Source organism: Lissotriton vulgaris, chromosome 11 (genome assembly GCF_964263255.1).
Source record: "Lissotriton vulgaris chromosome 11, aLisVul1.2, whole genome shotgun sequence".
NCBI lineage: Eukaryota > Metazoa > Chordata > Amphibia > Caudata > Salamandridae > Lissotriton > Lissotriton vulgaris.
Window position 1 is genome coordinate 757,334,929 of NC_141699.1, and position 144,179 is coordinate 757,479,107.

Genomic DNA, 144,179 nt, shown 5'->3' on the forward strand with positions numbered 1-144,179 from the left:
ATTTTCCAATTCACTTTTTGCATATAAATCAACTAACCTAGTCTGAATTTTATAATGAGTCCGTCGACAACACACACAAGTTACATTAGGCCTCTCACTTGATTTCACCTTAAACTTGATAATTTCCTCATCAAACTTTTCAATACTTGAAATTTGTCCATTATCTTCTGCATTACCATCCATTACTATATCTATTTCTACACTGTCCTCTTTGTTCCCAAAATAACAAAACTCAATTTCTTCACAAATAGTCTTCACATCCACTTCAGATCCATGCAAAAGAGCACTATTTAACTGTTTAAGCTTAAGTGCAGGACTTTTTGCATAATACAACTTCCTCACTAATTTCCTTACGTTATTATGATGCACTGCTAACATCCTAAAATGATGAAAAACACTCCGACAAACTTTTCTAGAAAGACATGCTAGTGAATGCCCTTGCAAACCTGTGCTTTCTCTCACTCTGCAAGGATCTAACTCTTGCAGGATCTTCATTTTTTGTTTGAGACTTTTTTTACTATATGTACGTAAGAAATTTCGAAGCAAATCAATTGATTCCTGTCGCACACTACAAATACTACTGCATTTCCATGTGTACACTGGACCCTTAGTACGTCTCCCTAAAACTTCATCAGCTAAGACCTCTTCTGCATCTCTAGATACAAGTTTCTCTTTTTCCATCACACAACTATCTTTCACCTCATATGCACGACCACTGGTGTCAACTGCATGCACCAAATCATTTTCCTGAAAGTAACTCTCCTCATTAAAAAAAGGCTCAGAACTTGAACTATGCATCCATTCACCAGAAAATACTTCACAAAAATTACTCCGATTAATAATTCTTTTCCATCTACTGTTCGATTTGAAAACATCCATTGCCTTATTAAGTATCCTAATTCTATTGATTATTAAAATAAATAATTTTTTCTTAACTTCAAAAGCCTGATCAACAATCTTTTCTACACTTTTCTTTTTCTTGTAAAAAGCAGCTTTTAGTTTACTTTTCTTTTCATTTTTTAGCAAATTTAAAACTACCCTATTGCGAAACATTCGCCTACGAATGTCCCTAAAAACATTTACCCTTCTATTGCTAACCATTCTCTTCTCTCCTGGTCCAATGGAAACATTTTTTGTGGGCTTCTCTTTCCTTTTTAGATTTGTTGACTTTTTCTGTATATTCACATTAGCAATTTCATTTTTTTTCCTACGACATATGTTGCGAAGAAAAGACTTAATTGGCTTACCAGAAGCTTTTCTGGTGTTTTTTGAAGTAGTTGTTGAAGAGGATTCCATAAACTCTGTTGTTGATGTTCTCCTTTTCCGTATGGTATTTTTGATATTTCTTTGCCTTGAAGGCATTTTTGCTTCCTTTTCAGAAGTTGATTTGAATCTGTTGTTCTGTTAAAAAAACACATGAAAGACCACTATTAGCAAACAACAAAGTAATGTTAAAAAGCAAACAATATAAACAATAAATTGCAACATATTTAAGTTTATACAATAGCAACTCATGGCTTTATTTTTAAAGGCCTTGCGCCACCAGTGCGTCACTTATTACCCATGTTTAAAGTCAAGCATCAGCTGCACATGGCATTCATAAATAAGGGCCAAATGCAAATACCAATCAATTGCACCCAAAAATCGATTTTTCAATAACATGTAAGAAACACTGCGCAAAACCTAAGTACAACCACTCAATATCATCAAACAAAGTCAGGGTCTGATTTATAAAGGCCTTGCGCCACCAGTGCGTCACTTATTACCCATGTTTAAAGTTTTGCATCGGCTGCACATGGCAATCATAAATAAGGGCCAAATACATATACCAATCAATTGCACCCAAAAATCGATTTTTGAATAACATGTAAGAAACACTGTGCAGAACCTATGTACAACCAATCAATATCATCAAACAAAGTCAGGGCCTTATTTATGAAAGCCTTGCGCCACCAGTGTGTCACTTATTACCCATGTTTAAAGTCATGCATCAGTTGCACATGGCAATCATAAATAAGGGCCAAATACATATACCAATCAATTGCACCCAAAAATCGATTTTTCAATAACATGTAAGAAACACGGCGCAGAACCTATGTACAACCAATCAATATCATCAAACAAAGTCAGGGCCTTATTTATGAAAGCCTTGCGCCACCAGTGCGTCACTTATTACCCATGTTTAAAGTCATGCATCAGCTGCACATGGCAATCATAAATAAGGGCCAAATACATATACCAATCAATTGCACCCAAAAATCGATTTTTCAATAACATGCAAGAAACACGGCGCAGAACCTATGTACAACCACTCAATATCATCAAACAAAGTCAGGCCTTATTTATGAAAGCCTTGCGCCACCAGTGCGTCACTTATTACCCATGTTTAAAGTCATGCATCAGTTGCACATGGCAATCATAAATAAGGGCCAAATACATATACCAATCAATTGCACCCAAAAATCGATTTTTGAATAACATGTAAGGAACACTGCACAGAACCTAAGTACAACCACTCAATATCATCAAACAAAGTCAGGCCTTATTTATGAAAGCCTTGCGCCACCAGTGCGTCACGTATTACCCATGTTTAAAGTCATGCATCAGCTGCACATGGCAATCATAAATTAGGGCAAAATACATATACCAATCAATTGCACCCAAAAATCGATTTTTGAATAACATGTAAGGAACACTGCACAGAACCTAAGTACAACCACTCAATATCATCAAACAAAGTCAGGCCTTATTTATGAAAGCCTTGCGCCACCAGTGCGTCACTTATTACCCATGTTTAAAGTCATGCATCAGTTGCACATGGCAATCATAAATAAGGGCCAAATACATATACCAATCAATTGCACCCAAAAATCGATTTTTGAATAACATGTAAGAAACACTGCGCAAAACCTAAGTACAACCACTCAATATCATCAAACAAAGTCAGGGCCTTATTTATGAAAGCCTTGCGCCACCAGTGCGTCACTTATTACCCATGTTTAAAATCATGCATCAGTTTCACATGGCAATCATAAATAAGGGCCAAATACATATACCAATCAATTGCACCCAAAAATCGATTTTTGAATAACATGTAAGGAACACTGCACAGAACCTAAGTACAACCACTCAATATCATCAAACAAAGTCAGGCCTTATTTATGAAAGCCTTGCGCCACCAGTGCGTCACTTATTACCCATGTTTAAAGTCATGCATCAGTTGCACATGGCAATCATAAATAAGGGCCAAATACATATACCAATCAATTGCACCCAAAAATCGATTTTTGAATAACATGTAAGGAACACTGCACAGAACCTATGTACAACCAATCAATATCATCAAACAAAGTCAGAGCCTTATTTATGAAAGCCTTGCGCCACCAGTGCGTCACTTATTACCCATGTTTAAAGTCATGCATCAGCTGCACATGGCAATCATAAATAAGGGCCAAATACATATACCAATCAATTGCACCCAAAAATCGATTTTTGAATAACATGTAAGGAACACTGCACAGAACCTAAGTACAACCACTCAATATCATCAAACAAAGTCAGGCCTTATTTATGAAAGCCTTGCGCCACCAGTGCGTCACTTATTACCCATGTTTAAAGTCATGCATCAGTTGCACATGGCAATCATAAATTAGGGCAAAATACATATACTAATCAATTGCACCCAAAAATCGATTTTTCAATAACATGTAAGAAACACGGCGCAGAACCTAAGTACAACCAATCAATATCATCAAACAAAGTCAGGGCCTTATTTATGAAAGCCTTGCGCCACCAGTGCGTCACTTATTACCCATGTTTAAAGTCATGCATCAGCTGCACATGGCATTCATAAATAAGGGCCAAATACATATACCAATCAATTGCACCCAAAAATCGATTTTTGAATAACATGTAAGGAACACTGCACAGAACCTAAGTACAACCACTCAATATCATCAAACAAAGTCAGGGCCTTATTTATGAAAGCCTTGCGCCACCAGTGCGTCACTTATTACCCATGTTTAAAGTCATGCATCAGCTGCACATGGCATTCATAAATAAGGGCCAAATACATATACCAATCAATTGCACCCAAAAATCGATTTTTCAATAACATGTAAGAAACACTGCACAGAACCTAACTACAACCACTCAATATCATCAAACAAAGTCAGGGCCTCATTTATAAAAGCCTGGCGCCACCAGTGCATCACTTATTACCCATGTTTAAAGTCATGCATCAACTGCACATGGCAATCATAAAAAAGGCCAAATAAAAATACCATTCATTTGCACCCAAAATCGATTTTTAAATAACATGTAAAAAACACTGCGCAGGACTTATATACTAACATACAATTTCACTTCTAAAACATAACTATCTGCTTCCAAATATTCTCCATAGAGAAAATAAATCTCTATCTAAATTAAATGAATCATTACTTACCTTTAGAAATGCTTTTGGAGATTGAAAACAGTGTCAGACACACACACCAATTTTTCTTTAGCAGAGGAGAAGGTGTGCTCTCAATACACTGAAACCAAGACTGGCATAGAAAATCTCTATCTTTGTACACATATGCCTTAATTCAACCAATGAAAACTCTTCCCTCACTATTTTCAAACCAACACCCATCCCCCTCTCAAACCTTTCTATCTGTTACCATAGCAACTCCCTCCTAACTGAACTGTAAGGTTCAAAAGTTTATCTTACAATGTTGCAAATTAACTCAGCAAGGATGTTTGACCTGTCAATACAGCAGCCTATACAGGGTATTTTTGCTTTTGGTGACTTTTTTTAAACCATTCAAATTGCTTCTTTCACACAACATAACCATACACCCTAACTTTCAGTTTTCAACTATCTGAATCCACCAATCATTGCTAGTGATTCAAGAGCACAGAAACTCCACAATTATTTTTTTGTGAACTCCTACTGTTCCAACTGCCATTTCATTCCCACACTTCATCTGACTGGACCAGAACCTTCTCACATCATGTACTCTGTCTGGGTTATTGGACATAGCTACATCCACTGGGCTCAAAGGTATGCAGCTAGCAGAAATTTTCATAACCTTGATTTATCAAATGTGGAAATCAAGTGGATTGGCCACAGAGGATTAAAATGTCACCAATTGATACCATTGGTGAAAACCTTTTTGCATCTGCCAGAACCTGACCTTATAATTGTGCACTGTGGTGGAAACGATCTAGGCACATTAACTGGGGTAGGTCTGGAAATGCTATTAAAGGACACCTTTCATCAATTGATGATACTTTTTCCCCACACTGCCTTGGTATATTCCAATATATGCCAAAGACAGAAATGGAACTGGTCCAACCAATTTGGTCCACAATTTGAGAAAGCACGGAAACATGTAAATAAATCTGTTTCTGCTTACATGAGAGACTATGGAATGGGTTCATTATACAATAATAACTTGCGTTACAACATGCAAGACATCTACAGAGGAGATGGAGTGCACTTCTCAGATGAGGGGAATAGAATATTCCTCCTGAATTTAAGAATGTGTATTGGAACCTACTTGTAGGTACCTAAATCAACCACAGAACCCAAAAGCTCTTTTCAGAGCTACCCTAACTCTGATCATTCAAAGCGTTTATTTTTTTCTAACTTTTTTCACTATTTTTCACCAAAGTACGCTTTCCGGTACGCTTACAGGTGCGCGCACCAGGCGCTACCCCCGCGAAAAATTAAAGAATTTTTTTTTTTTTCACGTTTATGAGCCTCCTAAGCCCCCCTCAGAAAACCTAGAGGGTCAAGAAGTCTCTACAGTTCCCCCTTCTATCCATTCCGAACATTGTTTACCCTCCATCTTGTGTCTCGATTGTTCCGAAACACAAAATGGAGGACTCCCGTAACGCTGCCAGTGCGCGTACAGGAGCGCGCACCAGTAAGCGCTCGTTAAAAAAAGGTGGGAAAGTAATTTACGGAAAACCCAATGGAGACACTTTCATCAAATATAGAATACGCCCTACTACATAGCAGTCCCTACCATTTGCCCAAATTTGGTGAAATTCCATTGAGACATTTAGGCTACAGGCCTGTCTAAATATCCTGAGGTAAATTACATGACAAAAACACACTTGTAATGTTAGAATTTACAACCAATTAAAAAGTATCTCTCATTTTCTACGATTATTTCCTGACGTTTGATTGGTTAAGTACAACAATATATATAAAAGAAGAGAGGGAAACACAGCCATTTTGACTACTGCTTCCTGAAGTACACTTGAAAACAAATTTCACTGACAACTTCAACTAATTTCTCTAAGGTAACTTCTAATTATGGAAGTATATTGTACACGTTAAGTTTATTTCTTAAAAAATATTCTGTTAGTGATATGCTATCCCTCTTTAATAGTTAGAGATAGAGATAGACTTCTCTGTAATAGTTATGGATTGAGTTAGGCTTCTCTGGTATACTAGCTCTACTAATATAGTTAATTTGTATGCAATTTTCAGAAAGAAAATGGAAGGAGAAAATAAGGCAAATGATACTTCTATCAAAGTAAAGGTGGAAAAACCAGAAGATGAAAAAAAAGAAGTTGATTTCATGGATGACTCTTTGGATGAACAGTTTATAGAATGTTTGGAAGAAATTGAATCATGTACATATAATTATGAGGAAATTCCGGACAATATTATGTTAGAAATTTTATTAAATTATGAAAAAGAATCAGAGGAATAAATTTATCTTTAATAATTTCAATTGTTTCAGACAATATTCTTTTTTATATGTAATTCATGAAGTATTACCAAAAATGTTTAAAATATAAAGTGAGACTTATAGTATACTGTTCAACTATTTTTCTGTTACATAGTAAGTTTACTCATAGTTACTACCTTTCTCCCACTATATTATCTCATATGAATATTTTACACCTCATTTTCATAAGTGAACAGGACAGACTACTCATGATCCCCTAGAAATTCTCAGGGAGTGCTTAAAAGATCTGTTTCTCCTTTCCAGACAGACTATATTATGAATTCCATATACCACAAAAAATACAATAACAACATGCAAGATGTCTACAAAGAAGATGGTGAACATTAAATTTAAGTCTCTTCATTAGTACCTACATGTAGGTACTTACATAAAATAAAAAAATAAAAAAAAAAACAATTCATAAACATACAATTTTTGAAGTGATTATTTTTCCATAGTACCCTCCTCGATACGCTCCCCGGTGCGCGCACCAGGCGCTTCCCCCGCGAAAATCGAAAAAAAAAAAAAAAATTTTGAGGCCCCGCGGGGCCCTTTAATGGCCCCCATATCAAACCTAGGGGGTCAGGGGGGGTCTACCCTGCCCCCTTATGGTCAATTCCACCCTTTGTTTTTGCCACCTCTTATGACTAGATTTTACCGATAGACAAGATGGCGGCCGCTCCGGACTGTTTAGAATGTTTACAGACAACTGAGAGCCAACCAGCTTTCTGCGCGCAAGTCGCGTGTCGCGCCGGGAGCGCTCACCGGTGCGCGCACCGGAGAGCGCCTATAGATATATATATTTTTTTGAACGTTAATTTCACAAAATCCACTGAAGCACATATCTTGAGACATAGCAAAGGCACATCGGGCTACCAGTCCCTACAATTTTGCCAAGTTTGGTGGAAATCCATTCAGCCGTTCGAGCTAAAAGTGAAATCGACCGCCCTATGGAAATTAACATGGGGAAAACGCGTTTTGGGACCCCCCTTTTATCTCGGCCCCCGCTTGACGAATCCCCCCCAAACTTTCAGGGAAGGACCGGACCGCCATGAGACCATTTTCCTGAAAATTTCAGGCAGATTCGTCAACCGGCGCCAAAGTTATTCAAAATAGAATGTTGAGATTTAACATTGAAAATTATCCTAACTATAACTACCTACTGGCGACCGCCAGTAGGTAATATATATATATATATATTACCTACTGGCGGTCGCCAGTAGGTAGTTATAGTTAGGATTTTTTTCAATGTTAAATCTCAAAATTCTATTTGGAATAACTTTTGCGCCGGTTGACGAATCTGCCTGAAAATTTCCTGAAAATGGCCTTGCGGCGTTCCGGTCCTTCCCTGAAAGTTTGGGGGTTATTTGTCAAGCGGGGGCCGAGATAAAAGGGGGGTCCCAAAACGCGTTTTCCCCATGTTAATTTCCATAGGGCGGTCGATTTCACTTTTAGCCCGAACGGCTGAATGGATTTGTACGAAACTTGGCAAAATTGTAGGGACTGTTAGCCCGATGTGCCTTTGCTATGTCTCAAGATATGTGCTCCAGTGGATTTTGAGTAATTTAGGTTCAAAAAAATATATATATCTGTAGCCGCGCTCCGGTACGCGCTCCGGTACGCGCACCGGGCGCGACACGCGACTTGCGCGCAGAAAGCTGATTGGCTCTCAGTTGTCTGTAAACATTCTAAACAGTCCGGAGCGGCCGCCATCTTGCCTATCGGTAAAATCTAGTCATAAGAGGTGGCAAAAACAAAGGGGGGAATTGACCATAAGGGGGTAGGGTAGACCCCCCCTGACCCCCTAGGTTTGATATGGGGGCCATTAAAAAGCCCCGCGGGGCCTCAAAAAATTTTTTTTTGCGTTTTTCGCGGGGGAAGCGCCCGGTACGCGCACCGAGGAGCGCACCGGGGAGCGCTCCAAGGAGGGTACTTTGGAAAAATAATCACTTTAAAAAATTGTATGTTTATTAATTGTTTTTTTTATTTTTTGTAAGTACCTACATGCAGGTACCAATGCAGAGACTTTAATTTAATGTACACCATCTCCTCTGTAGATATCTTGCATGTTGTTATTGTATTTCTTGTGGTATATGGAAGTTATAACATAGTCTGTCTGGAAAGCAGAAACAGATCTTTTAAGCACTCCCTGAGAATTTCTAGGGGATCATGAGTAGTCTATCCTGCTCCCTTATGAAAAAGAGGTGTAAAATATACATAGGAGATAATATAGTGTGAGAAAGGTAGTAACTATGAGTAAACTTACTATGTAACAGAAAAATAGTTGAACAGTATACTATAAGTCTCACTTTATATTTTAAACATTTTTGGTAATACTTTATGAATTACATATAAAAATGAATATTGTCTCAAACAATTTGAAATTATTAAATATAAATTTATTCCTCTGATTCTTTTTCATAATTTAATAAAATTTCTAACATAATATTGTCCGGAATTTCCTCATAATTATTAGTACATGATTCCATTTGTTCCAAACATTCTATAAACTGTTCATCCAAAGAGTCATCCATGAAATCAACTTCTTTTTTTTGATCTTCTGGTTTTTCCACCTTTACTTTGATAGAAGTATCATTTGCCTGATTTTCTCCTTCCATTTTCTTTCTGAAAATTGTATACAAATTAACTATATTAGTAGAGTTAGGGTACTGTATACCAGAGAAGCCTAACTCAATCCATAACTATTACAGAGAAGTCTATCTCTATCTCTAACTATTAAAGAGGGATAGCATATAACTAACAGAATATTTTTTCAGAAATTAACTTAAAGTGTACAATATACTTCCATAATAACAACTTACCTTAGAGAAATCAGTTGAAGTTGTCAGTGATATTTGTTTTCAAATGTACTTCTGGAAGCAGTAGTCAAAATGGCCGTGTTTCCCTCTCTTCTTTTATATATATTCTTGTACTTAACCAATCAAACGTCAGGAAATAATCGTAGAAAATGAAAGATACTTTTTAATTGGTTGTAAATTCTAACATTACAAGTGTGTTTTTGTCATGTAATTTACCTCAGGATATTTAGACAGGCCTGTAGCCTAAATGTCTCAATGGAATTTCACCAAATTTGGGCAAATGGTAGGGACTGCTATGTAGTAGGGCGTATTCTATATTTGATGAAAGTGTCTCCATTGGGTTTTCCGTAAATTACTTTCTCACCTTTTTTTATTGTGCGCTTACTGGTGCGCGCTCCGGTACGCGCACCGGCAGCGTAATGGGAGTCCTCCATTTTGTGTTTCGGGACAATCGAGACACAAGATGGAGGGCAATCAATGTTCGGTATGGCTAGAAGGGGGCACAGTAGAGACTTCTTGACCCTCTAGGTTTTCTGAGGGGGTCTTAGGAGGCTCATAAAGGTAAAAACCTAAAAAAAAATGTAATATTTTTCGCGGGGGAAGCCCCCGGTACGCGCACCGGTGCGCGTACCGGAAAGCGTACTTTGGTGAAAAATAGTGAAAAAAGTTAGAAAAAAATAAACGCTTTGAATGATCAGAGGTAGGGTAGCTCTGAAAAGAGCTTTTGGGTTCTGTGGTTGATTTAGGTACCTACAAGTAGGTTCCAATGCACATTCTTAAATTCAGGAGGAATACTCTATTCCCTTCATCTGAGAAGTGCACTCCATCTCCTCTGTAGATGTCTTGCATGTTGTAACGCAAGTTATTATTGTATATTGAACCCATTCCATAGTCTCTCATGTAAGCAGAAACAGATTTATTCACATGTTTCCGTGCTTTCTCAAATTGTGGACAAAATTGGTTGGACCAGTTCCATTTCTGTCTTTGGCATATATTGGAATATACCAAGGCAGTGTGGGGAAAAAGTATCATCAATTGATGAAAGGTGTCCTTTAAAAGCATTTCCAGACCTACCCCAGTCAATGTGCCTAGATCGTTTCCACCACAGTGCACAATTATAAGGTCAGGTTCTGGCAGATGCAAAAAGGTTTTCACCAATGGTATCAATTGGTGACATTTTAATCCTCTGTGGCCAATCCACTTGATTTCCACATTTGATAAATCAAGGTTATGAAAATTTCTGCTAGCTGCATACCTTTGAGCCCAGTGGATGTAGCTATGTCCAATAATCCAAACAGAGTACATGATGTGAGAAGGTTCTGGTCCAGTCAGATGAAGTGTGGGAATGAAATGGCAGTTGGAACAGTAGGAGTTTACAAAAAAATAATTGTGGAGTTTCTCTGCTCTTGAATCACAAGCAATGATTGGTGGATTCAGATAGTTGAAAACTGAAAGTTAGGGTGCATGGTTATGTTGTGTGAAAGAAGCAATTTGAATGGTTTAAAAAAAGTCACCAAAAGCAAAAATACCCTGTATAGGCTGCTGTATTGAGAGGTCAAACATCCTTGCTGAGTTAATTTGCAACATTGTAAGATAAACTTTTGAACCTTAGAGTTCAGTTAGGAGGGAGTTGCTATGGTAACAGATAGAAAGGTCTGAGAGGGGGATGGGTGTTGGTTTGAAAATAGTGAGGGAAGACTTTTGATTGGTTGAATTAAGGCATATGTGTACAAAGATAGAGATTTTCTATGCCAGTCTTGGTTTCAGTGTATTGAGAGCACACCTTTTGCTCTGCTAAAGAAAAATTGGTGTGTGTGTCTGACACTGTTCTCAATCTCCAAAAGCATTTGTAAAGGTAAGTAATGATTTATTTAATTTAGATAGAGACTTATTTGCTCTATGGAGAATATTTGGAAGCAGATAGTTATGTTTTAGAAGTGAAATTGTATGTTAGTATATAAGTCCTGCGCAGTGTTTCTTACATGTTATTCAAAAATCGATTTTGGGTGCAAATGAATGGTATTTTTATTTGGCCTTTTTTTATGGTTGCCATGTGCAGCTAGTGCATCACTTTAAACATGGGTAATAAGTGACGCACTGGTGGCGCAAGGCCTTTATAAATCAGGCCCTGACTTTGTTTGATGATATTGAGTGGTTGTACTTAGGTTCTGCGCAGTGTTTCTTACATGTTATTCAAAAATCGATTTTTGGGTGCAATTGATTGGTATTTGCATTTGGCCCTTATTTATGAATGCCATGTGCAGCTGATGCATCACTTTAAACATGGGTAATAAGTGATGCACTGGTGGCGCAAGGTCTTTATAAATCAGACCCTGACTTTGTTTGATGATATTGAGTGGTTGTACTTATGTTCTGCGCAGTGTTTCTTACATGTTATTCAAAAATCGATTTTTGGGTGCAATTGATTGGTATTTGCATTTGGCCCTTTTTTATGATTGACTTGTGCAGCTAGTGCATCACTTTAAACATGGGTAATAAGTGACGCACTGGTGGCGCAAGGCCTTTATAAATCAGGCCCTGACTTTGTTTGATGATATTGAGTGGTTGTACATAGGTTCTGCGCAGTGTTTCTTACATGTTATTCAAAAATCGATTTTTGGGTGCAATTGATTGGTATATGTATTTGGCCCTTATTTATGATTGCCATGTGCAGCTGATGCATGACTTTAAACATGGGTAATAAGTGACGCACTGGTGGCGCAAGGCTTTCATAAATAAGGCCCTGACTTTGTTTGATGATATTGAGTGGTTGTACATAGGTTCTGCGTAGTGTTTCTTACATGTTATTCAAAAATCGATTTTTGGGTGCAATTGATTGGTATTTGCATTTGGCCCTTATTTATGAATGCCATGTGCAGCTGATGCATCACTTTAAACATGGGTAATAAGTGATGCACTGGTGGCGCAAGGCCTTTATAAATGAGACCCTGACTTTGTTTGATGATATTGAGTGGTTGTACATAGGTTCTGCGCAGTGTTTCTTACATGTTATTCAAAAATCGATTTTTGGGTGCAATTGATTGGTATATGTATTTGGCCCTTATTTATGATTGCCATGTGCAGCTGATGCATGACTTTAAACATGGGTAATAAGTGACGCACTGGTGGCGCAAGGCTTTCATAAATAAGGCCCTGACTTTGTTTGATGATATTGAGTGGTTGTACATAGGTTCTGCGCAGTGTTTCTTACATGTTATTCTAAAATCGATTTTTTGGGTGAAATTGATTGGTATTTGCATTTGGCCCTTATTTATGAATGCCATTTGCAGCTGATGCATCACTTTAAACATGGGTAATAAGTGATGCACTGGTGGCGCAAGGCCTTTATAAATCAGACCCTGACTTTGTTTGATGATATTGAGTGGTTGTACTTAGGTTCTGCGCAGTGTTTCTTACATGTTATTCAAAAATCGATTTTTGGGTGCAATTGATTGGTATTTGCATTTGGCCCTTATTTATACATGCCATGTGCAGCTGATGCATCACTTTAAACATGGGTAATAAGTGATGCACTGGTGGCGCAAGGCCTTTATAAATCAGGCCCTGACTTTGTTTGATGATATTGAGTGGTTGTACATAGGTTCTGCGCAGTGTTTCTTACATGTTATTCAAAAATCGATTTTTGGGTGCAATTGATTGGTATTTGCATTTGGCCCTTATTTATGAATGCTATGTGCAGCTGATGCATCACTTTAAACATGGGTAATAAGTGATGCACTGGTGGCGCAAGGCCTTTATAAATGAGACCCTGACTTTGTTTGATGATATTGAGTGGTTGTACATAGGTTCTGCGCAGTGTTTCTTACATGTTATTCAAAAATCGATTTTTGGGTGCAATTGATTGGTATATGTATTTGGCCCTTATTTATGATTGCCATGTGCAGCTGATGCATGACTTTAAACATGGGTAATAAGTGACGCACTGGTGGCGCAAGGCTTTCATAAATAAGGCCCTGACTTTGTTTGATGATATTGAGTGGTTGTACATAGGTTCTGCGCAGTGTTTCTTACATGTTATTCAAAAATCGATTTTTGGGTGAAATTGATTGGTATTTGCATTTGGCCCTTATTTATGAATGCCATGTGCAGCTGATGCATCACTTTAAACATGGGTAATAAGTGATGCACTGGTGGCGCAAGGCCTTTATAAATCAGACCCTGACTTTGTTTGATGATATTGAGTGGTTGTAGTTAGGTTCTGCGCAGTGTTTCTTACATGTTATTCAAAAATCGATTTTTGGGTGCAATTGATTGGTATTTGCATTTGGCCCTTTTTTATGATTGCCTTGTGCAGCTAGTGCATCACTTTAAACATGGGTAATAAGTGACGCACTGGTGGCGCAAGGCCTTTATAAATCAGGCCCTGACTTTGTTTGATGATATTGAGTGGTTGTACTTAGGTTCTGCGCAGTGTTTCTTACATGTTATTCAAAAATCGATTTTTGGGTGCAATTGATTGGAATTTGCATTTGGCCCTTATTTATGCATGCCATGTGCAGCTGATGCATCACTTTAAACATGGGTAATAAGTGATGCACTGGTGGTGCAAGGCCTTTATAAATCAGACCCTGACTTTGTTTGATGATATTGAGTGGTTGTACTTAGGTTCTGCACAGTGTTTCTTACATGTTATTCAAAAATCGATTTTTGGGTGTAATTGATTGGTATTTGCATTTGGCCCTTATTTATGAATGCCATGTGCAGCTGATGCATCACTTTAAATATGGGTAATAAGTGATGCATTGGTGGTGCAAGGCCTTTATAAATCAGGCCCTGACTTTGTTTGATGATAGTGAGTGGTTGTACTTAGGTTTTACGCAGTGTTTCTTACATGTTATTTAAAAATCGATTTTTGGGTGCAATTGATTGGTATTTGCATTTGGCTCTTTTTTATGATTGCCTTGTGCAGCTAGTGCATCACTTTAAACATGGGTAATAAGTGACGCACTGGTGGCGCAAGGTCTTTATAAATCAGGCCCTGACTTTGATGATATTGAGTGGTTGTACTTAGGCTCTGCGCAGTGTTTCTTACATGTTATTCAAAAATCGATTTTTGGGTGCAATTGATTGGTATTTGCATTTGGCCCTTTTTTATGATTGCCTTGTGCAGCTAGTGCATCACTTTAAACATGGGTAATAAGTGACGCACTGGTGGCGCAAGGCCTTTATAAATCAGGCCCTGACTTTGTTTGATGATATTGAGTGGTTGTACTTAGGTTCTGCGCAGTGTTTCTTACATGTTATTCAAAAATCGATTTTTGGGTGCAATTGATTGGTATTTGCATTTGGCCCTTATTTATGAATGCCATGTGCAGCTGATGCATCACTTTAAACATGGGTAATAAGTGATGCACTGGTGGTGCAAGGCCTTTATAAATCAGACCCTGACTTTGTTTGATGATATTGAGTGGTTGTACTTAGGTTCTGCGCAGTGTTTCTTACATGTTATTCAAAAATCGATTTTTGGGTGTAATTGATTGGTATTTGCATTTGGCCCTTATTTATGAATGCCATGTGTAGCTGATGCATCACTTTAAATATGGGTAATAAGTGATGCATTGGTGGTGCAAGGCCTTTATAAATCAGGCCCTGACTTTGTTTGATGATAGTGAGTGGTTGTACTTAGGTTTTGCGCAGTGTTTCTTACATGTTATTCAAAAATCGATTTTTGGGTGCAATTGATTGGTATTTGCATTTGGCTCTTTTTTATGATTGCCTTGTGCAGCTAGTGCATCACTTTAAACATGGGTAATAAGTGACGCACTGGTGGCGCAAGGTCTTTATAAATCAGGCCCTGACCTTGTTTGATGATATTGAGTGGTGGTACTTAGGTTCTGCACAGTGTTTCTTACATGTTATTCAAAAATCGATTTTTGAGTGCAATTGATTGGTATTTGCATTTGGCCCTTTTTTATGATTGCCTTTTGCAGCTAGTGCATCACTTTAAACATGGGTAATAAGTGACGCACTGGTGGCGCAAGGCCTTTATAAATCAGGCCCTGACTTTGTTTGATGATATTGAGTGGTTGTACTTAGGTTCTGCGCAGTGTTTCTTACATGTTATTCAAAAATCGATTTTTGGGTGCAATTGATTGGTATTTGCATTTGGCCCTTATTTATGAATGCCATGTGCAGCTGATGCATCACTTTAAACATGGGTAATAAGTGACGCACTGGTGGCGCAAGGCCTTTAAAAATAAAGCCATGAGTTGCTATTGTATAAACTTAAATATGTTGCAATTTATTGTATATATTGTTTGCTTTTTAACATTACTTTGTTGTTTGCTAATAGTGGTCTTTCATGTGTTTTTTTAACAGAACAACAGATTCAAATCAACTTCTGAAAAGGAAGCAAAAATGCCTTCAAAGCAAAGAAATATCAAAAATAACATACGGAAAAGGAGAACATCAACAACAGAGTTTATGGAATCCTCTTCAACAAGTACTTCAAAAAACACCAGAAAAGCTTCTGGTAAGCCAATTAAGTCTTTTCTTCGCAACATATGTTGTAGGAAAAAAAAATGAAATTGCTAATGTGAATATACAGAAAACGTCAACAAATCTAAAAAGGAAAGAGAAGCCCACAAAAAATGTTTCCATTGGAGCAGGAGAGAAGAGAATGGATAGCAATAGAAGGGTAAATGTTTTTAGGGACATTCGTAGGCGAATGTTTCGCAATAGGGTAGTTTTAATTTTGCTAAAAAATGATAAGAAAAGTAAACTAAAAGCTGCTTTTTACAAGAAAAAGAAAAGTGTAGAAAAGATTGTTGATCAGGCTTTTGAAGTTAAGAAAAAATTATTTATTTTAATAATCAATAGAATTAGGATACTTAATAAGGCAATTGATGTTTTCAAATCGAACAGTAGATGGAAAAGAATTATTAATCGGAGTAATTTTTGTGAAGTATTTTCTGGTGAATGGATGCATAGTTCAAGTTCTGAGCCTTTTTTCAATGAGGAGAGTTACTTTCAGGAAAATGATTTGGTGCATGCAGTTGACACCAGTGGTCGTGCATATGAGGTGAAAGATAGTTGTGTGATGGAAAAAGAGAAACTTGTATCTAGAGATGCAGAAGAGGTGTTAGCTGATGAAGTTTTAGGGAGACGTACTAAGGGTCCAGTGTACACATGGAAATGCAGTAGTATTTGTAGTGTGCGACAGGAATCAATCGATTTGCTTCGAAATTTCTTACGTACATATAGTAAAAAAAGTCTCAAACAAAAAATGAAGATCCTGCAAGAGTTAGATCCTTGCAGAGTGAGAGAAAGCACAGGTTTGCAAGGGCATTCACTAGCTTGTCTTTCTAGAAAAGTTTGTCGGAGTGTTTTTCATCATTTTAGGATGTTAGCAGTGCATCATAATAACGTAAGGAAATTAGTGAGGAAGTTGTATTATGCAAAAAGTCCTGCACTTAAGCTTAAACAGTTAAATAGTGCTCTTTTGCATGGATCTGAAGTGGATGTGAAGACTATTTGTGAAGAAATTGAGTTTTGTTATTTTGGGAACAAAGAGGACAGTGTAGAAATAGATATAGTAATGGATGGTAATGCAGAAGATAATGGACAAATTTCAAGTATTGAAAAGTTTGATGAGGAAATTATCAAGTTTAAGGTGAAATCAAGTGAGAGGCCTAATTTAACTTGTGTGTGTTGTCGACGGACTCATTATAAAATTCAGACTAGGTTAGTTGATTTATATGCAAAAAGTGAATTGGAAAATAATAGTGAATGGGAGGATTTTGTAAGTTATTTGTTGGTGGAGAATTCTTTTGATTTGAGTTTGGATCAGCGTATTTGCAATTATTGTTTGAAAAAATTAAATGAAAATAGAATGCCTGCAAGAGCAGTTTATAATAAAAATCTTCAGTTGATAGATATTCCTTCTGAATTGATGGATCTAAATACTTATGAATCTATTTTGATTCAATGTGTCCATCCTTTTCAGGCTATTGTACGCATGGAGCCTAAGACAGGGAAATTGCCTCCATCAGATTTACTGAGAGGATTAAAGGGAAGAGTTGTTTATTTGCCTCTAGATGTAAAGAAAAATATTAATACAATTGGTGTAGAAAGAGTAGAAGAAGATCCTTTAGTTATTCTAGTTAATGGGGTTCCAACAAAGAGTAAGAAAATTTGGCAAGATTTAGTGGATGTTAAAAAAGTCAAGAAGGCAACGTTGTATTTGGTCAAAAACAATGAGTACTACAAAAATGTAAGTGTTGGAGTAGAGGAAACAGCTACAGAAGAAGATAGTGATTCTTCAGTTGGTCAAATTGAAAAAGTTGATGTGTCTAGAACTGAAGAAATATATGAACATTATACTGTTCATCCTTTGCATTCCAAAGAAGTAATGGGAAATGCAATTGACTTGTTTCAAATGAAAGCAGCAAAAGGAAGTCCCATTAGTGTATGGGAAGAAAGTTTGGAAGCTCGTTGTTTTCCACAATTATTTCCAACAGGTTGTGGTGGACGATATGATGATCGACCAGTTCAAATTCCTGCAGCTGAATACCGGACTCTAAGATTATATGCAGAAGATCCAAGGTTTCGTCAATGCATTCCATATTTATTTCATCTACTGTTTGAAAGTGATTTGTCTGGGCTTTCTTATGCAGTTAATCATATATTAAAAAGTGGACCTCATTTGCAGAATGTTTGTGCAAGGGACTTTATGGAGAAAGTTAATCTGCAAGACAGTATTTTGGAATCTCAGCTAATCAATCTCATGGCATGTCAACGTGGAACCAACGAGTATTGGTTTCGTCGTCATGGAGAATTGAAATGTATGCTAAGAAACTTAGGAACTCCTACATGGTTCCTCACTCTTAGCTGTGCTGAGTATGCATGGGACGATTTACTTCAATTTCTACGAGAGGCAAATGAAAACATACCAAATATAGAATTGAAAACACCAGGAGAACTGTGTTCTTTAGATCCAGTGAATGTTTGCAGATATTTTAATCATAGATTTGAAGCTATGATGTCTTTTATTACCAACAAAAAAAATCCTCCCCTTGGAGAGGTTTTGGATTTCTTTTGGAGGAAGGAATATCAAGCGAGAGGTGCTCCTCATATACATATGTTGTTGTGGATTAAAGGTGCACCCAAATTTGGATCAGATTCAGATGAAACAGTTATGAGTTTCATTGAAGAGTATTCAACATGTGCTGTTCAAAAATCTACTGAAGAAAACAATGTAAGGCAACAAGTTTTACGTTTTCAATCTCATCGTTGTGGAAAGTACTGTCGTCGAAAATTTAAAAACAAGGAAAAGTACTACACGAAATGTCGTTTTGCATTTCCTCGACCAGTGATTTCTAAGGGAAGAGTAAATAATTTGATGTCATCTCTACGACATACTGTGACGAGGAAATCTCCCAAAAATACATATAATTTGAAAAGAAATGAAGAATCTAAGTACATCAACGATTACAACCCAGTGATTTTGTCCATGTGGAATGCTAACATGGATATTCAGTTCGTTGCTGACAACTCTATTGCTGTGGCTCGATATGTGACATCTTACATCACCAAAAAAGAAAAGACAGAACTGAAGGAAATGTGGGAGGACATTTCACATGAAAAGAGTCTAAGCAAGAAATTATACAGTTTCAGTCTGAAGATGTTGTCGCATCGAGAAATTGGAGCATATGAATGTTCTGATCGGTTATCATCAGCAAGTCTCTATGCCAAATCAAGAACAATCATTTGGGTGAGTCTTGGTCTTGCTGCAACAGGAAACCGAGTTTTGAAATCTGTACAAGAAATTGAATATTTGGCGGAAAAAGAACCAAACAGTACAGATATTTTGAAGACAAATATGTTGGATACATACTATCCAAATAGAAGTACTCACCTTGAGAACACATGTTTGTATGAAGTTCTTCAAAACTACAGTTATAAGAGGAACATCACAGAAGATATCAATAATGGAAAATATGCACTCATTGGCTATGAAGGATGTCTAGTGAAGCAGAAAAAAAGCCATTTGATTAATCATCGAAAATTGAGTTGTGAAGTTCCAGACAAAAGAGAATTTTACTATTTAGCTCTTTTGCAACTCTTTAAGCCATGGCGTACAGAAGAGGAACTACTTGGAGATTTTCTCTGTTATGAAGACTCTTTTAATGCAACTAAGGATACCATAGAATGTCCTATTTTTCTAAATTATCTGCAAATGTTGAATGAAGAAATGGAGCAAGAAACTATAATTGCTGAAGAGATAGCTAGAAACAGTTCTCAAGATAGTCAGAGTTCTACTTCATTGAGCCAGGATCCACTAGGAGGACCAATTATCCAAAATGAAGCTGCCACTGCCATGGATGAGGTGGAAAGAGCTATGGAACAAGCTCAAGAGGATGGAGTTAACTTAGAAGATTTGGTAAAGCAACTAAACATTGAGCAGAAAAAGATATATGATAAAGTCACAGAGCAGATTGAACATGGATTCAGACATGATAAAAAAGAGTGCTCATGTATATTATTTGACCCTGTCCGATTGTACGTAAGTGGAGAAGCGGGGACAGGAAAAAGTTTTCTAATTAAAGCCGTTGCAAGTTATCTGCAGAAAAGGACTGATTCACCACTGTCTTGTGTTGTAACTGCTCCAACTGGTCTGGCAGCACATAATATTAAAGGGATTACTCTACATCGTTTATTGATGCTGCCAGTTGAACATGATAATAAATTGCATTACAACAAGCTATCTGGAGATGCGTGTTCTGAAGTTTCAAGAGTCTTGAAGAAAATGAAACTTCTTATCATAGATGAAGTAAGCATGGTCTCAAATCTAATGCTTGCTTTTGTGCATTTGAGAATGCAAGAAATTCTTAAAACAGACTATGATGTGTTATTTGGAGGAAAACACATTATTGTTTTTGGAGATCTATTGCAGTTGACTCCAGTAAAAGGACAACCAGTGTTTAAAATGCTCACGCATGAAGATACCAGGAAGTCCCTTGGAAGCATTGGAAATGTTAATATATGGCTAAATTTTAAATATGCAGAACTGCTTCAAAATATGCGACAGGCCAAGGATGAAGATTATAAAAATATTCTACAAGATGTAAGAATTGGAAAAGTGACTGAGAAAGGGAAAAAAGCTTTGCATAGTCGATTAATTTCAAATTTGTATCCAAATGAAAACATTCTTCCAGAGAATATTTTTTAAAAAATGACTGAGAAGAAATCTGGGATATGTTTGATGCCAACTCTGCAAGAATGTTCCATCTTCAACCAAAAAATGTTAGACTTAGAAAATGAAGAGATTGTGAAACTGGAAGCAATAGATAAAATAGAGCATATGGGTGCAACAATTGTTTTGTCAGAAAATTTGAAAACTAAATTGCATTCATTGGAGAAAAGTATTTCAAAAACAGCTGGTTTTGAAAAGACTCTGAATGTGTGTTTAAATTGTCGTATCATTTTGAGAAGGAATTTAAATGTTGAAAGCGGTCTGGTAAATGGAGCAATGGGTTATGTTGTTGATTTTGTGAATTACAGAAATAGAGATGGAATTGAATTTTTAAAAATAAAATTTGATGGCATTGAACAAGTACAACAAATAAGTCGTTGTTCTGCTAGATTTTTACTTGTAAAAGACTTATATGTTCGCCGAAAACAGTTTCCTGTTTGTTTGGCGTATGCGTTGACAATTCATAAATCTCAAGGTTTAAGTGTAGATAGTGCTTTGGTGAACATTGGAAGATCTGTGTTTAAAGAGGGTATGGCATATGTGGCATTATCTCGAGTCAGAACTTTATCAGGATTGTACTTGATTGCGTGTGATGAGACAAAGATTTCTGCAGATCTAGATTGTGTTAAAGAATACAATAGGTTAAGAAGAGAGTATGCTCCACATTTGCCTCAATATCCTCTGTTTGAAAAACGTGTGGTAGGCCGAAAAAGAAGAAATGAGGATAATTGTAGTGAGGTAGTTGCAAAAAGACAAAAAGTAGAGAAAACTGTAATTGAAAACAGGAAGAAAAAGAATTGTGGAGAAAATGTTGTTGGATTTCAGTTTGAAAATAGTTCTGGTGTCAACTGCTATGCTAATGTAGTGGTTAATGTTGTTTTTTTTCTTAAAAGTTTACAAGAACAGATTGTTGAAAATCGGGATCAAAGATTGTGTGGTTTATTGAATTATGTGTTTCAGAAATGTAGCAGTGTTACAGCACAAATAGAAAGTGTAACAGAAATTCGAAATATTTTAGATTTGTGTTCTGGTCAAGATAAATTTTCACAGAACATTCAGCAGGATTGTCAGGAATTTTTAATGTATATGTTTGGTGTTTTGGAAGATGAAGGTGTAGATGTAGATAATCTTTTCAGTCTTTCTTATCAATGGCAGCATGACTGCCACAATTGTAGTTTATCAAGTACTACTAGAATAGACACTGAAAGATTTATATATTTGACTTTACCAGACTGTAAATCAGTGTCTTTTAAAAATCTAGTTAAAGCAGCAGATCATAATATGGTGTGTACCCAATGTAACTGTACAATGCTGTCCACATTATTTATACAAAGGTATGGGCAGTATATCATTTTAGTTTTCCAACGATGTAGACCTGATGGAACTAAATTGACAACTTCTATCAAAAATTTTGTGGCTTCTCAGTTATCAATTTCTGGAAGGACCTTTACAACTGAAGCTATTATTTATCATGATGGATCTTCGACCACCTCAGGACATTATACATGCTACTTAAAATCTGAAAATGGATGGAGTTACTGCAATGATTCTCATTTAACTTATAAACAACGTTTGCCTTATGACTCTACAAATTCTTATCTAGTGTTTTTAAAATCAAAGTTTTAGTAAAGGGAATTGGCCTTTGAAGACGGGAATAGTTAATAAAAGTTAGTTAGTTAGTTAGTTAATATAATATTTTAAATTATTTATCTCATGTAGATACTTTAAGTGGATCTCAAAGTAAAAAATACTGATATATCAGACACAAATTGGCCGTGAGGATCTTGTATGGTATCATGTTTTTAGATCTTTTTTCATAGGAAGTCGATGAAATGGAACTTATAAGGAACAGAAGACTTTTTTTCCACCAAAAGGACCTTCACTATCTTCTATTTGGCCTCATGGAAAAGTAAGTGAATCAAAGATTAGTGTACATATATGAGATGTATGTTTGAATGGGTTTTTTTAAACACAATCTTTTAGATTGTGTTTTTTTTTCCCGCTGTTATATGATGAAGACTTTGAACTCACTAATTTAAGTGGAATTCAATATATTCTGAGAACAGCAAAAATAAATAATGTAACATATTGTAGAAGTTATTGTGTAGTTTGCATTGTGTAATTTATATTGTGTTCACATTGTTATACACTCATTTTCTTTTTCACCCTTATTTACCTCTCGTTACTAATTTACACTCTTTTTTCATCGCTGTTTCTTTACTGCACTTCATTCACAACTTCTTAATCTAATAGGAACTATCTGCATTTCCTCTGTTCCTTCCACCACTTTTTATCTTTTTCATATTCTCTTAGTACCACTGCTTTAGTTTCCTAACCCTCTTTCTCTTTCTCCATTTTTTTTTCTTTCACACTCATTGTACTGTAGTTCAGTTAGTTCTTCCTTTTGTCTTTCTGTGTACTTACTCTCTCACTCCTGTTTTATCCATCGTTCTATAATAACTTCATTTCTTTCATCCCTTCACTCTGTGACTTCACTTCACTCACTCTCAATCATCTTCTATTCCTCTATTTTATTTATAGTTTATCAATCTGACTTCTCTCCTTTTCACTCATTTTTCTTTTACTTTCTTATCTTTACTCATTTTGTTTTGATATTTTACATTCTTTTAGTATCTTTTTACCTTTAGGAATTTGTTCCCTAACTATTTCTTTTTCCTTTTTTTTTTCTTTCTACATTACTTTCTTTCTGTTTTTGTATCCTTCACTATTGCTTCATTTCTAAGTAAACTTTTGTAGATTTTTAAACCTCATGAACTGTTTCTTCTATTTTATTATACATTTTTATGTAATTATAACATGTTTTTTCCTTTATCTTTCACAGATACAAATTTGCATAGATTATATGGTAAGTGTGTTTGTAAAATGTTTTTTGTTATCACCTTTTGTTTTATTTTCACTATTTTTCTGTCACCCTACCGCACACCTATTTCCTTACTTTGCTTCCCTCACTTATTCTTTTCTTCCATGTTTACTTCCTACCACATTCAATTTCTTTCAGTACTTCTGCCTATGCACACTCCTTCACTTACCTTTTTTACTGGTTCACTTAGTCCCTTTGTGACAGTCCTTCTTTTACTCTCTCTCTTCTTTCTCTCTATTACTCCCCATGTGTTACCCTTATTCACTTACATGTACCCTCTTTCACCCCTCTTTACTTATATTCACTGATATTTACTTTCCCTCAATCACTGCTATTCTTTTCCTCTGATTCCGTCACTACCTGTCATTCCCATACTTAACTGTCCTTCTTTTTACTTTCAACATCCATTTACATTCTCCCTTAACCTCTGCTTTAGTCTTCTTCCTATTTCTTCTTTCTTTTGCTCCCTTATTCATTTTTCTTTTCTCAGTTACTTCCTTTTACACTTTTTATCTGTCTTACTATCTATTACACAGTCCCTCCTTCATTATTTTTTTTTTCTTTTTTTTTTGTTAGTGCGCTGACGGTACGCGCACCGGTGCGCGCACCGGAAGCGCACCAGAGTGAAATATAAAAAAAAAATATTTTAAATTAAAAATATTATCTCAATATACATTATAGTGTTCATTTTTACAAAAACATACTTTAGCAATTCACTAAAAAACACATAGGTATGAGTCTGTATAAAAAGTTAGGAATTAGCATTAAAAAAACCTATGAAATTCACTGAAAAAACCATAGGTTTCACACCAGTTATAGTTAGGAATTAGCATTTAAAAAACCTATGAAATTCACTGAAAAAACCATAGGTTTCACACCAGTTATAGTTAGGAATTAGCATTTAAAAAAACCTATGAAATTCACTGAAAAAACCATAGGTTTCACACCAGTTATAGTTAGGAATTAGCATTTAAAAAACCTATTAAATTCACTGAAAAAACCATAGGTTTCACACCAGTTATAGTTAGCTGGAAATTTTACTGATATAAAACCATTGAAATTCCCACGTTATAGTTAGTCGGACTCACTATAACTTGCGCGTGCAATGCACTGCTGATGACATCACATATTACATCACTCATGACATGGTCAGTGACATCACTCATGACACCATCCTTGTGACATAGTGACAGACCTTCTTTCACTATAATGTAACCCTTGAGACACATATTCAAAAATAGAAACTGAAATTTTTAAAAAAATGGAGATACCTATATCAGTTACAACAAGTAATTCAGTAATTCCACTATCTATATACACATCCACTCATACCTATACTCACTCATCATATGAAATGATACACCTATACATCCTGTTACACACCGACAATCATCGAAAAGTTACTCACAGACATACTCACACGTGCAAATAAACTATTGAACATCCATTTATTTGAATATAGAGTTATACACACACTTCCACCTTACTTCTATTGAAAATTACACATATTTATTCTCTTAAACAATCACTTATAGAAACACATACTTATTTAAACAGGAACTCTTTCAATCTTTTACTCTCACATATACTCACTTATATACATCAATATTCACATATACTAGATTAAAACATATGTCGTTACTGATAAAGACACTAGTGAGACAGTCATTCACTCACTAACAAACACATATACACACTCATCCACCCATACAGTCCTGCACATATGCTGACTTCAAAACACATAGAAACAGAGAGTCAGTCACTCATGCATCTATGTGCTAAGTAATACCCCCACCAAACCATATAGACACTCATACTGATACTAAGAGAAACATCTAATAACCCATATACATACGCATGTAGCTACTTACCAACACATGTAGCCACTTATACACAAAGTGAAACACTAATATATATATTTAAATATTTAAACATTACTCACTAATATTTACTTTTTCAGAAAGACACATATTCACTGGATGGTGTCATCAGTGATGTCATGAGTGATGTCACTGACCATGTCATGAGTGATGTAATATGTGATGTCATCAGCAGTGCATTGCACGCGCAAGTTATAGTGAGTCCGACTAACTATAACGTGGGAATTTCAATGGTTTTATATCAGTAAAATTTCCAGCTAACTATAACTGGTGTGAAACCTATGGTTTTTTTCAGTGAATATATATATATATATTCACAGAAAAAACCATAGGTTATAGTGGATATATAGTTAGGAATTTGCATTTACAAAACCTTGAAAATTCAATGAAAAAACCATTGGTTTTAGGCCATATATAGTTAGGGATTTGCATTTACAAAACATTATTTTACTTGCATAAAACCATTGAAATTCCATATATAGTTATAAGCGCTAACTATATATCGCGCACCCGCAATCCACTGCTGATGATGTCACATATTACATCATTCATGACATGGTTAGTGACATCACTGATGACATCACTGATGACATCTCAAATGACATCACTGATGACATCACTGATAACATCATCCAGTGACTGTATGTTTCTGTAAAGTTAAAATATCTCTTACATATTGAAGAATGAGTGGATATATAAGTGTCTGGATGAAGGATTTAGTAGGTGCATGACTGACTGTATGAGTGAGTGATTAAATGTGTCTCACTGAGTGCATGGGTTAATGACTAAACTGTCTTAATTTGTGCATCATTATGTCTGTTGTTCTGTAAACTGTTCCATGTGTTGATAAGTAGCTATATGAGTAACTATATGGGTTATTGATTGGTTGCCCAAGTATTTGTATGGGATACTGAGTGTGTGTGTGGGTAGCTGGGAGGTGTGTGACTCTGTGCATAGATGTGTGAGCAGTTGATTCACTAGATGTATGGTTTCAAAAGTGCATGTGGAAACAGCTGTATGGGCGGTTGACTGTGTGCATGAGTGTATTGGTGAGTGAATGGATATCTCAGTGCTACATGTCAAAGTAAGTACATATGTAAAACACAGTACATGTGAGAGTTGACATATATAAATAACTGTGCATAAGAGCCAGTGAATGTGTGAGTGGCTGTATGGATCATTGTGAACTTGTATCAGGGATTGTATAAGAGAGTAAATATGTGTTAGTATATGTTTGAATAAGTAAAGTTTGTATAACTGTATATTTGAGGAAATGGAGGTGTGATTGATTCTTTGCATGACTGACTAGGTGTGTGAGTAACTCCATGGATGAGTGACAGTCTGTGAGTGTCTGTTTACACTGATTGTATCTAAGGTTATATTAGAGTCTGAAGAGATTCATCGTATTATCACATGAATGATATCATCAGTGATGTTATCAGTCATGTCAAATGAGATGTTTTCAGTGATGTCATCAGTGATGTCATTTGAGATGTCATCAGTGATGTCATCAGTGATGTCACTAACCATGTCATGAATGATGTAATATGTGACATCATCAGCAGTGGATTGCGGGTGCGCGATATATAGTTAGCGCTTATAACTATATATGGAATTTCAATGGTTTTATGCAAGTAAAATAATGTTTTGTAAATGCAAATCCCTAACTATATATGGCCTAAAACCAATGGTTTTTTCATTGAATTTTCAAGGTTTTGTAAATGCAAATTCCTAACTATATATCCACTATAACCTATGGTTTTTTCTGTGAATTTCATTGGTTTTTTAATAGCAAATATGAAAAGCTTAAAAATGTCAAGTACGTGATAAATAAAAACATTTTCGTATTTATGCACGCTGATGTGCTTTGAACGCTGCACCCCCCGCCCCCCCCTCCCCTCTTTTGTCTTAGTAGTACTCTCTCTTTGCAGATACTGAAGGGTAGTTAACGCAGGCCTTTACCCCCGTTGTAATCCGTCGTGGCTGCTTGTCTCTCCATTTGATTGATTGTTGTCCAAGCATTTACTGTTTTAGAATTGGTTCTCTTTGGATCATTCTCTATTTACAAACAAGCACAAAGTCGCAATACTCTGTTTAGTCTTTGCAGATAGTGAAAAATCGTGTAAAAAAAATAAAAGTAATCGAGCAAAATCAGTAGGCCATTAATTGGATCTCTTTTTGACCTCGCTAAAATAAAAATATCAGGAACAACCCTTCATGAGAAATACGAAAATAGTGAGATGAACTGAGCTCCACACCATGAGGGCTGCAAGACAGCTCGGCTCCATCACCCATCCCGCACAAAATAACGACAAACCCTATGCAAATATTAAAAATATAGACAACACACCAGCAAAGAAACAGGGTAAAACATTTTATTAGAACATTGGAATGTTGGGAGCTCCATTGAAAACAATGGAGTGCTCTGGGCTTATAATGGCTGGTATAAGCTGGAGCTCCAACATTCCAATGTTTCTTTGTTCACAGCTCTGGCTGTGAACAAAGGCTTCAGGGAGCCTGAGGGGATTCCAATCCCTTCACGCTTCCAAAAGGCTTTGTTTTTTTGTTAGAACATTCTGTCCTCTAGTGACAGAATGTTCTAATAGCCTTATAGCCCTTCGTAGAGGGCTTTACCGCTATTAAAGTCCCTCTCCTTTGTTAAAGGCCCTCGCCTTCGGCTCGGGGCCTTTAACGCTGGAGAGGGCCTTTAATAGGCGGTAAAGCCCTCTACGGCGGGCTATAAGGCTATATTAAAAAACTATTTACATAACGTTGGTTTATAAGATGATGTCAGTAGTGGACCGATGTGTGAATAGATCGAAAGCAGCACAAGGCTCCAAGATCCGGATGGCAAGCTCCTGGATGTTGGGTGCCATAGTTTAGAGTTCTGAATTTGAGCCTTTTTCAATGTCTGTGCTTTGTTGAATCAAATTTGCGGCTTGACACAAAGCTGACTCAAGCGTTGCTACTGATGCTATGCAGACCAAAACTGGTTTTCAGTTTGTACATTTTTCTAGATTTTTAATCCAAGTTTGGTTGACTTTGTAGAACGATGGCTTCAAATTTTCAACATACGGTGTGGTGGCGCTGACTGGGAGGGGGCGCTTCGCTCCTGCCCCCTCCCCAAATAAGATTTTCATACGTGAAAGTACGTTAATGGTTTTGGTCCCTGAGATGCTTCGATGTCACTGCCATTCTCAAATAGCATAAGTTCTGGATGTTGGGTGCCATAGTTAAGAGTTCTGAGCAGCGCTTGTAACACTGTCTGAAGCTTATTTCCACCTACTGCAGCTTCACTATTCTCAAACTAAGTGAGTGTCGTTTGTGGACCTGACTGCATTAGAAAACAATGTGATATGTTACCTTCCTAAACAGCTTGACGGAGGCCCCTGAGGGGCGGTGTGATGGCCATGGACTCGGAGAAGACGCTTGGCTCCGACACCCTCCCCAAGTCTTATAACACTGGTGTAGCCTGAGATCGCCCCCGACATAGGCGGCCGGCTCCCGGGATCCGGCGGAACTTTTTGCCTTTTGATGACTCTTCAATTCTGAACCTTGTCCCATCTAGCTGAGTTGCGCCCACTCTTGCGGCTACAGCGTCTTGCCCACCATCCAGCTGAATTGCGCCCACTCTTGCGGTGCAGCGATAGGCGGCTGCCACAGGACTCTCAAAATGGCGGCCGGCTCTTCGGTTTTGGGCCTGGTCCACTAAAATGGCCCTGGGACACCTTTGAACTCGGACGCTTCCCTGATAGGGCTTGGGTCCCATTCTCGAAAAGCGTCCCCTCAGCCGTGAAGATTCTACAAAAGTCTTGGGGGCCTCCGACTCCCGCAGGCTTCTGGTGGGGAGCGGCTGCCATGATTGCTCGTGGAATGGCCACGACGGAGCTACGAGATGGTAGTGGTCTCATGCTGACGCCAGCTTTAGTCTGAAACATCCAGAAACACTGTAGACTACCAATTCGATCAGTTCCGGTAGCGCCCCAACATGACCCGGAAGAGAAGAACTTGCCCTCCCCTCTTTGACTGATGGTTCTTGTTGCCTGTCCCCTCTGTTGTCATTTAACAGAACTTTTTGGACTGCTGAAAGAAGTTGTGTTCCGAACGCTGGTTGGTGTAGACATTTTGACTATATTCTTGACCTACGTTGTCGCGTAATGCGTTATATGACACGCCGCGTTACCGCACCCGGAAGTGATCCGAGGCGCGGCGCGCAGCGCGTAACGTAAGCATAACAGGACATGTGACTTGTTAATAAAACTTTTCATTGATTCATTTTACTTTTGTTAATTTAATGATGAAAAGCTTGGTCATATGACCTAAAAATTACGCTTTTTATTGTTTTCGAACAATATTTTTTTTTCAAACATATGTTATAATATTCCAGGCTAATGTACTTTCCCGGAAAATTTACAACTGTCTTGTAAGTAAAATATATTCCTTTTTCGAGAAAAAGGGCGTTTCTTCCTTCCATGACGGAGCCGTTGAGTAAAAGAGATTCGGCCTGCTATCTTAGTCGCCGATACGCCTGATTATCAGATTCTTATCGATCACTTTATATTGCAGACATGAAAAACACAACTGCTATTAAGCATTTATCTTTACTACGTTCCTACATATTATACCTTTTATCCGTCATGTAATTGGACTGCTTTATTTCACTTGCCTTTACTGATTCGAAAACAGTGACTAAAAGTAAAAACTTTACCAATGTAAATACTACTACCGTGTTTTGTTTTAAAAACCTTTATTGTGAAAATGTCAGTATACAAATACGGGCCTATAACCACGTGGGCCGGCCACGGAGCAAACTGAAATCGTATATGATGAGGAGACATTTACACTGTAGAAGAACGTAACGAGCGGGCCATTAGGTTGCAAGAACAAAGGTGTCTAACAGTTGCGGAATCGGTGGACGTACATTTTGTAATTAAAATACGAAACGGCCACTTACAATAACATTTTCTAGATATACGTTTGCGGGCAAGGAGTTACGAGTCCCATTTATACCGGCGCCATTTTGGGCGAGGCCGGGCAGGTCCAAGATATAGTCAAAATGTCTCCACCAACCATCGGCCAGACCAGAACCCCTTTCGTCCCTTTATGCTACAAGATGGTGTCTTCCATTCAGAAAATATTGTTGGCAGCATTTTGAAAGGAAACAGAAACAGCCATTCTCCTAGTGAGTTTCACATTGTTACATTTAGGAAGAATGTTGAAGAGTAGTATGTGGAAAATCTGAAGCCATTTTTCTACAAACTCTCAATCAGACTTGGATGGAAAAAAAAAACCTGAAGAATGTACAAACTGAAAACCAATTTTTGTCTGTATAGCATCAACAGTAACGCTTGAGTCAGCTTTGTGTCAAGCTGCCATTTTCATTCAATCAATAGCGTCCCGCTGCACACATTCAGGGACCTGGTCGTGTCTTCAGATGAAACGGATTGTAGGAAAAGAAGCAGAAAGGAAAAGGAAAAAAGTTCCGCCGGACCTCGGGAGCCGGCCGCCTATGTCATTTGCCACCTTTGGCCACACCAGGGCAATAGTGAAGCTGCAGCAGGTGCAAATAAGCTTCAGACAGTCTTACAAGCACTGCTCAGAACTCTCAACTGAGGCACTCAACATCCAGGACTTGCCATTCGGATCTTGGCGCCTTGTGCTGGTTCCGACCTATTCACACATCAGTCCACTACTGACATCACCTCATAAGCCAACGGGGCACCCCACGCCGACTTTCGGCGCAGCATTGTAGGATGGCCACACCAGTGCGGCAACTTGCTGGACACAACATCGGGGCCATCCAGATCTCGGCGCGTTCGACTCACTGTACCGCAAGAGTGACCGCAACTCAGCTGGACACGCCATCTTTCGGCGCAGCATTGTAGGATGGCCACACCAGTGCGGCAATTTGCTGGACACCACCTCGGTGCCACCCGGATCTCGGCGCGTTCGAGTCACTGTACCGCAACAGTGACCGCAACTCAGCTGGACACGCCGTCTTTTGGCGCAGCATTGTAGGATGGCCACACCAGTGCGGCAATTTGCTGGACACCACCTCGGTGCCATCCGAATCTCGGCGCGTTGTGCTGCCTTCGGCCTATTCGCACATCGGTCCGCTACTGACGCCGCCTCACGTGCCAACGGATTTTCTATGCTTTTTGTAGCCCTATGCCGCATAACAGGTCATGTGACTTGTTTATAAAACTTTTCATTGGTTCATTTTACTTTTGGTTTCCTAAAGATGGAAGGCTTGGTCATATGACCTAAAAATAACACTTTTCATTGGTTCAGAACATTTTTTTTTCCCAAACGATGAAAACCCCACCTTGTTTCTGGATCATTCAGACTGAAGCTGGCGTCAGCATGAGAGCACCACCATCTCGTGGCTCCGTCGTGGTCATTCCGCGAGCAATCATGGCAACCGCTCCCAACCGGAAGCCTGCGGGAGTCGGGGGCCCCCAAGACTTTTGTAGAATCTTCACGGCTGAGGGGACGCTTTTCGAGAATGGAGCTCAAGCCCTAGCAGGCAAGCGTCCGAGTTCCAAGGTGTCCCAGGGCCATTTCAGTGGACCAGGCCCAAAACCGAGGAGCCGTCCGCCATTTTAAGAGCCATGTGGCAGCCGCCTATCGCTGCACTGCAAGAGTGGGAGCAACTCAACAACATCGAGACGCTGTAGCCGCAAGAGCGGGCGCAACTCAGCTAGATGGTCGCCACCTGGGGAGGCCCGTTCACGCCGCCTCCCCCACCCCCGGGCCGCCGCACGCCAATTTTCGGAGCAGCATTGTAGGATACCAAAACCAGTGCGGCAGTTTACTGGACATCACCTGGGTGCCTGTCGTACATGTTGTGTCAGCCATGTGACACTGGACACAGTCCCATCAACATCTCAAGGCGTTCTGCTGCCTTGGGACTATTCGCACAACAGACCGCTACTGACGAGGCCTCCCCCCGCACCACCCGGGACGCCCCACGCTGTTTTTCTGTGCTGCATTGTAGGATCCCAAAACCAGTGCGGCACCCAGGCGACATCACCTGGGTGCCGTCCAGAACTCTGCACGTTGTGCTGCCTTGGGACTATTCGCACAAAAGACAGCTTCTAACCATTGTTGCTTTTTGTGTTGAAAAATGTTTAAATGTTTTTAGTTTTTGTTCCGTTCGTTATAGTTAATAGTTAATAAAGTTTTATAATCTTACTTTGTTGGAGTGTTATCTATTTTTTTAAAAACGGGTGAATGGGGCCTTGAATCGGGTTATTGTCATGTGTGGGCTTTGGAAGTGTGCTGCTGCAGGATCGGACATTTCAAACTCAAATGCACGTTCTTTTTCTTACCTTTCCGAAGCATGGAGCGCAATAGCAGGCAGAGAAAGGGTGATGCACGTGTTGAACACTACCTGACCTGACAAGTTGCTGGCAGTGCCCCCCCGCCCGCTCCTAAAAGAGGGCACACACACACCGCCGCCCCGAGTACTTCACAAATCTTTAAAAGACCATGCGCTTGTTCATGAGGCTTAAATGGTTTATCACCTCTTCTAGAACCCCTGCATCGACCCTCTGACGTTTCCTGGAAAAATTACCATGTAACACAATACCAAGCCCTGTCAGCTGAAACCCCCAAGGAATCGTGGGGCATATTATCAAGGGGGTTTATCTCCGCTTTTTTGGCTTTAAAAGCCATGAAAGCGGAGATAAAATTATCTCCCTATTACCAAGCTGTCGCTAACACCAGTTAGTGACAGCTAAAAGGAGATAGCGACCATCTTGGGCCCCGCTTTGCATGTCAGTGATACTTATCACTAATGACATGCAAAGTGGCGTACCAAGATGTTAGCGACTGGAAACAGTCCCTAACATCGCTATCTTCTATTACCAACTTTTGGAGATATTCGCGCTAAGCGCGAATATCTCCAAAATCTAACACCTGCCCTGAGCAGTTCTTAGCCATGTTATCCAATGGGAGGTGGATAACATGGCTAAGAGCATTTGCTCGATAATACATGAATATCGCTGACTTTTCTGCGATAATAGCATGGTTTTTCTGCGATAAAAATCGCCGATGTGCGGCGATAATTTTTGTCTCTAAACAAGTTAGAGACAAAAATTATCGCTAGTTCGTAATATGCCCCCGGGTTTTTGCTTGCAGAAATCGGGAGGCGGGAGACTAGCACTGAAATCAGTAGTCACACGCCTGAATCAGGAGGGTTGGCATGTCTGAATTCTCTACAGCTGGGGCCATAAACTACATCCGCAGGGGTAGGTGATAGCCTGGGACCAGCCTGGCATCTAAAATGGCTGCCGTGCACGACAAAATTGTGGCATTGGAAAAAAGGCAAGATGGCGCAGCCGCTGGAAGAGATGTATCAACATATATGAGCCTCCTCAGCCACCCTCAGGAAACATAGGGGATTAGGATACGTCTCCCGCACCCCCTTATACCTAGTAATTTAATTAACGAAGCACAAAATGGCGAATTCCCGTTTCGCTACGAGTTTGCGGCCCAGTTCGCGGCCCGTGAAGCGCTTCTACCGTGAAAAATCATTTTTTTTTTCTTTTCCCCACGGGACCCTTTAATAACCCCAACAACATTCCTAGGGGGTCAAGAGGGGGATACCTTGCCCCCTTTCATTAAATTCCCCCTTAGTTTTTCACCTCTTCTTCTCTCTCGATCCTACCGAGAGACAAGATGGCGGCCGCTCCGGACTGTCACGCAGCAAAATAAAAAAAAGCTCACGCACAGCCGCTGGAAGAGATGTATCAACATATATCAGCCTCCTCAGCCACCCTCAGGAAACATAGGGGATTAGGATACGTCTCCCGCACCCCCTTATACCTAGTAATTTAATTAACGAAGCACAAAATGGCGAATTCCCGTTTCGCTACCAGTTTGCGGCCCAGTTCGCGGCCCGTGAAGCACTTCTACCGTGAAAAATCATTTTTTTTTCCTTTTCCCCACGGGACCCTTTAATAACCCCAACAACATTCCTAGGTGGTCAAGAGGGGGATACCTTGCCCCCTTTCATTAAATTCCCCTTTCGTTTTTCACCTCTTCTTCTCTCTCGATCCTACCGAGAGACAAGATGGCGGCCGCTCCGGACTATTTAGAATGTTGACAGACACCGGAGAGCCAATCAGCTTTCTGCGCGCAAAGTTCCGAAACGCGAAAAGTAAGCGGACCGGATCGCTGCCCGGAGCGCTGTTACAGATATATATCTTGATTTAAACGTTAATTTCTCAAAATCCACTGAAGCACATATATTGAGACCTAGCAAAGGCACATCGGGCTACCAGTCCCTACAATTTTGCCAAGTTTCGTGCAAATCCATTCAGCCGTTCGAGCTAAAAGTGAGGCCAACCACCCTATGGAAATTAACATGGGAAAAACGCGTTTTGGGACCCCCCTTTTTTCTCGGCCCCCCCTTAACGAAACCCCACCAAATTTTCTGGGGCTGCTCAGAAACAAAATGTGCCATTTTCCTGAAAATTTCAGCCGATTCCGTCCACAAACGCCAAAGTTATTAGACATAGAATTTTCAGAAATCCCATAGGGAATTAATCCTAACTATATATACCTACTGGCGATAGCCAGTAGGTAATATATATATATATATATATATATATATATATATATATATATATATATATATATATATATATATATATATATATATATATATATATATATATATATATATATATATATATATATATTCACTGAAAAAACCATAGGTTATAGACCATATATAGTTAGGAATTCGCATTTACAAAACCTTATTTTACTCACACAAAACCATTGAAATTCCATATATAGTTAGTTGCACTAACTATATATCGCGCACCCGCAATCCACTGCTGATGATGTCACATATTACATCATTCATGACATGGTCAGTGACATCACTGATGACATCACTGATGACATCTCAAATGACATCACTGATGACATCTCAAATGACATCACTGATGACATCACTGATGACATCTCATTTGACATTACTGATCACATCACTGATGATATCATTCATGTGATAATACGATGAACCTCTTCAGACTCTAATATAACCTTAGATACAATCAGTGTAAACAGACACTCACAGACTGTCACTCATCCATGGAGTTACTCACACACCTAGTCAGTCAATCAAAGAATCAATCACACCTCCATTTCCTCAACTATACAGTTATACAAACTTTACTTATTCAAACATATACTAACACATATTAACTCTCTTATACAATCCCTGATACAAGTTCACAATGATCCATACAGCCACTCACACATTCACTGGCTCTTATGCACAGTTATTTATATATGTCAACTCTCACATGTACTGTGTTTTACATATGTACTTACTTTGACATGTAGCACTGAGATATCCATTCACTCACCAATACACTCATGCACACAGTCAACCGCCCATACAGCTGTTTCCACATGCACTTTTGAAACCATACATCTAGTGAATCAACTGCTCACACATCTATGCACAGAGTCATACACCTCCCAGCCACCCACACACACACTCAGTCTCCCATACAAATACTTGGGCAACCAATCAATAACCCATATAGTTACTCATATAGCTACTTATCAACACATGCAACAGTTTACAGAACAACAGACATAATGATGCACAAATTAAGACAGTTTAGTCACTAACCCATGCACTCAGTGAGACACATTTAATCACTCACTCATACAGTCAGTCATGCACCTACTAAATCCTTCATCCAGACACTTATACATCCACTCATTCTTCAATATGTAAGACATATTTTAACTTTACAGAAACATACAGTCACTGGATGTTGTCATCAGTGATGTCATCAGTGATGTCATTTGAGATGTCATCAGTGATGTCATCAGTGATGTCACTGACCATGTCATGAATGATGTAATATGTGACATCATCAGCAGTGGATTGCGGGTGCGCGATATATAGTTAGTGCAACTAACTATATATGGAATTTCAATGGTTTTGTGTGAGTAAAATAAGGTTTTGTAAATGCGAATTCCTAACTATATATGGTCTATAACCTATGGTTTTTTCAGTGAATTTTCAAGGTTTTGTAAATGCTAATTCCTAACTATATATGGTCTATAACCTATGGTTTTTTCAGTGAATTTTCAAGGTTTTGTAAATGCTAATTCCTAACTATATATGGTCTATAGCCTATGGTTTTTTCAGTGAATATATATATATACATACATATATAAACATATATCATCTGTATATCTATATAAATACAAACATAAATGCATGCATACATATACTTATATGCATTTTAGGGTTGTTAGGGCGTTTTCGTGTGTATTATGTTGCTTTTTTAGGGCTTTTGGGTCAATTAAGTAGGGTTCCCGGAGCCTAGGGCTGAGGGGCCGGTTCAGTTTCGTGCGTATTGGTGTTGGCAAGGTTTTGAGGGATTTTGGCGGTTTTTGGTCGAGATTTGGCCGTTTTATGGTTTTTTTTGTGTTTGCGGGGGGCGCGTATTCGGGTTGAAATTCGTCCCCGTTCCAGTGGATGGATTGGGCTGATTTTTGGTGAGATGTTAGGGAATCGCTGGAACTAGTGTCCAGCCAAGTTTGAAGCGGATCGGAGCAGTGGAAGTGCTTTAAAGAGCACTTTTTGTGCGGAGTAGCGAATTGTCATGTTATTCAATGGGAGTTTTTGGTGCGCATGGAGAAGGTGAATTTGGGGTGTTCCAGTTGCGCTAGAGGGACGGGGCTTGGGTGAGCTGTAGGGAGAGTGGATCGGCAGGTGTGCCGAATTTTTGGGATTTGTTGGCCGAAGGGAAGGGTGTGCTTGGGCAAAGTCGATTTGGTGAAAACGGTGCGTTATTTACATGAAAGTTGAAAAAACACTAATAAAAGCAAAGCTAAAAAGCCACCTCATTACAAACAGAATGGCTTTAACTTAAACGAGGGCGAGATCTATTGCATTTTCAATGCTTGTTTACTTTGGTTCCATCAAGAAGGCATTCAGATGTGTCACACATTTGCCATAAATTCTGAATGTTAGCACTCTAGTTGCACATTAGATCACTGTAGTAAAGCTACTGCTCACCAGGGACGTCTGCTGCTGGTATTCAAAGTGCATGTTTCAGTCTGCATGTCAGAATTTTTTTAATGAAATAGAAGAGGATTTGAGAAGTCACTCAAAATGATCCCTAATTTTTCTTTCTGAAGCACTAATCATACTTTCTATGGCAAAATTAACCCCCTCATGTTGTTCCTTTTTAAATTGAGTGTTTTCAGACTTACCACTTCATTCCAATCAAGATGGCTTCTGGTGTGCCATACTTTTGTCATAAGTAAGACTGTTAGCGCTCTAGTTGTTCTTTAGAACACTCTGGGACATTCTGTCATTGGGCTATACTTGGGGTACATCTGGGTGATATTTGGGCTACATTTAGGCTCTTTTGTCTCTGGTGGCCATCTTGCGAGACTATGTCAGAATTTTTTAATGAAATTGAAGAGGGTTTGAGAAGTCACTCAAAATGTGCCCTAATTTTTCTTTCTGCAGCACTAATCATAATTCATATGGCAAAATATACCCCCTCATTTTGTTCCTTTTTAAATTAAATGTTTTAAGAGTTACCACTTTATTCCAATCAAGATGGCTTCAGGTGTGCCATACCTTTGTAATAAGTAGGACTGTTAGCGCTCTAGTTGTTCTTTAGAACACTCTGGGACATTCTGTCATTGGGCTATACTTGGGCTACATCTGGGTGATATTTGGGCTACATTTGGGCTCTTTTGTCTCTGGTGGCCATTTTGGGAGACTTCATGTCAGAATTTTTTAATGAAATAGAAGAGGATTTGAAAAGTCACTCAAAATGTGCCCTAATTTTTCTTTCTGCAGCACTAATAATACCTTCTATTGCATAATATACCCCCTCATTTTGTTCCTTTTTAAATTAAATGTCTTAAGAGTTACCACTTTATTCCCATCACGATGGCTCCAGGTGTGCTATACCTTTGTAATAAGTAGGACTGTTAGCGCTCTAGTTGTTCTTTAGAACACTCTGGGACATTCTGTCATTGGGCTATACTTGGGCTACATCTGGGTGATATTTGGGCTACATTTGGGCTCTTTTGTCTCTGGTGGCCATTTTGGGAGACTGCATGTCAGAATGTTTTAATGAAATAGAAAAGGATTTGAGAAGTCACTCAAAATGTGCCCTAATTTTTCATTCTGCAGCACTAATCATACTTTCTATGGCAAAATATACCCCCTCATGTTGTTTCTTTTTAAATTAAATGTTTTAAGAGTTACCACTTTATTCCAATCAAGATGGCTTCAGGTGTGCCATACCTTTGTAATAAGTAGGACTGTTAGCGCTCTAGTTGTTCTTTAGAACACTCTGGGACATTCTGTCATTGGGCTATACTTGGGCTACATCTGGGTGATATTTGGGCTACATTTGGGCTCTTTTGTCTCTGGTGGCCATTTTGGGAGACTGCATGTCAGAATGTTTTAATGAAATAGAAAAGGATTTGAGAAGTCACTCAAAATGTGCCCTAATTTTTCATTCTGCAGCACTAATCATACTTTCTATGGCAAAATATACCCCCTCATGTTGTTTCTTTTTAAATTAAATGTTTTAAGAGTTACCACTTTATTCCAATCAAGATGGCTTCAGGTGTGCCATACCTTTGTAATAAGTAGGACTGTTAGCGCTCTAGTTGTTCTTTAGAACACTCTAGGAGGCTGCAGTAGAACACAAAGGAATCAACTGACAGTCTCTGTCCTTGTTGGATGTACATGTTTTACTGAGAATGTCAGACTTCATTTTCACATGACTGAGAAAGATAATGTGAATTTACAGAAAATATGCTTTCAGTTTAGCTTATAGATCCCCTTCCAAACCACTGTGGGAAAATCATGAGATATTAGTTTTCTTTCAAACAATATTCATGATATCACAGCAGAAGGTTTTTTCACATGGTAAAATCACCTTAGAACCCACCACAATTCCTAAAACGAGTATGGTACCATCAACAAATGATTTATAATGTAACTAAAGTCCTAAAACCCTCTATTAACTACAATGCTTTTTAATGAGGTGCTATCATGTATATTGGTCCCAAGATGGCTGCCAACACTTCTTGGATGAAGTGCTGACAGCCAATCAGATCAGATGTGTGGTTAGGCTCCGCCCAGATATATATATTTTTTTGAACCTAAATTACTCAAAATCCACTGGAGCACATATATTGAGACCTAGCAAAGGCACATCAGGCTAACAGTCCCTACAATTTTGCCAAGTTTCGTGCAAATCCATTCAGCCGTTCGAGCTAAAAGTGAGGCCAACCGCCCTATGGAAATTAACATGGGAAAAATGCGTTTTGGGACCCCCCTTTTTTCTCGGCCCCCCCTTGATGAACCTCCCCCAAATTGTCAGGGGCTGCTCAGAAACAAAATGTTCCATTTTCCTGAAAATTTCAGCCAATTCCGTCCACAAACGCCAAAGTTATTAGACATAGAATTTTCAAAAATCCCATAGAGAAAAAATCCTAACTATATATACCTACTGGCGACCGCCAGTAGGTAATATATATATATATATATATATATATATATATATATATATATATATATATATATATATATATATGTTTTAACATATATGATTGTATGTTTTTTTTTATAAGTTACATTAATTATTTAATAAGTTTAAGGTAATTTAAGTATTTTTAAGTATATTTTAGCTATTTATTTTAGCTATTTTTTTAATTTTACATTATTTTTAAGAAATTCGATATTTTTACAAAGTATATATATTTAAACGAAAATTTGGGTTTGATATTTTGGTACTTACCTGTTTCTAGATAGGAATTCGATATTTTGTCTGTCGATATTTTGGAATCTATATTTTGGGTAGTCTATATTTTGTCCCTTGATATTTAGTCAGTGATCCATTTATTTACACAACACAAATTAAATATGGATAAATACCAATAAGCTGGCCAAAAAATAAATATGGACAAATACAGACAGAAATGGTCAAATAATAAATACCATAAAACCGTGAGACCTAATGATGATGCACGGTTTCCGGGGCAGACTTTCCATGCCGGCTTCCGACATGGAAAGTCTGTTGGAAAGCTTGTTTGGGGGCCTCTAGAAGGGACCCTTCTGTTGCGGCCTCCGGTTGGGGTCCAAGGGGGCACGTTGATCCCACCACTGTGTGGCAGGCACCTTGAGGTGCCTGCCACGTGGTTTAGGGAGGAACACAGCCTCCCATTTCTCTATGGGAGCTTGTGCTACAGCTGATTTATAGCCACAACACATGCTCCCATAGGGAAATGCAAGTATGTGACCGCAGCATGTGGGGTTGCATCGTAATTAGGCGGTTGGGACTGCCAACTCGAGGTCGGTCGGTCTATGTTTCCATGACAGTGTTGGGCGGACTCAAGGGGGCAGATAATGATGCTTACTCATGGGCCCCCCTTTGCATCTGTACCACATTTGCAGAATTATTTTGATCTTCTGTGCAATCACAAAGCATCCATAGAGGAATTACTGCCAAGCTCTTGGTGGCTCTATTCTCACATGATGAATTTCTGAATTGGTAAAGTAGTTCTCTTCTAAATGTTTTTACACCCAATCTTCCCCAAAATAGAGGTGTTTCTTTTATGATGACGAGTGCTTTGGACAACCCTACCCCGAAATCTCTCCTCCTCCAGCACCAATGGGATGTGATCGCTCAGTCTCGCTAGTTCCATTGTTGGGTACATATTTCCCTAGGCTCTTGAAAACCTATGTATTTTGTTCCTTTTCAACCCTCATAACTGTAATGTAATTTAAAACAGTAACCAAAGGCTATATATTATAAGTGGCTCCGGAATTGTGAGACTAAGAAGGGCCGATTGTACTCTTGGACAAAATATTAATGGGTAAATGCACAAGGGACATATACATTTGCCATTCTTAACTCCAAATAAATAAAGATATATGTATATGTATTTTGGTACACATATGTTGAATTAGGTACAGAAAATCTTTACATACGTACCTTTTGATATTTTGTCTCTTGATTTTTTTATCAATGATATTAGTGTCCCACAATATTGTTATTCATGAGACACATAGGAAGGCCAAATTATGGAACACAGTGCAAATTATGCAGCATAATGTAGTACATTCTGTGACAATACTATGTTGCTGTTTTATCAAATATTAATGCTGTTCTCGCAAAATGTTTTGCCTCTCTAGTACCAGTATAACACATGGGTGATAAATTCAGGTGAGTAGTTAACGTTTGCCACAGAGCAACACCATGTGTCATTTTTGATTCTTCTAAACTAGCAAAGCATTTATTTGTAAAAAAACTGTAAACTATGTAGCATAGGGTGGATTGTTTGGCAAGTATAGTAAACCCATTATTGTATGGAAGAAGTGCCTGGAGACCCTCACGGGTGACAAGCAGCTCTCTACAAATCGACAGTACATTTACATTACATTCCAGTGACCCCCATCGATAAGTGATGGTTTGTTGTGTGAGCCTTTTAGTCTGATAGTACTCACACTCTCACTCACATTGACAGGAAAAAAGCATCAAAATCTTACCTCACCCTACTTAGAAAGTACGAACTCGCACAACCTGAGAGTGCTTTTCATCATTTTGATCATGTCCTCAAGCTGGTAGATAGAGAGAATGGAAACAAAAAGGCTATTTAGACATGACAACATGTATAATAGTTGATTTATTGTTCTCAAAAAACGCAAATTGTGGGCATTGCCAGTAAATGGTTGACCCCAAGGAATAGGAGCTTTTTTCTCCATTGATTAAAGCCAAGGCCAGACAAATTCTTTGTCTAGTCTAAAAGTGAGGATAGAAAAAGCTAAATTAGCTCCTAGTGTGAAAGGGAATTTTTAGCCCATAGATCGTTGCTCGCCCACAAATTGGATCAACCCCAGTGTATTTTGTTTCGCAGAAGAGGCTAGTCTAGTAGTCAGAAGGGTAACTGTTTTCAATAATCTCTTTTTCCTTCAGGAGATAAATTCTACCTCTGTACATTTACACTGTGCACTAAAACCAGCTTTGAAGTTAAGAAATCAGCTCTAGCTCTCTAAGGGTACCAGTGGATGAGAGATGGATTGAGTTGCTACACCATTCACTCCTTGTTAATAACGTAAAGAATTCCTTGTGTTTCTGAGAATGGAGTATAGTTTCCATAGGAACTTATTAGTGTGATATCATGTGGATGTACTTTGTTTGTGAAGATGGTATGGAAGAAACAGAATTTGAAAGAGAAGGCACATGAACATGATGGTATGGTATTTTAAAAAAACACTCACATGTTTCTCAGGTGAAAAGTTGGGGATGTGGAAGTCATCCCTGTATTCTGGTGGTGCTACTTCTTCAAGCAGATTATATGGATCCTGAAAATATAATACAAAAGATCATCATTACCAAGACCGTTGTAAACAAATATAGACTGCCATGAGTCTTGAAGATGAAAGTCATGAGAGGCTGTACACCTCAAGCAAATAAAAAACATATGTACAAGAAACAGCATACTATGTTCACTCCTATTTTGGCATTTCACATCCTTAGCACCTTGTACTCATCACCTAAAAGCAGAACATATATGTGAGTGAAATATTGCTTTTGTGAGTAATGGATCAAAGATGCAGTAACAGTGAATAATAGTGACTTGGCAGTGTATACGTGTGCTGCTACCATAAGTGCTCACTCTGCTCTTTACCTAAGAAATCTTGTATGACTCTTTCTAAACAATACAGTTTCTACCTTATCTGATAAATACCATCCTGGCTCCCAAAGGGCTCGCCTACCATTGACAGATCACTAACCTCCACTACATTGTAAAGAAATCAAGAAAGAAATTACTGGGGGCGTGGCCAAGCAGCCTAAGACGGTAGCCACATTTTGAGCGAGCTACGTGCCAGCTCCTAGAACCTTGCTGAATCCGAACCTTAGGTGACCTATTTTCAGTTGCAGGCACCAGTGCAGTGGCCCTATTATCACCCCCTGTGGCCCACCTGAACCTATCTAGGGAGCCCAGGATGAGAGCGCCAATCGACGGCCTGGTTTTGCATACGGCCTACCTGTAGATGGGCCTGCCAGAGGCAAACACCACCTGGAGCTGTGAACCCACAGTGGCAAACCCTCTTTGCATCGACTCCTGGAGCGTGAGAGGGAGAGAAGACAGGCGAGGGGCTGAGGTGTGGCACATTGCTGCTTTCATTTCCAGGTGGTGGCCCGTAACAATGTAACAGGCACCTTAGAGTGGAGGAGATGGACTGGTCACCACACGTGGCTAGGACTGAAACTGCAGCCTGGGTGAGCCAACTATGGGGCAACCTTTTCTTGGATGCAAACATCCATGTGGTGCCCGCTACACTTGTCCCCTTTGGCCAACTTAAGCCAATGTAGGGAGTCGGGGATGAGAGAAACTTATTAGGCAAACAACGACCTGCTGGGACATGGACATGCCGCCAACAGACACAACCTGGAGCTGCAATCTCACTGCAGCGACTTACCTCTACCTCAGCATTGACTCTTGACTCGCAATGGAGAGGATACAGCCACATGGGAGGAGAGTGGTAGGGACCACCTTTCATTTTAAGCACCCCATGGGCTTGTGACAGCCAAGCTGATTTGGTGGCAACATAAGAGAAATTCCCCACAGAATACTTCAGAACCTGCATCATGGATTGTGAGCTATCCTCCTACTTCATTCTGGAAAGGGCGCACAGGGCACTGGCCCTAAGGCCACAGCCAGGGAGACCGCCTAGAGGCATTACCATCAGTATACTGTACCTTATGGACAGACTCTATCCTGCGGCAGGCACAACAACGTCCATTGCACCAACTCTATGATTACGCTCGCCCCTATTACGCAGGTAAAGTGCAGCCCCTTCTTACATCTTTCTTAGAGGTTAAGTGAAAAGTCAGGGCTAAGGACATTCAATATATGCTGATGTACCCTGCCAAACTGAAAGTAATGTATCAGTGGAGAACCATTTTGTTTAAGAGTCCGGAAGAGCTCTGGGACTGAGCAGGGGAGAGGAAATACCTGCCCATATCAACTAAGGAGCCAATGACAATTTGGGAGGCCGAAGGGGGTCAACCATCCCACTCTAGGAGGAAACTCAGCAGACTGATAGGAGGCCAAATGTGGTCACAACTGGAGGACAGACATAGGGCATCCTCCTCAGAGAGCTCTGGTGATCATGGGGAGGGGACGCTACCAGTGGATGATGAGATGTTATTCAGTGGTATAGAGGAGGAGTTTGGTCCCTTTCCTTCCTTTCTTCCATGTAGAGCTACACGTTTATTCTCATTCGCTGACAAAGAAGAGACACATTGCATCTGTAAAGAGGGCCTGTCTTGGGGCAAATCACTCCCTGCTACACAAGACTATGGTGATTACTTTATTTTTATTTTGAGTACTACCGTTGTATTGTATGTTGTTCCTATTCAGGTTGCATGTTTTTGGGGTGACAGATGCTTCCTCTTTAGAAGTGTTGATTAGAGGGTTGTTGCGGGAAAAGTTGGGTACTTTAGGGTTGAGTTAGGTCACAATACTACGCCTCATGCAAGACACATTGCACAGGCCCTAGTCAAACGGCTCTTTTTAGGCTCTATTTATTTACAGCACTATTAGAAAGAAGACATTGCACTTACTGCTTTTTGTGCGTGACAGCCCGTCTCTAATATACGTCTAGGGTGGGTGACAGCTACACTTTGTGCATTCCTGAAAGACCGCCACAACACATAAAGGATAGATGGATCTGAGTACCCATCTAAATATATCTGTATTCTGATGGCCTTGCCTGGGCGGGGTGAAAGGGAGGGTCTAACACGTCACTTGAATAGGCAGTGTCCTGTCCTCACAAAAAGGACAGATTATCCCTAATGGACAGGATTGAGCTGAAAGGAGAACCTATGCACTTCAAATGGCTGCTTTGAAGTCACACCCTCACATCAAAGGCACTTTTGGGTATAAGTACTGGGTCTTTGACCCTCACCCCGAAAATCAGACACTTCTAGATCTGGAACTGAATCTATCAGAAGGACTGGTGTGGTGCTCAAATGACTCATTTTTAGACTGCAAGCTTGAAAGGCCTACTTCTATCTTGCGTTGCACTGCTGTCTGCTGCTCTCAGACTCTGCTGAAGGAGAGCTTGACTCTGCCTTACCGCCAAGTGATCTCCAGGAGCTTGTGGCTTGCCTCCTGTTGCTTGAGTCTCAGGGATATCAAAGTCAGTACCCCTGCTCCTGTGCCTGAACGTACTGGAAGTGGTCCTGTTAAAGGCTACACGCAGATATCGAACGGGTGCCAGGCGTTGCGGGCGGTGTGCCATTTTCGCATCCACCCCCCTCCTGTGGATCTTTTATTTTTCAAACTATACAGGTTCCTCTGATTATGAGGTAATTTTCCCACAACTTGTTGGTTTGTTCATTTTGCACATTTATTTACACTGGATTTTAGCTTTCACGTCCTCTGGTCAGGGTGGGCCTTAGCGTGCCCATACCGCCGAGGTACACTCCCCATGGTCCTGACGAATGCCCAGTAAATCACACATCAACGGCAAAAACATGTTGACCCCACTTTAAGTGGAAATAGCCAAACAATCAACTTGGTAGTTTCCTAAACACATTGCTTTAATATGTCAGATTGGCCACATAATAAAGTTTTTATGTGAGACACAATCTGGACATTTTTAAACCCTTTTCACATGTACATAATCTTCACAACTAACCAGCTCCACAGTAATCCTGGCATTGTAGCACACTGGGGAGGCATTCGGCTTCTCCCAGTGGGCCTAATGATGAAGCATGTCATCAACCAGGGTGGTGAGTGAGGGCTTCCTATACAAATCTAATAAGACTTGCATACTCATCTTCTCTCCTTTTGTGCTTCTATACATTTATTGATTTACACTCTTTTGTTGTTTGAAGCTTACTGGAAGTCGCCCAGATACTTGCAACATGGAATTTGGTGCATCTCCTGTCTGTGTGTAACAGAACCAGCGATCAACACTGTTGCTGGAGTTTAATTGCCACATCTCATTTGAACCAGCACTTTGCCTCTAGAGATTAATGCATCGGACAGCACATCTCCGCAACTGCAGCTTGGTGAAATCGAGGCATCCCCTCGCCTGTGTGGCAGAATCTGGTGAGGCACATCACTCAACACCTTCGACTCCAGCACCCATCTTCCGAACTGACACATCGCCATCACTACGTGGAACAGATCGACCCATCTCACTGTTTGTGACCAGGAAAGGTACTTTGATCACTTGGACCTGCATGGGTCCTGTAGTTGGCCTGCCCTTCCATGCGGTCAGCCTGAACGTTGACTTTGACCCGGTCCAGCACGATGTAAAGTAACTTTTTTAATGCTACTTGCTTCTAAGCGCTTCACTGCATGTATTCCTTTAACATTTAATATCTCAACTTCTATACATTGGATTTTTGTCATTTTGGTCTTGTTTTGTTTATAATAGTGTTAGTATTTCTAAACCTGTGGGGTATTCTTTCTGTTGCTGTGTGTTTGTGTGTTGAACAAACACTTTACACGTTGCCTCTTTATATAAGCCTCACTGCTCTGTGCCAAGCTACCAGAGGGTGAACACAGGTTATCTTTTAGTGTGGATCTAGCTTACCCTGACTAGGATTACCGCTTCTCCTTGGACAGGCTGCATTCTTTTGCCAACCAGAAACCCAATTTCTAACACATGAGACCCAAAGGGAAGCTGGGACAGGAATATGACCCCGTTGACACGCAAAATTAAGGGAAATATGGTGAGATAGATCTTCCCCCGATCATGATGGAGTATAGAGCCAGTCAAGAACGACTTTATTTCAGCTCAGAGAACCATGAAAAGATTTACAAATTAATATGATTAAAATACAATACATACACAATTCATCATAAAAAGGTAACATCTCTGTACATATTTTACTCCTAAGGCTATCTGATCGCAATGGAGTCTCCTATGTAATTAGCTACTGCAATACAGATTTCAGCCGTAGCCAAAGACGGTAAGAAGTTAAAACCATCAATACGAGCAAGAGTGAGTATTTCTTAGTAATGGGAGCAGAAATCTAGTTCTCTCTGATTTATACAAAGTGCAAAATAATACAACGTCCATAGTTCTTTAAACTGAGACATTATCACATGGGCAGAGCATAACCTTGTTTGACCACCCTCCTTGGCGAGGAAATGCCGGCAACAAAGTGCACAGTAAATAAACAGAACCTTGGTTAGATAAAATCAGAACATAACTTAGTAGAAATGAATAGATAACATTGTGCAGGGGCAGGAAGCAAACAGGGGACTCCAATATTGTCATGTTGGTAACTAATAAGCCTATTGCCCCTGGAACAGTATGCCTCCTTGAAAACTCCTTTGGCATTTAGGGGCATTCCTTCAGGGTTTTCAATAAAGTATTCCAGACCAATCTCATGGTAAATCCTCTATAAATATTAAAACAATGGAACCTTTAAAACATTGTCTGATTTTTGGGAATCTTTAATAACATCACATGAAAATATTAAATCCTCAGAGGTCCCTATCTTGGCCTATAGAAGAAAAGGGGCACTGCCTATACGGTCTTTAATAAATTCTAGTTAAGTTCTGTATGGCAAAAGAGGTAGGAACACTTTTTGGGAGCATCAGTAATCTTTTCGTGAATTTATTTTCGATTCCTACAAACTGTTGGTTTTTAGCATAGCCCCAAACCCCAGCTCCATACCTGGCAATAGAGAGACATTTGGCCATAAAGGGTAATTAGTTCCTTCACAGGCTTGTGCCCCAATGTATGGTTTAAATCTTTTATTAATTTTCAAACAGGAAAAAGGACAAGACCCCCAGCTCCCTTGGGACAATGCAATAAAGACAAAAAGTTGTCCCCAATTTAGAAGCAAAACGGAATAGTGCATCCATCACCCTACTTGTCTGCTGTGCTCTTATGGTTAAAAGAGGTTCCCATCTCAACAGTTTGCTAAAAAGATTGCCCACGTATGAGAAGTTACTGACCTTTTCTGTGTAATGTGCTAAAACCTGACAGGCATCTAAGTATGTGTTTTTTCCCCTTTACTGCCATATCTTACTATGACTGTGGTACCGGAGTGACGGTTGTGGAGTAGGGTTACTAAAGCTTTTTCCACACTCATACCTTCCAACATAGCCCATAATTTATCTTGGTTGACAGTGTCAAAAGCACCCGATAGGTCCATGAAGGCCAGATGGATAGAACCCTTCATGGTCCTTCTGTGCTTATTAATGATTAAAGATAAATTAAGACATTGTTCAGTTGTACCCCGCCCTCTCCTAAAACCATATTGAGTATTGGACAGAAGAACAAGTTACTTACCTTCGGTAACGCTTTTTCTGGTAGATACAGTATCTGCCTGTGGATTCCTCACCTTGTGAATATCCCCCTTGCGCAAGCAACGTTCGGAAAATTCTTTGTAGCACGCCAGCGTGGTCGACGTCATAGGAGCACGGCATTGCGCGCGACTCTGTCTGACGTCACCGACTCCTCATAAGGCCCACGTCGGCGTGATGACATCAGTTTCGCCCTTTTTTCCGTGCCTTCGAGGCACCCGGACGGACCAACAAATATATACATATAATCAATGTACACAGTACACGCAATCCAAAAACACTAAAAGTGCAAAAGCATAAAATTACAAATTCATAAATACATTTGCACATAAACCCAGGTATAGCAGAGTGGACAACGGGGAGGCGGGTGGGTTAGTGAGGAATCCACAGGCAGATACTGTATCTACCAGAAAAAGCGTTACCGAAGGTAAGTAACTTGTTCTTCTGATAGATACATCTGCCTTGTGGATTCCTCACCTTGTGAATAGAGTCCCACAGCAGTCCCCACTCCCGGAGGAGGGTGTCCACTCTGCTACACCAGGAAATCTTGGAGAACAGAGCGCGCGAAGTGGCCGTCCCTCCTCACCTCAGCTTCCAAGCAGTAGTGCTTCGCAAAAGTGTGGAGGGAGGCCCATGTCGCGGCCCTGCAAATGTCCTCAACAGGAACACCTCTAGACAATGCAGATGTTGCAGACTTCGCTCTAGTTGAATGAGCTCTAATACCCTCAGGAGGGTCCTTACCCACCAGAGAGTAGCAAATCTTGATGCAGAGGATAATCCACCTGGAAAGTGTGCGCTTGTGCACCGCTCTGCCCTTCTTGCAGCCAGCAAAACCCACGAAGAGCTGATCATCAATAGGATAGTCTTTAGTCCTATCAAGATAGAAACTAACTGCTCTCTTCGGGTCCAAGCGATGAAGCCTCTCCTCCTCCTTGGAAGGGTGTGGTGGAGGATAAAAGGTAGGAAGGGTAATGGATTGTCCTAGATGGAAGGGAGTTACCACCTTAGGCAGAAAAGCAGCCCTGGTCCTGATAACCATTCTTTCAGCATGAATGGACAAGAACGGGGGCTTGGAACTAAGAGCCTGAAGCTCACTTACCCTCCTTGCCAAGGTAATTGCAACCAAGAAGACCGTTTTAAAAGAAAGAAGCCTCATGGGACACTTGTGCAAGGGTTCAAACGGAGAACCCATCAGATAAGTTAACACAAGATTCAAGTCCCAATGAGGAACAATAAAGGGAGAAGGAGGGAACTTATTAGTGAGTCCCTTCAAAAATCTTAATACTACAGGAGACTTAAAAAGAGAGGGCTGATCCGGCAAACAGAGAAATGCCGATAAGGCCGAAAGATATCCTTTGACTGTGGCAACAGCAAACCCTTGCCGCGCCAGAGAAAGAGCAAACAACAAAATGTCAGACAAATGAGCCTTCAATTGGTCAACATCCCTCTCCCTGCACCAAGAGACAAACTTAGACCACCTATACGAATAGATGGACTTGGTGGAGTTGCGCCTGGCAGAAAGAAATAAAACATCCACCACATCGTGAGGGAGAGAAAAGGAATTCAGGTTGCCCCGTTCAATCTCCAGGCATGAAGGTGTAATGTCTGGAGGTGGGGGTGTAGAACCTGCCCCTCCATCTGAGAGAGATGGTCTGCCCTGAGAGGGAGACGGAGCGGCGGGTGAGAGGAGAGGTGGAGAAGGTCCGAGTACCACACCCTTCTTGGCCAATCCGGGTCGACCAATATGACTTGGGCCCGGTCTTGGCGAATTTTCCTCAGAACCCGAGGAATCAAGGGTATGGGAGGAAACGCGTAAAGGAGGTGACCTCCCCAGCTCAACTGAAACGCGTCCCCCAATGCTCCTTGCATTGGATACTGGAGACTGCAGAATGACGGGCAGTGAACATTCTCGCAAGTGGCAAACAGGTCCACCCGAGGAGTCCCTCACATCTGAAAGATGCCGTGAACAACCTCCAGGTGAAGCCTCCACTCGTGGTCGGCAGAGAACTGCCGACTGAGAACGTCTGCACGAACGTTCAGAACTCAGGCCAGATGATTTGCCATCAGACAAATCTGATGATCCTGAACCCAGGTCCAGAGACGCAGAGCCTCTTTGCAGAGACACTGCGACCCTACTCTTCCCTGCTTGTTGATGTACCACATCGCGGTCATGTTGTCCGTCAGGACCTGGATCCACTGACCGAGAAGGGAAGGGAGGAAGGCCTTGAGCGCCAAACGTATCGCCCGCAACTCTAGAAGGTTGATGTGAAGCAACCTTTCCTCTGGAGACCAAAGACCCTTGACCTCCAGATCCCCCAGATGAGCACCCCACCCTAGAGTGGATGCCACCGTTATCACCGTGGCCACCGATGGTGGTAGCTGAAAAGGCTTTCCTTGTGACAGATTGCCTTCCACGCCCCACCAAGACAGATCCGCTGCAGTTTCTCCGGAGATCTTTACTGACTCCCTGAGATCTCCGTTGTGCTGATACCACTGCCTGCGGAGGCACCACTGGAGTGCCCTCATGTGCCAGCGTGCATGGTTGACCAATATAATGCAAGAAGCCATCAGACCGAGCAGGCGAAGGACCTTCAGGACTGGAACAACCGCTCCATTGTAGAACAAAGGAATCATTTCCTGAATGTCGCGAATCCTTTGAACAGGTTGCGCTGGGAGGGCACCAGGTGAGATTTGGGCACGTTTATCGAAAAACCCAACCTGTACAACAGCTGCGATGTCTCTTTCAGGTGATGGAGCACCTTCTCAGGCGACTCCGCTTTGATCAGCCAGTCGTCCAGATAGGGGAACACAGGAATCCCCGACCTCCTGAGATGCGCAGCCACCACCGCCATCACCTTGGTGAAATCTCGAGGCGCAGTAGTAAGTCCAAACGGAAGGACCGCAAACTGGTAGTGTTGCGATCCCACCATAAAACGGAGATACTTCCTGTGCGACTTCAGGATTGGGATGTGAAAATACGCATCCTGCAAGTCGATCGACATCCAGTCTTCTTCCAACAGCGCTTGAAGAACTTGCGCAAGTGTGAGCATTTTGAACTTCTCCTGTTTGAGGTAGAGATTCAAAATCCTTAGGTCCAAGATTGGACGTAACCTGCCATCCTTCTTGGGGATCAGGAAATACCGGGAGTAGCACCCCTGACCCCTCTCCTGCTCCGGGACCACCTCTATCGCACCTTTTCTGAACAGAGCCAGGACTTCTTCCTGCAGGCGAAGCAGGTGGTTATTAGAGGAAGTGGAGGAGGAGGAGGCCTGGCGTCCACGACCATGGCACCTTTGTTTTCCTCTGTAGGTCTTATACAGAGGATTCTGTCACTGCTGCTGCTGCTGCTGCTGCTGCTGACCTTGGTTATAGGAACGAAAAGTGGATCTGCCAAATCCCCTAAACTTCCTAGTTGCAGAACCCCTTGCCTGAAGGCCCAAAGACCTCGCCGTCGCCCGGCTGTCCTTGAATCTCTCCAAGGCCACGTCAGCTTTCTTACCAAAGAGGCCTGTCCCATCAAATGGCAAGTCCAACAAGGTAGACTGAACATCAGTTGAAAAATCTGAAGATTTAAGCCATGCGGCCCTTCTGGTAGCAACAGTAGAGCCCATAATCCTGGCAACAGAGTCCACCCTGTCCATGCCACTCTGTATTACCATACGGGCTGCAGCCTGAGTATCAGAGACCACTTAATTAAAGTTCTTCCTATCATCCTCTGGAAGCTTAGATGAGAGTTGTTTCACAGAGTCCATCAATGCATGAACATATCTCCCCAACAGGCAAGTAGCATTAGTGGATTTTAAAGCCATGCTACCTGAGGAGAAAATCTTTTTAGCAGACTGGTCCAATTTTTTAGAGTCCTTGTCTGCCGGCACCTGAGGGAATGAACCTGCAGCCCTGCTGGAACAAGCGGCCTGCACCACCAGACTCTCCGGAGCAGGATGCGAGGAAAGAAATTCAGGGTCATCAGGAGCCACCCTGTAACGCCTTGCCATCGCCCTGGAAACTGCAGGAGCAGTCAAATGCCTCTTCCAAACCTCCTTTAAAAGGCTCAGTCAATGCGTCAGTGAAAGGAAGAGTAGGCTCTATAATAGAAGAAGGCGAATGTAAAACCTCCGTGAGGATGTTGGGCTTGTACTCAACAGTGGGCAAAGTCAAGCCTAGCAAATCCGCAGCCTTTCGAATCACGACGTGATAGGGTGCAACGTCCTTGGATGGTGCATCCGAAACAGATGGCAAACCCCACTCAGGAGAAAGTTCCAGGCCACTAGCGCTTTGGAGGTCCTCAAAACAATCCCCCTGATCTTGTAGCTCTCCTTCCTCAACCTCGGAATCCTTATACTCCTTCTCCTCCAAGAGGCGTTGAGCTCTGCTCCTCGACCATTCCATGCGGACCGAAGTCGATGGATCCGGCAAAGACTCTGACGGAGCCGGAGCCAACATCGAATGAGGAGCTTGAGGACAGGAAGCACCACGATCCGAATCACCACGAGGTCGATCCGGAGCCGGCGAAGCCGCATGCGAAGTCGAAGACCTCGGCGGTGCCGTACCGAGCCAAGGAGCACAAGGCGTCGGCATAAACGGCATAAAGGGGGCCGGGGCATAAACCTGAGGCACACCTAAATTAAAAGACAATGGACCCATGGGACCTACTGGTGCGCCAGTGGGGTACATTGCCCTCGCATAAACACCAAACATGGCATTTAAAAACTGCGAGGGATCCTGACCCGGACCAGGAAAGGAAGGGTACGAACCCACCGGCCGCTCCGAAGGAGGCTGATCCAGCAAAGGTGCACCATGGCCTTCTTGATTTTCAGGCTCCACATACGGAGTGGGAGCTCGAGGAACCTCTTCTTCTTCATGCACCGAAGAATGGTGCGACTCCAGATCCGGTTCCTGCTCCTGAACAGGAGAACCTACATGAGACTGTGCTGGAGAAGGAGACACGAAGTCCTTATGATGCTTACGAGACTTCATCTTCGAATCCGAAGACTCCTTGCCAGAGTGATGTTTAGAGAGATGCTTACTCCTCTTATGCTTCTTCCTCGAGGAGCTCGAAGCATGGCCCGAAGCCGACTTGGATCCAGACCTCGACCTCTCCCTGGATCTCGACCTCGCTCTGGACCTCGACCTCGAAGCCGACCTCGACTTCGACCGCGACATCTGCCTCGACTTCGAGCGCCTGGAAACCGACCTCGAAGACCTTGCAGCTTCTCTTTCTTTTACCTTCGCAAGAAGAAGCTTCGCATCCCACTCTCGCAAGGCCTTGGGGTTCATCTTTAAGCAGGAACGACAGTTCTTAACATCATGGTCCGACCCAAGACACCACAGACAGTCGGAGTGCGGATCAGTGATCGACATCATTCGGGCACAGGAACCACACTGCTTGAAGCCCGTCTTCCTCGACGACATCCTCGACGAAGAAGAAAATCTCAAAAGAGAAACTGTAACACCAAATAGCAACAAGATACTCAAAGTATCGCAGAAGATCCCAGAAACCGTTAGCGTCGACGACGCAGAAAAAAGGGAACTGACGTCATCACGCCGACGTGGGCCTTATGAGGAGTCGGTGACGTCAGACGGAGTCGCGCGCAATGCCGTGCTCCTATGACGTCGACCACGCCGGCGTGCTACAAAGAATTTTCCGAACATTGCTGGCGCAAGGGGGATATTCACAAGGTGAGGAATCCACAAGGCAGATGTATCTATCAGAATCCAATTTTCTGATGCCCAATCTTTCAAGCGTGCAAGGAGGACTCTGCCCAAAACCTTATCTGTGGCATCTATCAACTAAATGGGCCTTTGGCATTCCAGGTCACGTTTTGCACCTTTCTTTAAAGATTGAGACCACTGTTGCTTCCTTCCATGATGAGGTTGTATAGCCCTCTTCAAAATGGTGGCATTGCCACAGCTGTTGTATGTTTTGCCACACTACCTCCAGAAAATCCTTACCCATTGGTTTACAACCCTACAGTTCAACATCAATAAAAAGTAGGGAGGACCGGTGCCATGAATCTCTCATAAGGAGAGCATTCAATCCTTTGTGATGGCGGACTAGGGGCAGTAGACATCAGACTATAATACGGGGCAGCTCAGCTCAGCTGCTGGCAGTTAATGAGTGGATCTTGGGGGACCCAGCCACGAAACCTAAGCAGACTCCCTTTACCGGGTAAGCACCAGGGTTTTGGCTGTATGGGGAGTCTCTCATGCCCACTATTCCAGCCATTTTAGCGTTCCAGCCATTCCATTGATTAACTGGAGGTTGCCCACTAGGAAGAAGCTGTTGTGCATGGGTACATGCCCAACGGAAACGGTAGAGCTCCAGGGCACTGAGATAAGTTTGGGATCTGTAAATAGGGAGACATCTGGCAGACATACCATATGATGTTCTACGACCAACTTGAAGCTAAAGAGGATTTACAGAGATCCCAGTTGTTTATTTACCTACTGTGCGGACATGCACTGGTTAGGCACACGGGCCACATAACAGCGCTCACAAGATTACAGTCCATTAGAAATCTGACTCATGATGTTAGCTATTGGTAGGAAAGGCAGATCTTGCTTATACAGAATTCTGGTGCTAAATGTCCCAGACCGGCTAAACAAATTGCAGGAAAGATATGAGTCAGAGCGGCAGCAATTGGATGATGACACATGGATTAAGGCAAACAATGGAAGCCAAAAATGGGTAATATTGCCTCACCTGAGATTAGACCAGGTTAAAGAATATATTAAACCCCTGTGAGGCTATGAAGGATGGGGAGGGACAGCTTCCCTGAATATTTTCGTTATGGACAGGCCAGAAGCTCCTTCATGCATGTGGTATGGAAATGCCAGGTGATTCATGTGTATTGGATCCTGCTTTACCCTAACCTACAATGGGTATGCCGATTTCTGATAGAACACAACCCCACGTTGGCTATCATGGAAGTATTTCTGGGATGGGATGGGTAAGGGGACAAAAATTGATGATTGGGACCGTTGAGTTTTTGCTAAACGTCACAAAGCAGGCCATTGGAGATGCAGGCCCCCCACAATCTCAAAGTAGCCAAGAGGAATGGTATAACTGCTCTTTAGCTGCGGAAGCAGTGTACAGATCTAGAGGGTAACCACAAAAGTATGATAGAATCTGGGGACAGTAGAAAGTGCAGCACAAAACACCCAGAGCTGGCAACCCATAGGAAGTTCTTGGTGGAAAGTGCACAGTTATCCATGGCACATATCCATCTATAGTGAACCGGATTGGTAGCAGCAGACTTAACACCTTGGGTGCTTGAGATATTCCCCTCCTGTGCTGCATTCCCTGAATCCCCATTGTTCATGACGAGCTCAGCTCATCATGAGCACAGCTCAACCGTGCCTCATGACGAGCTCAGCTCGTCATGAGCAGCGAAGGGGTTAACTGACGTCTACTTCATGGTATTCCAGAACTAAATGGGATGTTGTGCAAGGGGGGCATGGGATGGAGTGCTATGCAGTGATACAGTAGTGTGATCTTAAATGTGTTGAAAACTGAATAAAAAGAATTTTCAATAAATAAAGAAATTAATATCCAGCTACAGGAAAAAATCCACAAGAATTTCCTCTTGCGCAATAACTGCTCTTGAACCAGTGTGAAATTGCAGCAATGAAACTCAACCAATCGGTTCACTTCGCTGTCAAAGCTGACCCTGCAGTTGTGCCAGCTGGACTTTTCCCCAACTTTTAATATTATTGACTGAAGTCCTACAACCTAGCATGGGATTTTCAGGCTGTCAGAAATCCCTCAACATGGTGAGCTGTATGGCTACCAGATCAGTGGAGTATATGCTTCCACTGCCCTGCCCAAATGGAGTTCATTATTTGATGGGCTGGCCCATCTATCAACACTCCAATATTTCTGAAGTTCAGATTATAGAAATATCTATGCATACATACATGCAATACCAGTGTAAAGTGTTAGAGTATCTAGCTAGGGCTGGGACTGCTGTTGTGACAGATATTCTAAGAGAATCATGTTACATGTTTCTGGTTCAACAACTATTGGTTGAAGTAGACACCTTTCTTCCCCCTTTTTTGGTGCTGTTGTATTTCTCTAAACTATTCATCTAATCTGAGCCTTTCATTGTCTTGCTTTTGTTAGCCACTGATCATCTTAATCACCATTGTCATACCCCCAGCCAATGAGCAGAGACCTTCACATATATTAGCTCGCATGATTTTACAATAGGTCTCGAATTTGCACGGGTTAGAGCTATAGACGTAAATGACAATGTCTTTTACTTATGTGTTTTGGTTTGGAGTGTAGTGGATGTATTTGGTGTCCAGTGGAATTATGTCCGTTGTATTCAAGTTGTTAGTTGTTAAATTTTGTGGGGTGGAAGTGTGTGGTGTATTTGTGTAGTGGAATTGCGGTGCATTGTGAATAGATAGGGGTGAGAGCTGAACAAAATAGATAGAAATAGATTATAGAGAGGGATAAGTAGTTTCTGCAGGAAATGGTGATTGAATTTGAGATAGAAGAACAGAAAGAGTACGTGAGAAAGAAGGGGAGAGCAGGCAACAGATGCATAAAAGGGAGCACATGTGTATGCGGAAAACACCTGAAGAATAAGAAGAGAGTGTGGGTTGGAGGGACAGAAATTTGAGATAGAGGAGCAGAAAGTATATGTGAGAAAGAAGGGGAGAGCAGGCCATAGATGCATAACGTGGGAGCACATATGTATGCAGGAAAGTAAAACACTTAAAGAATAAGAGGAGAGTGTGGGTTTGAGGGACAGAAATTTGTGAAAAGGCATGGTATGAAAACTGTGCTTGAGAACTCAAGTGAACTGTATGAGAGAGGCGGGAAGAGTGCATGATAGAGCAAGAGAGAGCAGTGAGAAAGAGTAAGAGAGAGAGATAGAGGTACAAGTGGAAGGGGCACCAATAATAGGGGGGAGGCGAGAGGTGGACCAGTGAAGAGCGTTAGGAGGAACAGGAAGGTAGCGGATGTGAGCAGGCAGTATAGAGAGAAGACAGGGAGCGTGGGGGAGGGATGGAAGAGATCAGTGGTATTGTAAGATGAGAGGGGGTACTGGGAGTCTGAGGGAGAGATGAGAGAGGCAGTGGGTGTGTAGGGAAGTGATGACATGGTTGATGATAGTGCAAAGGAGTGAGTGACGTGTTAGATTGGAATTGTTTGTTGTGGAGTTGTATGGCATGGTGTGAAGCTGTGTAGAGGAAATATGTGGCATGGTGTGCTCTGAAATATGTGGATAAAACTGAAGAGTGATGATGGTGGCAGCAAATGGGAAGCCCATGGGCAGGCTAAAGCCCATCCAGTAGATGCAGCATGTCTCGGGTTGAGACAGCCCATAAGCTCCGTCTAGAGCTGAGGCCTAAAAAACATGACTTTATCCAGCTGGGTGGTTTACCATCAGAGAGATACCAAATAGCGCTGCATTGCTTTGCCTGTACAAGCGCATATGTGTTCTTTTCCGTGTTCTCAGAGTTAGACAGAGAGCAAGATTGAATGAGCAAGCAGACATTGTAGTTTATGAATTGGTGGTAGCAGCATTCGCGACAAACAAAATGGATGTGTGTGTTTTGACCACGGTGTGTGGGCAGTTGACAGATATGTAGATGCAGAAAATATGGGTGTCACTAAATGTTCAATATGTCATCCTGCCCTTGGAAGAATGCCCACGAAGGTAATCCTAGAAAAATCACATGTACATGCAATTACGGTATAATCAATATAATAACAAAAACATATGTAACAGGTTTCATCGGATCAGATAATGAGTGTAAAATGACTTTGAAAGTTACCAAAATGTTTATTGTGTAGTACCTTACAGTTTGCCACTCATTTCCATACGCATACTAACCGTTTGACCTACATTTACTTTCTGAGAAAAATAGGCAATGTTCATGTTTTATTGACAAGGCAGTGCACGGAGTCGGAGGCCACTTCAGTGCGGGCCACACTGTGCAGGAAAAGGCCCTACCTGCAGAGCCCAGGTGGGCGGTGGCAAGGGACAATTAAATGCTCACACTTTCAATTCCACTGCAGTGTGAGGGATGCAAGGCCACAGGAGTTAGAATCATAGAATAATGAACAAGACTAGCCTCAAAAGAATTGAAACAGATATTCCAGCAATTTGCGGCCGCCCCGGCTGCCAGGACGTGTTATACAAATTTCCAACATGATACGACTAATGCTGAATTACCATAAACATAAAAGTCTACCACAGTTGGCAGCTCGTCATGCTCAGAAAGAAAGAAAATTAAATGTAGCAAGTTAATGTTTGTAGCCTGTTTCATTAAATAAACCCTGGCCTACGATGAAAGGCCTATGCAGGGCTTCAAGTGGTATGAAAAAACTGGTGGGTCCGTCAGAGGGGCGTGGCAAAAAGATTACGGATGTGGCTTAAAACACGTAAGCTAAAAATATGTGCTTCTGTATAGTGTGCCTCCCCACTAGTATTTTGGAGCTGCTGTCATTGCACCCAGATATATAATACAGCAAGTTACATGGCTGATACAACAAGCCCAGGTTGTCAGCTTTGTCAATGGTGTGTATTTCCATTGGCTATATCTGAGGATGAACATTTCCATGCCCTTTCAAATAATTTGGTTTCCTTTTAAGTCTTTTCTCTCTCAATGGGGGCTGGTTATCAAAGGGAGTATTTGCAAAGGTTAATTTAAATAGGACATCTTTTGTTTTTCCTGAGTTTAAGGCAGGATATCCAAGTAAAGCCCTTGCCTTTCTCTCAAAACTTTTTTCCTGCACAACTTATTTTTAACAACCTTGGTGTTTACCAAAATATATGCTTCAATACCTCGATTACACACTCAAAGCATTTCTTCCTGCAGAACAGTTGTCATGTAAAAATATATGGTTTACATGTAAAGCCCTTTAGTGCCCTAGGGCCAAGTTTACACTATATAAACTGCCTGAAAAAAAAAGAAAGAAAAAATCATAACATGACCTTGGTGTGTCCTGGCTAGTCATATGTCCTTTTGTGCAACAACCGCATGTAAGCATAATCGTTGCCTTAATTGCAGAAGTATACAAGCACATGAAGGCCAGAAACCTTCCCTAGTAAAGGACAATGACAGTTAATGTCATTTGTAGTGAACACTGTAATAATGTACTCTGCATTATATTGCTGTTCTGTAGAGTATGTTGCAATGGTAAAAGACCCATGCTTCCCTGTAGCAAGGAACATCATTTCCCTAAAGCAGCGGGATCAGAGCAGACATTCCAGCAAAAACAGGAATCAGACAAAACTGAGGTTTCTGCCTGGAGGGTGCGGGCAAAAATGGAGACCCCGTTAAGGACCCGTCCCAGCACTTGCTTTTTAGAACTGTTGGTGCACCAGAAAGACCCAGCCCACTTAAAGCCCTCGGCCTATATGATATCTATTTGTGCCTGGGTTATTAAAAACATTATCTGCAAGACGTGCGGCAATGCTATGAAACTACAAAAATGCAGTTACATGAGCTATAAATGAAAACATACATTATTATTATTACGGTGTTCAGGCTGTTAAACATGAACATGTGCGCAGAGTCAGAAGGAGGAGATCAGAAAGAAAGTATACCAGTAAACTGAATGTTTCTGCTGGGTGAGAACGAAACCTGCAGAGAAGACTGCAGCCCTATGCAGCATGTACCCCATGTTTTCACATCTTGCTTGGTCCCATCTATGATCTTACTGCCAGGTCCTATAGGCAGGCTTGCTTCCAATGTGATCTGACTGAACGCTCCTATTTGATTTTCACAACTTAGAAGTGGTGTTTTAGCCAACACAGCATTGGGCATTGTCAGAATTATGCTCTCACTACGGAAAAACAGCTTTTTACACGACAGGCATTGTGCTGTTGAAATTCCAATTTCTTTGCGATACCCCTTAGATCAATGAAGCAGCGACCATAAAGGGGCACCTGCTGAACAATGGAAACACCACAAACGGAAAACAAACCTGAGCCAATAATGTGTTGAGATAAAAGAACAGGATAACAATAAAAAAACAAGCATGTCCAAGATCAACGAGAGAGTGCACCTGTAACCACCGTGCACAGTAGTTCTAACCAATGGAAAAAGAATTCCCAAAATGAGTACCTAAAATGGCCACTGTGTTAACACATAAGTAATTGGCTGGTGCTTTCAGGGGGGGTTCAATACAGGAAGAGGCATGATGTATTCATGCCACGGACGAATACCAGAAAGCGGATCTTTGAACTGTCAGAAAAAGTAATTTCATCCATTTAGTGACGACTTCATGCAGCTTCTGGGCACTGCTAAACTTCAAACGAAAACCTAAATTTCAAATATCGATCCATCACAATTAATATAATTTATAAACTTATACAGCTTGTTTTTATTTCATTTAAAGGGTGCAGCTCATAGGTTTTATGCCTTAACAAACACATTTTTTGTCATAGCTATTTGCGCATTTATTGGAGCGCAACTTCCACTTGCCCTGGTACGCAATGTACTGTGAAATAAGTGAGGGCTGTGTAATGGCTGTTGGTTATGATAAAGTTTAAACACAATTCTTTTTCTGTGCTAAACAATTGGGGTGGCGCAGGCAACATAAATTATTCACTCAAAGTTGAATTATGGTGTCAAAGAACTTTTGGGCAGCACTACTTCATGCACCTGTCTGCTCAAAAAACACTTGTCCCCTGCCAGTGGTATTTAGGTTAAAATTTAGAAATTAAATATTGAGGAAAAAATACAAAAAGAAAAGCGAGAAACTGATATTTCAAATGTTAATACTGTATACATATCTGAAAATTATTTTATAGGATTTTATTCTTGTTGTAAGGTACACAAATCCAAAATCCTATGCCTAACCATAATGCTATCACTAGCACTTGCCCATTAATATTATGTACTATAACCGAATCTCAAACCCCCTAACACTAGGAGGATAATATACCCACCACTTTTCATAGACCTGAACCTAGTTCATTCCAGCAAAGTATGCTTAACAATATTCTTTACCCTAACCCTGTATCATGCCCATACTTCATCTAAAGAACGGTGATGGATTAAACCCAGATCTTTTGACTGGGTGTGAGGGTTTGATTGATTCAGATGCTCCGTCCATCACCACCCCCATTGGTACCGCTTTTGTCCACCATAAGTGTGGCAGGGTATGCTCAGACGTGAGTCCCTTGCTCACTTTGCCACTGGATTCAAGCAAGCCGGGCTGAAGACGACTGGAATGCCAGAAACCGGTCCTCGGAAGCTTGTTTCCGGTCCAGGGAAGATATGGCTTGGCAGTTCGGGCTGGACTGTTCCCATGAAGCACAGGGTCAGACTGATTTGCATATAGCCATGTCTGAACTGGGGTGGCAGAGTGGGCTAAAGAACGGTGATGGATTAAACCCAGATCTTTTGACTGGGTGTGAGTGTTTGATTGATTCAGATGCTCCGTCCATCACCACCCCCTTTTGTACCACTTTTGGCCGCCATAAGTGTGGCAGGGTATGCTCAGACGTGAGTCCCTTGCTCACTTTGCCACTGGATTCAAGCAAGCCGGGCTGAAGACGGCTGGAATGCCAGAAACCGGTCCTCGGAAGCTTGTTTCCGGTCCAGGGAAGACATGGCTTGGCAGTTCGGGCTGGACTGTTCCCATGAGGCACAGGGTCAGACTGATTTGCATATAGCCATGTCTGAACTGGGGTGGCAGAGTGGGCTAAAGAACGGTGATGGATTAAACCCAGATCTTTTGACTGGGTGTGAGTGTTTGATTGATTCAGATGCTCCATCCATCACCACCCCATTTTGTACCGCTTTTGGCCACCATAAGTGTGGCAGGGTATGCTCAGACGTGAGTCCCTAGCTCACTTTGCCACTGGATTCAAGCAAGCCGGGCTGAAGACGGCTGGAATGCCAGAAACCGGTCCTCTGAAGCTTGTTTCCGGTCCAGGGAAGACATGGCTTGGCAGTTCGGGCTGGACTGTTCCCATGAGGCACAGGGTCAGACTGATTTGCATATAGCCATGTCTAAACTGGGGTGGCAGAGTGGGCTAAAGAATGGTGATGGATTAAACCCAGATCTTTTGACTGGGTGTGAGCGTTTGATTTATTCAGATGCTCCGTCCATCACCACCCCCTTTTGTACCGCTTTTGGCCACCATAAGTGTGGCAGGGTATAATCAGACGTGAGTCCCTTGCTCACTTTGCCACTGGATTCAAGCAAGCCGGGCTGAAGACGGCTGGAATACCAGAAACCGGTCCTCGGAAGCTTGTTTCCGGTCCAGGGAAGACATGGCTTGGCAGTTCGAGCTGGACTGTTCCCATGAGGCACAGGGTCAGACTGATTTGCATATAGCCATGTCTGAACTGGGGTGGCAGAGTGGGCTAAAGAACGGTGATGGATTAAACCCAGATCTTTTGACTGGGTGTGAGTGTTTGATTGATTCAGATGCTCAGTCCATCACCACCCCCTTTTGTACCGCTTTTGGCCGCCATAAGTGTGGCAGGGTATGCTCAGACGTGAGTCCCTTGCTCACTTTGCCACTGGATTCAAGCAAGCCAGGCTGAAGACGGCTGGAATGCCTGAAACCGGTCCTCTGAAGCTTGTTTCCGGTCCAGGGAAGACATGGCTTGGCAGTTCGGGCTGGACTGTTCCCATGAGGCACAGGGTCAGACTGATTTGCATATAGCCATGTCTAAACTGGGGTGGCTGAGTGGGCTAAAGAATGGTGATGGATTTAACCAAGATCTTTTGACTGGGTGTGAGAGTTTGATTTATTCAGATGCTCCGTCTATCGCCACCCCCTTTTGTACCGCTTTTGGCAGCCATAAGTGTGGCAGGGTATGCTCAGACGTGAGTCCCTTGCTCACTTTGCCACTGGATTCAAGCAAGCCGGGCTGAAGACGGCTGGAATGCCAGAAACCGGTTCTTGGAAGCTTGTTTCCGGTCCAGGGAAGACATGGCTTGGCAGTTCGGGCTGGACTGTTCCCATGAGGCACAGGGTCAGTCTGATTTGCATATAGCCATGTCTGAACTGGGGTGGCAGAGTGGGCTAAAGAACGGTGATGGATTAAACCCAGATCTTTTGACTGGGTGTGAGTGTTTGATTGATTCAGATGCTCCGTCCATCACCACCCCGTTTTGTACTGCTTTTGGCCACCATAAGTGTGGCAGGGTATGCTCAGACGTGAGTCCCTTGCTCACTTTGCCACAGGATTCAAGCAAGCTGGGCTGAAGACGGCTGGAATGCCAGAAACCGGTCCTCAGAAGCTTGTTTCCGGTCCAGGGAAGACATGGCTTGGCAGTTCGGGCTGGACTGTTCCCAAAAGGCACAGGGTCAGACTGATTTGCATATAGCCATATCTGAACTGGGGTGGCAGAGTGGGCTAAAGAACGGTGGTGGATTAAACCCAGATATTTTGACTGGGTGTGAGCGTTTGATTTATTCAGATGCTCCATCCATCACCACCCCCTTTTGTACCGCTTTTGGCCACCATAAGTGTGGCAGGGTATAATCAGACGTGAGTCCCTTGCTCACTTTACCACTGGATTCAAGCAAGCCGGGCTGAAGACGGCTGGAATGCCAGAAACCGGTCCTCGGAAGCTTGTTTCCGGTCCAGGGAAGACATGGCTTGGCAGTTCGAGCTGGACTGTTCCCATGAGGCACAGGGTCAGACTGATTTGCATATAGCCATGTCTGAACTGGGGTGGCAGAGTGGGCTAAAGAACGGTGATGGATTAAACCCAGCTCTTTTGACTGGGTGTGAGTGTTTGATTGATTCAGATGCTCAGTCCATCACCACCCCCTTTTGTACCGCTTTTGGCCGCCTTAAGTGTGGCAGGGTATGCTCAGATGTGAGTCCCTTGCTCACTTTGCCACTGGATTCAAGCAAGCCGGGCTGAAGACGGCTGGAATGCCAGAAACCGGTCCTCGGAAGCTTGTTTCCGGTACAGGCAAGACATGGCTTGGCAGTTCGGGCTGGACTGTTCCCATGAGGCACAGGGTCAGACTGATTTGCATATAGCCATGTCTGAACTGGGGTGGCAGAGTGGGCTAAAGAACGGTGATGGATGAAACCCAGATCTTTTGACTGGGTGTGAGTGTTTGATTGATTCAGATGCTCCGTCCATCACCACCCCCTTTTGTAATACTTCATCTCTAGCCATAAAGTTATTCCTAAGACTAACATTAAACAAGAACTGTTTTGTATCTGGCACAATATACACAACATGAAGTCAATCTCTATCCTTTATTCTTACATTAACTCTACACCTAACTTTAATGTGTACCATTACTCTTACCCTAACTCTCATTCACACACACACACACACACACAACCTCAAAGGCGACAGGAAGGCCACAAAGAAAATACCCTGCAAAACCAATGATCCAGTGAATATTAGCTTACCTGGCTGCCTAAATCAACCCTGGCCTCAGTGTCACCGAGCCCCCAAATACAATGATCCTCCCTGGCCTTGTCCTAGGCATAGGGGATATGTGTGGTTCTCTGCCCCTACAATGCAATCACACTGCCTTACCCATGTGTCAGGGTGGGTTGTTCACGTTGGCCTCATGAAGGCCCATCCTCAGACAGGAGAGGTAGTCCTGTAACACAACACACCAGTGCTGGTGCCGGTTGCCTCCTGGCCCGGGCCAGACACCATCTCAGTAGGAGTTTAGAACACAGTAAGCTGTGTGCTATAGAATATGGACTCAGCTGCATACCTTTCCTCAATGTAACTGTATTATGTAGATACAGAGCCCAGCCTTTACCCAGGCCTGTTGTTTGATATCGAGTACCACTCCCCCCTTGAGTCCAGGGCCTGGTCTTAGACCCGGTCTTGTATTGAACACCCACATTCCTAAATGTAAGTTGTCTTGGAGGGTGGCATTTCCGTTGGTGCTCTATTACTTCTGAAGTCATGAGTAAATCAAAGGAGAAAGTAAAGGTTGAATGACTTGTTTATATGGTACATTTAAGAGATTGTTGCATTTGGTATCATAAGCCCCTTCAAAATAAATTTTCTAAACAAATTGCTAAATTTCTTCAACAAATGTTATATACACATGAGGAATGGAAGCTGCACTGGCCATTTATTTGATACAGTTTTGTTTTCGGAATTGTAGACTGCCTACGTCTTTAGACATATTTTAGCTTTTCTTTCTCATAAACTTTTATCTAATTGTAAAATAAATTTAATAAATGTGAACCGCCGCTGCTGAGGAAAGTTTGAAATATGCGACAGAAAGAGATGCATGGTTCTTACCAGCTCAATATCAGAAAGACAACCCTTGTACGCTTCAAGTACCTGCCGGCATGCGAAAGGATGAACCTTGGCACATGTTTGGAAACCAATTACTATGCCCTGCAAATAGGGAAAGACAAGTCACAGCCTCAGGGAGACAATAGACATTAACCAAACACAGACATTTAGTACAAGAGATTTCATATTAGAAAGAAAGGATAGAGCTGGTTCTTGATTTCACATTCAGTGTTTACAGCTGGTATTAGTGAATGATTGTCAACTAGTAAAGCAAATATATTAAGTGTCCTGAAAGCATGATTTAAGGATACCTTTATACAGCTATGCTGGAGGGCTTTACCATGCTACTTAAAAAGCATCTTTGGACAATAAGATGAGAGTTTCGTCACTATTTGTTTTCTGTCTCTTTGTTCTTTCTGGTGTTTCACATAAAGGAACTGCAAGGACAGTTCAATACACAAGCCTTCTTTACAACAAAGGAGTGTGATTTCTTTAGAAGGGATGCTTATCCTTTCTTCCTCATGTCTACTGTTGTCTATTTTGAAGGCCTTTCTGAGAGAGTCATTTCAAAGCCTTCACATAGCTTTATGTCTTTCACCGCTTTATCTGCTACATTGATTAAACTTGATTTATCTTGTTCAAACACTGGCTTCTATCAAGAGAGATCACCTAAAGAGGCTCCTAACTATCCCTGGTGAAATGCATTATTAGTCACCTGAAAAAAGGAGCTCTAAATTTAGTTTCTGCTAACTTAGGCCTCATCTACTCTGTAGAGGGGTTTCACTCTAATATAATTTGGCTATGCACGGAGTACAAAATCACACTATTGGGTGAGAGGAAGTACTGAGTGAGGAATGTTTCACCGGTCATCAATAATTTACCATCAAGCTCTATGAATGAAGTTACAAACCTACACAATGTACATCCAGATGCTCCACAGCCCCATATGACTACCTTCTCAACTTGATTTTGTTGTGGTTGTACAGGGTGAAATACCCTAGGGAAATAAATCTATGATAATTGTAAGAAATGCACTTGATACTTACTGCATGGTGAGGTGTAGCGACGAACCTAGTAGATTCGAACATGCTTCGAAGGAAGGGTAAGATCAGTGCAGTATCATCACAGCTGGCCATGCACTTACCAAGGCACTGGAAAATAAAACCCGAATATGGGAGTGAATTAAAGACAGTCTGAGTTAAGAATAAACAGCATCTCCTGCTCACTCTATGAAAGTCCTACTTATATTGGAGTATTCATCTTTGATTCACTCTACACACAAATGTGTCTCCCACTTTCAAATAGCACTTAATAAGTTGAGTGAAATGTTTGTTATCTTTTTTTTTTTTTTAAATATATTTTTATTGCAGGAATTAGTAAATCGTTACAAAATCGACCAGCATTGTATCACAAGCAGTATCAGCGAAATACAACCCTCTGTCCCCGCACCGTAAGTTCCGTACACAGCCATCCGGCCCACAACCCTGGGGTCGGGCGGCGAAATTCAATGGGGGCTCAGCAGGATGTTAGAGCTGGTCCGGATGATCCACTGTCCGTCATCTGCTTTTCCAAACAAGCCTATAAACCCAAAAGAAAAACCCCCACCCTCAAAATACTACTAACCAAGGTAAACCCCACCCAACCCCGCCATCAGCGCCTGGGAGCAACCGCAACAGGATCTGCTGTGGGACCCACGGGGAAAGCAACAGACCTAATAGTGCAAATGTTTATCGGGACTCAGGGCGAGTCGCTTCTTCACCTTCAGAGTCGCTGGGGGCGCAATAATCCCTGAGGGCCTGCACTAACATTTCCCACTCCAACGCTGCCTCCTGCGCCTTCTCATTACGCTGCCTCCAAGCCAGTTGGTATCTCAGTGTGCTCTCCCCCGCCGCCCACTTCAAGAGCTCGCTGTGCCATCTGCTCCCTGTCGGACCAACTCGTGCCTTCCAGTTCCTGGTCACCTCTCGCTTAGCAAGGAGGAGCCCTAGGTCGATAAATTTGCTGGAAATTTTATTCTTGGGGGTATGAGGGAACCAGTGTAGGAGTCCCACCGCCGCATCAAATGATAAGGATCTCCCCGTCACCTCCTCCAGGGTTTTCTCCACTTCCACCCAGTAGGATGATAATCCCGGGCAGGCCCATAACATGTGGAGGAGGTCCGCCTCCTGAGCTGGGCACCTAGGGCAATCCGCCGAATTCGTGGCAAAATATCGCTTAATTTTCACTGGGGTCAGATATGCTCTATGGAGAACGTAATAGTGGACCAGCTGAAATCGGGCGTGGCGTGTGCCCTTCCAGGCTCGCCGCACCAACTGGGACCAGGTCGTCTCCGGGATCTCCCTGCCAATGTCCTCCTCCCAGCGGTTTCTCAAAGTAGTGAGAGGAGCCAACCCTTCGTTGATCAATCTACCGTAAAGGCAAGTGACCGCCTTCACCGTGCCCGCAGACATCATCACGTATTGGCACACCGGAGATAAGGCGGGTCCCTCCAGCCCGCTCTTCCAGTGTGCCTGGATCGCTCGGACAATGGCCGAGTGCAACAAAAAGTCACCACGGGGGATCTCAAAGCGATCAATAAGATCCTGGAAGGGCAAGAGCGCCCCGTCCTCATACAGATCCCCAACTAGCTGTAAGCCGGTGTCCTCCCAGGCCGCCAATCGTGACCAATCGCCTCCATGGGGGAGGGCCGTCAGCATCCCCAAAGGTATTTCGGGCGCATACGGTGTTCTTAGATGGCCTCGGGCGTGAGCCCGATTCCAACACAGGCGGACAGTCCGCTCCTCCAGCAATAAATCCCGCAGGGCCAAACGTTGTCGCAACGCTATGAAGGAGAGAACATGCCTGGCCATGCCCGTCCCCCTTCTGTCTTCCGGGCCCCGGAATTCCCGGGCGATCTCCTGGGTGAAGGTCTGGAGCTGCGCTGCCAGGTAATACTTTTCAAAGTCCGGCACCGCGAGCCCCCCTCATCTTTCGGCCTCATCAGGGTCCTGAGGGCCACCCGACGGCGGCCCGAGCCCCAAATGAATCCGACAATCATAGATCGTAATAATCGAAACGTGGCCGGTGGGACCCAGATCGGTAGTGTCCGGAAGTAATATAATAGTCGGGGAAGCGCCACCATTTTAAGCAGAGCGATCCGTCCCGCCACTGAGAGCGGCAGCGTGGCCCAAAAGTCCATGCAGCCTCGAAGGGCTCGAGTGCTGCGGGCAATGTTCCCATCCAGGAGGTCGGATGGGTCGTGATAGACGAATACCCCCAGGTACTTAAAGCAGTCGGGTTCCCATCTAATCTCCCTACTTAAAGGAGGGGCGGGGGCGCCCTTACGAACCGGGAAAAGACAGGTCTTGGACCAATTCACCCGGAGGCCCGAAACCTCCCCAAACTCCGTGAGCGCCGTCGCCGCTCCATGTAAAGCGTCGAGCGGGTCCTCTAGGAAGAGCAACAGGTCGTCTGCATACAGCGAAACGTAGTGCGGGCCCGAAGGCGTCCACAGGCCCATATAGTGGGCTCCCGATCGAAGGTGCAGCGCGAGTGGTTCCACCGCCAGCGCAAAGAGAAGTGGGGACAACGAACACCCCTGCCTCGTGCCTCGTTCTACCGGATATTGTGAGGAAATCAGTGGTCCCGCCCGAACCCTGGCCGATGCAGAGGCATATAGAACCGCGGTCCATCTGATGAAGCCCTCACCGAGGCCGAATCTCCGCAGCACCGTGCAGAGGTAGTCCCACTCCAGGCTATCAAAAGCCTTCTCTAGGTCCACCGATAAGACAACCGGGGACGGGGCATCCACAAACGGTTCCCCTAGCAAACGGAACAACCTGCGAATGTTCATAGTCGTGTTACGCCTTGGGATAAAACCAGCTTGGTCCTCATGTACCAGGGAACTCATGTGTCCCAGCAGCCTCGAGGCCAAGATACTGCTCAGTATTTTATAGTCCACCGTCAGCATCGATAAGGGACGGTAAGACCCCGGGTCGGACGAGTCCCTTACTGGTTTGAGGAGAGGAACCACCAACGCCTCACACATCGAGCTCGGGAGTCGCCCCAGCCTCTTCGCCTCCTTGTAGACCACCAATAACCTAGGGGCTAGGAGGTCAGCATAAGCTGCATAAAACTCCACGGGCAGGCCGTCCAGGCCCGGGGTCTTATTTCTCGCCATCCGTTTAATGGCACCGCGGATCTCCCCCAATTCTATGTCGGACCCCAGGGCTTTCGCCACTTCTTGCTCCACTGTTCGGAGCTCCAGTGGGCGCAGATAATTATCGAGCCGGTCAGGGTCTCGTGCGGAGCGACTGCGGTACAAACGTTCGTAATAATGCCGGAAGCAGCTGAGAATCTCCGGTTGAGTGTATACCTCGGTTCCGTCTGCCTTACGCATACTTGTCGTCAATGAGGACTGGCGCGTAGGGTTGGCCAGCCATGCCAGCAACGCGCTCGATCTGTCCCCCTCCGCGATGGACCGGACCGTATAGGCCTTGTAGTCAAAACAGCGAAGCCGTTCGACCTCTGACGCCACCTTCTCCCTCGCCTCCGCCGTGAGTACCTGTAATTCCGGGCGCCCGGGGCGGCGAAGTTCCAGCTCGCGGAGTTTCCGGTCCGCTGCATCTAGGTCAGCTAGGATAACTCGCCTCATGCCCACCTTTTTAGAAATGCAGTAGCCCCTCACCACTACCTTAAAAGCGTCCCACTCTAACGCCCTTGTACTCGCGGTGCCGCCGTTGGACGCAAAATATTCCGATACCTTATCCCCCAGGTCCGCTCTGAAAGCACTGTCCTCAAGAATCTCGGGTCGTAGCTTCCAGGTGGGCACCGCCGGCGTCCCGGAGAACCAGCGAAGGTCCAGCAGGAGGGGGTTATGGTCTGAAATGGTTCTGGACAAGTACTCAGATCGGACCGCTGCCGAAACCAGTTCGGGCGATCCCAGAAATCCGTCCAGTCTGACATGCAACTCATGGAGGCTCGAGAAGTACGAATAGTCCCTAGATGTGGGGTGGTGCGCCCTCCAGATATCCGTCAGATCCCAGTGGGTCTGCCAATCCTTGCGACCCTTAGCCGTGCGACGAACCGGAGAATCGGGAAGGGGTGGATGCGAGCGGTCAGTGTCTACGTCCACTACTGAGTTAAAGTCTCCCCCGAGCAGAAGGGGCCCGGAGAAGAAGTGGGCCAACGAGCCCGATAACCTAGAAAGGAAGGCAGTCTGGTCTATATTAGGAGCGTACACACAGCAAACGTTCAAGTCCCTCCTTCCTAAAGTGCCCGAAATGGCCACGTAACCCCCCTCTGGATCTATCACTGTTTTCGTGACCTGGAAGGGGACCCCAGCTCTAACCCATATTAGCGCCCCTCTGGCATACGCGGAGTACGATGTGTAAAAGACCTGCCCCCTCCATCTACGCTGTAGCGCCGCCCCTTCCGCCTTGTTCAGATGAGTTTCCTGCAGCAGCGCCATTTGCACTCCCCTACGCACTAAATAAGCGTGGACTTTGTGGCGCCTGGACATAGTGTGAAGCCCCCTCACGTTCCAAGTGACACATTTCAAGTTAGCAACATCAGCCATTGTCCCATATTGTTCTTACACAGTCTCCCCATCCGGGTCCCCACAAAAAAAGGACATCATTCATCCCAGCACTGATGGCGGCCATTTTCCCCAACCAAAACCAAACACCCCAAGAACGAATCAGACCCCCACCCACCCTCCCCAGAACAGGACCCAAACAGCACCATCCAGATCCCATCCAAACCTTGCCCTCCAACAACCCAATAACCCCTACTAATCCTGAGGTCGCCACCGTAGGAAGGCCTTAAGGGCCAGGTGCGGGCCGGGCGGGGGCAGTGGGCCCTCGACGCTCCGGCTACCAGGACTAAAAACAAGCCCAAAACAGTGCCAAAGACCCTCGGGGCAGAAACAGGGGCACCCCACCCTCCCCGCTCTCGTTGTCAGCATCAATTAACGGCAACCGCCTCCCCCCTGCCGGGCCCCCTCCCAAAATGAGGTAGCTCACCCCGTTACCCCTGTCCATCCAGGAGGTCTTCCACCGATTTCGGTGTGATCACCGGTGTATGGGCGCTATCAGTCACTGAGTCCTCTGAGTCCGATGGTGCCCCCTCGTCTCCCGGGTCTGCTTCCTCTTCAATGGCATCGTCCCGTGCGCCAGACAACTCAGATAATACCTCGAGCACTTCCCTCCGCTCCGTCGACGTCTCTGCAGTTGAGGGCCCCCCCGAGCGGCCTCGACGATTCCTAATCCTCCTGGATCGCCGTCTCTGTTCCGGCTCCTCCGCCTGTTGGGATGAGGAGCCGAAGCCATCTTTCCCTGCTCTGTAAAGCTCGAGCCAAGCACAGACATCCTCCGGGGTGTCGAAGAATTGAGTCTTGTCATCGACAATGATGCGGAGCCTTGCAGGATAGAGGAGCGAGTACTGGATGCCCTCACTCCTGAGCTCGCGCTTGACCGCCAGGAAGGAGAACCGCCTGCGTTGAGTTTCATAGGTGTAATCCGGGAAGATGTTCACCTGACTGTTCGCCACTTTGAATGGACCATTATGTCTGGCGGCATTGAGGATTAAGTCTCTGTCCCGAAAGTGCAATAACCGCGCCACCACTGGTCTCGGGGCACGTCCCTGCTGCGGTGGCCGCGCCGGGACTCTGTGGGCACGCTCCAAGGTGTAGAAGGAGGATAGCCCCTCCGGGGCCACCGTGTCACGGAGCCAGGCCTCCAAGTATGCCACCATGTCGCCATCCTCGATCTTTTCCGGAAGGCCCACCACACGGATGTTGTTCCTCCTGTTGCGGCCTTCCGCATCCTCCGCTCTCTGCTCTAGGGTCGCAATCCGGGATAAAGCATCCTTCATAGTCGCAGCCAAGGTTCGCTGCATCGGCTCCAAGGTTTTCACCGAGCTCTCCACTTCCTTGACCCGGTCCGAAAGTTTGCCGTGGTCCGCTCTAAGGAGACCTAGGCTCGTCGCCACCTGGGCAATGTCCTGTTGAAGGGCCGATCGCGTGGTCGCTATCGTCTCCAGGACGCGGTCGAACTGCTGTTGCATCGATGCACCACCAGAACTCTTTGGGTCCCCATGTTCCTCTTTGTCCTGGGCCTCCGAGTCTGAGGCGGTTGGGGTAGTCCCCTTGGCTCCTCTAGGTTTCCCCATGTCGCCGGGGGCACTCCGTGATGGTCCAGGAGCAGGCGTCTCCGGGTGCAGGTGCCGACCACGACCCTCCCGGTTACTGGACCTCAAATCGAGTATCGGAGACCTCCTTCTCCAGGGCCTGTGGGAACTTCTCCGCTTCGGCTCGCGCCACCACCACGGCGTCCGAGGGCACCGATGAGGGGGCGGTGATAACCTCCGCCAGGTCGGGCAGGTCCGCACAGCCGCTGAAGTCCCGGGGTGAGGGTCACCAACTCCACCGGACGATTTGTGGCGCCAGAGTGTCGCGCCTCCCATGGAAGTGGACTGGCCAGGAAAACGTAGCTAGGTGCGGTGTCGTGAGTTGGGCCACCGCCCGGTTCACCAGACGTCCGCTCACTGGATCCACTATAACGTGGGCATCCGCCCAGTCACCCAACCGAGTGCATTCTCGTTGTAGAAAGTCCGATCCGACCGATATCTAGTGCACAGATCAGCAGGGGATGGCAAAGCCGGGGGCGAGACGCCGCCCGCGACGCTCCTCCAATTCAATGGATCCGGCCAGGATGACAATGAAGTCCGGGCGCCATGTTGGGTCGCACTCCGCAACTCCGCAAACTTCGTTTTTACGCCGGATCGCCACTCGTCCGAGCCTCGCCAGGGGCCCTGGCAGGTCTTCGTCGGTCCGTTCAGCAGAATGCGGGGTTTGGGGTGCCCCGCAGCCTCCGATTTACAGGATAATCACGGGCTCAGTCCCGGAGCCGAGCTCTCAGGAGACCATCGCCATCGGCGCCCAAGCCACGCCCCCCGTGAAATGTTTGTTATCTTATGTATAGTATAGTTATATTTTCTGGACATTGTAGAGATTTGTATATGGCCCTGAATATGACTCGAAACAAGGAAGTGAGGGGTAATGTGAGCCAATGAAGGTCCAGTACCTAAGCTCTGAAAGTGCTAATGCAGAAACCAATGGAAATACTGCTCCTTTCAGAAAGCAAAGTAGAAATAAAGGCGGACAAAGAAAGGGGAATCCTTAGGATTTTTTCTTGGTGCCTTCACAAATCCATGAGCATGGAATGTCTCATCATCAAGGGTATACTTCATAGGGCTAGCAATGCAATGCCCTATGGGCCCCACGAAGGGTCGCTTAGCAGAGATATTTTTATTTTTGCCATATGATGAAAGTGCCAGTGTGAGGGCGTTTTGAATGTGTGAGGTTGAGTGACTGTGTATAGTGAAATGAAGAGAGACTAAAAAGAGGTATTCAACTGGAATTTTAACTGATGGTTTCCTTGACAGGTTTAAAAAAACATAATTTGGTACATGCGACGACATGGAAGTAATGTATCCAAGTAGCCTAAATCTGTGAATGTGGTCAGATCAACGTGTTTCTTGCCTGTTGGCCCAAAAAGTATCTGTACCACTTCTTCAGGACCTAAAAAAGGGAGAGCTAACCCTACCCCACATCTAAGATGTGATATAAAGTGTAGGTAATCCCCTAAAAGAAAATACCTTTGTTCAAAAAGTTTAAAATTGATTGTCCAACTTAGAAAAAAAATGAGAAAATGAAGAAAACACACAGTAAACAAATGTTTTGCATGTATGGGCCAATGTGTCTCCACGATCGCTTTTCCGGGACACTGTATGTGCATGCTATTGTTATGGGTGATCAGTCGCCACAATGTGAAGGAAGTAAAAAACACACTAGTACATGCAATATAGCAGAACAGGTAAGTGGACATACAGGTAACAGACAACATAAAACCAATCTGTGTTGATGTTACACAGTGCATCACAAGTTGTCCTCAGGAGTGAGTGAAGGGTCTTTCCATTTGGATCAGTGACCCGTAGGTCAAAAGCAGAGTGTAGCACTCAGCTGCTAACTGTGGAAAGAACAATGATAGTCAACATAAAGAAACAGCAAGTCAAGGGGACCCAAATTGCTTTGGGGTGAGAAAAAAAAGAAAAACAGAGAGTTTACAAGAGATGCAACCATACTCATGTGGTTTCTGTACAGAGAGTGCAGGAGACCTACCATCCTCTGTTCATCTGGATTGAGACTGAGCAGGGGAGAAAACCCGTCTTTTAATGTGCAGGTAATTGTAGTGATTGTCCTTGGGTGGGATGCATGCGACCGTGGGAAGGAGTGATGACGCACTGGGCCCCTTGAGATTCCAGAGCCATGATTCACTTTTAAGTGTATCCAGAAACTGAAGGACTTCATGGAAAACACCAGACCTCATATTCAACGGTCCCACATGCAGAACACCTTGTGGGACTTACCACCTGTCACAGGGCACTATCCCTGTGGGTCCTACGGGGTATGCCCACTGACTAAACATTCCTAAGAGGTCAGGTTGGGTCCCCAATTAGCCTGCAAACAGAAAAGTCACAGTAACTGCAGTACAAAAAACTGTGTTTACCTGATCACCTGCCTTTGTGGCCTTCATTACGTGGGAATGACCACGAGCGCTATCGAACCAAGAATAATGGAGCAGTGGAGCAACATATACTGCAGACACAGCACTACAAAAATGTGCCATCACTTTTCCAACTCCAACCACTCTCCAGGTGACCTTTGGCAGATAATTTTGGAAGCGATTAATTCATGAAGTCCTTTAAACCTTTTCAGAATGGAGCAAGGGTGGATTTTATGCCTCTCCACCAACAGCAAAGGTTTGAAAGATGAAATCCTCTAGTGCGAGGTGTAATTCAGTCCCCTGTGAAATCAGATACTCTCTTACTATAGCTGGATTGACATTTACTACATACATGGGACCTGATATACCATATCACCATTGACACCATGCCACATATGGAATGCCTGGCTATGGAGTCCCAGACACCACACTAAGCAGTGCTTATGATAAGCATTTTGCGACTTGGCATTGGTCTCTTCTTCACTAACACAAATAATTCTGTTGATACCAATGAGGTGGTACCCTCCAATAAGAAACCATTTAACTGTCTTAGTCTACTGTTTGAGATGAACAAGTTACTTACCTTTGGTAAAGCTTTTTGCTGGTGGATACGGTATCTGCCTGTGGATTCCTCACCTTGTGAATATCCGCCTGCGTCAGCAACGTTCGGAAAATTCTTTGTAGCTCCCCGGCGTGGACAACGTCACAGGAACGCACGACATCGCGCGCGGCTCTGCTGACGTCACCGACTTCATATTAGGCCTATGCCGGTGTGATGACATCAGTTCCGCCCTTTTTTCCGTGCCTTCGAGGCACACGGACGGACCAACAACAAAAGATATATACACAGTATACACAGTACAAACTAGTCAAGGTAACACACATAGTGTGAATATAACATAGTAAATCATGTACAAGAACAGACTTCCTTTGAGGTTAACATGTATACATTAAAAAAACATTACCAGAAATTCAGGTATAGAAGAGTGGACAACGTGGAGGCGGGTGGGCATGTGAGGAATCCACAGGCAGATAATGTATCCACCAGAAAAAGTGTAACCGAAGGTAAGTAACTTGTTCTTCTGCCAGTGGATTCCTCACCTTGTGAATAGATTCCCACAGCAGTTCCCACTCCCGGAGGAGGGTGTCCACTCCTCTATAGCAGAAAGTCCTCAAGGACAAAACGCCCAAAGAGGCCGTCCCTCCTCACTTCGGTATCCAAGCAGTAATGCTTCGCGAAAGTGTGGAGAGAGGCCCAAGTTGCCTCTCTACAAATGTCCTCTACAGGAACACCCCTAGACAAAGCAGATGTTGATGACTTTGCTCTAGTAGAGTGAGCTCTTATACCCCCTGGAGGTTCCTTACCAGCCAGGGCGTAGCAGATCTTGATACATAGAATAATCTATCTCGAAAGTGTGCGCTTGTGCACAGCTCTTCCTTTTCTGCAGCCAGCAAATCCAACAAACAACTGGTCATCCACTCGATAGTCCTTTGTCTTATCAAGATAAAAGCTCACCGCCCTCTTAGGGTCCAGACGGTGAAGCCGTTCCTCCTCCTTGGAAGGGTGAGGGGAGGATAGAAGGTAGGAAGGGTAATAACTGTCCTAGATTGAAGGGAGTTACCACTTTAGGCAGAATAGCAGCCCTGGTCCTAAGAACCATTCGTTCAGCATGAATGGTCAAGAATGGGGGCTTCGAACTAAGAGATTGAAGCTCACTTACCCTCCTTACCGAGGTAATAGCAACCAGGAAGACCGTCTTAAAATACAAAAGTCTCAAGGGACACTTGTGCAAAGGTTCGAAAGGAGAACCCATCAGAAAAGTAAGCACCAGATTCAAGTCCCATTGAGGTACGATAAAGGGAGTAGGAGGAAATTTATTCGTAAGGCCCTTTAGAAATCTTAAAACCACAAGAGACTTAAATAAGGACGGCTGATCCGGCAGGCAGAGAAATGCCGACAAAGGCAAAAGATAACCTTTGACTGTAGCAACAGCAAACCCTTGCTGCGCTAAAGAAAGAGCAAATTGAAGTATATCTGATGATCGAGCTATCAAAGGATCAATGGATTTCTCTCCACACCAGAAAACAAACCGAGACCACCTATAAGAATAGATAGACTTGGTGGAGTCACGTCTGGCCGATAGAATGACATCCACCACATCATGTGGGAGAGAAAAGGAATTCAGGTTGCCCCTTTCAATCTCCAGGCATGAAGGTGTAAGGTCTGGAGGTGGAGGTGTAGAACCTGCCCCTCCATCTGAGAGAGGAGATCTGCCCTTAGAGGGAGACGGAGCGGCGGGCATGAGGAGAGGTGGAGAAGATCTGTGTACTACACCCTTCTTGGCCAATCTGGGGCGATCAATATGACTTGGGCCTGGTCTTGGCGAATCTTCCTCAGAACCAGATGTTGATGACTTTGCTCTAGTAGAGTGAGCTCTTATACCCCCTGGAGGTTCCTTACCAGCCAGGGCGTAGCAGATCTTGATGTATAGAATAATCTATCTCGAAAGTGTGCGCTTGTGCACAGCTCTTCCTTTTCTGCAGCCAGCAAATCCAACAAACAACTGGTCATCCACTCGATAGTCCTTTGTCTTATCAAGATAAAAGCTCACCGCCCTCTTAGGGTCCAGACGGTGAAGCCGTTCCTCCTCCTTGGAAGGGTGAGGGGAGGATAGAAGGTAGGAAGGGTAATAGACTGTCCTAGATTGAAGGGAGTTACCACTTTAGGCAGAATAGCAGCCCTGGTCCTAAGAACCATTCGTTCAGCATGAATGGTCAAGAATGGGGGCTTCGAACTAAGAGCTTGAAGCTCACTTACCCTCCTTACCGAGGTAATAGCAACCAGGAAGACCGTCTTAAAATACAAAAGTCTCAAGGGACACTTGTGCAAAGGTTCGAAAGGAGAACCCATCAGAAAAGTAAGCACCAGATTCAAGTCCCATTGAGGTACGATAAAGGGAGTAGGAGGAAATTTATTCGTAAGGCCCTTTAGAAATCTTAAAACCACAGGAGACTTAAATGAGGACGGCTGATCCGGCAGGCAGAGAAATGCCGACAAAGCCAAAAGATAACCTTTGACTGTAGCAACAGCAAACCCTTGCTGCGCTAAAGAAAGAGCAAATTGAAGTATATTTGATAAACGAGCTATCAAAGGATCAATGGATTTCTCTCCACACCAGAAAACAAACCGAGACCACCTATAAGAATAGATAGACTTGGTGGAGTCACGTCTGGCCGATAGAATGACATCCACCACATCATGTGGGAGAGAAAAGGAATTCAGGTTGCCCCGTTCAATCTCCAGGCATGAAGGTGTAAGGTCTGGAGGTGGAGGTGTGGAACCTGCCCCTCCATCTGAGAGAGGAGATCTGCCCTTAGAGGGAGACGGAGCGGCGGGCATGAGGAGAGGTGGAGAAGATCTGTGTACCACACCCTTCTTGGCCAATCTGGGGCGATCAATATGACTTGGGCCTGGTCTTGGCAAATCTTCCTCAGAACCCGAGGAATCAAGGGTATGGGAGGAAACGCGTAAAGGAGTTGTGAGCCCCAACTCAACTGAAACGCGTCCCTCAAAGCTCCCTGCATCGGATACTGGAGACTGCAGAATGACGGGCAGTCTCCAGAAGAGTTCCCCACGTCCGAAAGACGTGACAAGCTACCTCTGGATGAAGCCTCCACTCGTGGTCGGCCGAGAACTGCCGACTGAGACTGTCTGCACGCACGTACAAAACTCCGGCCAGATGATTTGCCATCAGACAAATCTGATGGTCCTGAACCCAGGACCAGAGATGCAGAGCCTCTCTGCAGAGACACTGCGACCCCACTTCTCCCTGTTTTTTGACATACGACATTGCGGTGGTGTTGTTCATCAGGACTTGAACCAACCACCCGCGAAGGGAAGGGAGAAAGGCCTTGAGTGCTAGACGTATCGCCCGCAACTCTAGAAGGTTGATGTGAAGCAACCTTTCCTCTGGAGACCAAAGACCCTTGATCTCCAGATCCCCCAGATGAGCACCCCACCCGAGAGTGGATGCATCAGTTCACTGTGCTAACCGATGGAGGTAGATGGAAAGGCTTTCCTTGTGACAGATTGCCTTCCACGCTCCACCAAGATACATCCGCTGCAGCTTCTCTGGAGATCCTCACAGACTCCTTGAGATCTCCGTTGTGTTGATACCACTGCCTGCGAAGACACCACTGGAGTGCCAGTGTGCATGGTTGACCAACAGAATGCAGGAAGCCATCAGACCGAGCAGGCGAAGGACCTTCAGGACTAGAATGACCGCTCCATTGTGAAATAAAGGAATCATTCCCTGTATGTCGAGAATCCTTTGAGGTGGAGGCAATAATCGACATACAGTTGTGTCCATTACCGCACCTATGAACAGGTTGCGCTGGGAGGGCACCAGGTGAGATTTGGGTACATTTATTGAAAAACCCAACCTGTGCAACAACTGTGTTGTGACTTGCAGATGATGGAGCACTGTCTCTGGAGATTCTGCTTTGATCAACCAATCGTCCAGATACGGGAATACAAGTATCCCCGACCTTCTGAGATGTGCTGCCACCACAGTCATCACCTTGGTGAAAACTCGAGGTGCAGTAGTAAGACCAAACGGAAGGACCGCAAACTGGTAATGTTGTGATCCCACCGTGAAACGGTGATACTTACTGTGCGACTTCAAGATAGAAATATGGAAATAAGCATCCTGCAAGTCGATCGACACCATTCAGTCCTCTTCCAGCAGCGCCTGAAGAACCTGAGCAAGGGTGAGCATCTTGAACTTCTCCTGTTTCGGGTAAAGGTTCAAGATCCTAAGATCCAAGATTGGACGAAGTCTGCCACCCTTCTTGGGAATCAGGAAATACTGGGAGTAGCATCCCTGACACCCCTTTCCTGCTCCAGAACCACCTCTATCGCACCCTTTCGTAACAGTGGCAGGACTTCCTCCTGCAGGAGAAGTAGGTGGTCCTCTGAGCAAAATCCTTGGCAAGGAGGGTAATCTGGAAGAGATTCCCGAAAGGGAAGAGCATACCCATTCTCTACAAGATTGAGAACCCAAAGATCTGATGTAATGATTCCCAATCCCGTAGAAAATGGGTAAGCCGACCCCCTACAGGACCGCATGATCCGGAATGGCGGATCTAGGGCTGCTTTGCTGATGGTGAAGGGGGTTGGGAAGAGGAGGAGGAAGAGGAGGAGGAGGCTTGACGTCCTCGAGGACAAGCTCTTTGTTTGCCCCTGTAGGATTTATATAGTGGATTTTGCTGTTGCTGCTGCTGTTGAGTTTGACGGTAGGGACGAAAGGACAAACTTCCAAAACCTTTATACCTCTTAGTCGCAGAGCCTCTGGACTGCAGCCCCAATGATCTGGCAGTAGCCCTACTGTCCTAAAATATTTCAAAAGCTGCATCAGATTTTTTGCCAAATAGTCCAGCACCATCAAATGGCAAATCCAACAAGGCTGACGGAACGTCCGCAGACAAGTCAGATGACTTCAGCCCGGCAGCGCTTCTAGAGGCAACAGAAGTTCCCATAATGCGAGCAACTGAATCAGCAGTGTCAAGACCACTTTGAATCACTTGACGTGCAGCCGCCTGTGTATCGGCCAACACCTCATTAAAATCCTTCCTGCTGTCCTCAGGAATTTTAGGAGCCAACTGCCGTACAGAGTCCATCACAGCATGTATATATCTCCCCAAGAGACATGTGGCATTGGTCGATTTTAGAGCCATATTTGCCGAAGAGAAAATCATCTTCGCAGTCTGATCCTGTTTCTTGGACTCCTTATCCCCAGGCACTTGAGGGAAAGCACCAACAGTCTTCTTCGAACAGGCTGCCTGTATAACCAGACTTTCAGGCAAAGGATGCGAGGATAGAAACTCAGGATCACCAGGTGCTACCCTATACCTCCTTGGAACACCTTTAACCACTGCAGGAGCTGTAAGAGGCCTGTTCCAAACCTCCACTATAGGCTCAGTCAAAGCCTCATTAAAAGGAAGCAATGGTTCCACAACTGAAGATGGGGAATGGAGGACCTCAGTCAAAAGATTAGACTTGTATTCAGCAGTAGGCAAAGTCAAATTTAAAAGATCTGCAGCGTTTTTGATGACCACATGGTATGGTGCAACATCCTTTGAAGGGGCATCAGATACAGAGGACAGCTCTAATTCAGGGGAAAGCTCCAAACCACTAGCATCCCTCAAATCATCAAAATAGTCCTCCTGAAGCTCATCTTCTTCCACCTCAGCCTCAGCCTCTCTAAATCTTTGCTCCTCTATAAGGCGCTGAGCTTCTCGCCTTGATCTCTCCTTCAAGAGTCGCGCCGTCGGATCCGTGACCGACTCCGATGGAGCCGGTGCCGGCGTCGAGAATGGATCCGGAAGCCCAGGTCGCTGCTCACGAGGTCGAGTTGGAGCCGGCGACGATGGAATCGGCGTCGAGGACCTCGGAGGCACCAAGAAATTCCAAGGCGGAGCCGGCGCCGGCATAAATGGCATGAAAGGAGCTGGAGCATAGGAGTGGGGAACTACTAATTTATATGCCAATGGACCCATGGGACCCGAATGTGCACAAGAGGGTTACAAAGCTCTTGAGTAGACTCCATACATTGCGTTTAAAAACAAAGTAGGGCCTTGACCTGGAGCTGGGAAGTGCGGGTAAGGACCCACAGGATGCTCTTTCGGAGGTTCCAGATTCGCCTCCTCTTCCACAGGCGGATGGACTGGAGTCATCGAGCCCTCAGGTAATGGAGCCTCAGGTAATAGAGCTGGGAAGTGCGGGTAAGGACCTACAGGATGCTCTCTCAGAGGTTCCAGATTTGCCTCCTCTACCACAGGCGGATGGACTGGAGTCATCGAGCCCTCAGGTAATGGAGCCTCTTCTTCCTCTTGAGCTGGGGACAGCGCTGGAGGGGGATCCGATACCGGAGCCGTAGAACGCACTGGCGACTCCAAGGGCGAAGCCTCACCTTCTGGAACACCAGGTGAAGGAGACACCTCATCTTTTCTATGCCTCCTCTTAGGCGACTTCGGTCTCGACTCTGAGTCCTTACCGGAGTGATGTCGAGATCCAAGCCTTCGCTTCTTATGCTTCTTCTTCGTTGACCTCGAAGCATGACCAGATGACGACCTCGACATCGACTTCGACCTCGGCCTACTCGAACGCGATCTCGAAGTCTTCTTCTCCTTTCTACCTTCAACTTCGCCACCAGAAGTTTCTCTTCCCTCTCTCGAAGAGCCTTCGGGTTCATCTTCTTACACGAAGAACAGCCTTTGACATTGTGGTCCGAACTCAAGCACCAGATACAATCCTCGTGCGGGTCCGTAATCGACATCATCTTGCCACACTTCCCACATGGCTTGAACCTGGTCTTCTTAGACTACATCTTCAGCGAGAAACAAAGAAGCAAGAAGACACCAAACAGAGAAAAACAGTAACAAAGTTACTAACAGCTACAGAGGTTCCCCGAAACAGTTAGCGTCGACGACGTGGAAAAAAGGGAACTGATGTCATCATGCCGGCGTAGGCCTATTATGGAGTAAGTGACGTCAGAGGAGCCGCGCGCGATGTCGTGCGTTTCTGAGACGTCATCCACGCCGGCGAGCTACAAAGAATTTTCCGAACGTTGCTGACGCAGGGGGATATTCACAAGGTGAGGAATCCACTGGCAGATGCATCCATCAGAAGCCGCCTTACTAATACCATTGACAACTTTGGTCGGCCTGCATTTGACCGCTACACACTCCAAGATGTCCACCATGGAGGGATGATACTTTTGCTACACAAGCACATGAGGGGCTTGCTCCTATTGGCTCCAGCCTACCTCTTCTCTTTCCTCTTCTCCTCATTTGACATTTCCCAATAGTGCTTACCAAGCATCCTAATCCATTGGGAATAGACCACTTGGTCACCTCATGTTACTTATTACATGAGGTGGCCTAGATTGCCAACATGAACACAGATGCCAATATGCCTAGTTTCCACCATGAGGGATCGCTAGGAGTTATGTGACCTGATTTGCTCTCCATCACCGTATATGCAAGAGTACTTAGGTTTACTATACTTTTCTCTTACCATTACCCTTGATTAACAAAACATTCAACTGTCTTAGTTTACTACTTAGATGCCACCTTACAAAAACCATGGAAGACTTTGGGATGCCTAGCTTTTAACCACTGAACACTCTGAGATAGGCGCCACTGAAGCATGATACCTCTGTTACATCAGCACGTGAGAAGCTCACTCCTTTTGGCTCAAGCTCGCCCCTCTTCTCCTCTCCTCTCCTCATTTTCCACTAGGTCATCACTCCTTTCATCTGCTGCCCACACCACACCTGAGGACAATCACTCCAATTGCCCATACCTTCAATGACAGGTCTTCTCCTCTGCTCAGTCTCGAGCCAGGCGAGCAGAGGAGGGTAGGTCTCTTGGGCTCTCGGTGCAGAAACCATGTGAGTATGGTTGCTTCTCTTGAAAATGTTTTCTTTTTCTTTTAACACTGAGTCATTTGGGTCCCCTTGATTTACTGTTTCTTTTTACTGACCATCATAGCTCTTTCCACTGTCAGCAGCTGAGCACTACCCTCTGCTTTTGACCTATAGGGCATAATTAATTGATCCAAAGGGTAAGACCCGTCACTCACAATGAAGGACAACCAATCACTTATGATACGCTGAGTAACACGAACACAGATTGGTTTATTTTGTCTGTTCCATGTATGTTCACTTGCTTATTCTGTTATATTATATGTACTTGTGCGTTTTTCACTTCTTTCACGTTGTGGTGACTGGTCAGCGCCAAAAATAGCATGCGCATGTCTACCTTTAGAGACACTATGATACAGTGAGTTGGAAAATCGATTCTGGTGACACATTGAACCAAACATACAAAACATTTGTTTACTGAGTGTTTTCTTTATTTTTTCATTTATTTTCTAGGTTAGATGATTAATTCTACACATTTTGAAACAGGTATTTTCTTCTAAAGGAATACCTTAGCAGCATATCATGTCTTAGGTGTGGGGTCGGACTATCCCCCATATTTTTGGTCCTGACGAATCATTGTGGAACCTTTTTAGGCCATCGAAACCTGACCACACTCACAGATTTAGTCTACATGGGTACAACACGCCCCTGTATTAGCCCCAATCAAATTATATTTTTTTAATCCTACCAAGGGAATCATCACATTACAGTTCAGTTCGGTATCTCTTAGATAGTTTTAGTCTCCCTTTAATTCACTGTACACATTTACATCACCCCTCACATTCAAAATGCCCTTACACAAGCACTTCTCATCAGACAGCAAAAATAAAAAGATCTCCCCTAAAGGGACTCTTCATGGGGCCCGTAGGGCATTATAGCCCTAGACCTATGAGAAGCAAGCCCACTATGAAGCATTACATCCTCAGTGATGTGTGAGGGCACCAAGAAATAATCCTTAAGATTCCCCCTTCTTTGCTCGCCTTCCTTTCTTCTTTGCTTTTTGATAGGAACAATACCTCCACTGCTTTTTGCATGAATATGGCCCCATATCCCCTGAATGGGGATTGGCTCTAACATGAAGACTACCTATTGGCTAAAGGAGATCCATTAGGGAAATTAGTATAGCCCTGAAATGTTGTGGCTTTTATTGATTCAAGTGGAGAGGATTACATCAGGGAGTTCATCTCCATCTGCTTCTTAGTAGGTCAGTCCTTCCAGGGAGTGGGAGAACCATACCTGATTTTCCCAACAGGCTAAGCCCAATGCTGTGTACCCATATTATTAAAATTACCTTTACTAATGGAATACACAGTTCTACCCTTCTCCGACTTTGTTTTAAATTGACTTCCCCAATGGTTCAATACTGACCCTTGAGAGCACTAACCTCCTCATTCACATGATGGGCAAAAGTGTCAATCTGTTCGGTGAGTTCTTCCATAAAAGAGACATGCCATTCTCTGTATGGGGCTTGTTTTAGGATAGTCCCCAGGAACTGCAAGGAAAACAGTGAGAGACTTTAATGCAGTAATAGAAACGTAAATGCAGTATCCACGGCTGACGTCTGCAGTGATTTTGAGAAGATAAGGGTAAACAAACTTCAGCTAACAACCTCTGTGATGACGAAATTATATTTGGACAGAAGAACCAGAGAACACATACAGCAATGCTTAAATAGTGTGGTGTGATATCAGTGCTCAGGAAAAACAGGAGGCCTTGACAGTGGCCGTGATTTACACAGAAACACATGCACAAAACCATGCTGCCCACAAATTATTGTGAAAAGAGCAACAGTGCAGCCATCCAGACAGAAAACACATTGGGACTATGCAACAATACCACATACTTAGAAGCAGAATGCAAATACATTTTGGGTCTCCAGCATGGGGGCAGAATGTAAATTTAGTGTGAAAAAGGGTGAAGACTGAACACAAGGAACATAAAATTGCATCTCAGGAGCACAATAGAAGCTTAGTGGAGTGTGATGGCCTGGCAAAACATACAGTGACAGAGTGACAATTCAAATGAAGATAGGGAGCATGGATCATGTGCCAATCCGATTGCATAATATGAACTTACTGATAATGTGGAATGCAGTGGGATGAGTGATAGTGTGACTATCCAGGGAAAGAAGAATGTTGTGCTAGTGTGACTAACCTGGGAGATAAACAAGAGTCGGAGGAAACAATTACCAGTAAGGGGCTACATTTGTAGCCCTGTGCAACAACAGTCAGATTTATGAGTAATGCAATGATCACTGTAGAGCCTGTAATTTACCTGGGTAAAACATGCAGATAAACTCTGATACATATAGGACTAGGTGTCGTCAGCATGCAATTTCCAGTTTTATGAGTGTCAACTTGGGTCTATAAGGTTGTTAATGCTTCTGGTAAATATTGCATATTAGGGAAATGTTATGTACCGAATACAGCTGCTCCCCCTCTGTGCTCAATCATAATCAACGTCATAGTAACGATCATAATCCATAGAAATAATAGGGATATGGTGAGAATATTGCAACCTCATAGCAGAACAACACTATGATGAGGTGAATTTAATATCTGCATATATTCACGCTGAATGAGTGGCTATGGAAAACAAAGAGACAAGTGTCATGTGTAACATTCATTAGCAATTCATCCTTACTGAAACAAGCGTGCATTTCCACTTTGCCAAGTCAAAGGTTCTTTCCGTGGAAGCTGAAATAGTAGTTGGTAAAAAAAGAAATATATGTAAGTAAAAGTGAATAGCAAGCAACATTTAAAAGGCAATGTGCTTACATACCAAGCACTAGCAGAAGTAGATTCACACAATTAAAAGTGTGCAAAATGTGTTTGTTAGCTCAGCCTGTCATGGGAATTGAGTTCAAGGTCATTAGTTGTTCAGGTGCCCTTGATGTCACTCTTAGCTCCTTATATCTGGTTGTAATTTTAGGTTTATATATTCTGGTTTCCTTTCTTATATAACAGAAAGGTCACCACACCACTTGTTTGCAGAAAATCAGTTTATTACAGAGCTACTGCCAATAAGCATTTCAGCTGTCAGACGAAGACTTGATCACATAGGGGATCGCTGTTGTGGTTCAGAGTAAAAAAGTGCATATGTGCTCTAAAATTAAATACACATAGAAAAATACTTCTTTATTATATCAAAGACCAAAATATTTTGTAACACTTCTTAATTTGCTATAATACCCAATGTACCCCAATATAGTCCTAGGTAGTTGCACAAGCTTTTACCCACATTTGTCCTACCTTACTCTTCATAACAGTTCTGGCCCTGACCTTTTACCTAGTTTGGTGCTGCATAAATGTTGCTTATTTTTTAAAAAAAACTAGCCTAATTTATTATGCATGAGGATTCTTAGTATCACAGCAGGATTACAATCTTCTGCATAATAACTCTGTATAAGAGTCACCACTATCGTCATCCTTGGCTGACATGCCCACAGTACCATGGCACATCTAGGTAGAACCCCTGATGGTACCTTTTAGGTATATAAGTACCACATCTTTGCTGGGCAAGCCGGAGGAGAAAAAGATTCTATGCTGACACGAGACGCTGAAGTCCCTGCATGCAGACACTCCAGTTAGCAGTCGTCTGACATTACTTGTGGGTTGTCCACTCGAGACCAAGATGGGGTCCTTTGCTTTCTCACATCAGGTATTGGGGTTTGGTCTTTCCTAGGAGGTTCCAACATACATGCTAGGTACACTTAGGTACATCTAGTTAGGGTTTGCATCGTAGGAGTACGCACTATTAACTTCATGTATTTATATGTCTGCATATATTCACTATTTTAGCACCATGGTAGAATTCTACTTTTTATTTACTCTATTGGAGCTTGTAATCGTCTATATCTGTTTCTGTCTCGTGGTTGTTGCAGCACATGTATTTTATGCTAGAATGACTCTGGTTCAATAAATACTTATTGAAAACGTCCCCACCATTTAGTCTGTGTATCTCTCTAAGATAAAGTGAGCACAAGTGACCAAGCAAAAAGTATTGTACTGTTTCCATGATCTCTGAGGGGTCAGGGTTCTCATGTTCGATAGTTGCCAGAAACTATTCTCTCCTTTGTAAGGTTGTGGGGCGTATAGTGGCACTGTGAGCTAGCTGGTCTACATACTAACATATCCTTTGGGGGTGTCTGGTATCAGTCTGGACACCAATCCCTTAGTTTATGTTGTCTAAAACGTGGAGATCCTTTATAGATTTGTAGGAACTACCCGACTAATTCACATAAGTGACATTATAATGTGCAATTAATTCTACCTTACTAAAACACAATAAAACACTTCTGCATGATATCTGCTACACAGGCTGAAATATAAATCTTGTTTTTCAGAAAACAAGGGTGTCTAACCTTACAGAAATATGTATCAACCAATTTATTAACAACATAATATCACAAACTTTTCTAAATGTTCCTCCATGTGAACTTCTCACATAGTAGGATTCAATTAGGCAACATTTAAAACATTACTTTTAACTGCAACATATGGTTGTACCAGAGTTCTAACATTTCTTTCATATTAATTGCTGTGAAATACCCTGGTCATCCTTAGTCATCCCACAAACAATGTTATGCCAGAGTAGACTAATCTAACCTACCATGTACCCTGACTAATAACTACTTCTAATACAAACGCAGATAGAGCGTTTGGTGTTTATAAATGTGTGTGCAAAATCTCTTCTGTATTGAGGCCACCAGGGGTTTCAAGTTTAGTCATTAGAAGAGTTGGTGCGCATGAGTTGTTACAATAAGTCACAATTGAAATAATAGAAAAGGTGCCAAAACAGGTAGTGCTCTAAAATAATGTTGACCTTGGATATACTGAAGATTTTTTTTTCTATGTTTATGGAATTTTTTGGCACATATGTACTTAAAAACACTGAATCAAGATGCCGCATTCTTATGTGATCAAGGCTGCGTCTGACAGATGAAGCGCTTCATGGCAGAAGCTTTGTATGAAACTGATTTTTTCGGCAAACCAATGTGTCAACGGCCTTTCTGTTATATGAAGAAGTAACCCAGAACTTGCAAGAAGATAGCTGACTCAGTTTCTGTTATTGCCGTTTTTGTTTTGGAGTATGGCATTGGCCAGCTACAAAGAAAGACTGTGACTATTTCTTTTTTGCTTACTTATACAAGCCTTCAGCCAGACCTCCTCATCTGCTGGTCTAACGTGTCCTATCATTCACATTCTCTTTTGTCCTCCACAGCATACATCATGGGCCAATTCTGCCTTTGGCTAAATTCACTGTGAACAATGGTGTTCTGCTTTTTCACAAGGAGCACATCCACACACAAATTATTTTCATTTATTTCCAGGGACAACAATAAGAATGTGAGCTTTTGAGACCATAAACAGTATTTTTATCTTGGTATGTACCTGGCATCACCTCCCACAATACAAGTTTATAAAAACAGTGAAAAAAACATGAGTGGACAAGGTCTAAAAACTAGCAGCCAACACCAGACTTAATGGTTTTGTCATTGGTCAATGGTTGTTTGAAATGTCATTAATTCTTGTTTAAATTGTGTGCTCACTGGTTCCTGCTTTGGGGTCTCACCTTCTAAATATGTTATCAGCGGGGGGATCTTCATTCTGAGGAGTTTTGCTAGAAATGGGTAATTTGCAGGAATCAGGCGCTCGAGGAGAGCCAAGACTGAAGTTCCCCTTTCAACATCCCAGCGAGGATATGAAGAAATTACCTGAAAAACCACAACAAAGAATTTAGAAAGTGATTCTTTTGTGAGTTCCTATTCTCTAGCCTTTAAAACTTCTGGAAATGCTACCTTGTTCTCTGCGCAGTACTTAGTAACAACCACATTTTGGCTGTTTCTGTACAATGTAAGTAGCATATCGTACTGATAACCAATTGACTGGAAATAAAACCATCAAATTCAAAAGGATAAAAGCTGAGTTGAATTCAAGATCTCTATTAGCAGGTTGCATAGAAATGGCAGCAAACAACTTGGTAAGAGGGATCTGGTGGAATATGATGGGGGTGGAATGTGATACTCACCAGCAATCTTATGAAGAGTCTGTGTATTGGAATTTCTTCAGCTGTTTAGGTACAAAAGAACGAAGACATGTCATACTCAATCCATAAATTACTGAGCAATACTTGCCAAAGGAAGACATATGGCTGACACATACACTTAGGACACCCATTAGTACCTGTAAAGAAGGTGATGGGTGGCATTTCAATGAGCCTCTAGTGGTCATGAGGATGCTTTGCAATTCCTGCAAATACTGGCAAAGGCACCCCTACCACTAAGGAGCGCCCAGGGGTGTACAGTACCTTGACAGCCTATGCTGCAATTCTCTTCCTCCCTCCCTTAGCGGTTGCTGTCAAGGAATGAAAGCTGGAGGAGGCGCTACCTAAGCTGCCATGCACAGGTTCCTGCTACAGCTTTCATTGAGGGATAGAAGACTCCAGTGGGATAAGAGAGAATGCGTCAGGAGCCATGGACGTACTTTACATCCTGAAGGACCATGGAAAAATGGGAGCCATTTTCTGACAGCGGATACTCCAGAAGAAAAGAGGACTCCAGAACATGTTCTTGCATATCTATTTTCTAATAAGGTTAACGGCCTGGGGCAAGCAAGAACGAGCACATATTTTGCCTGTTCAATTCTGCTCAGGACTCCTAACCTGAGTGACAAATAAATAGACTATGATACCATCTGCCCAGGTCACTTGCACTTTATCAACACATCCACTGGAAAGTTGAGCGTGGAGAGCTAATTGAAACCCTGGAATTATAGCAATTATAGGTATTCACCGCCAGATGCGAATCTCCTTCATAACCTTGGAGTCAGTCAAAATATTTATTTTCACTTACCATCATTGAGCATGCATCCCTGCTTACAAGTGAGGGCCAATAACTAGCATTTTAGTCTGGAGCTGAAGTCCAAAATGTTGAACCAGAAACATTGCAGAGACAAATATCATAACTAAAAGTAACTCCGTGGAGAAATAAAATACATCCCTGTTGCGTTCGGCAAAAGTAACAACACATAAATAAGTACCATACCCAGCAGGGCATGATCAACATACTATACAGAAGTAACATCATGGAGAGCAAGAATACTCCAAGGTTTGAAGAGGAGCATTAGAGCCCTGGGTAGCCTCATTGTGTGTGGCAACCTGGTACAGTTAGTACATTGCATTTAGGGGGTTGGAGAATTAACCAGACTAAGAGCAGAAACAAACTGGAAAGCAACTTTATGTCTGGCAAACTACAAAAAGTATATAGGGATTATTTACAAGCCCCTTGTGCCACCTGTGCATCACTTTTTGAGACACACCAGCAGTGCAACCTGCTGCTCCATATTTACAAGGACAGGTAAAGCCACCCTGCGTGGCTTTTAATGCCCTTGTAAATATGGCCCCTTTACACACAACACTTTGTGTGTAACAGTTGTGCCATGGGTTTTGCTGTGAGATTTCCTACACAACACCCACGGCTTCTGCCGCATTTGCAGATTTACAAGAAATAGTACACCTGGAAATGTGTCAGAATGCTACACCTCCCCAGGGGGAGATATAGGGAGGTGTAACAAGAACAAATGTTTTTGTTTCTCCTCGTTGTTTACCTCTTTCTACGCGTACTGCATACTGCAGAACATTTAGGAAGAGGAAATTACCTATTGTGATTGTTTTTGTGCATAAAGGTATGCCTAACTGCATAAAAACAAAGATATGCCTTACTGCACAAAAACAATCATCCGTGTGACGCAGCCCCTCTTGCACCATGGTACAAGCGTGCCTTCATAGGTGCATGGCAGCTAATTATGCACCAGCACTGGGAGAGCACAGGGATCCATTATATAATTGTAGATATGAAGCATCCCGGTGCTTAGGAATTAACGCAGCGTGGCACAGCCAAATGGCTGGAGGCACAGCAATTAGTTAATTCCTTGTGAATAAGGCTCAAAGCGAGCAGAAACATCAGCACAGATACATATATCTCTTTGAAATATTGACACCCACATTCTATAGTAACTCAACCATAACATCCTGAGCTAATGGACTGGTTCTTCAACTCATGCCTGATCATGACAAAGTAAGAGGGGATCTGGGGAGTGGAGGAGGAAGCATTAACCACTTTCAATGGTAGATCCCACTGTGTCAATGAGTAGGATGCTTAAGACTCACCACATTCATGAAAGTTGATGCTTGCTTTCTCATCTACAACAAGTAGCATCTGGCACAGTGCTGGCACAGATGAAGTATAGTCATCTTCCAGCATGTAGCTCAAAATCTCTTTCCAAAATCCCTGCAAGAAAGAGCAGCAAATGTATTATTAGTATTATTAGCATTTAATAAGGCTGCATTCCCACAGATAAACAGTCATAGCCGGTGGGAGGGTTTTTGGTGGGTCTTCTGGAGATGGGGCTACATTTGAATTATCCCCTTCCTGATACCATTCCTTGCTGATGGGGTCCAAGACAGATTGCTGGTATTACAATGATGTGGCACTGACCCTGTTCAATGCTACAATCTGTGATTCTATATCCGAGCAAATATTTGCAGAGAATGAGTGCAACATTTATTCTCCAAAAACACTGCGAGTGAGCTGCTTTGTAAATGATCTCATTATCTGCTGTTATCCTCATAACATTCACAAAACAGAACTATCTTTATAAATGTGCCAGAGTGTGCAAAGCTATGGCTGGGAATGAACGACCCTGTTGATATGAAATATTGGTGCTTGATGTATCATCGGGCAAGTAGCAAATAGGAGATGCAGATTGAGTAGCTATGTTTTGCAATGTGACTGATGTGCCATGCAATCTCGTTTCAAAGTGGCTATTTAGAATAATTTGGAAAACCTACTGCCTCATTAAAAAAAATGAGGTAGGATTTGACAATCTTCTATGAATGCCGGAAATGCTGGGAATGAGGACTGCATGGGACAGCAGACCTCTATCACTGCAGCAGAGTAAACAGACTTTACATCGCGTCTCAAATCACGCTGTGCCTTATCAACTTGGTACAAACCACTAATGATAATAATAATAATGAGATTTATAGAGCACATAGCTGTGTCAGCTGCGTGTCCCAGCACTGGGGTATCAGTCCTATTATACAGAGTAAGAATATGAATTCCCCTAATCTAAGTTAGCGTGAAAAAACATGTTTTTAAATTCTTGCGATATCGTATTTCAGATATTTCTTGCCTAAGCCAAAGTGGTACGGAGTTCCACATCTTGCCTGCCAAGTAGTTGAAGGAATCGCCTCCAATGTGAGCACTTTTGATTCTGGAGATAGATGCAAGAGAGGCATCAGCTGATCTCAGATTTCTTTTAGGAAGATAAGGTGTGATCAGAGGTGAAGATATTTAGGGCCTTTATGATTGAGAATCTTGTGACAATAGCACATGGCTTTGAAATATACCCAATGCCTTAACAGAAGCCAGAGCAGCATTGGTAGAGCTGGGGCCGATGGTGAGTGTCTAGGCAGATAAAATTGCAGCCAAGCTGCCATATTCTGCACCCACTGTCGTCTTCTTCATCATGTCTTTGACACTCCGAGATACAGAACAATGCAGTAATACAGTCTCAACATGATTAAAGACTGGACCACTGTCTTTCTGGCAGCTTCTGGCAGGAAGATAAAATGTTTTTAAGGTATTTAAGATCCCAACACATTGCCCTGCAAGACTTGTAATTGCTGTACGTGCCCTAATGTGTCTTTTCAATGCATTCCTTTATCAAGCAAGCCAATACAACCACTTCCCTGAAGGAAATGCGTTGTTGGACTAATGTTGGACTTTAAGTCCAACTCTTCCCTATAGTTGCACAGACTGGAGTTGGAATAGTAAATACTATTCCAAAGTCTAGTGCTTTCCCTAAGGCAAATCATGGTAACGACTTGGGTGGAAAAGGAATGCATTTTAAACATGCATTCATGGTTCAGATCACTATGTGCATATTTCCCACATACAAACCTGCAGCATGGAGAGCTTTACTAAAACATGCTATTATGTGAGTTAGAGGATAATGAAGATAACCTGGGAATTGAGGAGTCTTTGGACATTCTGCAATTTATATTTTGTACACTTCTAGTTTATTGACCCACCTTATTTCACATCCTTCTCACTTACCTCGTCAGTATTTTTATGGCGTAATGCAATTCTTTTGAGGAGCTGAGAGATTTGGATGTGGATGGTCTCTTCTTCAACATCAGAATCAGGATCCATGTTACTAGTGCCCTGTGAAAATGTGGAAAAGCAAGAGAAGTAAAGTAACATATTTTCACAATATTTTCAATGTGTTTTCTCTCCTCATGGAGGTTCAAGAGATTTGAGAGTGAAAACATCACAATTTTCAAATCAAGGTTGTAAACACAGAGATAACCTCTTGGCTTAAATTCAAATGTGAAATTAAAACCACTAGTCCCAAACATGTAAATAAAAATGTATAAATGAGGTTATGCACCCATGTTCCGCTCTACAGAGTATAAAAGTATATGGTCATTTGGCGGAGAAGTGTATAGCATTCATATACAGTCAAAATACCGATGGACTCACTTATAATATGTAAGGTTCTGATGCACTGGGCACTACATCTGAGACATTGCACCTCTGGCACCACAAGGTAGTCTCTCTTGCTCACTACACAGATTGTGATGCCCCATGAGCCCTCCCCTTGCTGCTTGATGGGGAAGTATCTGCTACATTATGGTACTTCTTACACTCAATAAGACAAAAACATACCGGGAACTGCATTTTTGGGAGGCAGTGTTGTTATGAAATACTGATTTGAAGTATGTTTGTGCTACTTTGTGTAGGATTTGGTAGTTTGCCCTGTTAGGCATTTCGACGATAAAGCGGGGTATGTAACAGAAAGGATCCCACTAGATAATGTAGTATCAGTGAAAAACACAGCTTATCAGTGCATTCATTGAGTGCCCATGTGCCTTGCCCAATCACCCAAGAAATTTCCCAGTTAGCCCTGGCAAAGTCTAAGGGCCAGTTGTCTCACATATGCTGGATTGTGTGGTAGGCCTATGTACTGCATGGGAGCACTGCTGGTGAGACGTGTATGGAGCGAGTCCCATTCTCACAGTGTTTGAGCATCTTATTTCTTTGCACTCATGCCAGTCAACATGTGCATCAGGTTACTAAGTTGGGATCTAGGTATTCAAGCACCATTGTTACAATGCGATGCAACATAAGTACAGGCATCTGAATTGTTCCTGACATGATGCCTCAGGCCTGTGGTAAAAAAAACTATGGACAGTGTCTGGCTCATCTATTAGTTGAGCTTAATGGGAACCCAAGAGTAAGACTAGGCATGGACTGCAGACACTCTGGATTATGGTCAGGCCCCAAGGAGATGGATACCAGACGTCATCAGTGGTGCTCAATCCCCACACATATTACTGAGCATGGACTTGAGTTGTGCATCTTGGTACAACTACTCTGTAACATGGATGCATTTGCCAAGCTTGAGGAAGTCCTACCTGGTTCACAGTGATCAAGAAGGTCATGACACCTCTGCTGTTATGGAGGAATTGGTGAGACCATAAGCCACTGTGGCCTACTCTTCCAGCGACACTGACAAAGCCTAGAATACTGCAGTTTTCAGACATCATGCCACCTGCCATTGCCCATGCTGTCATATATCACCTGCAGCCCCACAAGCACCGGTGAAGAGCACTGATCCAACACCCATTCCTGGCCCCTAGTCAGATGACAGGTGTTTCCTCCAGCTACTAGAGGGATCACTGACAGAATTTCGACCTCAGAAATATCGACCTACAAGAATATCGAGTCAACAATATCGAGGGCAAAAATATCGACATCCTATCTACAACATGGTAAGTACAAAAATATTGAAAAAATAATATCGATGTAAAAAATATCGATGTTAAAAATATAGTTATTTTTTTTTATATATATAAATGTAAAAGTAAGTATATAACACTAATAAATAAAATATACATATTTAAAAGTATCTAATAATGTTTAAAATTAATAAATAATACATATATATTAATAATACATTAATTAAATATATACAGTAAAGATATAATATATATGTATTGAACAATAAGTATTAATAATTAATTTACTAATTTATAAATTAATGAAATATATTCTAATTTACTAATACATTTACAAACATAAAACAATAACATAAATAAAATGTAAGTAATATAAAAAATAAAATAAACATGTGATATTTTAACAATTAATTATATAAAACGTTGGATAGCGTGAGGGTAAAAATTACTATTCCTACTGCAGAGAGTGGAACAGTAGGGAAAGCGTTTGATAGCGTAGGGATAAAATTACTATTCCCACTCCAGAGAGTGCAACAGTCGAGAAAACTGACCCTGAACCCAAAAAACACGCCTTTACCCACGAACTGAAAACTGACCCTGAACACTAAAAATACCCCTTTACCCAAAAACTGAAAACTGACCCTGAACCCTAAAAATACCCCTTTACCCAACAACTGAAAACTGACCCTGAACCCTAAAAATACCCCTTTACCCAAAAACTGAAAACTGACCCTGAACCCTAAAAATACCCCTTTACCCAAGAACTGAAAACTGACCCTGAACCCTAAAAATACCCCTTTACCCAAGAACTAAAAACTGACCCTGAACTCTAAAAATACCCCTTTACCCATGAACTGAAAACTGACCCTTAACCCTAAAAATACCCCTTTACCCAAGAACTGAAAACTGACCCTGAACCCTAAAAATACCCCTTTACCCATGAACTGAAAACTGACCCTGAGCCCTAAAAATACCCCTTTACCCATGAACTGAAAACTGACCCTGAACCCTAAAAATACCCCTTTACCCAAAAACTGAAAACTGACCCTGAACCCTAAAAATACCCCTCTACCCAAAAACTGAAAATTGACCCTGTACACTAAAAATACCCCTTTACCCAAAAACCCCAAAATGACCCTGAACCCTAAAAATACTCCTTAACCCAAAGTTAAATAATATTATTTAATTAGCAATTAATAATTAATTAACAATAACAATAAAGTAAATATATTAGCACATAAGCTGTAATTAATATAATTTAATGATTAATATCATATTTCGCCCAATATTAATTAACAGTAACTAAAAATGATATATAAATAAATTACTCTAATTAATGTAATTAACGAATTAATATTATTTAATTACTAATTTAAAATATGTTCACAATTATATTAATTAATTAACTAATTAATATTAATTATTTGCCAATTAATTAGTTATAAATATTAAAAAACATATATTAATTAATTAATTAATATTAAATTACTCCCCACCCTATTCCCCTATAAACCCACATCCCGCTACAGAAAATATATATCAATTAATCAATTAATTATTTCCCAATTAATCAATATTAATTAGCAAATAATTATAATTAATTAATTAATCCTACTAATTATTAATCAACTTACCATAATTAAATTACTTCCCACCCTATTCCCCTATAAACCCACAACCCGCTCCGGTACTAAAACATCAAATTTCCTTATAAATTTATGTATTATTATAGAAAATGTATACACATATAATAGTAATTATTTTAAATACTTAAATTAAACATGTAACACATACATAATAAAAAAACTATAAAATAATACAAATATCGATATTAGTGTCATCGAAATTATTAACATCGATATATATGCTATCGATATTACTAACTTCGATATTACTTACATCGATATTAAGTATATCGATATTACTTACCTTGGGTCGATATTCTGTCCTACGATATTCTTGCCTTCGATATTATGCTCCTTCGATATTTCAGACTCGATATTATGGTAGGTCGATATTTCCAACTCGATATTTTGACTGTCTACCCTACTGGAGATAGGATCAAAGTGTAAGTGCCCAAAGGACTTGAGATGCTCCAAGAAAGGAAAGAAACCGAAGAAGTGCCCAATACAGAATCCTACATGAGGCCTGTGGAAGAGGAGGGCAATGAAGGAGAAAGAGAATAACTAAAGGATATTATCAGACCACTTTCTGAAACTCGTTGTTCACAACAGTGGACGATTTTGCACAACATAAGATCAGGATAAAAGTTATAAAATGGCAGAAGTGCCACAGTACGAATCAAACCAGCTGCAATAGTTGAACTTTGGGACAACGACTCCACTTGCATTTGACATCACTAACTCAGACCCCACAATAGTAAGGGTACACTAGGTTACACTTTTCACAATAATGGAAAAACCATAGATTGGGTGTACTGGAATATGACTCTTGAAGTGAAAGCTATAAGTAAATTCACTTGAGTGGTTTGGTTCACATCATGGGCACCCAAGAATAACAAGACATCAAGAAAAGGCATGTACAGCGTTAGCACGGATGGGCAGCTGCTGAATTTCAGGTGCAAATATAAGCAGACAAATGGATAAGGGACACCCATAAAAGTGACGGAGGGAGAAAGACGCACTGGAGTGGAAGTAGGGAACATCAAGCTCAAATGAAGAACATGAATGTCAAGGTGAGCCTATGGGAACTAGCGAGAGGGACATGATGTCTATATTCCACCACCAGGGGCAAATATGTGACACTGCCGATGTATATTATATGGTAAAGTAACTACATTGGGGCACAAGGGGGCTAAAAGGTCCACGTATTTCTTGTGTACTGACTACTGTTGCTGTTTCCTAACACATTCACCTACCCAAATATGTACATCTGCCACTTACCTGCTCTTTGATAAGGAGGCTAGTTTTTTTAAGCACATAATCCATCACAGCTCTTCCGTTCACATCATAAAAACCTTTGGCTGTTAAACTGGACATTAAACTTAAAGTGGCAAGAATAACCTGTAATTAAGAAAAAAGGTAAGCATGCTTAGTGAGAAACCCTTTTGGTGTGTGAATAGGAGAAAATCACACATTCCAGTGAGAAAGTAGCAAGTAGCAAGGGAGTGTGAGAAAACCATACATTCTCTCCTTCCTTTTGTCCGCAGAGTAGACAGATATACATTTTTATGTGTGGAAAGCCAGTACCTGGATACAACCTTTTAAAGTATGTTGCAAAAAGGGCTATTATGACACTCTGAGAATGAAACTAGAGTCAATTTAATTAAACTGCTTTTACAAAGTGTCTGACTGAAGTGTGATTGAGGGAATATTCAAATATTCCAGGTGGGCTACACCGATAGGTGCCTGAGATTTGATAAAAGATTTAAAAAAAACATTGCAAAATATGCCTAGGTAGGTTACAACCTACATAAAAGCTCTCAGGACCTGATATTGATTACAAAAATGCAAATGAGAATTCAATAGGCTGTGGATTCCACTGCTGAGGGAATTTTAAAAAACTTAGAGTCGTCTGTGGGAAGAATGATGGCTGCTGTCTAACTCCACCTGTAAGATTGAGCAGACATCCCAACACTGACAGCAGATAACAATGGGTTGCAGTACTTGGAGTTCATTGTCCCACAACTTCTTGTTTGGTTGATCCATATCACTTTCAAGAAGTCGTTTTGGCTCAAGACCGTAAATAGTCACAGTCTCCTGTATCCAGTATTGACATAAAATTCACATCCCTAACATGGTTCTGTACGCTGTATATTTGCACAATCTGGCTACAATGGCTTCAACTGCCAAAGAATACATCCATGCTTGATTTCTGTGATTCTAACATTCCTAGCAAAGTCCTGTCTCTGATGTTCCTGGTTTAATCTGAAAAATATCTAAGGATAACTTGGTTAAAAATGACAAACCCAACACACCTCTCAAAGAGAATCCAATAGAGACAAAGTTATGGCAATACAGCCTTTTGTTCGTTATCAAAAGAAAACAGCTTTGTTGATTTTCCTTTGTGCCTATGTCCTGTGCTTGCTAACATGCTGAACATGGTGATTCTGATACTGAGTTACTTGCTTTCTCCATGGCACTGAAGTCAGGCACATTGTGGACATATATGGCATCAAGAAAGTCAAATATATTCCAATTTCTACATAAAATACATCTTTTATATCACAATCAGACTTTTCAAACGTGCACATTGAATATTATCCTGTATTTTCGATCAACGTTTGGTGAGATTTCGCTGAGACATAGCCCAAATATTATTCTTGGTAGAGATATTTGAAATACCTTACACCACGGTTGTTAAAGATTTGAGGAGATATTAATATTCTGAACTTCAAAACCCCATATTTGATCATGAACATTTTCCTCCTCAGTGAGGGGTATTACAGATCAACTCGATGTGAAATACAGACCAAATATGTTAACAGCGGATAAGAATTTTCTTTTAACACACATTTATTAATCAATTAGAGATCAGCAACCTCTGGGATTGGGTCTGAAAATAATGCATTGACACAGACTAGGGCAGGAAAACTGGGATATGTCCACTTGGACAGGGAGACAATGGAACATAAGACACACTGAACTGACAGAAATGGCTGGAGGTTGCATGACCCACCACCTCCACTGAAGACTTGCCTTGGAGAAAGTCAACAGATTGTGGTGTGCAAACCACAGCTCTGAGTCCATGTAAGTAGGACTACTGCACCATGCAAAAACTGCATCACTTTAATTAGATTGAGTTGCTAATTATGAAAGTGCTTTAACACACATATATTAGCTTGATGGTACCTTGCGATTGTCATCCTCAAGCACGTGACGGACAGCATCCAGATAAAAGGCACCTTCTGAATCTATTAAATAAAGCCATACACCAAATGTTCATAACACATAGATATTGACTTTGACTAGTAAGATCAAGATTAATACATAAGTAGTGAAGTTTCCACTATCAACTGTGATTACTACCCTGAGGGTCCTGTCTTTCAGTGTTGGTGTGTGAGTCTGTGACTGTGAGTCCCATGGGGCTATCAATGCCTTCCTGTTTCGCCGTGCATGTCTGTGTCATCATTTTTCCGTCCATCACCACCCCCTTTTGTGTCATCATGTACCACTGAGCGTGTCTGTGTCGACCTGTTCCATATTTTATTTCCCTTTTTGTTCCTGTCCAGTGTCTATGTCAGGATCGGTTTTCACAGTGTCCCTGTCCCATTAATGGCTCACAATGGAAACAATTAACCGAAAAGAAAACAGTGGCACTCCTTTATTCCTTCACCATGATTCACATAATTGAAGTTGATATAAGCAAGACTTTATTCGTAAAATTGCAGTGCTCTACCAGGAAAAGTTGACAGTTAATGTAGCTGAAGAATATAAAATTGAAGTATTTTGCTTATAGCTGCACCATGTTGGACAAGTAAGGGAGTAAGTTGGGAATACACCTTAGGAGTCCAGATTCTTTGACAAGCATTATATCCCTTTAACTATTTTCCCTGCCTATATCACACACTGCCACCCACCCACTGACAGTCTTACCAGTTTCCGAAAGGAGCTTGCAGAGCAGCTGTAATGTTGTGGCACGGGACTCTGCACCTATCTGCATCAAGCTACTTTCAAAATATTTAAGGACCTCACTAGAGTGAGAATGGGCTGCAAGAGTAAAGTGAAAAGAAAACATAGACATAATTGAAAAATAACACAGCATAAAATTATGCAAGAAGGAACTCAACGCCGGGGAGCAGCCCATCAAGGCCATTCTTCAACCCATGTCCAGGAGGTATGTTATTAATGGTCTGATACATTTAAAGATTATCTTACGAGCACATGGTACTCATGTGACTACTATAGCTGTATATAGTAAACTGGGCACCATATTCCAGTAGCAAGCCAACAAATGTACTGGGAAGGGAGATAATTACTGAAGCAATAGTAGCTTTTAAGATGATCAAGTTACGTGCAGGGCAGTGTACAGAAATTAATGTTACAGAGTACCTGATCCCTAGTAAAGGCCAATACATACTTGCAGTATCACAAATGTATACATACATACATTTATGACCAACTCACTCAGTGACAGGATAATAGCCGTGGACAACTTGAGTGGGTCTTCTGTTTCATCGGAAGCCCCACTTGAGGGTGTGCAGATCTGCCAATAACAAAGCCATAATAAATAATAATGGAAGCTAGGCTATCTGAAAGCCAATCCCATACATCCAAACAGCGAATAACTTCCAGTGGGGGAATGAAAGCATAGGAGTTTGTCAGGACTTGTGATCCATACCACGCTACAGAAAAATTAATTGTGTGGAATACAGCATATTCATGGTGCCCGATATTGGTGGAAGTGCAAATTCTCAGTTGCCACTCTAAGATGGATGCCTTAGTTTCCTATGGTTTTTGGATAGTTTGTAGATTCAGAAGTCTGGCGAGATTGCAGAAGGTAGTGGTACTTAAAGCATTTTAACAAAGCTGGCACTAGTGGCGGCTATTCAAGGTAATCAAGACGAAGGCTGTTGTTACACTTCATCTTGGTTTATCTCTGGGGATGGTAAAGCTGTTCCCCTTTTGCGTGCTACGGTGTCTGGCCAGCATAGTGGGTTGCATGCTTTTCAGAGCAGGCCTTTTTTGCTTCACTTTTTGCCCATTTTGCGTCCCAGGTCTCTAGTCAGCAGAGTGGGGAGCAAGTGTTTCTGTCGGTGGCTTCATTAGGGCCTTTTTCTGTTCTCACCGCCACTCGCTGGTCCTGCTGTAGCACTTAATTTTTTATTTTTTTTTACCGGCATTCAGTTCTCGCACTTTGGTCCTCATCAGAGATGCTTGTCTTTTGTTTTCCATTCATCCCAGATTCCACGTGCCAGCATTGTTATTTGTAATTTCATGCTTTTGGCCGTCAAGTTGTGCACCTGTTTTCAGAGGGCCTTCTTATATGTGGACTGAGGTCTTGAATGCTTCAAGTTTGGATTGTAAGGATATTCCAGAAATGTTGTGCATTTGGATTATTTGAACTAAATTGTGGGGTAGTTTCTGCACATATTGACTTTAGGAACCTTAGCGGGATAAATACTGAATTTCCTTTGATTGATGGCATTAATCAAACGTATATGATATAGCCTTATTATTATTAAATATATAGATTTAAGATTGGATGTACCGTTGTTGGGAATGTCATGAAGAGTCCAGTATATGTTATATAATAAAGTCTAACTGGACAATTGAACCTTCGAGATAAGCTTTGTTAGTATTATGTCTCTGTTGTAAACCATTGTTATTGGGTACAGCTTTTTTCTTTCAGGGCTACATCCTTGGTGTCCTCCCTGGGTCCCTTCCCTTTCCCTGTCACTCTACCTATTATCAGAGCCAGAGCTGCCGAGAGGCAGACTTATGGGGGTTCTTGCAGAGGAGCTCTCAACACTGACAGATTTATATCCATTGTCTTCTTTCTTTGCATCCTAGAAGCAAATTGGTTCATATAGGATTTTTATGGATTATAATTTAATATTTTACGCAAGAGAGATCCCAAATGTTGCCCTTTAAAAACACTCCTACTATAAATTGGATTAAGGTAGAAACTTTATTTGTTACAATATGTTACACAGGAAATGTCTGTCGCCTCCCACTGAAATACTTTGTTTGTCCTCATGTATATACTTACCAGGTGATGCAGGACGGCAAGCACGGTTGGCACAGTTCCATTCAGCGCTCTGCAACTCTTAGTAACAGCTGCCTTGATGCATAACTCAAGGGTCTGCAAGGAGATAAGAAAATTAAGATGAGGTCAAAGGGCAGTTTGTGTAAATAATGATGGTCAGTGGTAAATTACAAACTTCAAAGTGTAAATTCTGTCTGAATGTAAGAGTGAGTTGGTGTGTGAATGAGCTCTCTTGGTACTAATTCAAAATACATATGACCACAAGTAGATTTTGACAGATGACCGTGCTTATGTCTAATTTTCTCTTTCCTGGTTGCTCTGTTTTCTTGACTCACAGTGCCTTAAGATCTCTCAGATCCACATAGTGATTTCTGTAGAGGTTATCTGTTGAAGTCAGATGTTGGATTTTAGTCCATCAAGGAACCAGAAGATAACATGTTCAGCATTTAACAGGGGCATGCCCTAACACATGTAGCCTAGACTCACTTGTCATCGTAGGCCCTGTATTCTTAGCCACTGTTGATGATGGCCCTTGCCTTGGTTGTCCTAGTTCTCTTGGTGATTCTAGTTCTCTTGGTTGTCTGCTACTCCTTCTTCTTATGGCACTGTCTAGATCCTCTTGGCCATCTTAGTCCCTTCCTTCATGGCCTTGGTCTTCCTGCTCCTGATCTTCCTGCTGGTCTTGGTCTTAATGGTACCTATCAGTTTTGTTGATCTCTCTTTCCTTTTCAAATCATCATTCTGCCTTTGCTTTTCCTGTCCCTAGTTCTCCTGATGCGTGTCCCATTGTGATTCCCTTGATAATTGTGTCCTCTTGGTGGACCTGGTAATCCTAGTGCTCCTGGACTTCCTGGTTGCCCTGGTCCCTCTACTCCTCTTCGTCAATCTCCTCTTCCTGGTCTTCCACCTATAGGTTTTCCTCTTCATGCTCCTGGTTTACCAGGTCTTCCTTTTCATAGTTCTCCTAATCTTCGTATTGATGTTTATGTTCTCCTTTTTCTAGGTCTCTTCCTCCTGTTCATCCTCTTATTCTTCTTTCCCTTCTGACAACTCATATTTTCCTCAAAATCATCCTCCTGGTCTTCATCTACATATTCTTGATCCTGGTCTTCTAGGTATTGGTCATTGGCCATAAGTGGCCCTTATCCTCCTGAGATCCTACTTCTGTTGAAAGGATTATCTTTACCATGGCGCTTATTGCTGTGTCCCTCCTAGTTGTTCTTCTGGTGCTCTTGCCCTTGTGTTCTTCAATCTTTTCATTCTTCTGGTCCCAGTCCTGCTGGTCCTCATGATCTTCATTGTCCTTATGCTCATGGTCCAGCTAATCTTGGTCATCCTCTTCCAAGGTCCTCTGGATCCTCTGGTGCTGTTACTCCTAGCAATCCTGGAGTTGGCCCTCAGGTTTTTCATGGTGGTCATGGTGGTGGCTGCTGTTCTGGACCTCCTAGCCTCCGCTTTCTCTTCATGGTCTTCTTCCTCTTACTGGTCTCCCTCCTCCTGGTTTTCCTCCTTATTTTCCTAGTCTTCTTAGAAATCCTTTTCCTTTTCTTCCTGGTCTTGATCCTCTTGGTTTTCCTAGTTCTTGGACATGGTATTATTGGTACCCTGTTGGTTCAAGTTTTCCAAATCCTTCTGGTGGTCCTGGAGTTTCTAAACTTCTTGGCTGTCCTGGACCCTCACCTCCCCTTCTACTTATCCTCATGGCCATCTTCCTCCTCCTCATTCTGTGTAGGGTCCTCACAGTGGTGTAGATTCTCCATGTTGACTGCCCATATGCTTCCTTCTTGTTCTGGTGGTCCTGGTCCTCCTGATGACCCTCCCTTTCCACTTGCACATCCTTCTTCTCCATTCCATTCCAAAGTAGCTTTATTTGAAGTATACTCATAAAAGCACAAAACAAACAACATTTAGATACAGTTAAAAATGCCTTGGCTGGATAGTTAAAAATGTTTGATAAAACTTAGATCTCAGAGCAAATGGACGAGATAAAAGTTACACCCAGTAAAAATAATCAATTACGTTCAGTGGCCAGGCTAGGGAAGTTAAAATTAATGCTCACCAAAGAATTACCCAGATTTAGGTTTCAGCCTTATAGCCCACACCCATCCTAGGTATTTGGCTACCGCTATTGTGATAAATGGTAAAGTGCTGGTGCGCATAAGCCTTTCCGCTTCGGCGCTCCTTAATGTGCCAAGTAGTTTGCACACTGGAGCCAGCCAAACTCGCCTAGGGAGTGCATAGGCGGGACAGGCAAAAAGCAGGTGGGCAACTGTTTTGTTATGACTCCCACAGGCAGGACAGATGTTATCACTTGTGGGAGTCCACTTGGACATAAGGGACTTTAAAGGTAAGGAGCCTGCCCTGAGTTGGAAGTAAAGCTTCCTATCTCTCGGCCTGGTGATATTATACCAATAGGATTCTAATCTGGGTGTGAGTTTTGTTTCTAAGAAGATTCCCACCATAGAAGATGAGTCAGAGTTACTCCAAGCAATAAAAGCAGCCCACTCCCAATACTTCTCTTTTAGGATGTTTTTAGAGGGAAAAGAAGCCTATAATGGGTTCTCCCGTAGCATTCTCATTCCCAGGCCAATCAGGCTATTCCTAACACCTCTTAACCAACCGATGTTGTGGAAGGCATCAGATTGTATTACATCTGGAAAACCTGAAGCACATGATGAGAGTTCAGGTGTCGTTCACAACCTGCGCCAATATAAAATTGGACGCAACTTGGCGACATCAATAATAGCTTTTCTACCCAAATCATATCTAAGTGGCTTAAGAGGGGTGCTTTGTGGGAGATTTGTAATGCTACAGAGGAACTTATTTTCAGAAAGAGTTAAAGGAGCTGCTTTCTCAAACCCCCATAATTCGGCGCCATAAAGCGCGGAGCTAACAGCTTTAGATTCATAAACTTGGAGGACTGGTCTAATTGGTTTTGTTAGAGACCTTTTATGCTCCAGACTTAAATCTCCCATAACTTGTTGATGTTTCAGGGCTGCTAAATCTATATGGCAGTCCCACTTAAGGTTCTTCTCTAACTGTATACCCAAATAGGTAAAAGCCCTGACCAGTTCAAGTGGTTGTTTATTCATAAAAACCCTCCCCTTAAAACTTTGATGTGGATTAAATGCCATTAATTTCATTTTTGACACATTAACATCCAGGCCACGAGCAGCACAAAAATCTTCAAAAAATGATAGAGCTCGCTGGAGGCCACTAGGAGTCTTGGAAATAATTAATGTGTCATCTGCAAACATTAAAATTGGAATTTTTACACCTGCTACAGAAGGGGCATCTGTATTCACTGGCAACAAACGGTCCACTGTTCCATTAATATACAAAGAGAATAACGTTGGTGCCATGGCGCAGCCTTGCCATACCCCTCGTTCAACCGGAAACTGGGTGTGACCATACCCTGCCCTCCCTAGCGATTCTAGCATGATTGCCCTCGTGTAGCCTCATTACGAAGGTTAGGATGTCGTCCGAAAGGCCTAATTCCCTCAACGTTACCCATAACCGGGAACGGGGGACAAGGTCAAAAGCTGAACGTAGATCAACAAAGGCAGCATAAAGGCTGCCCTTGCCCAATGTCACAGTCTTCCACTATAAAAGAATAAAATGAATGACTTGATCAATGGTGCTAGTGTATTTATAGAAACCATCTTGGAAAGGGGATAATATACTATTCTCTTCAATCCAGTCTAAGATATTGTTCAGGATCAACCTCCCAACTACCTTCTGAATTGTATCTATCAAGCTGATTGGTCTGTAATTCCCCGGTTGAGTTTTTTCTCCTTTTTTATATACTGGAAGTATCACAGCCCCTTTCCAGGAAACCGGGATTGGGCACCCTGGGCCGTTGCATTTGCCATCAACAAGATGTATCTACCCCATCGTATTTTGTCGTAGAGGAACACATCCGCAGGGACACCATCGGGTCCTGGTGCTCTACCTCCAGCAACTGCACTAAGAGCTGCTAAAACTTCTTTGTCATTAAAAGCCTCATCAGTATAAAAAAACATAACTAACTTCTTCCATTTGATCATCTAAAGGGTTACACGCATATTGGGGCCTAAAGTAATTAACCCATCCTTCATGAGAGACATGAGTTAGGGGCTGATCAGGTTGACCTCCTCTGCCTCACTTAATAATAATCCAGAATATTTTGGTATTATTCTGCAAAGTAGCTTCTTTTAGGTCCTGCCATCTAAGCTCATCCCATAGGCACTTGGCTTTATGGATAGCTTTTTTGTATTCATATCTTGCAGTACGGACAGTACCCATTTCCCCAACCCTGATAGCATTGCCAAGGGTAATTCTTGCTTGCATACCGTCATTGTTATACCACTGAAAGGGTTTGGAGTCAGCTAGTTTCTGGCTTCTATGGTGCTTAATAAAGTGGCTACTTGTACTTCTTCTCCTCTTTGGCCTCCTGGTTCTGGTCCTTCTGGTCTACTTAATCCTACTTATTCTCCTGGTTTTACTGATCCTCCTCTTTGTCTTGGGCATGTTGGGCCTTATGTCCTTGGGGTCTCAGTTATCCTGGTCGACTGTGGTTTTTGGCAGCCTGATCCTCCAGGTTTTTCCCATGGCCCTCCTGCTATTGCTTTCTCTTCATTATCTTGGAAATCCAGTTCCGTGTGTTCCTAATCCTGCTAGTGATCTTGGTCCTCCTCCGCCTCCATTCAGTTGTACTGAACTTTTTGTCCTCCTCTTCTGTTTGACCTCCCTTTCACCCTCCTGTTTCTCCCTGTTCATCCTACAGGTCCTCTAGTTATCTGCCTGCTTCTCCAAGTGATCCACACTCCACTAATGTAGTCTCATCCAAAGTCAGCAAAATACACCCTCAAGCCAAAGGGCACACTTAATGTGCCATGGGTGGATGAACACAATTGGAAATACATTTCCCCCTTTTTTCCTGTTAGATAGTAAAATACGGACATAATTGGGGTGCTCCTCTAAAACCTGGATCCATGTATGCGCCGCTACATCTGTTTCACTATTAACAGATGTGGACCAGGATTGCTCAAAGTCCCTCTTGCACCCCTGCACACTGTGAACCATGGGAGTACAGAGGAGCCTAAAAGGATAGTGTTTGCTTATGAGAATCAAAGGCAACGTGGAGGCAGAAGCTGCAACACAGAAGATTGGTGACGACTAATAGCAGTTTTAGAAACACATTTAGCTACACAGATGCTAATGAGGAGAATGATCACCTGCAATGAAGTCTTGGAAGACTCATTGGGGGAACAACCTCAAATTATGTATATGGTCAATATGCCATACAACAAAATTCTGTCATGTTTTTATGTTTGTAACTGGTATTCAAATTTTTATTACAAGTGGAGACTGTCAAAAGAAGGACTTGTAAGGAAATGTAAACATCCTGTCCTTTTAACTCTAAGTGCTCAGACCTAGCAGAAACTGTTCAACTTAGAGCCTCAACATTAATCTACAATTCTCAAGCATCAAAAACAATAGTTCTGTGGAAATGAAAATTGGCAGATTGGAGACGTAATGATTCTAATAGTGTGTCCACCAAGGTCTACGTCACTCTTGCTTTTTCAGCTAATACAGTTCGCACGTCTCTAGCTATGGACTCTTTCCTTTGCTAATATTTGTTTTTATAGCAACTAAAAGAAGAATTCTATAATTCCAACACATTATTGATTACCAACATGATACATTTCCAGTGCTCCTCTTAAGACTTCACTGTTTTACCTGTATGTTCTGTCACCAGGAGTGCAATGCAAAGTCATGGGGCTCCTTACTGAAGGTCATTTGTAAATTTACTTGTATTTCACAGGGTGTAAGCAGCCTCTCAGACTAGAGAAGATGCAATGGCACACTGTTTGTTATAAGAGGTCACTAGGGCTTTAGTAAGCCCAATTACCGCTTGGGACCTATTTCAGGGCTCTAGTGAATGAAGATCTGCTGTTTTATTATGATTAACGCATCAAGATGGAGCGTCATTATGCTCAATTTCACTTCCATAACCAACTTTTACTTACCCAGTATCACAACAAAAGGTGAAGCAAATTTCAGCACTTTTGATGTTTATTTAATTCTAGCACAATTGCTTTGGTACACATTTCTCCTTTATTAATCTCGATTTCATATGTAACAAATACAAATGTGCATTTTGCTTCTCTGGCTGCCTTCATGGATTGTGTACTAATTACAATTGAGTTGGTTCAGTATTTGGAATTAATGTTGGAAAACTATATTCCCTGTAATCCCTTCATCTCCCAAAACAATACACCAGCTCAAAACTGAAAAAATGACCAGGCGCGAATGTGTCAAATAGTGGGGAATTACAGTCCGAATTGGTGTGGTGGTTTTATTTCTCAGGGGTAAACTTGGAATCATACATTTTTCCTACATCCCAAAATTTCGAATACCCACAGCATTGGTACTGTCGGGGGCGGAATGCCAATATGTTGGCCTAATGTACATATGATGGAGGCCTGAACCATCTCACAACTCCACCTGTGGTGTAACTAACTCACCAATGGAACCCTGTAGTTCTGTATTCAACCCTCATTTCTCAATAATGTAGTGTTTCATTGCAGCTAATCTCTCATTATGGGATACAGTGTTCATTATGAGTGGATCATTTGGGATTGGTTGAAGTGGCAAGCATGGGCAGCAAATAAAGGTCACACTCACCGTGAGCAAACGAAATGCCATATCAGCAGGCAGCTGGGACTGGAGCCTTTCAACTTCATTGACCAACCAAGGAAGCTCCTTATCTAGTTGCTCCTCTGGCAGAACGGAGGCCAAATGTCCCAGAGTGGTGATGACCTGTCCCCAGACCTGTTAAGATAAATGACACCAGGTTTTCAGTTCCACACACTAGACATTACCTACTTAGAAAAGATGAGCCACATGTGGAAGTAGAGGGTTCCTGGAGAGGCAGCTGCACTTGACATCTGTTCAGTAGGAAGTGATTATGTCATTCAAGGCAGTGGTTTGTTTCACTGGCAGAATATTCCAATAGACAAAACTGATTCTCTAAAATAGAAATGTTATCCATGAATTTGTTTCGCTCTTGTCTTATTTGGATGAGGTTTCCCCACCCACTTTCTCTATTTTCTCCCTCTCCCCAGCTCTTTAAAAAAAATATAATTTCTTTGCCTCCTATTCATGGACAGGTTGTGGTAGACATAGAAAATACACTACTGCAGCTGCAATTTTATTAAATTGCCCTAGAATCTAATTCTGTCACTTTCTTTTTCAAAAATACTTCTTACACTTACTTTTCCCTAATACTTAAATATTATAGCATGGTTTAGCTTTGATTTTGTTTTATATATCTGACCTGATAGGAATTTGATACTTGGTCGGGTACAATAAAGGTTTTTACACATTTTATTCACCTACATAAATAGAGATCACAAGTCTGGGTCAAGAGAATGAATTTCATATTTTTTTGTCTTTAATCAAATGAAGTATATATGCAAAGGCAGATGAAGGGGCAGTCAATGTGTATGCATTAGTTATCTCACAAAACGTAATAGCTCTAAACCTTCATCCACTGCACTCTGTTCTTTTCCCACTTTACCAACTCACCTCCTGGAGACTGGGGATGGTTTCAAGAAGAAATACCTTACAGGTTGAGTAGGCTTCAAAGAAAAGTGTGACTAGAGGAGTGTCTACACTGGAAGCAAACTGGCCTGATAACATCTCAATGACTGCACAAAAATAAAAAAATACAGTTAAGTTCAAAGGCTTAAGTGTTGCATTAATCTACACATGTACCACCTTGTCTGGTAGTGCATAGGACATACTGAGCAAAAACAGTGCAATGCGTCTGCTGATAGGAAATGATTTTTAGCAGGTATTAGACTCAATTCACATAGGTATTCTCTGACTGTCATAGATACTGTAATGGTATCCATTTCGATCAAGCATCCTATTGCACTTTTGAAGCATTCTAGACAATATATGGTAATAATTCCACATTACTGCAACTCATTGTATTGAACTAAAATGAAGGAAAGGCAGAATATGCGTCACCAGAGTACTTTTTACATATAATTAGCAACAAAGCAATTTAGTTTGTACAGTTTTGTTGTTTATGAAAGAAGAGTTGAGAAATCAGATTTTGCACAAGTTATTACTGTAAGACGATATTTGCCCTCTTGGCAAAATAAAAAATAGTATGTAAAAATATAAAAGATGATGCATCCGAGCATTCCTTATCAGTAATTTTGTTAATCATTTTATGTGGTTAACAAAGAAGTGCTGGTTCAGATATCACCAGAGTTAAAAAGTGGTGTAATGATTTTGCACTATTCTGCTAATCAGGCAGGAAGACACTACACTGGTTTTAATCTCACATCTAAATAAACACTGATTCATTCAATTTCCTATTTTAAGCATAGCAAAACGTGTGATATCACATTGCCCCTTTTTTCTGTCCTAATATTGAAAATGTTTAGTTGGGAGCAAATCTTGCTTCCTACATTCTCTATTTTTCAAGAGGCAAAAATGGTAAAAATATATTTACTCCATGATTTGCACCAGTCTAAATTTTTACTTAAAACAGTGACTAGTTTGCCATTGTGCAATCTCTAGGTTGCAACAAGATGTCTGTGTCATTGAAGTGAACAATTACCTCTGGGAAATGATGTACAATTTCCACAGGTTTTAATGCTCCACTTCCTAGGGAGGTAAGTTCACAACATAAGGCCTGATTCAGGCTGTGGCAGATGGGTATCCCGTCACAAACGTGATGGGATAGCCTGTCCCTCTTATTACACATACAATAGGATACAACTTGTCCACCAAACTCTAAATCAAGCCCTTAGTTTTTTATTACTGAAAAGAATAGGGTGTTTCCCGGAGGTGCACTATACAGACTAGAGATGTGTTCTACATTACATGGCAAACTTGACACAGCAGCTCTGCATGCCAGTTCAATTGGCAAATGTACTAGAAAGTAGTGGAGTTACACATTATGCAGACCAATGTTGCAGTTGAGTTCTGATTTGTGCCACAAATGAAAGTTTAATGCAGATAAATAATCAGTTATTGAAAACAATGGGATCAATAGGGACTGTTATTCTCTGCACCAATCAGACATAAGAAATTGCATCTCATTGCATGAAGGGTGCTCTCAGGAAATGTTAGAAAAGTGAACTTAATAAAGGTGTCCTCTCCCCACACTCTCCCAACCATCAAACCGAACCCGACCGCTCCACCAGCGCAGGTGCACACCAAGGCTAAACCAATATTTCTGGTTGATTGTAGATACAGTCTTCATTACAGGAAAGAACGTTTTGAGAATCAGATCTAGATATGGTTCCATTTCCGGTCCTGTAAGAGAAAATAGGATAAACCATATTAATTAAATTAAAGACTAATACCAATTTAAGATGATGAGTGTGCTGCAAAGGGGGTGTTGGTCATGAAACATATTGAAAAAAAATCTTGATCGATGGCTTTGTATATTGTTCACCCAGCAGAACATAAAACGTAATGCAATAAGCGTTAAAGAACATCTCACATTGTCTTTTCCCAGGATTCACTCGCACCTTTTTATGACATGATGAAGGAGGGCCCGATTCACAGAATGAACTTAAGACTCAATCCTAAACTTACTACTATTTTGATATTAACAGAATGCACTTACTGCTTTTGGCATTTACAGAATGCACCTACTGCTTTTGGCATTCACAGAATGAACTTACAACTTTTGGTATTCACAGAAGTTAGGATTTTGTCTTAAGTCTGTCTTAAGTCTGTCTTAAGTTTGTCTTAAGTCTATCTTAAGTTTGTCTTAAGACAAACTTAAGACAAAATCCTAACTTCTGTGAATACCAAAAGTAGTAAGTTCATTCTGTGAATACCAAAAGTAGTAAGTGCATTCTGTGAATGCCAAAAGTAGTAAGTGCATTCTGTGAATACCAAAATAGTAGTAAGTTTAGGATTGAGTCTTAAGTTCATTCTGTGAATCGGGCCCGGAGTTCGGCATTATAGCAGATTTGCTGCATTTACATAAATTCTAAAACCTTGTACAAATAAAGGCTTAATAGTTAAGTAGCTGGTTGGTGTAGAGCTGTTTCAGTTTTTAACAGTTTTTCCTCAGGAGACATAATGAAACAAAACCTGTAAGGGACATCTGGTGCTGGTATGTGGTGCTAAAATGTGAATCTACAATGTGAAATTACTAAATTTCAACAAATCTAAAACAATATGTATCATTTGAACATAATAACCAAAATAGCGGCAATACATTTGCATCCTTCAAAAGTAGCTGTCAGTGGACCTGTATTTAAGATGCAACCATTCACTTCTAAGGCCTCTTGATGGAGTTCCATATTTTGAAGCCTTCTGATGGCATAAGCACGGAGATGCTTGTTTCTTTAATTAGCACTGTACAGAAAGTAATTGTCGAAGAGCTTATTTGAAGTACCATTATGACATGGGGTTGCAACACATAGTGGTGCTGTTTCATTTCCTTCCGATTAATTGTCACTTCTTTAAAAAAGTAATTGTTTTAACTATGCGGGATGGAATGGCAAAGGACTGGGCATGGGACTCTATTCTGAATGCCACAATCAGTTTGAAGTATATGTAGAAAATAACTTAGATATACCCTGTGGCTTTTTTCCATTTTCAATTTGCATTGTATATGCAATGCTAGTGATTGATCCATTCTCAATCACCACTGGAAAATGCATAAATTCACCATACTGTTATGGGTTTTGTACAAAATGTAGAAATACTTTAAACAAGCAATGGAGTAAGGGAACTGAAAGAACAATGGAGTAAAGGAACTGGAAGAACATGTTGCCACATGCTTCAGAGCCCACTCTGTGTATTTGAGTGTTGTGATGAGTGATGACATGAGCCATAGACAGATAAAACTATTTGCAGACAGACCTAAAATGAATGTAGAATCCTGTAGACAGCCACAGAGCACAGTGTTTGACAACAACATAGCATTTTTTCAAATTACCGTATTGAATTGTCATTTGATGAATGGCCCAAAACACAATCTCCTCTAGAATAGAAGGCACCGTAAACAGATTTGTAATCTTAGAAGATATTGATTGTGGAGTTCACTTGGTAAGAGTAATTTGACACATTAAAGCCATCCTTTCAAGTTCAGGCGCATTCTCCTAAATATGCAGAAATAGGAAATATTGGTAATTTGAAACGTTTGTGACGAACAAGAGGAGAAAAACAAATCCAAAACAAGTATTAAGTACCATGGATCAGGTATAGAGGGAATATTGTGAAACAGGAGATGCCTGAACAAATCAATAACGCCTTGATTATGAGTTTGGCGGATGGGATACGCCGTCACAAACGTGATGGATATCCCGTCCACCATATTACATGTTCCATCCATAGGATATAATGGAATTGTAATACGGAGGTCGGGATATCCCTCATGTTTGTTATGGAGTAAACCTGTCCTCCAAACTCCTAATCAGGCCCTAAGACTCAATTAACAATACAATAGAAGCGGAGCAAATAACAACAATGTAATCACTCCTTGAAATAGACTAAGTAGAACCAGCAGTTGCCAAAACAGATTGAAAATAAGTCTGTAGCCTGAGATTTCTTGACCCCTAGCAGCAAGAAAATTTACAGGATAAAAATGGGTCATAATAAAATTATAAATATATTGGTACCCTCAATGAATGAATAAATAAGTCTATCAAAATATCAGAAACTCTTGTCTTTTCTTAATTTCACATCAAAAAGACGTTTCTTTTTATAAATGAATGTCTTTCTGCACTGCAGAGGTATCCAAAAGTGACTGATACCATTTAGGATGTGCACCAAATGTATTGCTTGGTACAGGCTTGGAGGTGCGAGCTATTCGACCTAGTCGCTTTCTGTATTGCCATGGGGCATATATCATCAGAAATAATTAATTCTATTTGCCTCTTCTCTAGACCTGGATTACCTTAGTGTTTTATACTTATAAAATATCTGTACTAGGGGTATGAGTTTGTGAAATATTTAAACTCTTTTCAACACAATACTGGCCTTAGAGACTGCAATATCTTTTTGAGCGGAACAAAAGGTAAACTGGCTTTAAAAACACTGAATGATTATTTTTACAAATATTTTACCTATTTTAAAACTAACACAACTGTATTTTAAACACTCTAATTAGGATGGACTGTCTTAGATAAAAATACATGGAAATGCATGATAAAGCACAATGTCAAGAAATCAACAGTACTGTAATGGTATAATACATGAACTACATGCTAATAACAATGTGGTGTATTATGAAATAGGTCTACAGTTGTTTCATCTCCTTGTATATCTTGATAAAAACATGACCTTGCTAGTGAAGTCCTGAAGTCTCAGATGCCAGAGAGGGTGCAACAGTCAAAGATGTGTGGCACTTCCAAGCTGCTGTTCTGTTTTGTACTGCCAGCATATCGGAACACATTTGGAGGTGGGTATATTACTTAACTTCATCTTCATGGGGATGACTGGGTTTCTGAGACTCTCTGTAGCACCTCCCAAAGTGTGCCTCGGTAGGCTACCTTTGCACCGCTTCCCTTAGAGTTAGACATCTTCTGCGATCCAGTTCACCTTTGCCAGTGCTTAGTAATTTGACAGAAACACCTGGACAAAAGTGTTCCCTCATTTGTATGGGCCCTAGCCTCCTAGAAAATGGTGTAATGCATCTTGACACCGTGTGGGGGTGAAATGGGTGCAAGTGCAATGCTTGTTACAAAAGGCCCAGCACATGCCTTGGCAGAATCTGTTGCAAAACAACACCACCTACCTCCTGTGGTTTTGGCCAATCTAGTCCATGATTTTAAATGAGTGCAACCCCTAACTCTCATCCCCTTTCTTACTCTCTCTTCTCTCAGTTTCTCACACACAGAAACAACTACACACACAAACCAGTACAAACATGGACACACATTTATGTGTGCAAATCAGGTACTAAAATAGGCAATTCATTCTACAAAATACAAATCAAGATCTATGAGAGAGCTTTACCTTTGAATCTATGAGTTTGCTATATACAGATTGACTCTATTGTGTGTTCTCAGCCCTTGCCTACCTGTGGAATGTAAAGAAGAATCCAAATCTCTGTGTTACAATATTGCTACCTTTGTTAAGATATTTCAGAAGTTCTTTAGGAGTGAAAATATCAAATTTGGGGCCTGATTTTGTATTTGACAGACAAAGCAGTGTCCTCTAGGGTTTCAGAGGACATTGCGTCCGCCACCCCAATGGTATTTGAGTTGTTATGTTTCAAGCTGACCTCTTGCCCAGCGATCATCTCTGTACTTTGAAAGGAACCATTGTCACAGCGGTTTCCATCAAGGTACAAAAGGTTTGGTGGATGGCCATCCTCGGTTTGACAGCCGTTCACCAACTATTTAACTTTTTTTTTCAGAAACCCCTGAAGCGTCAGTTTCTGAAAAACAAAACATTCATGACCTCCACACTCTGGGAGTTTTCACCCAAGGTGTGGAAGTCATTATTGTTTTTTGCTGTCCCTCACAGGCAAGTTTTTTTGCAGTGATGGGCAAAAGAAATTCATTCTAGGCTTTGGTCGACTGAGCCATCAAGAAATCCACTAATTGAAAAGTTGTAGTCTGCCCACCTGTAAATAAGGCAGGTGGACAAAAGCTTGGAGGGAAGGGTACTCTGTCATATTTGCAACGGTATAACCTGTACGCCAACCTCTAAATCAGGGGCCCAATGTTTGTTGTAGTCTTATTAAAGGCTCTGCAAAATATATAAAGAGGTGAAACAATCACAGACCTGCGTTGAAATCCACTGGTTTCTCTCCTAGATACATATTGAGCATCATATTGTTACAAAGAAATATTTACTTTGATGAATGCTTATTTACTTTTTAATTGATCTATGTATTTACAGCTTTCTTTTGCCGTAAGTTGTGAAATAAACCTCTCTTTCTTTTACTGTCAATGTGCAGAAAAAATAGAGTGGATAACATTTGAGATTTTATTACTTTTTCCGTTTGACCAGATTCATGTTTTTCTAATGTATAAAATGTGTTAGATGTGTTCATAATTCAAAACCTCTGAACACGATATGCAAAAAATGTATTTATTAGTTAAAAAAATCACAACCAAGTATACCATTATTTTGCAATAGAATCAGAGATAAAGCAGAACAGTTTTATTGTTGCATTTTTATGGGTATCGGTGTGGGATGTTGTGTTTATGTTTGAGATAAGTTGTATAGAGTAAAGTTTGTGAGACTTATGATTTGGCGGGTATTGAGAGTGGCAGTTGTGGTGCAGGAGTTGTTGGTCAGTATGTAGGTATAAATTATAGGATGTCTGATCTGGGGGTTAGAATTTACCACGAGGCAGTTGATTTATTTGAGGGTAACATAGGGAGGGCTCTGCGCTCCACCAGGAGTAACCTTGACTTCTGGGCCTCACTGCCTTTGTCGGTTGCGGGGCGTGTGGCATTATTAAAAATGATAACCCTCCACGTTTACTTTATTATTTTGGTACCCTGCCAATTTGGATACCTGGAAAGTGCTTTGCCCAATTCAACTCCATGGTTTCGAGCTTCCTGTGGAGAACTGGACGAAGAAGAGTGGCTCTGCCGACCATGATGTGCCCGCGTCGGGAGGGAGGCTTTGCAGTGCCGGATTTTGAGGTTTACTACAATGCGGCCCAGTTCCAATCGTTCACACAACGGCTGGCAGGGAAGCTGGGAATGGAGACAAACCAGAGAAGAAGGGACCTAGAGCTACATCACTTGAGTCGGATTTTGCTACTGCTCCCGATGCGGGAATGTGAGGTATCCAGGGATCTATGGGTCCTGAGGCAATGTTGGTATAGGGCTATACGACGCAATAAAGGGATCCCGGCATATGCCCCTGAGATCCTGGTGTGGTTCGGTGAGGAGCTCTCCCATGGAGGAGATTGGCAGCGGCTACATGACTGGGAGGAATCATGGATCTCCTCCATTGGAGATCTGTATAAAGATGGTGCACTTTTACCATTTCAAGACCTCATGCAGAGGCACGAACTTCCTGCTCAGGACTTTCTCTTGCACACGGGTGTAACAGCTGCTGTGCGCAAGCACTGGAAAAAGAGTTAGAGGAACCACGGGTCTTCCTTCCCTGCCAGTATGTGGTCACCTCTGTAGGTAGGATCAAGGCGGTGACGTGCTTGTATCGGAGGTTGACGCAGGGCTTGAGGACACCTCTGGAGGGACTGCGTATTAAGTGGGAAACTGACCTGGGAATGCCATTAGAGGAGAAACCTTGAGAATTGTTAATGGAACGGGTCTGGAAATGTTCCCGCAACACGAGATTCCAACTTATTCAATTTTATGTCTTTCATCGGGCGTATCTTACGCCTCACAAAATTAATGAGTTTTTTGGCTCCCACGCTACCTGCCCACAATGCAGACTGGAGGGTGCGGTATTCATACACATGTTCTGGGATTGTCCACTACTTCGGGGATTCTGGGGAGAGGTACTGGCCAAACTGACGGAGGTGATGGACAGGGAACTGCAGAATACTCCAGGGGTGTGCCTGTTGCACTGGTTTCCCCACACTTCCCGCAACAAAACCACCAGTAAGTTCCTAGACCTGAGGTTAGTTCTAGCCAAGCGTGAAATCACTAGCCATTGGAAGGCAGCCACGGTCCCTAGCGTTGCGCGCTGGCTATGTGACTTTACTAAGTGGGCTGATTGCGAGGGGACGCTCCGCCTCCAATTAGCTCGGAGGACTGACAACGACACATTGTGGGACTCGGCGAGAGCCTGGGTGGCGTTGGTGGATTTGCTCAAGAATCCGACTGAGGATGATGACTGACCTCGCAGGCTATGGGTGCCCACTTTATTATATGAGACTGCAACAACAGGTAGTGAGTTGAGAGAATGGGAGAAGCAAGCGAGCATGGAAGTGGGAGTGTCCCTCCGGCGGAGATGTGGGCTACTGACATAGGACTAGGGTGGAGTATGCAGAACACATTATGAGCATTACATGCGCGGCAAGGGAAAGCAACATGTCTGAGGGGAGGGGGGTGGTAGGGTTCGGGGGGGGGGGTTAGAGGATGGGGAGTTTGAGTTGAAGGGGTGGGATTTTGTTTGTTATTATCCGTGCTGAAACATAGAGGCTGACAGTGTCTGAATAGGCTAAGAGAAACAGAATTTGGCCCTGTAGAACTGTGTTTTGGGTTCACTGGGATATAACTCTTGCTATTAGAAAGGCCTCACTCTATATGTGGAACAAATGGATGGACTAACACAGACTTGGCGGGGTGAGGCAAAATCTGGATGGGGATACCATTATTGGTCAAGTGTTGCGAGACTAAGATAATGAAGTTGCATGTATCGGTGAATTGTTTGTGCATTGCATGAAAACCTAATAAAATATGTTTAAAAAATAAAATAAAAATATAGGATGTCTGGTGCAGGTGTTAATGTAGGGCACGGAAGGAGGAGGAATTTAGGTACAGAAGTAAGAGAGACTTAAAGAGTAGGCAGTGGCGTGTTTCCTATTGGTGGATTAAAAGCAATGGTTTCCAACTAATCAATCACATGTTACTAGTAGCTCGCAGATTGCCATTGAGTAGCTCACATATGATAATTGCCTGTCAACAAGCTTGAGAATATACAGGTGCCCACCTGATAACACAGCTATTTAAGACACAGCTGCTGTTCCTATGATTTACTCAAACGCTGACAGTGCTTGAGGATGCGGACTACCCTTTTCTGAAAATAAATTCACCTTTTTCTACTTTTTTCTAGCCTCTTTTTACATGTCTTTCTGTTTTCCTTGCTTTTATGTCTCTCTTTCATTTCTAAATGTATTTTATTCTCTCTTTCTTGCTGTCCTCTTTATTTATTTTTCCCTCTTTCCCGCTTTCCCCCTATTTGTTTACACTATCTCTTTCCTTCCCTCCTTTGTTGTACATTCTTTTTCAGTTCTCTTTCTTTTTTTCTTATTGGCTTAATATTTTTCTTGATATTTTTCTGTCTTTTTTTGTCATTTCAACCTCTATTTTCATTTTTTCCTCCATTTTCCAGTTCTCTTTCTTACTATTTCTTTCTTCTCTTTTTCAATCTTGTGTCTCTCAGTAATTCTTTCCTTTCTTCTTTCATTTTTTCTTTTTTTTCCAATTTCCGTTTTTCTCTTTTCTTCGTTTATTATTCTTTCTTCTACTCTTACTTAATTTTCCTCCTTCTCTCCTTGTTTTCTTTTGTCCTATCTCCATCTTTCTCAATGTCTTTCTTTCTCTGATTTTTCCTTCTCTCCCTTGTTTTGTTCAGTCTTATCTGTTTTCTCTGCCTTCATCTTCCCTCCTCTGTTATTCATTTTCTGTATTTCCTCTTTTGGTAATATTACTCATTGTTCTGTTTCTTTCTTTTTCTCCTTTCTTCATCCACAAGGATCTTTTCTTAATTCCACCTCTGACCTGATCTTCTCCCTTCTTTTTCTTCTACTTTCTTTCTCTTATTTTTTTTCTCTTTCCTTCCATTTTTTTCTCGCTGTCTTTTTCTTTCTCTCACCTTCTTCCTTTATTATTTCTCTGTTGTGCTCTTCATTCTTTCGCCTACTTCTTTTTTACCATGCCTTCTTTCTTCCTGTATTTTCATTCATTCCTTTCCTAGTTTGTTTCTTCGTCTTTTAAGTCTTCTAAATTGCTTTCTTCCTTCATTTCCTGCATTTGACTCTTTTCTACGGGTATTTTGTCCTTGTTGTTTCTTTCCTTTATTTTGTTATTTCTTTTCCTATATTTCTCTTTCCTTCTTTCTTTCTTTCTTTCTTTCTTTCTTTCTTTCTTTCTTTCTTTCTTTCTTTCTTTCTTTCTTTCTTTCTTTCTTTCTTTTCTTTCTTTCTTTCTTTCTTTCTTTTTTCTTTCTTTCTTTCTTTCTTTCTTTCTTTCTTTCTTCCTTTCTTTCTGTTTTTCTTTCCTGATTTCTTTCTTTATTTTGTCATTCTTTCATTTTGTTTTATTTATCTTCCTCTCTTATGCTCGTCTCTCTTTCTCTCTCTTTAAGTGTTTCAAGAGCAAAGGGACAACACTGATCCTCATGGACCCCAATTGTAAACCTTTGCGTTACCGCTCCTGTTCTATTAATACTTTATGCTCCCTGTATCTGGAATGAAGAACTTAAGGGTACTCTAGGGGCAGTGTTTAAGTTATTTGGTCTCTGTGTGCATTTATAACATTCCTATATTAGACAGTAGCTCAGGAAAGGTTTGAGACTCCTGATTTAAAGAGTGTTTATTGAACTCTAGGCTGCATGGGATGGGGAAAGAAGTATATGCTAGCTAGTTGTAACTGATGTATTTTGTGATGCAGGAGTGTAGAGCAGCAAACATTGGGATTTAGGTTTCATGTACGATGTAGGTAGTGAAGGTGTAGTATGGAAGTTCAGTGTAGATGCAGGTTATCGTTTAGCTGGTGGTGTCAGATATCCCTACAAGAGTGTCATGCTTACCCTAATGTGCATTGCATAATGATGTTCAGTACACTCATTTTCTACAGGCAGACCATTTAAGGCACACTATTTCTTTCTTCCTCAGGAGACACTCTAATATCAATATAATAATTCATCACTATCAACTCTAAAGTACTACTACACCAAACTAAAGGACCTAGAATGATAAAAAACATAACCATCAAACTCTAGATAACAAAAAATTAACTGTTGTCTTTTGAGTGCTAACAGCAGAGAAACTCTTACTAAAACTTTTAAAAGGGAATATTTGAATATTGCACCCACAATAGTATCAGAGATGGTAGTTAAAAAGATCAGCACATTGCATTTTACTCCTTCCTAAATAATTCTTAATGGAAATACATGAGAAACCGGTGTGTACATAACAAAACTGTTTGGAACATGCCATATTTTATAGTAAATTACTTTTTTATCTATGCAATGGTTTTAATTAACTATGCACTTTACAAATAAAACTGACTTACTTAAACTTACTTAGTTAATAAGGCCATTGTAAAAATAATGTGTATGGATACAGTGTCACGTTAAGTGTTTGCAGTTTAATTGAAATAGAAATACTATGGCTGAATTTCAAACTCTGTGAAATCAAATATAACTTCTTGCTGCAGACACAGCTGAACTAGCACCTAATCTATCATTTAGGTCCATCCGACATAATGTTAAGACACAGTTGCAGCTGGTGTCAATGCAGTACTGTACATAGAGTTTTTCTGCTCTGCCTTCAATGAACGGCCCCAAGTGCAAGGTCAACATGTGGCCATACATACTGGATTTTCATACGGTACATCAGCCTGTCTGAGCGCTACTGATTTTCCTGCTAACAGCCCTTATTTTATTAAATCTGTCATCCTTTCTCAAATTCTATTGAAGGTGTTGTACCTGAATAGCATGGTCAGAATATTGACTGACAAAATACTCTGTACTAAACATTGTTCATAAACATTATTGCCACGTTTAGGACATGATATTTATGTCAAATGATCAACTATTTTTTAATTTTATTAGAATTACATAGCAGCAAAATAAATAATACATAACTGAACACATACATCAAGACTTCCATCATTGCCCGTTTTAAGCCCCAATCCTAACCAATGCCCTTGACATCAAGTTAACATGAGGTACTAACTATATGATACATAATAGACGTAATTACCCCGTGATATACTCCCTCACAACCCCCCAAATAATTAACCCTACTCTCCTTTTTCTATATCTTTAACAGCATATAAACTCTATTCCATGTGGTACTCATTGAGAAACTTGGCCCGCCACATCTCAAAGGGCGGAGCCTCTTGCTGTAGCAAAAGTGAGGCAATTGCCAGCTGAGCAACCACTGTGGCATAAAAACAGGATAACGGTGTTCATATAGTAGCTGCCCCTGGCAGAAATCTTCCCCAATACCAAGCAACATCATAGACTGAGAAATTTTAACACAGTCCCCGGTTATTTCTGACAAAAACCTCTCTATAGATTCTATCAGAGAGTCCAATACCGCACATGCAAAAAACACGTGCACAATGTCTGCACTATCCTTTCCACAGCGGCAACATTTCCCACCATGCTGACCCCCCCCACTTCATCATTTTAAGAGGGGTATGATACAAATTGAATAACATTTTATAATGTTGACTTTTAAGGCTGGCTGCAGGAAAGATCCTCCCTGCCAAATCAATGGATTTTTCCAATGAGATGTCGGGGGTTCCCCAACCAAGTTCTCCATCTCATATTATATCGTTCTAGATCATCCGTTCTGCCCTCTAACAGTGTTTTATAAATTAGCTCGATGTTTCCCTGCTGTCTAATAGATTCTACAATTTTAAACTTCATAATGCAAATAGGGTGTTTTCCCAGAAAGTCCCTTACTTGTAAGTATTTAAAAAATTGAGTTGTGGGTAGATGGAATTTAAACGCCAACTCCACAAATAAGTGTAATCTCCCATCATCATGATATAAGTCACCAAGTCAGGTAATCCCCTTCCTTCTCAAGCCTAAGGCCACCTAGTCCCAGAAGATCGGGGGCAGCACTCCTGTGGCATTAGTGGGGGTATACATGGAAAGTACTGGAATCTCGAAGCTTTTCCGTACAGTCTTCCAGACTTTAAACACAGCATTTAATACCTTGAAGTGCGTTCTTTGAAAATAACTGCTGTCCACTCTTTTGAATAGGCAATGCTTGACCTTTGACCCTAGAATCATCTGATGAATTGAGGGGGCTATGACCAGATTACTAATCTCTTCTCCAGTACGTAAAATACGTGCATTAACCAAAATACAGGAATAGTAATATAAAGCAAAGTCAGGGATAGACCATCCTCCTCTTTCTCAAGAAGGAGTCATATATCGAGCAGCCCTACGAGGTTTCCAAGGGGCCCACATACACTTAGTACAGAGTGATTGTAAATATGTAAATATTGAATTTGTTTATAGGATACCTCCAGGGGCAAAGCCCTAAAAAAATGCAAAATTCGCGGTAAGACATTAATTTTTAGAACGTTAGCTCTGCCTCTAATGACAGATGGAGATTCTCCTACCTTTCAAGTGAGCGTTTTACTCTCCAAATAATATCGTCCCAATTAACCTCAACGATCTCTTTAAAAGAGGTACGGATCTTAATACCCAGATAGATAGCTTCCTTAACACACCTAGCATCCACATCGATGGCTTGACTTGCACATAAAATTTGGGTATTATCAGTATTAAGTTTATACCCAGAAACTGCCCCAAAAGTCTGTACCAGGGATTCTATTTCAGGTATAGCGAGACAGGGATTACAAGTAACAATCGCTATATCATTGGCATAAGCAATTACAGAATACTATTCTTGTTGTACTACACAAGGCAAAATCTTTCTACTTTGTTATAGCATAAGAATAAAAGGGTTAATATACAGCGCAGATAAAAGTGGTGAACAAGGACAGCCTTGTTGTGTGCCTCTAGAAATTGCGATGGTCTCTGAGTGATATCCCATTGAGCAAATTTTCACTGAGGGGAGATGATAAAGGGTGTTTAATGTACTTATATAGCCATGCCCGAAACCCATGTGTTACAGTCCCATCAAAGGAAATGCCACAAAACCCAGTCGAGCGCCTTTTCGGCATTGAGTAAAATCAGGCCAAGTTCTCGAGATTTTACCTGTGCGATATCTTGGAGAGTAATTACTCTACGCACATGGTCTACGGTCCCTCTCCCAGGTATAAAGCTGTGTCGTTTTAACAATACTATTGATGGTATAATTTTTGCCAACTGTGTGGCCAAGATTTTTGCATAGATTTTACCGTCGGCATTAAGAAGAGAGATTGGACGATAAGACCCCAGTAATTCAGATGGTTTCCACTTTTTCTTTAACACACAAATATTGGCCTCGGACCAGGTTCGTGGAATCTCCCCTTTTTGTGAAGTTTGATAAACTTTAAGCATATCATTTTTTATCTCCTGAAAAAAGAATTTCAATACTTCCAAGGGGGGTCTGTCTGGTACCTCAGCTTTCCCTACTGCAAGAGAATTTATGGCCTGCTCTAATTCTCCTATCCTAATAGGTTCAACGTCCGTTGAGCCAATTGGCCCCATAAAGTGGCTGGAAGTCCCATATCTGTCAGAGAAAGGCCCCCAGTATTGTTCTCTGTATATAATTCTGTATACAAATCATGAAACACTATAAGAATTTCCTAGGGATCAGACGCAATAACCCGAGCCGTTCTTTGTTCTTCTTCCTATATTTGCAATTTCTAGGCTAAACATCGGCCCGTGGCCTCGCCATACTCATGACACTCTTTTCTATATGTTTGACATTTTATGGTGCTCTCCTTGCTCCATTCTAGATTAATTTTGGCCTTACATCTCGCTAGATTATTCTGAAGTGGTGTGGTGTTATATTCTGCAGCTAACCCATTAACTAATTCCTCTTCGACAATCTTAAGCTCATCATAAAAAACCTGCAATGCCTGTTTCGCTAATTTACATTTTAAATACCCAAAGCTCTGTGTTTCCCCTCTAAATCCAGCTTTGGATGTATCCCATACAGTCCCTCAGGATGCAGAGTGTCTATTAATTTGCCAAAATTCCTTTATCCACACCTTCATGTGTTCAATACATTTTTCATCCATCAAATGCTTCCTGTCAAATGTAAATGTTCTCGGGGCTACACACCGAGCAAGTGCCAGGATTTCAACTACCACAAGTGGATGGTCCAAGGTCACCCTTGGGTATACACAGATTTTCAGCCCAGTGAACACTGATGTAGGTACAAACAAATAATCAAGACGTAGAAGCCTGTTGTGGGGCTGTGAATAAAATGTATATCCTGGGTCTTGCCTATGCAAGCTGTTCCACACCTCCAATAGCCCATGATCAGTTAGTAATTGAAATAGAGCCTTGATGACCCGGGGTTTCCTACCTTTATAGTTTCGCCCCCAATTTTGAGAAGCTTCAGAGGTAACATTTATATTAAGATCCCCACACAAGAATAGCAGAATGGGTCATGTAGCAAGCTCCCCATTCAAATATTCCAATATTGGGGCTTCATCAAGGTTAGAGCCGTATATTGTACAGAGGGTAAATATAACCCCCCCCCCCTATCGTACATTCCACAATGGCCCAACGTCTGAACATATCTGCCAAAATATGCCCAGTAGCTTGAATAAAAGGTCTTGCTAAAATCGCCACCCCTCTTATCATGTTTGACTGCCTTGAGGTTACTAATACTGTGTAGCATAATTCTGCTAAAACCTTACGTTTTGCACATGGAATATGCGTCTCTTGCAAATACACCACATCCGGCTGAATCACCCGAAGCTCTCGGGAGACCCTCTGCCTTTTATTATAATTATTTAACCCGCACACATTCAGTGTGCATATTCGAAGGCCTAAATTTGCCATAAATTCAAGGTTGCCATAGCTACAGGCCTATAAAAAATCTTTTTAACCCTCTGTACTTTTCTTTGCTGCTATGAATCTTCCTTTTTCTTTTACTTTTACCCCCCACCCTCCTCTTTACCCTCTCCACCACCCTCCCCCAACACCACCCCAGCAGCACACCCACAGCCCCACTACCTCGAGGCTTTAGGACTGTTAGTCCTAGTGGTGACATGCTCCCTACACCCAAATGTGCCTCCCACACCCGTGAAGTCCCCCAACAATTGAACCTAACAAAAAAAACATTAACCTACAGATCAATAGGCCACAGACAGTACGCATACTCATTCTCTTCCCCTATGACATAACCTGTTGCAACAGCTGGGGGGTATACAACTTCATAAACAAGAGTTATGAAAATAATTAAGCATAGGTGCACAAAAGGAAGCTGCAAATTTGATAAGAATTCTATTAGCCTAATCCCTCCTTATCCTTCTTTGAGGGTTTGCAGAAACTCTTTCACCAAAATTTCAGAGGTGAAAAACCTAGTATTCCCTTTATGGATGATTTTAAGTTTGGCTGGTTGTAGTAAGAAAGCTTGGGCCCCCTTAGTTTGAAATGGTAGAATAAGCTGAGATAATTGCCAGCGTTTCTCTACCGTCTTATGGCCGTAATCTGGCCTAACAAAAAATTCAACCACCTTGCCAACTCTTTTCCTTTCGGGGCGGGCCAGGTCGGAAACTGCTTCTCGTGCTAAAAAGTTGTTAAATGAAATCAGTATGGCTCTTGATTTAGCCACTTCCCCGACTGACCTGGCCGGGCCCGGACAGAAAAGGGAAAACCATGAGCCCTCTGAATCCTCTGTCTGCCAGTCCCATTGAGTTCATACTGGAAACGCCTCAGAAAACAATTTAATAATACATTTACGAGGGTCCTGTCCTTCAACCCCCTCAGGAATGTGAAAGACTTGCAGATTGTTCCGCCGAGCTCTGTTCTCCAAATCAATAAGTTTCAATAGCATATCATCCTTCACTGCATGTAAAGTCTCATTCATCGTCTTTTGTGAAGCTAGTTTATCCTCCAAATACGAAATACAGGCTTCTGCCTCGGTAATTCTTGCAGTAAACTCTGAGCAAGTCTTGGCGATGCGCCGTACTGAATTTTGTCATTTCTGACAGGCATTCTGTGTCCTTTGGCTTTCTAATCGCGTTTCCTCCATGTGAGTCATTACTGTTTGATATATAAGACTCAAGGATACCTCTTCTGATGGCTCTAGTGTTCTTCGCACCACAGAGGGGTCAGATTTATCCGGGGTTCTAACCATTGACTTTTGCACCGGTAAAGAGGAATTGGCAAAGTAGCAAGACTCCTCTGTCAAAGCCCTTTTCTTCCGCATTGTCTGGGGGCTTCCCTCCGATGAATCCCTTCTCGTATCCTCAGGGGGTGTAGTGCTAAGCTCACTCAGTCCATCCCAATGTTGAGCCATAGGCGTTTTCCCATTTCTCATCATCTCCTCACTGGATATATCCAAATGATCTGATAATGACAAGAACTTATCCACAAGATCCACCAACTCCGCCTCATACTTTAGTGAATCTAGACTGAGTGACTCTGTCCCATTAAGGGCCCCAGCCAAGCCAACCTAGCCATTTTCGCTTCTAACCACAATGTTATTATCATTACAAAGCTTCTGTGGTACAACTGGTTCAGTATCTTGGCAACCCAGTTCCAGGGGTTCACCCCACTGCTGTTCACTCCTGCACGATTGAGCCCATCCTTTTTACCAGTGCCTTGAGCCAGATCTATATTGCTGCCAGATATTAAATTGTCCACGGCAACAGCGTCATACAGAGAAATCTGCTGAGCACCTGAACTCTCCTTCATGATGACCGGGGGGACCAACAACAGCTTCAACACCCAATGTTCCTAGGAGCTTGTCTGTTTGGGGATTCAGAATACCCATGATACCCGTTTTTCCACTCTTCCCACCTTTGCCTTGTGAGAACATTTTCGGGATAGTGCATTTTGCAGGACTGACCATGCCTGTAGAGTTACCACGGGCACAGCTCTCGCCCTTATTTGTTTTACCATTGAGAGTAGAGGCTTTCTTACGGCTCAGCGGCTCCGCAGTTTTTCCTACCGTTCCGGAGACAGTTCCAACAGCTGCACTGTAGCCACTGTAGCAGGAGTGGTAGCGTCATCAACCATTTCCCTCTAGCTCCTTTAGGCGGCATTATCGGTGTTCTGCGATATCCTGTTCTCGACTCTCCAGTAGTTTTGCCTGCAACAGTTGTTGCTTCTCAGCTCGGCGTCTACGCCCAGCCCCTTGCGGCTACAATGTATCCAAATCAGATTTTGCTGAGATAATGAAAAATAGCTGTCGCAGCAAACCTGAACATGCCAATAGTACCAGGACTGAGCTTCGTACACCTCGGTAAGTGCTCAGACCCACTTTCACCCTCTTGTCCTCTCACTATCCACAGCACATCTTCCTCACGGGTGTACGAGGACAGGAGCTAACAGCTCACACGACTGAGCTGGCGGCCACCATCTTTTCTCTTTCAAATGATATTCTATATGTAATATTCTGATATATAGTTCTGTTGATTTCTACATTCCCACCCACTGTAAAACTAAGACAGTGTTCTCATTATAAGAGCTGCTATATTTCTTGTAGCTCCCATGATATCCCCAATCCAACAAAATCCCTTCTATTTCCTTTGGGTAACTGATTAGACTTTTTCATGTCAGTAATATCTTATTTTTTTTGTGCCCCAATGCGTCTCCCATGCACTACTTCTGCCAGGCTCTCTACTCACATCCATTATGGCGACAAGTTAATCATCCTGTGCAAATTTTTTCAGATACTCTGAGAGAACCATCTGTATAACCCTGTTAACCATTCAATCGCAACACAGCTAGTTTCCATACCGGCTGCAGACCATGATGGAACTATCTGGAATTCCAAAGTTCTGACTGAATGATCAGAAGTAATTCTGCTTTGCCCTGAAGGTTCTGAGGTTTTCCAAGACTGAGTGAACGATGACCATCTGTCGGTGAGAACCTGTTGCTTACCGAGTCCGTCAAGATGCTATCCAGAGTGTCAGCCATTACCAACATGTTGCTCATTGTCACCTCCCTTTGAGTGATGGTAGTATACATACAATGTACAATGGCTAGTTCCTGCAGGAGTGTTAACTGGAAGAAAAAGTACATTTCATACATGTGATTAACAGAGTCAAACAGGAACGTATTCACAAACAAAAACATACTGCAAAATGCTTATCCCAAAACCTTTGTCTGAAGACCTCTGCCTCCACCTCTCTTATCTTTACTACGAGATCTTTGCCCCACACATACAACTATAATTTTGCACTACCCGTGGGAGGGATGGGAGTGAGTGGCTGGAAAACAGGTAATAGTTATTACTAAATGGGAGAGGTAAAGGTAGATTGTGTATATATATTCATTAAAAACCAAAGGTTATAGGGAGGTTACAGTTAGGTTCAGATTTTCCACACACTCAAAACCATAGAAATTCTGCAGTTATAGCTAGATTTATCTCAAGTAACTATAAGTTGTGCCTAAGGTAATTTTAACTCAACCCGCCATGAACTGTTATCTCATCAACAATTTGACAGCAAAAGTTGCACTGCTATTTTCAATAATGTCAGAGAAGATGTCACGAGTGAAGTAAAATGTGAGGTTCATGGTGACCTTGCGAGTTATAGTTGCCTTAGGACACAAGGTACAGTTACTCCCCATTAGTAACAGGGCCGGGCCATGGGGAATGGGGTCCCTAGGGCTTAAATCAGCCCGGGGAGGGGGTCTGCGTGCCCCCTCACCCTTCTTACCTACATCTGTACCCCAGAAGATGGGGTGTGAGGATGAAAATGGTAAGGGGCCTATGTGCTGTCCTCTCAATATTTTATAAAGCTGGGCCCCGGGAAATGGGGACATCATGGTTGGCTCATCCTTGGGAAGTGGGCCACGTACGCCCCTGACCTATATGCATATACAAAAATGAATGATCCCTCAAGTAATACAACTGCTGCTATGTAAAGCGCTTTGATACCTGATTCGGGTCAAGTTTGTGCTATATAAAACTCTGTAAAAAAAAAAAAACATGGGACCTTACCCGCCCTGGGAATGAAAGAAAACAAGCACAGGAGACTGTACTTGTTTATTTTTTTTGATTTTTCCACAGATCTTCTGGAAAATCAGAGAAAATTTTAAATCTAAACAGTTTTGCCCAGACACGGGTACCTGGGGCCCCCCGCAACCAGTCCTAGGGGGTCAGAGTATTCCTACCCTGCCTCGTTGCATTTTTTTCCTGTTTTTTTTGTGAGTCGGGCCAAGTCCTGAGTCCCAAGATGTCTACCACTACTTTCTAGTAGAAGGGTTGGCAGCCAATCATATCTCACTATGAGAACTGTCGGACCTGCAGACCCTCTGCGTCTCTATTTATACATATATATTTGTTTTACTTAAAATCTACTGAACAGATTTAAACCAAATTACGAGAGCATGCTTTCTGCCAAATTTGGTGTAATTCCATTCAGCAGTTCGGGCTATAGTCACGTTCAAAATTCCCATGGGAAATTACATGAGGAAAAGTTGTTTTGGGTCCTCCTACCTAATTGCAACTGCCAGTGGGTGATTTAAAAATATATGTAAATAAACAAACAAAGAATCCCTATACTCTCAGTCCTTCTTGCAATGGTTGTCTCTTCAGATTTCAAGCCGTGCAGTGTCTCTGGCCATTTTTTGTTGCTCAAGTGAATATGGAGAGTGGATAGATCTATAGATAGATCTATTATTCACTATAAAAACAAAGGGTACAGTAACGTTATAGTTAGGCTCAGATTCCACTTATACAAAATCTGATCTAACTATAACTTACGGGCCCGCAATGCACTGTTTATTACCTCACATATTACATCACTCATGACATGGTCAGTGACATCACTGAGGACATCACTAATTACATTATCCACAGAACTACTCACACACCCTCTCACACTTCTATATAACCTCTCATGCACCCACTCACACACCCGCACAATCACTCACAGACCCATACAAGTACTCACACAACCACTTACTCATCAATAAAGCCACTCACACACCCACTTATAGTGAAGATTCGTCAAACTATGCCAAAGATATAAACAAGTTACAAAACCCTTTTCCTATGGAAACATGGTCCAATTGTCCAAACTATAATTACCTACTGGCGTCCGCCAGTAGGTAACATGGCATACATCAATATATTCATATTGTCAGCATACAAATATTTATTGGGCTATAATCACAACCATACAAGAACATAAAATCATATGTTTATGAAATAGTGAAAACTTGGAAGCTTAACATTTTTTAAAGAAATACGAATGTGTCAACAGTAACAATACATTATATAATCTCATGCATCCCATCAAGGTTAATCAGGTCTAGATTGTCTTGATCTCAAAGCAGCATGTAGAAAGCATGAAACAGCAAAAAGATAATGCTTGATCATCAGGAGCTGCAGATACATAAGTGCCAGGTATCCTTGTGAGAAGTTCAGAACTTTTCAGTAACGGGAAAAGGAACTGCTTCCTAGGCAAGCTCAAATATTTGCAAAACAAAATGTAGGGTAGCCTGTGGAGACATATTGTTGCATCCACAGTGCCCTAAGTGCCTGAAAGAGACTGACCACTAGATGTGGCCAAAAGATGATGTAGCACCTTAACCTTGAATCGTACCAACAGAAACCTATCCCTTTTATTAGATAGGAGAGAAAGGAAAGCTCCATGCCCTGAACAGTTTTTAAAAATAAATTCCCCTATACAATGGGTTTCATAAGCTCAATGTGTTCATGTTGTAATAAGGGACTTTTGAGAAACAAGTCTCTCACTCGTTTGAGTTCCAGGGGGTACGGGGAGTAATAATTGCAGTATATGTTCACCCAACCCATGCTAGTAAAAGCTGCCTTCACATAAGCAATCCAAGGGATTTGATGCATGTTGTCAAGGGTCAGACAATAAGACAAAATTAGTCTATTTAGTTGGCATCCCTCCCCAGTCTATGTCTTGATCCAGCACAGCAAGGGTCTGAGAGCAACAAGGTCACCAATGTATCTAAAACAAAGTTCCTGATGAACAAAAAAAGCTGGGGTACTTTGTGGACCCGCAGAATACTCCTTAAAATGTATTTTCTGTGAGTTCAATTTTATCGACCGTCATGTAACCCCATACATCACTGTCATATAGCTCCTTGGAGATGCACTTGGACTAAAAAACTTAACTAGAGGGTCCAGTCACCATGAGCCCAACCTCTGTGCAAAGCTAGCTACAGTCCCCGTGGTCTTGACCAAATCACAAGTCTTACCCTCATCTAGGGGTTTAAAACTCATATTAGCATCAAATAGCACCAGCAGGTAAGAGAAAGCTGGGACCTTACCCAGGGTATGACTCCCCACCTTTAAGGTTTTGAAACTGGTGGAAATTCAGCGATGTTAATAACTCTCTCCGCAAGTTAGGCTTTAAATATGATATGCTCTACCCTGCCTGTCTATGAGTTGAGGTCAATGGCAAGCCTCGCTCCTTTAACAACACAGCAGAGGCAAACAACATTTGCAAACACTTTGCTTTCAAGTCCTCCTATTCTAGGCAGAACACGCTACAAAGTACTGGATCACCGACTCCTGCTCCTTAGTCCCCTTAGTGCTGATATGGCCTGCAGTATTCAGATTCTCCCTCAAAATAGGGACTACTTCTGCATAACACCTGTGGACTGACTCAGACAGTATGCTTTGCTAATCATTGCCTTCTTATTACTTTTTCCATACAAATGCTGTTTATATGTTGTCGATTCTTCCTTTCTGTTTCAGCTATTCCTCTAGGAACGGGCCACACCAAGCAAACATGTCAACTCTCCCCATTGGAGAACACTGCAGTAGCCTCATTGGGATTGTTTAGTTCTTTGTTTCTCCTTTTTGGGGCTTTATTCGATGTTTTCCTATATAGTGGGGTTGGGGGGGATAGGTGTGGGCCCTTTCTGCTTTCTCTTATTTAACAACAAGGGGTGGTGATGGACAGAGTCTCTGAATTAAGCAGAATACTCTCACCCAGTCAAGAGATCAGGGCTAGATCCAACACCGTTTTTTAGCTCACTGCACCATCCCAGTTCAGAACCTGGCTATATGCAAATTAGTCTGTTCCTGTCCCAGTGCATGATGGGAACAGGGCAAACCAAACTACCAAGCCAATTCTTACACTGGGAAGGAAACAAGCGTCCGGGGACCGGTTTCTGGCATGTCAGCCGTCGTCGGCCCGGCTTGCTTGAATCCTGATGGTGCAATGAGCAAGGGACTCACATCTGAGTATACCCTTCCACGCTTAGGGTGGACAAAATATTTAACAACAAGGGGTGGTGATGGACAGAGTCTCTGAATTAAGCAGAATACTCTTACCCAGTCAAGAGATCAGGGCTAGATCCAACACCGTTTTTTAGCTCACTGCACCATCCCAGTTCAGAACCTGGCTATATGCAAATTAGTCTGTTCCTGTCCCAGTGCATGATGGGAACAGGGCAAACCAAACTACCAAGCCAATTCTTACACTGGGAAGGAAACAAGCTTCCGGGGACTGGTTTCTGGCATTTCAGCCGTCGTCGGCCCGGCTTGCTTGAATCCTGATGGTGCAATGAGCAAGGGACTCACATCTGAGTATACCCTTCCACGCTTAGGGTGGACAAAATATTTAACAACAAGGGGTGGTGATGGACAGAGTCTCTGAATTAAGCAGAATACTCTCACCCAGTCAAGAGATCAGGGCTAGATCCAACACCGTTTTTTAGCTCACTGCACCATCCCAGTTCAGAACCTGGCTATATGCAAATTAGTCTGTTCCTGTCCCAGTGCATGATGGGAACAGGGCAAACCAAACTACCAAGCCAATTCTTACACTGGGAACGAAACAAGCTTCCGGGGACCGGTTTCTGGCATTTCAGCCGTCGTCGGCCCGGCTTGCTTGAATCCTGATGGTGCAATGAGCAAGGGACTCACATCTGAGTATACCCTTCCACGCTTAGGGTGGACAAAATATTTAACAACAAGGGGTGGTGATGGACAGAGTCTCTGAATTAAGCAGAATACTCTCACCCAGTCAAGAGATCAGGGCTAGATCCAACACCGTTTTTTAGCTCACTGCACCATCCCAGTTCAGAACCTGGCTATATGCAAATTAGTCTGTTCCTGTCCCAGTGCATGATGGGAACAGGGCAAACCAAACTACCAAGCCAATTCTTACACTGGGAAGGAAACAAGCTTCCGGGGACCGGTTTCTGGCATTTCAGCCGTCGTCGGCCCGGCTTGCTTGAATCCTGATGGTGCAATGAGCAAGGGACTCACATCTGAGTATACCCTTCCACGCTTAGGGTGGACAAAATATTTAACAACAAGGGGTGGTGATGGACAGAGTCTCTGAATTAAGCAGAATACTCTCACCCAGTCAAGAGATCAGGGCTAGATCCAACACCGTTTTTTAGCTCACTGCACCATCCCAGTTCAGAACCTGGCTATATGCAAATTAGTCTGTTCCTGTCCCAGTGCATGATGGGAACAGGGCAAACCAATCTACCAAGCCAATTCTTACACTGGGAACGAAACAAGCTTCCGGGGACCGGTTTCTGGCATTTCAGCCGTCGTCGGCCCGGCTTGCTTGAATCCTGATGGTGCAATGAGCAAGGGACTCACATCTGAGTATACCCTTCCACGCTTAGGGTGGACAAAATATTTAACAACAAGGGGTGGTGATGGACAGAGTCTCTGAATTAAGCAGAATACTCTCACCCAGTCAAGAGATCAGGGCTAGATCCAACACCGTTTTTTAGCTCACTGCACCATCCCAGTTCAGAACCTGGCTATATGCAAATTAGTCTGTTCCTGTCCCAGTGCATGATGGGAACAGGGCAAACCAAACTACCAAGCCAATTCTTACACTGGGAAGGAAACAAGCTTCCGGGGACCGGTTTCTGGCATTTCAGCCGTCGTCGGCCCGGCTTGCTTGAATCCTGATGGTGCAATGAGCAAGGGACTCACATCTGAGTATACCCTTCCACGCTTAGGGTGGACAAAATATTTAACAACAAGGGGTGGTGATGGACAGAGTCTCTGAATTAAGCAGAATACTCTCACCCAGTCAAGAGATCAGGGCTAGATCCAACACCGTTTTTTAGCTCACTGCACCATCCCAGTTCAGAACCTGGCTATATGCAAATAGTCTGTTCCTGTCCCAGTGCATGATGGGAACAGGGCAAACCAAACTACCAAGCCAATTCTTACACTGGGAAGGAAACAAGCTTCCGGGGACCGGTTTCTGGCATTTCAGCCGTCGTCGGCCCGGCTTGCTTGAATCCTGATGGTGCAATGAGCAAGGGACTCACATCTGAGTATACCCTTCCACGCTTAGGGTGGACAAAATATTTAACAACAAGGGGTGGTGATGGACAGAGTCTCTGAATTAAGCAGAATACTCTCACCCAGTCAAGAGATCAGGGCTAGATCCAACACCGTTTTTTAGCTCACTGCACCACCCCCTTTTCTGAATCGTTTTTGGCCACTATAGGTGTGGCAGGGTATACTCAGACATGAGTCCCTTTCTCACTGCTCCATCAGGATTCAAGCAAGCCGGGCCGAAGACGGCTGAAATGCCAGAAACCGGTCCCCGGTAGCTTGTCTCCTTTCTGGTGAAGAATTGGCTGGGTAGTTTAGTCTGCCCTGTTCCCATGATGCACTGGGCCAGGGACAGACTGATTTGCATATAGCCAGGTTCTGAGCTGGGATGGTGCAGTGAGATAAATAACGGTGATGGATCAAGCCCTGATCTTTGGACTGGGTAAGAGTGATCTGCTTAATTCAGACACTCTGTTCATCACAACCCCATTTTCTGAATCCTTTCTGTTTTCTCTTCAGTTTTGTATTTGTTTGTTACCCTTTGCACAACAGGTACACTAAATGCCAGCTTATGACATGACGCTGTTCTTTTCAAACCTGTTTACTCTATGCCATCTCAGAAAGGGCATGGAGAGGTAATAGACATTACTTCCCTTACATGAAAGATATGTGGCATCAATAATCCACGTAAAGGCAAACAAGTCCCCTCATATCTGTCCCGACATAGCCTTCCTTCAGGAAACACGTGTCCTACCCAATGGCGCCCAATCATATGCGACTACTTGGCCCCCCCGCTATTTCTCCAGTCACAGCTCCTATTCCTGTGGATTCTGCCCCCTTATACATAAAAGCAGCCCCTATTCCCTCTATAAATGTAACTCTGACCCGAATGGATGCTATTTTATCCTACAAGGCAGCCTCACTGACAAACGAGTTCTATTAGTCAACATATACGCCCCGAACACTGAGTATCCACAATTCTTTCAGGAGTTTTATGCCCATATGGGACATGCAGATGCCAACTTTGCTCTTGTGGTTGGGGATTTCAACATGGTACATACTCTAGCATTGACTCTAGTACCCAGCTGAGTGGTTATCCCCAATCATGGGAAGCACTCCACCTTATATTGCAGACGCTTATGCTCTACAGGATATTTGATGTGCTCAACAGCCATCCACACCTGGTTATACCTTTTACTCTGCCCCACATGATATTTTGACATGGCTAAATCATAGGTTCTTGTCCGCTAATGTTTCACTCTGGACTACAAAAGTAAAATTTCTATCGCAAACTCTATCAGATCATAGCCCTGTTCTCCTAACCCTACAGGTCCCCTATGGATGTAGGTCAGAGCGTACCTTGAGTATCCATCACTAGCTCTACATGATCCTGTCTTCTGTAGCGAACTCCTTCATTCCATCGTCCACTACTTCGCAATAAACTCGGGCATCGTCTCCACACAGGCAACCCTCTGGAAGGCCTTTAAAGCATATATCCGTGGGGTGTGCATATCCAAGCATCTGAGTATCCTATTAGATACACACTCCCAACCTCAATGCTTTTAAACCACCAAGGAATAGACTTAAGTGCCTCCTAAGGCGGCGGCTTCCAACTCCATTGACGTTTAGTATTGCTCACAGAATTTCGCGATCTGGCTGATAGAGAAATCGCATATCTAGGGAAACACACCAGGGCTCCGTGCTATGGTGAGGGGGAGCGCCCGACCGCCCTCTTGTGCGGATAATCCACCCTAATCGCCTAGGTAGTTATGTCGATGAATTGCGCACCGTCTCTGAGTCCTCTGTTTTTGTTGACGAAGATGTTCTGGCAGAGGTCCCAATGCTATTATGAACTCCTTTATACATCCTGCATGCCTGTCAATGCACCAGAGATCCTATCATACTTGGTGGAGATCACTATAGGTCTGGCCCACTGATGGCGAATGACAATTTTTTAGCAAGATGATTTTTTGCTAGGAGGTCACCCAGGTGATCGTCTCTTTAGACAGGTCCAATGGCCCTGGCCTCAATGGCCTAATGAAAGCTTTCTATAAAGCTTTCAAACGACAAGTCACCCACATCTCTTTGCAGTGGTCAACAGGATCTCCTGTCAAACACCTGCTGTAGTTACCCTATTGGATGCCGGAAAGACGTTTGACCCCTTGGAGTGGCCCTTCTTGAAAGAAGCTCTGATCAAACTGGGAATCCCCACCACGCTCATCTCCTTGGTCATGTTCTTCTATCCTAATCCTGTGGCACACATGGGAGTCAATGGCTCCCTCATGGATTTGTTCCCTATATTGAGGGGGACTAGGCAAGGGAAACATCACTTACAACGCATTTATTACAACGCACTACCATTACAACGCAACCATTACAACGCAAACCATTATAACGCATTGCGCTGGGGGGCGCTCTAGGATAGGGAATATATTTAATTTACTATCCAACACCTTCCCTACTATCCACGGGGACTGGAGTTTGAATAGTAAATTAAATAAATCACTATCCAGCGCTTAAAAGCACTATGCGTTGTAGTGGTATGCGATGTAAAAACCGCGTTGTAACAGCAGGCGTTGTAATTGCCTGCGTTGTAACGACACCAATCCCTAGGCAAGGCTGCCCTTTATCGCCTCTCCTCTACATTTCCTTAATGGACCCTTTGGTCTGCCACCTTCTGTAGCGCCACATACATGAGGCTCCAGCGCTTCATTTTAAAAAATATTTTCGGCCGGAGCCATGCTGGGTGTGAAAATCCAGCCCCCCCCCCCCCAAAAAAAATGCTCTTCTGGCCCTGTTGGACCCTCTGATCAGCCTATGCGGTCATGGTACTTTTACCCTGCCACCTTTTCTTCTTTTTTAATCGTTTTTCTTTCTCCTCATACCAAGTGACAAGATGGCTGTCAACACTTCCTGGTTACAAGTGTTGGCAGCCAATCAGAGGCAAGCTCCACTGTGGCACTTACTGGATGTACCGAGTGGGCTAGTTGGACCCCACACTGAAAAAAACATAGATTTCAGGGGCGTTATAGTTACTTGGAGATTTCACTCGTACAAAACCATAGAAATAGTCAGTAGACCTAACTTTAACTCGTGCCCATACAATGCACTGCTGATGATGTCACATATTACATCACTCATGACATGCTCAGTGACATCACTGATGACATTACTGATGACATCTCAAATTTTCCATTAGGCATACAAGTCACACAGTCCTTAAAATACAAACGGAGATGTCGGTTCACCATCTGCCTACTGGCTCAACTACTGTCTCCCGATTGGATAGAAAATAGCCAATTGTGGCATTAAATTACTTACATTCACATGGTTCTGCCTATGTCGAACATTTACTTTTGGCACATGGCCAATAAAGTTACGTTGAAAGCCCTGAGTGTTCCAGTCTCTTTTTTGGTTGTTGAATGAAATGGGTCACACCCCCGCTAATTGGAGGCACCGGTTGTGAGTACTGAGGAACTGGTTGGAAACGTGTATGTATGTATATATATATATATATATATATATATATATATATATATATATATATCTATATATATATATATATATATATATATATATATATATATATATATATTACCTACTGGCGGTCGCCAGTAGGTAGTTATAGTTAGGATTTTTTTCAATGTTAAATCTCAAAATTCTATTTGGAATAACTTTGGCGCCGGTTGACGAATCTGCCTGAAAATTTCCTGAAAATGGCCTCGCGGGGTTCCGGTCCTTTCCTGAAAGTTTGGGGGGGATACGTTAAGCGGGGGCCAAGATAAAAGGGGGGTCCCAAAACGCGTTTTCCCCATGTTAATTTCCATAGGGCGGTCGATTTCACTTTTAGCCCGAACGGCTGAATGGATTTCCACGAAACTTGGCAAAATTGTAGGGACTGGTAGCCCGATGTGCCTTTGCTATGTCTCAAGATATGTGCTCCAGTGGATTTTGAGTAATTTAGGTTCAAAAAAATATATATATCTATAGGCGCTCTCCCGTGCGCGCACCGGAGTGCGCTCCAGGCGCGACACGCGACTTGCGCGCAGGAAGCTGATTGGCTCTCAGTTGTCTGTAAACATTCTAAACAGTGCGGAGCGGCCGCCATCTTGTGTCTCGGTAAAATCGAGACACAAGGGGTTTGAAAAAAAAAGGGGCAAATGACCATAAGGGGGAAGAGTAGACCCCCTCTGATCCCCTAGGTTTGATGTAGGGACTAAAATAGGGTCCTGCAGGGCATTAAAAATTTTTTTTCGTTTTGCGCGGGGGAAGCGCATGGTACGCGCACCGGCGAAGCACGGGGAAAATCCAGGACCATATTTATGAAGGCCTTGCGCTGTTAGTTTTGCGCTTCCTGTGCGTCAATTTTTGTGACGCACCAGCGGTGTAAAAAAATGCGCATTGTTATGCAATATTTAAAAAGTGACGCATCTATCTAGATGCGTCACTTTTTAAATATAGTGCAACGAGGTACATTTTATTACACTGCTGGTGTTATGCGTCACTTTTCTGTGCGCACTCCTTATGACATTCCAGATGTGTCATATTTAATGTATGACGAATCATGTTGCAAGGAGTTACAGATACGTCAGTATTTCTGACATATCTGTAAACATAAAAGTGATGCGAGGCAGGTGCAAGATTTTGACGCAACAGCATCCTAAAAGTGACGCAGAGAAATCTTATAGATTTCAGTACGTCGTTATTACCAAGCTTTTTGCGGGGGAATGCCCCCTTTGCATACATTATACCTGATGCAGATACAATATGGCGCAGAGTTTTAAAAAGTGACCCATGTACCTAGATGCGTCACTTTTTAAAAATAGCGTCAGGTATAATGCATGCAGAGGGGGTGTTCTCCCGCAAAAAGCTTTGTAATAGCGACGCAGTGAAATCTTTGAGATTTCACTGCGTCAGTTTTAGGATGCTGTTGCGTCAAAATCTTGTGCCTGCTTTACAGCAGGTGTTAGACTGAGGCAAGACCTTTCATATGCTGCTTTCCCCATTTGAAAGGACACATTACTGGAGTTGCGTCACTTTTGTGACGCACTGCAGCAATGCGTTACTTGGAATGTCATAAGGAGTGCGCACAGAAAAGTGACGCATTGCACCAGTAGTGTAAAAAAATGTGCCTCGTTGCGTTATATTTAAAAAGTGAGGTATCTAGGTAGATGGGTCACTTTTTAAAATCAAGCGCCACATTATATCTGCGTGAGGTATAATGCATGCAGAGGGGGTGTTCTCCCACTAAAAGCTTTGTAATAGCGACGTAGTGAAATGTTTGAGATTTCACTGCGTCACTTTTAGGATGCTGTTGCATCCTTTAAATATAGTGCAACAAGGCACATTTTATTACACTGCTGGTGTGATGCGTCACTTTTCTGTCCACAGTCCTTATGACATTCCAGATGTGTCATATTTAATGTATGACGAATCATGTTGCAAGGAGTTACAGATACGTCAGTATTTCTGACATATCTGTAAACATAAAAGTGATGCGAGGCCGGCGCAAGATTTTGACGCAATAGCATCCTAAAAGTGACGCAGAGAAATCTCATAGATTTCAGTACGTTGTTATTACCAAGCTTTTTGCGAGGGATTGCCCCCTCTGCATACATTATACCTGATGCAGATACAATATGGCGCAGAGTTTTAAAAAGTGACCCATGTACGTACATGCGTCACTTTTTAAAAAATAGTGTCAGGTATAATGCATGCAGAGGGGGTGTTCCTTGCAAAAAGCTTGGTAATAATGACGCAGTGCGTCACTTTTAGGATGCAGTTGCGCCAAAATCTTGCGCCTGCTTCACAGCAAACCTTTCACATGGTGCTTTTTCCATGTGAAAGGACACATTACTGGAGTTGCGTCACTTTTGTGACGCACTCCTGCAATGCGTTACTTTTGTGTTTACAGATATGTCAGAAATACTGACATATCTGTAACTCCTTGCGAATTGATTAGTCATATATTAAATATGACATATCTGGAATGTCATAAGGAGTGCGTCCAGAAAAGTGACGCATCGCTATTTTCACGTAGCGATGCGTCACTTTTCAGAAATGAGGCCTCCAGTTTATTCACTGTGTCATAACTTTCTTTTCTAACACTCACCTTCTTTCATTCCTCCTACTTCACTTCCTTTCACCTCTCATACCTTTCTGTTCTTTCTTACTCATTCTCCTTTCAATTATCAATGCACTATATTTCACTTACTCTTCATTTTTTAAGATTATAGCTCTTTGATGAGAATTGGAGGTAGTTCTGAAAAGAACTTTTGGTTTTCTTCTTTTAACTGAACAGGAACAAAAACAGGGAATAGAAACTGCTCAACAGGAGCAAAAAGAAAAGAAAAAAATTAGGGGTGGGAAGGGCAGTGATGGTTCTCCAATGCCCGAACCATGAGCAGGACACTTTGCTCCCCATAGGTGAGGAGTTGATTGCAGTATCTGCATCTGACGACCCCATGGTTGAATGCAGGTTGAATGTTTGCTACCTGCCCCTGAGATTGTTCTCTTCCAGAAGAAGTTGCTCCTCCTGTTGATGTAGAGGCCCCATCTCTGGGAACCTCCTGTGCCAGAGCCCTGACACTTTCCCGGGAAAAATTCTGGGGGTGCCTCCTCTCCACATGGCGAATCATGGTGAAGTTGCCAAAAGAGTATTTTTTTTGGGGGTTACCCCGTGACAGGACCTGTTTGCAGATCCTGCACTCTACTTTTGGTGCATTCACCTTCTTCTGGCCTGCTGGAAACTTAAAAAATTTCCAGATGAAATGTTCCTTCACCTTTGGGGTAGGAGGCTCTTCATCAATGAAATCATTGGAGTCATCTTCACTGCTGGATGGTCTGGCAGCCATGATGAATCCAGGAATATGGAGCAGCAAAAAAGGCAGGTCTTTCAGTCACAAAAGTGAAAGAAGAAGTGAAGGAAATGGGTGGGGATTTCATTCATTGTAAAAAAAAACTGTTAGCAACCAATGAAAAGTGTTATTTTAGGGTCACATGACCCGACGCGTTTACGCTGCGCGCTCCGGTGCACTTCCGGGTGCGTTTACGCAGCGCGATCGTAGGCGCTTCCGGGGCGCAAACGTGGCGCGATCGAAGGCGCTTTTCCGTGCGTTTAGGCGCCGCGCACGTATGCGCTTCCGAGGGCACTTACGTTGCGCGCCGAAGTGACGTCATCAATCTTTTATAGAAATGCATAATCATTTTCCATATTAAAAAAAACAAATTTTATTTGTATGGTACGAAATGTTTTGCATTATTATTAACTTTTCATTCATATTTTTTTTTCACGAACGACAGTTGCGCTCTGGGTGCGCTTTCAGATGAGCTCTCGGAGAAGCTTACTGGAGAGCTTAGCTGAAAGCTTCCCGGAGCGCGCACCCAGAGCGCAAAAGAAAAAAATTATAAAAAAAAACAAAGAATACTTTAAAAAAAACAGCAAATTGTAAAAAAAAAAAAGGTTAGAAACTCGATATACAAAGGAATTAGCATTTAAAAAACCTATGAAATTCACTGAAAAAACCATAGGTTTCACACCAGTTATAGTTAGGAATTAGCATTTAAAAAACCTATGAAATTCACTGAAAAAACCATAGGTTTCACACCAGTTATAGTTAGGAATTAGCATTTAAAAAACCTATTAAATTCACTGAAAAAACCATAGGTTTCACACCAGTTATAGTTAGCTGGAAATTTTACTGATATAAAACCATTGAAATTCCCACGTTATAGTTAGTCGGACTCACTATAACTTGCGCGTGCAATGCACTGCTGATGACATCACATATTACATCACTCATGACATGG

The 144,179-nt window shown here is 42.3% G+C and overlaps 2 protein-coding genes across 2 annotated transcripts in view; both read right to left on the minus strand.

Moving 5' to 3' along the window:
* Nucleotides 1-4,552, minus strand: part of LOC147683466 (uncharacterized) — a 15,857-nt gene extending 11,305 nt beyond the window's left edge. Inside the window, exons 1-2 of the mRNA XM_086942533.1 lie at nt 4,448-4,552; nt 1-1,401 (exon numbers count right to left, since the gene is read on the minus strand). The exon at nt 1-1,401 is cut by the window's left edge and continues 4,242 nt beyond it. Coding sequence (XP_086798659.1) covers nt 1-1,362 — 1,362 coding nt within the window. The 5' untranslated portion in view covers nt 1,363-1,401; nt 4,448-4,552. The remainder of the gene's footprint in view (nt 1,402-4,447) is intronic.
* Nucleotides 4,553-42,102: 37,550 nt separating this feature from the next.
* Nucleotides 42,103-111,304, minus strand: LOC147683467 (maestro heat-like repeat-containing protein family member 1). Its single transcript, XM_086944854.1, has 17 exons — nt 111,191-111,304; nt 110,288-110,434; nt 103,622-103,714; nt 102,037-102,115; nt 101,506-101,619; nt 100,762-100,823; nt 98,854-98,973; nt 94,266-94,373; nt 92,315-92,435; nt 90,176-90,216; nt 89,720-89,861; nt 86,789-86,841; nt 85,530-85,637; nt 67,161-67,307; nt 66,118-66,216; nt 42,829-42,912; nt 42,103-42,168 (listed from the first exon to the last, which is right to left on the minus strand). Exons 1-17 carry the CDS (start codon nt 111,302-111,304, stop codon nt 42,103-42,105), a joined length of 1,698 nt encoding a protein of 565 aa, XP_086800980.1.
* Between the last annotated feature and the right edge of the window lie 32,875 nt (nt 111,305-144,179).

Coding starts and splice junctions, on each gene's coding strand:
- LOC147683467 (XM_086944854.1), bottom strand. CDS start 111,304: ATGTTATCAGGCCAGTTTGCTTCCAGTGTAGACACTCCTCTAGTCACA. Junction 110,435..111,190: donor CCATCCCCAGTCTCCAGGAG/GTGAGTTGGTAA, acceptor TTATCTTAACAG/GTCTGGGGACAGGTCATCAC. Junction 67,308..85,529: donor CCCATCATGTGAATGAGGAG/GTTAGTGCTCTC, acceptor TTCTTAACTCAG/ACTGTCTTTAATTCACTCCC.